Source organism: Callithrix jacchus, chromosome X, assembly GCF_049354715.1.
Source record: "Callithrix jacchus isolate 240 chromosome X, calJac240_pri, whole genome shotgun sequence".
NCBI lineage: Eukaryota > Metazoa > Chordata > Mammalia > Primates > Cebidae > Callithrix > Callithrix jacchus.
The window spans coordinates 68,361,593-68,500,939 of record NC_133524.1 but is presented as its reverse complement, the minus strand read 5'-3'; the positions used below and the strand labels follow the sequence as shown (position 1 = coordinate 68,500,939).

At 48.3% G+C, this 139,347-nt stretch overlaps 6 protein-coding genes across 34 annotated transcripts in view; 2 read left to right on the top strand and 4 right to left on the bottom strand.

The window, feature by feature from the left end:
* The window catches only part of GJB1 (gap junction protein beta 1), an 8,525-nt gene extending 800 nt beyond the window's left edge, over positions 1 to 7,725 (bottom strand). The window contains exons 1-2 of one of the 2 annotated variants that reach the window (XM_008989462.5): positions 7,674 to 7,725; positions 1 to 699 (exon numbers count right to left, since the gene is read on the bottom strand). The exon at positions 1 to 699 is cut by the window's left edge and continues 800 nt beyond it. In XM_008989462.5, coding sequence (XP_008987710.1) covers positions 1 to 683 — 683 coding nt within the window. In that variant the 5' untranslated portion in view covers positions 684 to 699; positions 7,674 to 7,725. Of the gene's footprint in view, positions 700 to 1,044; positions 1,157 to 7,673 lie in introns of those variants that run through there. The other variant, XM_003735758.6, reaches the window with a different exon arrangement.
* Positions 7,726 to 50,963: 43,238 nt separating this feature from the next.
* Positions 50,964 to 75,556, bottom strand: NLGN3 (neuroligin 3). Of its 3 annotated transcripts, XM_017968694.4 has the most exons (8): positions 75,433 to 75,556; positions 72,268 to 72,926; positions 71,569 to 71,628; positions 66,861 to 66,920; positions 65,046 to 65,195; positions 57,339 to 57,524; positions 53,844 to 54,633; positions 50,964 to 52,900 (listed from the first exon to the last, which is right to left on the bottom strand). In XM_017968694.4, exons 2-8 carry the CDS (start codon positions 72,722 to 72,724, stop codon positions 52,057 to 52,059), a joined length of 2,547 nt encoding a protein of 848 aa, XP_017824183.1. In that variant the 5' UTR covers positions 72,725 to 72,926; positions 75,433 to 75,556; the 3' UTR covers positions 50,964 to 52,056. The 3 variants fall into 3 exon arrangements, with proteins under 3 accessions (XP_017824183.1, XP_035143695.1, XP_035143696.1); XM_035287804.3 differs by lacking the exon at positions 71,569 to 71,628; XM_035287805.3 differs by lacking the exons at positions 66,861 to 66,920; positions 71,569 to 71,628.
* A 2,368-nt stretch (positions 75,557 to 77,924) lies between these two features.
* On the bottom strand, positions 77,925 to 101,268 carry MED12 (mediator complex subunit 12). Of its 17 annotated transcripts, none has more exons than XM_078364179.1 (46): positions 101,001 to 101,268; positions 100,389 to 100,493; positions 99,990 to 100,181; positions 99,694 to 99,853; positions 99,012 to 99,193; positions 98,714 to 98,824; positions 98,334 to 98,588; positions 97,806 to 97,952; positions 97,545 to 97,644; positions 97,277 to 97,413; positions 96,926 to 97,057; positions 96,432 to 96,558; positions 95,779 to 96,008; positions 95,323 to 95,403; positions 95,023 to 95,193; positions 94,671 to 94,815; positions 94,453 to 94,503; positions 94,008 to 94,126; positions 93,676 to 93,819; positions 93,065 to 93,228; positions 92,726 to 92,857; positions 92,077 to 92,304; positions 91,760 to 91,904; positions 91,477 to 91,597; positions 90,978 to 91,079; positions 90,764 to 90,877; positions 90,337 to 90,512; positions 89,978 to 90,157; positions 88,577 to 88,648; positions 87,998 to 88,131; positions 87,673 to 87,834; positions 87,292 to 87,403; positions 87,036 to 87,125; positions 86,105 to 86,214; positions 85,723 to 85,858; positions 85,320 to 85,481; positions 83,929 to 84,303; positions 83,556 to 83,706; positions 83,195 to 83,400; positions 82,952 to 83,029; positions 82,809 to 82,863; positions 82,646 to 82,733; positions 79,483 to 79,696; positions 78,990 to 79,127; positions 78,411 to 78,492; positions 77,925 to 78,200 (listed from the first exon to the last, which is right to left on the bottom strand). In XM_078364179.1, the coding sequence occupies exons 1-46, from the start codon at positions 101,097 to 101,099 to the stop codon at positions 78,157 to 78,159; spliced, it is 6,459 nt and encodes a 2,152-aa protein (XP_078220305.1). In that variant the 5' UTR covers positions 101,100 to 101,268; the 3' UTR covers positions 77,925 to 78,156. The 17 variants fall into 17 exon arrangements, 15 of the variants coding, with proteins under 15 accessions (XP_078220305.1, XP_078220306.1, XP_078220307.1 ...); XM_078364180.1 differs by having other exon boundaries at positions 78,990 to 79,124; XM_078364181.1 differs by having other exon boundaries at positions 82,952 to 83,026.
* Positions 101,269 to 104,292: 3,024 nt separating this feature from the next.
* On the top strand, positions 104,293 to 110,953 carry IL2RG (interleukin 2 receptor subunit gamma). 9 transcript variants are annotated; one of them, XM_035287556.3, is made up of 9 exons: positions 104,293 to 104,502; positions 106,338 to 106,404; positions 106,795 to 106,948; positions 107,149 to 107,333; positions 107,859 to 107,998; positions 108,737 to 108,899; positions 109,638 to 109,734; positions 109,986 to 110,055; positions 110,436 to 110,953. In XM_035287556.3, exons 3-9 carry the CDS (start codon positions 106,812 to 106,814, stop codon positions 110,619 to 110,621), a joined length of 978 nt encoding a protein of 325 aa, XP_035143447.1. In that variant the 5' UTR covers positions 104,293 to 104,502; positions 106,338 to 106,404; positions 106,795 to 106,811; the 3' UTR covers positions 110,622 to 110,953.
* A 675-nt stretch (positions 110,954 to 111,628) lies between these two features.
* On the top strand, positions 111,629 to 114,663 carry CXHXorf65 (chromosome X CXorf65 homolog). Of its 2 annotated transcripts, XM_008989459.5 has the most exons (6): positions 111,629 to 111,821; positions 111,929 to 112,015; positions 112,218 to 112,355; positions 113,483 to 113,551; positions 114,222 to 114,328; positions 114,518 to 114,663. In XM_008989459.5, exons 1-6 carry the CDS (start codon positions 111,797 to 111,799, stop codon positions 114,644 to 114,646), a joined length of 555 nt encoding a protein of 184 aa, XP_008987707.1. In that variant the 5' UTR covers positions 111,629 to 111,796; the 3' UTR covers positions 114,647 to 114,663. The 2 variants fall into 2 exon arrangements, with proteins under 2 accessions (XP_008987707.1, XP_017824210.1); XM_017968721.4 differs by lacking the exon at positions 111,929 to 112,015.
* A 430-nt stretch (positions 114,664 to 115,093) lies between these two features.
* On the bottom strand, positions 115,094 to 122,691 carry FOXO4 (forkhead box O4). The gene is made up of 3 exons (XM_002762971.6): positions 121,561 to 122,691; positions 116,866 to 117,922; positions 115,094 to 116,531 (listed from the first exon to the last, which is right to left on the bottom strand). Exons 1-3 carry the CDS (start codon positions 122,011 to 122,013, stop codon positions 116,524 to 116,526), a joined length of 1,518 nt encoding a protein of 505 aa, XP_002763017.1. The 5' UTR covers positions 122,014 to 122,691; the 3' UTR covers positions 115,094 to 116,523.
* Between the last annotated feature and the right edge of the window lie 16,656 nt (positions 122,692 to 139,347).

The following is a 139,347-nucleotide window of genomic DNA, read 5'->3' as shown; positions in this document are numbered from 1 at the left end:
GGCGGATTGGAGCGGCGCTGGGCTCGGCGGGCACAGGCCCGGATGATGAGGTACACCACCTCGGCCACATTGAGGATGATGCAGATGCCGGAGGCGGCTAGCATGAAGACGGTGAAGACGGTTTTCTCCGTGGGGCGGGACACAAAGCAGTCCACTGTGTTGGGGCATGGGTAGACGTCACACTTGACCAGCCGCACCATGGCATAGCCAGGGTAGAGCAGATAAAAGACATACATGAAGACAGCCTCGAACAGCAGCCGGAACACCACGCTGATGACATAGGTCCACCACAGTGTCCCTGAGATGTGGACCTTGTGCCTCTTCACCTCTTCCAGGTGTAGGGGGTCCCCATGGCCCTCAAGCCGCAGCATTTTCTTCTCTATGTGTTGCTGGTGAGCCACGTGCATGGCCACGAGGAGAGCTGGGGTAGAAACTAGGATCAGCTGCAGGGACCACAGCCGCACATGGGAGATGGGGAAGAACTGGTCATAGCAGACACTGTTGCAGCCAGGCTGGAGGGTGTTGCAGATGAAGGAAGACTTCTCATCACCCCACACACTCTCTGCAGCCACCACCAGCACCATGATTCTGAAGATGAAGATGACGGAGAGCCATACTCGGCCAATGGCAGTAGAATGCCGGTTCACGCCACTGAGTAAGGTGTACAAACCTGTCCAGTTCATCCTGCCTCATTCACACCTGCAAAACACCAGCCATGAAGCAAGCTATCAGAAAGCTGGGGCGGAAAGCTGGGCACCATAGCACTGTCTGTCCCCCCAACTCTTCCGAGAGCCAGTTGCAGGAAAGGAAGGATGGTTATGACTTTCTCATCATCCCATCTCCCTTGCCAGCCTCTCGTCCTCCTCACTCACTTGACTTGACCTCCCTGAGGCCCATCCCCCTTCTTTGCTTTCATCCAACATTCTTTCCTTACCAGCCCCTTTCTTTGCCAAGCCCATCTTGTTCCGATATCAGCCATCCCCTATGGCTGTCCCCTAGCTCCTTAACTCCAGACCTGGGGCAAACTCAACAAAGCCCTCTTACCTTGGGGAGCGCCTATCCCTGAGGCCACCCAGACAGGTCCCCTATGGTCTCATGTCTGTGCAGGGGGAGTGGTCCCTGGGCTCCGCGCCTGCGTCCCAATTCATCACCGCCCGGTGCTGGGGAGTCATATGCTGCTTTATACCCAGTGTCTGCACAATGAGACCTTTGTGGGGCTCTGAACAACGCCCTTTAGAATTCAGATCAAACGCCCTGACTTCCGCCCACCCTACACACAGAGCACTTGTGTCCCAGCGCCGGACACCCAGCCTGCACCCACCTGTTCTGTGCCCGCCCGGTCCATCGCCGCACCCGCCCCATAGCCCCACCAGAAGAATGGCCGTGGCGGGGGGAGCTGAAACACAGGCAGGTGTATGTGAAGAGGGGACCCCAGGGGATCGGGAGGCTCTGGGCTGAGTCCCTCCCCCATGGTCCCATCAGAAACTTAAGGTCAGCAGGATTTTCCCTGAGGCTTAGATCCCCTCCAGAATATGGAGAGGAAAGAGCTCATATTTATCAAGTCAGGAACTGTGCTGAGCATTGTTCCATACATTTTTCTTTCCACCCATTTAGCAAGCCTGTTATCCCATTTTCCAGATGAGGAAGCTGAAGCTCAGATAAGTAACTCCTCAAGGTCACACTGTTACAAAGCAGTAGGATAGGTAGGATGAAACAATGTATCTGAGACAGAAGTCTTTCTACAGCAGGCTCCTTGGGGCTTTGCAGGTAGTGTCTGCAAAAAGCAAAGGCTAGCCATTAAAAAAAAAAAAAAAAAAGGCTAGGTGCGATGGCTCACACCTGTAATCCCAGCACTTTGGGAGGCTGAGGCAGGCGGATCATGAGGTCAGGAGATGGAGACCATCCTGGCTAACAAGGTGAAACCCCATCTCTACTAAAAATACAAAAAAAAAATTAGCCAGGTGTGGCGACACGCGTCTCTAGTCCCAGCTACTTGGGTGGCTGAGAGGCAGGAGAATCGCTTGAACCTGGGAGGTGGAGGTTGCAGTGAGCGGAGACTGAGCCACTGCATGCCAGCCTGGGTGACAGAGCAAGACACTCCTTCTCAAAAAAAAAAAAAAAGCAAAGGCGAATCTGTGAGCACATTCCAACTCCAGTGTCACAGAGCAAACCTTGACTGTCTCTTTGAGTTTCAGGAAAGAGAACTCATGCAGGGGGTGGTCAGCTGGGTACATGGTGAGCATAAGCCAGAAGGAGAAAGCAAAAGGTCACTGAGCAAACAGACGGTCAGGAATCAGGCTTACCTACAGTCACATAGCTTTAGGTTTAGGATCCTGGTTCTTCACTTAATGTGACCTTGGGCTAGCTACTGAACTGCTCCGAACCTGCTTATTCATCTACAAATGTGGTTAATACCCAGGTTTATTGTAAAGTTCAATGAGACAACCTGCCAAAGTTCTTAGCCCAGCTCCAGGATCATAGTTGGTGACCAAAGGGGTTAAGGATCGTCTCAGGGGCCAGGCGCAGTGGCTCACACCTGTAATCCCAGCACTTTGGGAGGCTGAGGCAGGTGGATCACTTCAGGTTGGGAGTTCAAAACCAACCTGGCCAACATAGTGAAATCCCGTCACTACTAAAAATACAAAAAATTAGCCAGGCGTGGTGGCATATGCCTGTAATCCCAGCTACTCAGGAGGCTGAGGTGGCAGAATCACTTGAACCTGGGAGGCGGAGGTTGCAGTGAGCCACGATCGCACTACTGCACTCTAGCCTGGGAGACAGAGCAATTAGCTGGGACCACAGGCATGTGTCACCATGCTTAATTTTTCTTTTCTTTCTTTCTTTTGTTTTTTTTTTTTTGGAGAGATGGAGGGCTCGCTATATTGCCCAGGCTGGTCTTGAACTCCTGGGCTCAAGCGATCCTCCCACCTTTGCCTCCCAAAGTGTTGGGATTACAGGCGTGAGCCACCTTGAGCAGCCCCAAGTCCTGTTGTTGACCCATAGGGTCTGTCTGACACCCCATTGCTGCCCATCCCCCAGCCTGAAGTGCATATTGCAACCTCGTGGTTTCAGGAGCTTGCCAGTTGCTCTAAGGAGGAAATTCTCCTCCATCCCTTAGGCAGGCTAAGAAGGCTTCTCCCACCTACTGCCACTTCTGCCATGAAGTTGCAAGGAGATCATGCTAGAAGCAGGAAACTGGATGTGAAGAGGACTTGAAGCCCTGGACCACAGGAAATGCAATGGTCCAAGGAGTCATTTCCTGACCCCAGAGCCTGCTCCACAGCAGGGCAAGTGAAAGCTGCCTCATATTCAGCCCTGGGTGGTCCTCTGTGCTATAGAGGAAAGGGTTAGGGTAACAGCAACTGCATTGGCTGGGCGCAGTGGCTCACGCCTGTAATCCCAGTACTTTGGGAGGCCGAGGCGAGCAGATCACCTGATGTCAGAAGTTCGAGACCAGTCTGGCCAACATGGTGAAACCCTGTCTCTGTTAAAACAATAACAACAACAACAACAACAACAAACCTAGCAATTGCAAAAGTTGGGAAATGAGATGAAAGAATCTGGGGAAAGAAGGACAGTTCACAGGACATAGATTACTTCTCAAAACAAGGTTTCTTCATTTAGCTAAAATAAATAAATAAATTAAAAGCCTTAGTAAGTTCATGTCATGTGCTAACCAGCATGGGGAAGCAGGGGTATGTATGGGTGCCCTTTCTCCCAAGCCTCGCAGTCTACATGCAAAGCTGCTGCACTAGGCACCACAGTTAGCCATAAAGAAATGCTTCAGGTGGTGAGATGTGTTACACTCTAAAACAAGTGGCCAAAGAGAATTATTAAGAATAACTGGGCCGGGCGTGGTGGCTCATGCCTGTAATCCCAGCACTTTGGAAGGCCGAGGCGGATGGATCAAGAGGTCAGGAGTTCAAGACCAGCCTGGCTAAGATGGTAAAACCCCATCTCTACTAAAAATACAAACAAAAAATTAGCTGGGCGTGGTGGTGGGTACCTGTAATCCCAGCTACTCAGGAGGCTGAGGCAGAGAATTGCTTGAATCCGGGAGGCAGAGGTTGCAGTGAGCCAAGATTGTACCACTGCATTCCAGCCTGGGGGAAAGAGCGAGCCTCCATCTCAAAAAATAAATAAATAAAAATAACCTAGGCCAGGTGCAGTGGTTCACACCTGGAATCCTGGCACTTTGGGAGGGTGAGGTAAGTGGATTGCTTGAGTCCAGGAGTTGGAGACCATCCTGGGCCATATAGTGAGACCCCCATCTCTGTTATGTTAAAAAAGAAAAGAAAAGAAAAGAAAAGGCCAGTGCAGGGGCTAACGCCTGTAATCCCAACACTTTGGGAGGCCGAGGCAGGTGGATCACCTCAGGTCAGGGGTTCGAGACCAGCCTGACCAACATGTTGAAACCGCATCTCTACTCAAAATACAAAAATTACCTGGATGTGGTGGCAATGCCTGTAGTTCCAGCTACTAGGGAGGCTGAGGCAGGAGAATCACTTGAACCCAGGAGGCAGAAGTTGTAGTGAGCCAAGATCGTGCCACTGCACTTCAGCCTGGGTGACAGAATGAGACTCTGTCTCAAAAAAAAAAAAAGAAAAAAGGCTGGGTGCAGTGGCTCACGCCCGTAATCCCAGCACTTTGGGAGGCCAAGGTGGGAAGATCACGAGGTCAAGAGATCGAGACCATCCTGACCAACATGGTGAAACTCTGTCTCTACTAAAAATACAAAAATTAGCTGAGTGTGGTGGTGCACCTCTGTAGTCCCGGCAACTGGGAAGGCTGAGGCAGGACAATTGCTTGAACTGAGGAGGTGAAGGTTGCAGTGAGCCGAGATGGTGCCACTATACTCCAGCCTGGTGACAGAGACTCTGTCTCAAAAAAAAAAAGAAAAAAAAGAAGAAATAAATAATAAAAGAATAATCTGGCTAGGTGCGGTGACTCATGCCTGTAATCCCAGCACTTGTTTTTTTGTTTGTTTGTTTTTTGAGACAGATTTTCGCTCTTGTTGCCCAGGCTAGAGTGCAATGGTGCAATCTCGGCTCACCACAATGTCCGCCTCCCGGGTTCAAGTGATTCTCCTGCTTCAGTCTCCCGAGTAGCTGGGATTACAGATGTGCCACCACACCCAGCTAATTTTGTATTTTTAATAAAGACGGGGTTTCTCCATGTTGGTCAGGCTGGTCTTGAACTCCCGACCTCAGGTGATCTGCCTGCCCTGGCCTCCCAAAGTGCTGGGATTATAGGTTCGAGCCACTGTGCCTGGCCAAGCTTTTTTTCCTAAGGTGCTTTTGTTGTAGCAATTGACAATTCTTTTCCTCTCCTTCAGCCCCAGAATTTTCTGTTGCCTCTTGAGTTGGTCTGCTTTTCCTTTCCTTACTTTTCCTGGGCTGTTTCCTCAAACTATAAAGCAAACCTTAGCTGTTCTCTTTTCTCTGCCCTTCAGGGATGTGCCACGGACATCCTGGTCACCACCGAGTTTCTGGGTTCTTGTAGCTCTCCGCCTCTTTTCTTCTCGAGGCTTCTGGGACATAGCCAGTAGCTCCCTGTGGGGCCTCTAAGGACCCTTGTTTGGGTGCTGTGATCTCAATTTTTGCTGATCCCTTTGGAAGGAGAACTGATCCCTATGTCAACATTGATACCTCAAGGATTTCATTCTAAAAACATTCAGGGGAGTGACCTGATTTTGAAATCCAAACTGTTTTTGTGACTTTGGGTTAAAGTCCAGGTATTGATGTACTCTGTGTTGCTCCAGGCGTGTTTTGCTCCTCTCATGTTTAATTAGACAGGACTTCTCTGGCCTTGTCAGTCTCTGGCCCTGTCCCCAAATTTAGATTTGTCCTAGCACTCAAGCACAGTTCAAAATCAGCTGATCTCACTTAGTTTTACAGCAGTCCTGTAATATTATCCCCATTTTTCAGACAAGGAAGTTGAGACTCAGAGAGGTTAAGTAACTTCCTTCAACGGCAATTGCACTGCTGCTAAGTGGTAGAATTAAGTTCCAAATTTATTTTCTTACCTCAAAGTCTTTGTATACAGCACTGCTTATGGCAGCCTCTCTTCCTTTAAGGAGTTTGCATTCTGAGACCAGGCCTACTATTCAAAAACCCATACACTTTCCTGCGTGTGCTGGCACATGTGCACGCGCACACACACAGGTTCGTCTAGTCTGTCTCTGTCTCTCTTTCTGCCCCCCATCCTTCCTTCCAACTCCAGGAATATGCTTGTATTTGGGGGTTTGGGGAAGAGGAATGGGCTGGGCTGGATGAGGTTGCATTCAGCCTTGGTCCCATGCTCCCTTCCCCATTTCACAGGCAGTCACTGGTCAAGAAGGGACATGGGGCTCTCTTTGAGATTTCCTTAGGAATTTCTGGATGACTTCATCAGTTTTGTGTGGCTAAGGCCAAATTCCTCCAGCCCTCTTCCCCTTCCCTGGCTTCTCTCTCCTGCCTCTGCCCTGCAGTTCTACAGTATCTCAGTCACTGGACCTAGCCTCTCCACCCTGCCATACATCTTCTGTGGCCAGGCTTGGGTCAGGTCCAGTCTAACTCATTGCAATTCGTTCTTTCCCCCTCTCTGCTGCGGATTTTCAGAGAGCTTCTGCTCATGCCAGCTCCCTTCCCCATTGTTTGGACACTACTCTCTTACTCCTCCATCACCCACCTGACTTGCTATTGCTCTCTGCGTGGGTTATTATAACAGCTGCCATTGATGGAGTGCCCCTGCGTGTATGTTCATGGACTCTCATGCTCACAACAACCCCGTTAGCCATGAGCTATTGTCTGCAATTCACAGGTGAGGCAAAGAAGACTCACAGAAGCTGATTAACTTTTTACACAGGTGATAAGCAAGTGCTGGAGCTCGGCCTAGGAATCGTATTCGCCCCTCACCCAAGCTTGGGTCCCTTTTCCATTGCCAGACTGCATTCTTATCTATACTTCCATCCGTTAAAACCCCTCTTGTCTATATTGTCCTCTCCTCATCTCATTTTCTAAGTCCACACATTCTGCTGTGCCATTCCCAACAGATGCAACAACTTTCAAACAGCTGGGGGACATCCCTCCTTTAGATCTCCAAACCATCAATTACTCCAAGTTCAGCTTGAGGCAGTCTGCCTCCTTCAAGAAAATTGAAACGCACCCTCCCAAATCCTTGGCCCTGTTGGCTAACCCTCTGCAACCTGCTGAGCACGCTCCTCTGTTCATCCACATGCAGCCCCGTGTTGGGTGCATGCCTGGTTTGCCTTGTAATCAGGGAAGGAAAACAGCACCTGGCAGTGCCCAACATTCGCACCAAACCCTAACCCTGTGTGGCAGGAAATGTCTCAGAGAGACAAACTTGGCCACCTTGCACCTAGGGGGTCCCTCAAGTCTTCCTGCAAATCTGTCCCTATGGGAATGAGGGGAATCTTTGGCTGGAAGAAAAAGAGTGAGAGGAGAAGCAACTTTGAACCTGGAAAGAGGCTGCAGAGAGAGGCTAAGCAAGCCTGGCACCTGGCAGGACGGGCCTCACCCCAGCTTCAGAGGGAAGCATGGAAGGGACCTAGGTGGTTGAAGGTGGAAGTCAAGAGAAGGCAAGACCCAGCCCCATTTCCGGCCCCCATTTCCGGCCCCCTGAGCCACATCAGCCCTCACTGGCCCACCTCCCTCAGCCCCCAGTCTCCTCACCTCCCTGTCACTGCCACACCTGGCTGCTGCTGCCCTTTCCCAGAGAATGTCTGCAGGCGTGTCTGCCCTATGCCACCAGGTACTGTCAGCCCAGCCCAGGGGAGGGACAATGAGCTTAGGGCCGGAGCCAGAAATGGCCCACAGCCCAGGAGGAACCAGACAAACATTAACCAGCCCTACCTCCTCACACTCACAATCATTAAACAGGATTGATCCTCTGAGCTCCCAATGGATTTGGAGAGACAGATCACATAGCCTGGAGTCGCTGCCCTGTCCCAAAGGAAGACAGGCATCATTGTCACCCACCCAGGTTTAGTCTCTCTGGGAGACTGAGCTGGACCTGTGCTCTTCAGCATCCCTCAGGCTTCCCCCACGCCCTGGCCTTAGGGAGATCCACAGTGCGGGCAAGTTGCAGAGAGGGATCCTGTACCGGCTACCATCCCGGTCACTCCTTCTAGCTCCCAGCCTCTAAAACGATGACAGGACTGGGCATGGTGGCTCAGGCCTGTAATCCCAGCACTTTGGCCAAGGCAGGAGGATCACTTGAAGCCAGGAGTTTGAGACCAGCCTCGGCAACATAGTAAGACCTCATCCCTACAAAAATTATAAATAAATAAACACATTATATGACAATGGGGAGGAAAAAGCCATGGGTAATGCCTGCTGGCACCTGAGGTCAAGGTGGGAGCCGGCAGTGCTTCCCACCCATATGGCAGTCCCAGGGTACCCTTTCGTCACTTGCTTATTGTCCACATCCTGAGTGGCTGGGGACACACCAAAGTATCTCTGATCCTATCCCAGCACCCTAAAACCTCAGAAATTGCTTTCTACCCTCAAGGCCAAGGCAGTTGAACAGCAAAGTGTATCATGTGCAGCAATGAATCTTGGCAATCATGAAGATAAACAGAGAATGCCAACCATTAACTGAGAGATCAGTCCAGTTTCAAGGTCTGCACCACTGATGACTTATCTGAAGACCCTGCTGGGTTCTGTGGCCTGAATGGCAGTGGATAAATAAGGGAAGTCAGCAGAGAAAGTGGTCCCCTGCCTTCTGTTTTTCACTCCAGTTTGAGCTCACTGCTAGAAAGGGAGCCAGGGCCTCAGCTTCCCTTAGCCAAACCTGGGCATATGTATACATCAGTCCACGAGTACTGGACACCTACTAGGAACTCAGCATAGGGGCAGGTGGCAAAGAAGGTGAAAACATCCCAACTGTTAATAAGAGATGTAACAACTTCCTTTTCTTTCTTTTTCTTTTCTTTTTTTTTTTTTTTGAGATGCAGTCTTGCTCTGTTGCCCAGGCTAGAGTGCGGTGGCGCAATCTTGGCTCACTGCAACCTCCACCTCCTGGGTTCAAGCGATTCTCCTGCCTCAGCCTCACGAGTAGCTGGGATTACAGGTGCCAGGCTAATTTTTGTATTTTTAGTAGAGATGGGGTTTCACCATGTTGGCCAGGCTGATCTTGAACTCCTGGGCTCAAGTGATCCACCTGCCTCAGCCTCCCAAAGCACTGGGTTTACAAGCGTGAGCTATCATGCCCTGCCAAACTTCTTGAGGAGAGGGGACCAGGACCCAAGAAATTGCTGTGAAAAATATCAGTGTGTATTCAATTGTGTGGTTCTAACTTTGCCTGCTGAGAGAATCCAGAGAAGGGAATGATTAGAGTAAACTGAGGTAATCAGGGAATGCTTCCTAGAGGAGGTGAGGTTTGAGTGGAGAAGTATAAGAGGTAGGAGATGGAAGGGGAAAGACAGGGCTAGAAGGAACAGTGTGAGTGAAGGCACAGAATAGGAACGAGCAAAGCATGTCTGGGAGCCAGTGAGGAGGCAGGACTGTGTTGAGGGGCTATGGAGGAAACTGTCAGTCAGGTAAGAGGCTTAGAGTATGGGGGACATTTAAAGCCAGATAGGGAATTCCTTTAGTGCGTGTCTGGTAAAGTTGGTAAAGGCAAAACTGAGCTGGACACCATGGTGGGTGGGGGCCAGGCTGAATGCCATTCTTCCTGCTGAGCATACAGGTTGGAGTGGATAAAGAGGATTAGCGTTTCCTGAGTACTTAATGCATAAAAGGCAATGTTCAAAGTGCTTTGTGAGTGTTACTTTGTTTGATCCTCAAAGTAACCCTAAAAGTAGGCACTATTAATATTCTTATGTTACAGGGGAATTAAGGCACACAGAGGTTAAGTGACATGATTGAGGTTAGCCAGCTACTGGTAAGTAACAAAGCTGGATTTGAACCCAGGCATTCTGGCTCCTCAACTTGTTCACTTGGCCACTATATCACAACTGGTGAGCTCTACAAGGCTCCACTGAGAATCTGAGTTAGAGGTGGTCCCTGACTCCAGAAGATCCTAAGCTAACAGGACAGATGAGACACTCACCTGAGTAACTACAAGGGAGTTTCTCCTAAATGCCATATGCAGATATGAGATGCCAGAAGTTCAGACACAGAAGAAAAGGGCAGGTTTAACAGAAAGGCAGACTTGGACGTGGGTCATAAAGGAGATGGAGGGACAAACATTCTAGGTGACAGGAAGCTGTGAGATGTGTTTAGGGAATGGTGGGCAGACCTGTTTGACCGGAAGAGAGAGCTCCTATACATAGCGGGGTTCCTAGGAAGGGAAACTACATGTTAATGTTAGTGTGTACTCATTGTTCCTTGGAGTTCTGGCAGGATTTCTTTGCAGTGCTCATAGTTCTAAGCTATAAAAGTATATTTGGATATTTTGTAGCTGTATAAAGTATACTATTGCTAGAATTGGCCTGTCTGCTGCCTGTTTACTGTTACCTGAGCATATCTTCTGGATGGAGTGCAGCTGCTAGAGAGAGGAAAGGCAAGGAGAGAGAAGGGAGGGAAAAGAGGGAAGGGCAAAGGGAAGTTAAAGAGGAGAGGAGGAAAATGACTACACTGAACAATGTAAATCCATTTGCTCCTGTGATGCAGCTGAATTGAGCTGCTACCTGGAATCCTAAGCAGACTTTCTTCTTTTTTTGAGACAGGGTCTTGGTCTGTCACCCAGGTTGGAATGCAGTGGCACCGTCACGGCTCACTGCAGCCTCGACGTCCTGGGCTCAAGTGATCATCCCATCTCAGTCTCCCAAGTAGCTGGGACTACAAGTGTGTGCCACCACACCTGGCTAATTTTCATTTTTTCTTTTTTTTTTTTTTAGAGATGGGGCCTCACCATGTTGACCAGGCTGGTCTCGAACTCCTGAACTCAAGCGATCTGCCCACCTTGGCCTCCCAAAGTGCTGAGATTACAGGTGCTCCACCCAAACTTTCTCCTTACAATGAATGTTTTGGGGGAATATTTAAAAGCTTTACCTCAGCCTGCTTATTTTCTGAGATTCTCTCGGGGAAATCTTCATTAAATCTTGAGACATTCAAGGTAAGAGACCCTAAACACAAGCCTGCTGTCTCCAGCATGGCTCAAACATCAGCCCAAACAAGGGCTGTCCTCATTCCTGTTCCACCAAGACCGAGAGAGTTGATGGAGCAAACTGATCACATTATTTAAAAGCACATCTTACCACTGACATCGTCATAGTTCAGAGCTTCAGGCCTCATAAACAGAATCAGCAGCCTGGTGAGAGCTCTGTTCATTACATCAGGGAGTTGTGGCGGCTGCCTCAGCAACGGCAATCTTGAGGCTTTCTGGGATGGCAGGCAGCAGCACAGCCTCACATGTGGAGTCCATCATCCAGCTCTTCTCTGGGCCTCATTACCGAACAAAATGTGGCATTTTGTATGGCTTTGATCAATGAGACAGCATAGCTGTATAGCTCGGAAATCAAAGGGATAGCTTCCAATGTAAATGTTGTTCATGACACACAGGCAAAAACTCTTCCCATATGGGTCCACAGGCTTAAGGAGATGGCTAACCCTGAGAAGCTGCAGAACATTTCCCAAATCACACCCCAGCTCAGACTGTGGAAGGTCATGCAAACTGTTCCCAGTGAGAGCTGCAAGGGAAATATGGAAGTGGTCCTGTATTCATAACTGATACTATATCTCACAAATCCTTTTCAAAAATCACACGATGGCCAGGCACGGTGGCTCAAGCCTATAATCCCAGCACTTTGGGAGGCCGAGGTGGGTGGATCACAAGGTCAAGAGATCGAGACCATCCTGGTCAACAAGGTGAAACCCCGTCTCTACTAAAAATACAAAAATTAGGTGGGCGTGGTGATGCGTGCCTGTAATCCCAGCTACTTGGAAGGCTGAGGCAGGAGAATTGCTTGAACCCAGGAGGCGGAGGCTGCGGTGAGCCGAGATCGCGCCATTGCACTCCAGCCTGGGTAACAAGAGTGAAACTCCGTCTCAAAAGAAAAAAAAAAAAATCACATGATTATATGAATGAATCTATGCCCCAGGGGTTCATATTCTTTGGAGAAGCCAGCTAGAGGGTGTTATCAATATTTTCCCGAGGAGGTTTCTGAAGAATTGTACCAGATAGTGCCCCAATTCACTTGAGGGTTAGACATATACCATTCGCTCTAAGGACAGTTTGGAATGGAGAACAAAAAGCAAAGTTAATTCTGTTTCCCTCCTTCTAAAACCTAATTGTGTGAAATATTCTAAAACCAATCCAATATAGTCAAGATGGTACACTCATTCAGCCAGCAGTAAGGTCTACAAGTGAGGTGGTGCTGCCTGGAGCCTACAGATTTCCTGGGAATGAGGGCCTTGAGCACCATATCTACTCACTGCAACTTGGAATTCATTTTGCCCCTGCTACTGTGTTTTATGAAGGCCCTAATTTTGGATTTAAGAAATGGTATTATATTTCACTGAGGTCTGATTATTGGACCAACAGAAGCTGTGCTTGCAAAAGACTCCAGAAAGTTCCACATCATTTTGCTAGACTAGATAATCAGGTGAAAAATGTGAAATAGGCTGGGCGCAGTGGCTCATGCCTGTAATCCCAGCACTTTGGGAGGCCACGGCAGGCAGATCACCTGAGGTCAGGAGTTCGAGGACAGCCTGGCCAACATGGCAAAACCCCGTCTCTACTGAAAATACAAAAATTAGCCGGGCGTGCTGGTGCGCACCTGTGGTCCCAGCTACTTGGGAAGCTGAGGTGGCGGGATTGCTTGAGCCTGGTTGCCATGAGCCAAGATCGCACCACCGCACTCTAGCCTGGGCAACAGAGCAAGACTGTCAAAAAAAAAAAAAAAAAAAAGAAAGAAAGAAAAAGAAAAAAGTGAAATCGAAATTTTTGGGTTCCCATCACACACATATATATCTATAGATAGATAGATAGATAGATAGATATTTTTTTGAGACAGAGTCTTGCTCTGTCACCCACACTGGAGTACAGTGGTATGATCTCGGCTCACTGCAACCTCTGTGCCCCAGGCTCAAGCAATTCTCTTGCCCCAGCCTCTCTAGTAGTTGGGATTATAGGCGCATGCCACCACACCTGGCTACTTTTTTTTTTTTGTATTTTTAGTAGAAACAGGGTTTGACCATGTTGGCCAGGGTGGTCTCAAACACCTGACCTCAGATGATCCACCCGCCTCAGCCTCCCAAAGTGCTGGGATTACAGGCGTAAGCCATCACACCCGACCTTTTTTTTCTTTTTTAAATTTCTATCTATCTTTCTTTCTTTTTTTTTGTTAATCAATGAGAGCTTGTTATGTTGCTCAGGTTGGCCTTGAACTCATGGCCTTGCCTCCTCAAGCACCAGGACAACTGGCCGGAGCCACTGTGGCCCACAAATTTCTATCTTTCTTTATTTTTTATTTATTTAATATTTTTGAAATGGAGTCTTCCTCTGTCACCCAGGCTGGAGTGCAGTGGCACAATCTCGGCTCACTGCAGCCTCTGTCTCCCAGGTTCAAGCGATTCTCCTGCCTCAGCCTCCCGAGTAGCTGGGATTACAGGCATGCACCACCCCACCTGGCTAATTTTTTTTTTTTTTTAAGTAGAGATGAGGTTTCACCATGTTGGCCAGGCTGGTCTCAAACTCCTGACCTCAAGTGATCCACTCGCCTCAGCCTCTGAATGTGCTGAGAGTACAGGCGTGAGCCACTGTGTCCAGCCCATGTATGCTTTCTTTAAACTGTAATATTGGTCCCTACAACAGGCTTTGAGCACCATATAAACTGGGAGCTCTAATACATCTTCGTTCTTTTTTGTTTTTGTTTTTGAGACAGGGTCTCATTCTGTCAGCCATGCTGGAGTACAGTGGAGCAGTAATCATGGCTCACTGCAGCCTTGACTTCTTGGGCTCAAGTGCTCCTCCTGCCTTGGTCTCCCAAAGTGTTGAGATTACAGGCGTGAGCCATTGAGCCCGGCCCATCTTCATCATTCTTCTTTTTTTTTGAGATGGAATCTCACTCTGTCACCCAGGCTAGAGTGCAATGGTGGGATCTCGGCTCACTGCAACCGCCACCTCCTGGGTTCAAGTGATTCTCCTGCCTCAGCCTTCTGAGTAGCTGGGATTACAGGCATCCACCAACATGCCCAGCTAATTTTTGTATTTTTGTAGAGCAATCCACTTGCCTCAGCCTCTGAACGTGCTGGGAGTACAGGCGTGAGCCACTGTGTCTAGCCCTTGTACACTTTATTTAAACTGTGATATTGGTCCCTACAACAGGCATCTTCTCTGAAGACGCCTCCATTTTTATTGTTTTCTTCCTACAACAAGGTTTCTTTTTTTTTTTTTTCTTCCCCCTTCACTTCCCTACGACAGGGTTTCACCATGTTAGTCAGGCTTGTCTCGAACTCCTGACCTCGGGTGATCCGTCTGCCTCAGCCTCCCAAAGTGCTGGGATTACAGGTGTGAGCCGCTGCGCCTGGCCCTTCATTTTTACATCCATCCTTTTCTCCCCTCTTGTGCCTGACTCAGGACTTTACATTCATCTTCTAACTAACCTACTCTCTCAATCTGTTATTTTGTTTTTGTTTTTGAAGATGGGGTCTTGCTATGTCACCCAAGCTGGCCAGGCTGGTTTCAAACTCCTGAGCTCAAGTGGTCCTCCCACCTCTGCTTTCTAAATTGTTGGGATTACAGGCGTCAGCCACTGTGCTTGGCCTTAATTTGTGTCTTGCCCTTGAACAGAACAATCTTGCTCCCAAGTTTTCCAGCCGAAGATTTTGTCTCCCTATTTCTTTTTTCTTTGTCTTTTTGAGACAGGGTCTTGCTCTGTCATCCAGGCTGGAGTGCAATGGCTCTCCCATCTCAGCCTCCTGGGTAACTGCGGCTACAGGTGGGCACCACCACACTCAGATGACTTTTGTATTTCCAGTAGAGTAGGGTTTTCACCATGTTACCCAGGCTGGTTTCAAACTTCTGGGCCAAAGCCATCCACCTGCCTTGGCCTCCCAAAGTGTTCGGGATTACAGGTGTCAGCCACTTTTTCTTTTCTTTCTTTCTTTATCTTTCTTTCTTTCTTTTTTTTTTTTTTTGGAGAGGGCATCTCACTGTCACTCTGGCTCTAGAGTGCAGCAGCCTAAATACAGATCACTACAGCCTCGACCTCCTGCCATCCTCCCACCTCAGCCTCCTGAGTAGCTGGGACCGCAAATGCATGCCACTATGTCCAGCTAATTTTTTATTTTTATTTTTGTAGAGAGGGGGTCTTGCCATGTTTCCCAGGCTGGCCTCAAATTCCTGGGCTCAAGCAATCATCTCACCTCGGCTTCCGGAAGTGCTGGGATGACAGGCGTGAGCCAACATGTCTGGCCTCCCTTTTATTTTCATCTTTGCCTTTCCTTTTGATTGATGACTACGGTTTTCCTCTATGCCTTTGCCACCCTGGACCTCCTTGGGTGAAAAGCTCTTCTAGCTGGATGCCTGTAGGATCCTCCTCCCTCTACTTATCCCAGAAGCAGACACATCTAGAATAAGGATTTCACAGTCTCTGGAGCCCCTGCTTCAGATATAAAGTAAGGGTTTTGGATTCTCTGAAGATGCCTCCATTTTGGTTGTTTTCTTCCTACAAAAGACAAGGATAATTGAGCTACTTGATTGCCTCCTAGGAAATGGGTGTTCAGTGGCATTGCATTTGCCAGCATGAGGGCACTTTGCAGAATGTCAAGCAGTTTCCGATTTCTGAATCTGAGCTATTGCTTTCCAATCAACGTAAACAGCTTTTTCTCACTGCTGACATTCCACTTCACAGTGTTGGGGCTGCGTCGAGCGATAGAATACACTGGGGTTTGGTGTATTCCTAGAGAAACAATAATGTCTATGCAAATGAGCTACACATATCGATAAGCCCTTATTGTTGTCATATGAGTCATAAGAACTTCCGTAACTAGTTCATACTCATCACAAGCTTGCAGACGGGGTTGGAGGTGGAGGGGAGTATTTTTTTTTTTTTTGAGACGGAGTCTCCCTTGACACCAGGCTGGAGTGCAGTGGCACGATCCCAGCTCACTGCAGCCTCCGCCTCCTGGGTTCAAATGATTCTCCCACCTCATCCTCCCAAGTAGCTGGGATTACAGGCACCTGCCACCAAGCCTGGCTAATTTTTGTATTTTTAGTAGAGGTAGGGTTTCACCAATTGGCCAGGCAGGTGTCCAGCGCCTGACCTCAAGTGATTCGCCAACCTCAGCCTCCCAAGGTGCTAGAATTACAGGCAATTCTAGCAACCTCCACCTCCCGGGTTCTAGCAACTCTCTTGCCTCAGCCTTCCAGGTAGCTGGGATTACAGGTGTGCGCCACCACGCCTGGCTAATTTTTTGTATTTTAGTAGCGATGGGGTTTCACTGTGTTGTCCAGGGTGGTCTGGAACTCCTGATCTCAGGCAATCCACCTGCCTTGGCCTCCCAAAGTGCTAGGATTACAGGCATGAGCCACTGCACCTGGCCTATTTTTCTCCTTTTTATCTTCATTTTTATGTATGTTGATTACACAAGTGATGCCTAATCTTTTTTTTTTTTTTTTTTTTAGGCCGCCTCACTGTGTTGCCCAGGCTGGAATGCAGTGGTACAATCTTGGCTGACTGCAACCTCTGCCTCCTGCGTTCAAGTGATTCTCGTGCCTCAGCCTCCCCAATAGCTGAGGCTACAGGCCCATGCCAGCATTCCTGCCTAATTTTTTGGATTTGTGGTAGAGACGAGGCTTCACCATGCTGCCCAGGCTGGTCTCGAACTCCTAAACTCAGGCAGTCCACCTGCCTCGGCCTCCCAAAGTGCTAGGATTACAGGCATGAGCCACTTTGCCTGGCAGTAATACCTGTTCTTTACAGAAAAACTGGGAAGTACAAAGAAAATCACATGGACACAAAGAGGGGAAAAACACATGCTGGGGCCTATCAGAGGGCAGAGAGTGGGAGGAGGGAGAGGATCAGGAACAATAACTAATGGGTACTGGGTTTAATGTGCACGACAAACCCCATAACACAAGTTTACCCATGTAACAAACCTGCACATGTATCCCTGCACTTAAAATAAAAGTTGAAAAACAAAGAGCTTAAAATGGTTTATAATAAAATAAGAAATTGTATTCCTAGAGAAACAATAATGTCTATGCAAATGAGCTACACATATCGATAAGCCCTTATTGTTGTCATATGAGTCATAAGAACTTCCGTAACTAGTTCATACTCATCACAAGCTTGCAGACGGGGTTGGGGGTGGAGGGGAGAATTTTTTTTTTTTTTTTTTTGAGAGGGAGTCTCCCTTGTCACCAGGCTGGAGTGCAGTGACACTTTTCCTTTCCAAAAAAGGAAAATGAACAGGGCATGGTGGCCCATGCCTGTAATCCCAGCACTTTGGGAGGCTGAGGCGGGTGGATCACCTGAGGTCAGGAGTTTGAGATCAGCCTGGCCAACATTTGAAACCCCGTCTCTACTAAAAATACAAAAAATTAGCTGGGCAAGGTGGCGCACATCTGTAATTCTAGCTACTTTGGAGGCTGAGACAGGAGAATCACTTGAACCCTGGAGGTGGAGGTTGCAGTGAGATGAGATTGTGTCACTGCACTCCAGCTTGGGGGACAGAGTAAGACTCTGTCTCAAAAAAAAAAAAAAAAAAGAAAAAAGAAAATCGTAAGGATGAAAATAAAAATAGTTGCTGGGTGCAGTCGCTCACGCCTATAATCCCTACCGTTTGGGAGGCTGAGGCAGGCGGATCACTGGAGGCCAGGAGTTTGAGACCAGCCTGGCCAACATGGTGAAACCCTGTCTCCACTAAAAATATTGAAATTAGCTGGGCATGGTGGTGCATGCATATAATCCCAGCTACTCCAGAGGCTGAGGCGCAAGAATCACTTGAACCTGGGAGGTAGAGGTTGCAGTGAGCCAAGATCGTGCCACTGCACTCCAGCCTGAGAGACAGAGCGGAAAAAAAACAAAAAACAAAAAACATGCCAGACGCGGTGGCTCACGCCTGTAATCCCAGCACTTTGGGAGGCCAAGGCAGGTCGATCACAAGGTCAAGAGATCGAGACCATCCTGGTCAACATGGTGAAGCCCTGTCTGTACTAAAAATACAAAAAATTAGCTGGGCATGGTGGCGCGTGCCTGTAATCCCAGCTACTCAGGAGGCTGAGGCAGGAGAATTGCCTGAACCCAGGAGGTGGAGGTTGCGGTGAGCCGAGATCGCGCCATTGCACTCCAGCCTGGGTAACAAGAGCGAAACTCCGTCTCAAAAAAAAAAAAAAAAACACCCAAAAAACAAAAAACAACATTACTAACAGATGTGAAACCTTAAAGTCATTTTTCTTTTTTTTCTTTTTGAGATGGAGTCTCAGGCTGTCGCCTGGGCTGGAGTGCAGTGGTGTGATCTCAGCTCACTGCAACCTCCACTGCCCAGGTTCAAGAGATTCTCCTGCCTCAGCCTCCTGAGTAGCTGGGATTACAGGCGCACACCACCACACCCTGCTAATTTTTGTATTTTTAGTAGAGACAGGGTTTCATCATGTTGGCTAGGCTGGTCTCGAAGGCCTGACCTTGTGATCCACCTCCCTTAGCCTCCCAAAGTGCTGGGATTATAGGCTTGAGCCACTGTGCCTGGCTTTTTTCTTTACTTTTCTTTTTTTAATTGCATTTTAGGTTTTGGGGGTACATGTGAAGAACATGCAAGATTGTTGCATAGATACACATGTGGCAGTGTGATTTGCTGCCTTCCTCCCCTTCACCTATATCTGGCATTTCTCCCCATGCTATCTCTCCCCAACTCCCCATCCCCTGCTGTCCCTCTCCTATTTCCCCCCTACAGACCCCAGTGTGTAGTGTTCCCCTCTGTGTCCATGTGTTCTCATTGTTTAAGACCCGCCTATGAGTGAGAACATGCGGTGTTTAATTTTCTGTTCTTGTGTCAGTTTGCTGAGAATGATGGTTTCCAGGTTCATCCATGTCCCTACAAAGGACAGGAACTCATTGTTTTTGGTGGCTGCATAATATTCCATGGTGTATATGTGCCACATTTTCCCTGTCCAGTCTATCATCGATGGGCATTTGGGTTGGTTCCAGGTCTTTGCTATTGTAAACAGTGCTGCAGTGAACATTCTTGTGCATGTGTCCTTATAGTCGAACGATTTATAATCCTTTGGATATATACCCAGTAATGGGATTGCTGGGTCAAATGGAATTTCTATTTCTAGGTCCTTGAGGAATCGCCACACTGTCTTCCACAATGGCATCTACCAACACACCTGGCTAATTTTTGTATTTTTAGTAGAGACGGGGTTTCACCATGTTGGCTAGACTGGTCTCGAACTCCTGACCTCAGGTGATCCACCTGCCTCAGCCTCCCAATCCTTTGATTTTTTTGTTTTTTAGATGATGTTCATCTATCTTGTCCAGGCTGGAGTGCAGTGGCTTTTCACAGGCACGAGCATAGCTCACTACAATCTTGAATTCCTGGGCTCAAGTGATCCTCCTGCCTCAGCCTCACAAGTAGCTGAGACTACAGGGACTACAGCAGTGCTGCCCCCAGCTCTCCTTTGACTTTTGTTACAATTTTCTCTACTGGTCTCTCCCTTATATCTGTGACTGCTCCATGCTTTCTTCTTACCATGGCCCTTAAATGTTGATGTTACTCAAGAGTTCCATCCTCTGTTCTTACTTTGCTTTCTTCTCTCTCTTTCTTTCTTTCTTTCTTTCTTTCTTTCTTTCTTTCTTTCTTTCTTTCTTTCTTTCTTTCTTTCTTTCCCTCTCTCTCTCTCTCTCTCTCTCTCTCTCTCTCTCTCTCTCTCTCTCTCTCTTTCTTTCTCTTTTTTTTTCAGGATCTGGCTCTGTGGCCGAAACTGGAGTGCAGCGGCACAATCTTGGCTCACTGCAACCTCCACCTCCCTGGTTCAAGTAATTCTCTTGCCTCAGCGTCCCCAGGAGGTGGGATTACAGGCATGTGCCAGCAAGCCTGGCTAATTTTTGTATTTTTAGTAGAGATGGGATTTCACCACGTTGGCCAGGTTGGTCTCGAACTCCTGACCTCAAGTGATCCATCCGCCTTGGCCTCCCAAAGTGCTGGGATTACAGGCGTGAGCTCCTGCACCTGGTCTAGACAAAATTCTTTTTAAGGGCAGGGCACCATTCATCTCTGTATCAGCACTTATGCTTGGCAAATAGTAGGTGTTTAGAATATGTTTGATGATAATTGAATGAACGAATGAAAGTGATCAACAAAGAAATGACTTGCGGCCTTCAAGCTGTCCTTCAGCTGTCAGCATGAGAATCCAGTTGTCTTTTTATCTTGGCCACATCCCAGGCAGCACTTCCAGAACTGGAATGATCTGCACAGCAGCCTTAGCTATCATAAAAGCTGTGTCCAGAATGGCCTGGAGAGACCATAAAGGTGTGTCACACATGCCAACCTACTTGACCTGCATCACCCATCATGGTTACCCACTCTTCCAAGGTCAAGAATCCCTTTCTGGGGAAAGATGAACTTCTGGATTGTGATAGCCTATTTTTCCAAATGGCTCCAAAGAGCTTCTGCTTCCACTTCCTCACCTCTTCAGCACCAGTCACTGCTCTCTCCAGCTACTTGTAAGCCACTGGCTCGCGGTGATGGACCTGCATTGACCTCAGCTGATTTTAAATAATTCGTGGACAAGAACCTTATCTGAGCTGTCACCCTTCCTACCTCATCACCCTCAAGCAAACTGTCAGGTTGAAAGTTACCAAGGCTGCTCTGAAGCAAATTGTTAGCAATTTGCCAACAAGGTTTCCCAGATTCTCTTCTCTCAACATATCACTCCATGTTTGGCAACAGGAGTGGGTACTGCTGAATTGCTAATGAGACTTGGCACCACAATTTTCATTTCAATAAATGTTTGTTATGTTATGTTCCTGGTACCTATTGTGTACCAGGAACTCTGTTAGGGGCTGTGGAGGATGCAAAATGAATGAGATGAGTCTCACTGGTTGTTTAAATAAGTAACTCTACTACAAGGTAAGTGAAATCAGTGTTAAACAGAGGTATTAGCAATATGCTGTGGGAACACAGGTGAAAAGGGGAAGGGGGATGGGAAGTCACGTTTACTAAAGACCTATGACAGCAAGTCCTGTCACACATGTTTTCACAGAGATTAATTCTGACTAGGGGAATCTGAAAAGATTTCATGCAGTAGGACATTTGAGTTGAGCCTTGGAAGGTGAGTAGTAGGCATTGGATCAGGAGAAAATCGAAGAACGCTTGAAGTTGGGAGGACAGCGTGTAAAAAGGCAACAGGGCATGAAAGTGCATAAGCTGTTTAAAGAACACAGAGTATTGGGTATGGCTGGGCCATAGGATATAAAGGGGTAGTGTGGGTAATAAGGCATGGAAAGGTGGGCTGGCACCAGATTTTGGAGGTGTTTTAGTGCCTGGCTTGGAAATTTGAATTTTATTTTGTAGGCAGTGAGGAACCACTAGAAGCGTTTCAGTGAGAATGACAAGGTGGAAACAGTGCTTTAGGGTGATTAACTTGGCAGTTATCTGGAGACTGGGTAGACTAGAGCCTGCAAAGGGAGGTAGGATGCCATGTCAACGATCCAGGTGTGAGATGACGAAGGTTTAATCTGGGGAGGTGGCAATAGTGATGAAAAGGAAGTGACAAATCTAATAAGATTGCAAGAGGCAATGTGGTGTGGTACAAAGTACATTGGACAGGATTTCCTATATCCCTGGGTTCTAGTCTTTTTGTTTCTTTGTTTGTTTGAGAAAGAGTCTCTCTCTGTCACCCAGGCTGGAGTGTAGTGGTTCGATATCAGCTCATTGCAACCTCTGCCTCCCAGGTTCAAGCAATTCTCCTGCCTCAGCCTCCTGAGTAGCTGGGATTACAGGCACACACCACCATGCCTGGCTCATTTTTGTAATTTTTACAAAATGAGGTTTCACCATTTTGGCTAGGATTGTGTTGATATATCCTGACCTTGTGATCCATCGGCCTCGGCCTCCCAAAGTGCTGGGATTACAGACATGAGCCACTGTGCCTGGCCCCTGGGTTCTAGTCTTGACTTCCATTCACAGACTGTGTTGCCTTGTCTCCCACAGACTCAATTTTTTCTTTTGAAAAGGGCGAAGCTGGCCTGTAATCCCAGGCTGAGGCGGGGACATCTATGCGTAATCACAGAAGATCACCTGAGGTCAGGAGTTCAAGACCAGCCTGAGCAACATGGAGAAACCTCGTGTCTACTAGAAATACAAAAATTAGGTAGGTGTAATGGTACGCAACTATAATCCCAGCTACTCGGGAGGCTGAGGTGGGAGAATCGCTTGAACCCGGGAGGCGAAAGTTGCAGTGAGCTGAGATGATGCCATTGTACTCCAGCCTGGGCAACAAGAGCAAAACTCCGCCCCCCCCCCAAAAAAAAAAGAAAAGAAAAAGGCGAAGCTGGGAGAAATAAGTACCTTTAAGGTTTCCTACAACTGGAATGTGCTTAATCACTGTACTGCATGGGCCTTTAGTAGGACTAACTGACCAGACTTGGTCAAGGATTAACTAACTAGGAGAATGGAGGTGCCGTTAATAGGATAGTGGAGTCAAAGATGGAAGCTAGTTGTATGGGGAAAGATGATGTGCAGACATGCTGGGTGTGAGGTGTTAGCGGAACATCTAGCTGACTGTATGAAGGGTGGGACAGCAGCTCTGAAGAGAGGCAAGGGTGGGAGAGACTTCGATTTGGCAACCAAAAGCCTGAAAGCAACACTAGAAGCTGTGCAGACAGATGAGTTTATTGAAAGAGGAAATGAGTATATGAGAGCAAAGAGCGAAGAACCATGGGAAGTGAGAAAAGCTGGTGGGGGGAAGACAAGGAAGGAGCAACTGACTGTGAGCCTTCAACAAGCTACTTCCATTTTCTGGCTCTTTAGTCTCCTCATTTGTAAAATGAGGGGGCTGGAGTAAGTAAGCTCTATAATGCTCTCAGCTGTGACATCTATGCGTAATCACAGAAGATCGAAGTGTACAGAACACCATGGAAACTGAAGAGGGATTTTGAAAGGAGGCTTTAAGAGGTCACTCGCATCCAATGCTGCAGAGATGTCAGAGGTTGAGGACTTAAATGAAGCCACTGATTAGCAATTTAAAGATCATCTCCAAGGTAAGGACCCCTCCCTCTCAAGCCACTACTTTTCTATAACCTTTCTCCTACCATCTCTAAATGTGAACACTCTGTAAAATTCCGTTCTCTGGCCAAGCGCGGTGACTCACGCCTGTAATCGCAGCACCCTGGGAGGCCGAGGCGGGTGGATGACCTGAGGTCGGGAGTTCAAGACCATCCTGACCAACATGGAGAAACCCCATCTCTACTAAAAATACAGAATACCCAGGCGTGGTGCATGCCTGTAATCCCAGCTACTCGGGAGGCTGAGGCAGGAGAATCACTTGAACCCAGGAGGTGGAGGTTGTGGTGAGCCGAGATCGAACCATTACACTCCAGCCTGGGCAACAAGAGCGAAACTCCGTCTCAAAAACAAAAAATTCCATTCTCTGCCCTCCACACAGGCGTAGCCACTCTCGCATAGCAACGGTTATCTCTACAAGGTGGGTCAGAAATCTCTGGTTCATATCTTCCTTTTGCACCTCAATCGCATTTCCAACTATCTATCGGACATTTCCATCAGTCACTGAAATTTAGCTTGCAGTAAAATTAATAATACTAATGATAATAGCTAACAGTGCTTAACTTTGTTTTGGGTCCTGTACTAAGCATATCACATATGTTATCTCCTTTACATCCTGTAATAATCCTACAAGGCAGGTATTTTATTATCCCCACTTTGTAGATGAGGAAGCTGAGGGTCAGAGATTTTTTCTTTTTTCGAAACAGAGTCTTGCTCTGTTGCCCAGGCTGGAATGCAGTGGCATGAGCTTGGCTCACTGCAACCTCTGCCTCCTGGACTCAAGTGACCCACTCATTTTAGCTTTCTGAGTAGCTGGGACTACAGGTCCATGCCACCATGCATGGCTAATTTTTGTATTGTTTGTAGAGACAGGGTTTTGCCATGTTGCCTGTGGCTGGTCTTGAACTTCTGGGCTCAAGTGATCCACCTGCCTTAGTCTCCCAGAATGCTGGGATTATAGGCTTGAGCCACAGCCCTGGCCCAGAGATGTTAAATAAGGTCTAAGGTCACGTAACTGGGATGTTGTGTAGTCAAGATTCTTCCTGATTCCACAGCCTGAGAGCTTAATGGTTTCACTATGATTGATCTAAAATCGTCATTATCTTTATTTCCTAAATCATATCACCTCCCTTACTTCTCTATTTCTACGTCTACTTCACTCTCGCCCAGCATCTTGTGAGAGTGAGGCTTAGAACAGGTCCTCATCCCCTCCCCCTCAGACAATTATGACAGTGTCTCAAAGGGTCTCCCCACTTGCAGTTTTACCCTTCCAATTCCGGACATGTGACCGATCCGGCTTAAAAAAAATCTCTGAAGGCTCCCATTATCTACATTACAGAATAAAGTTCCAACTCCTGACCATGGCTAAAGGAGCCTCTTCACAGGCTAGCTCCCAGCAGCCTGCAGTTTAGCTGCACTGACCTGTTAGTCATCCCCAAGCATGGCGTGGACATTTCCATCTGAATGCCTTTGCTCATGTGTCCCGCTACCCGGAATGCCCTCCCCACTCTTCACTGGGATAACTACTACTCATCTTTCAAATCCCAGCTCTAATGTTATCTCCTGTGAAGACTTCTCAGATTCCCAACCCCTTCTTCTGATAGAAATTATGTTCCCTCCTTGTGCTGCTGGCTGTCTTTTACTACACTGTGACACCTTGGGGATGATCACATCCTGTTCTTTCTTTTTCTTTTTTCTTTTTTTTTAGACAGAGAATCAGATATGACCAAACAGTTTTAAGAAGCTAAGGTTGACATTATAGACCAAATGCTTATAAAGCCCTCATGAGTAAACTGGCTTAGTACCTGGCTTACAGGGATCCCAGCCTTATTCTTGTTTACAAAACAAGCCTGGTCTCATTTAGATTCAGTGTTATTGGCCAAGCATGGTGGCTCATGCCTGTAATCCCAGCACTTTGGGAGGCCGAGGTCGAGATGGGGGGATCACTTCGCCAGGTAAGTCACAAGGTTACTTCTTGGCAGAAACCTTAGGATATTTATGGGACCTTGAGAAGACAGAAATTCACTCAAATTTATAGATGCTGCAGGTGAAATCTTGTCACGAGTTGTTGGCTTGGCTTCCTAGCCTCCAGAAGGCTTTTAAAAATCTAATATGAGATTCCAGGCCAGGCACCGTGGCTCATGCCTATGATCTCAGCATGGTGGGAGGCCAAGGTAAGTGGATTGCTTGAGCCCAGAAGTTTGAGACCAGCCAACATGACAAAACTCCATCTCTACTAAAAATATATAAAATTAGCCAGGCGTGGTGGCAAGCACTTGTAGTCCCAGCTACTAGGGAGGCTGAGGTGGGAGGATCACCTGAGTCTGGGAGGTTGAGGCTGTAGTAAGCTGAGATCGTACCACTACACTGTAGCCAGGGTGACAGAATGACACCCCATCTCAAAAAAAGAAAACAGGCCGGGTGCAGTGGCTCAAACCTGTAATCCCAGCACTTTGGGAGGCCAAGGTGGGTGTGGATCACGAGGTCAGGAGATCAAGACCATCCTGGCTGACATGGTGAAACCCTGCTGTCTCTACTAAAAATACAAAAATTAGCTGAGCATAGTGGCGTGTGTCTGTAGTCCCAGCTGCTCAGGAGGCTGAGGCAGGAGAATTGCTTGAACCCAGGAGATGGAGATTGCAGTGAGCCGAGATCCCACCATTGCACTCCAGCACTCCAGCCTGGCCACAGAGCGAGGCTCTGTCTCAAAGAAAAAAAAAGAAGAGAAAAAAGAAAACAAAACAAGACCAGGCACTGTGGCTCACGCCTGTAACTCAGCACTTTGGGAGGCCAAAGTGGATGGATCACTTGAGGTCAGAAGTTCGAGACCAGCCTGACCAACATGGTGAAATCCTGTTTCTACTAAAAATACAAACTTAGCCAAGCGTGGTGGCACATGCCTGTAATCCCAGCTATGTGGGAGGCGGAGGCAAGAGAATAGCTTGATCTCGGGTGGGGGAGGTTGTAGTGAGCCTAGATCACGACACTGCACTCCCTCCTGGGCAACAAGAGCAAACTTCCATCTCAAAACAAAACAAAACAAACTAATATGAGACTCCTTATTAAAAGTTCCAGCAAAGTGGCTGGGCATGGTGGTTCACACCTATAATCCCAGTGCTTTGGGAGGCCAAGGCGGGTGAATCACGTCAGGTCAGGAGTTTGAGACAAGCCTGGCCAACGTGGCGAAACCCATTTCTACTAATAATACAAAAATTAGCTGGGTATGGTGGCAGGCACTTGTAATCCCAGCTACTCGGGAGGTTGAGGCAGGAGAATCACTTGAACCAAGGAGGTGGAGGTTGCTGTGAGGTGAGATCTTGCCATTGCACTCCAGCCGGGGAGACAAGAGTGAAACTTTGTCACTAAAAAAAAAAAAAAATTCCACCAAAGCAAACTGAAAAAGGCCTATGTGGCCACGTACCATTCTTGCTGCCCTTTTTTTTTGAGATGGAATCTTGCTCTGTTGCCCAGGCTAGAATGCAGTGGTGCAATCTCTCCTCACTGCAACCTCTGCCTCCCGGATTCAAGCAATTCTCCCTGCCTCAGCCTCCCAAGTAGCTGGGATTTCAGGCGCCTGCCACCACGCATGGCTAATTTTTTTTTGAGACAGAGTCTAGCTCTGTCTCCAGGATGGAGTGCAGTGGCGTGATCTTGACTCACTGCAACGTCTACCTCCTGGGTTCAAGCAATTCTCCTGCCTCAGCCTCCTGAGTAGCTAGGCCTACAGGCACATGCCACCATGCTCAGCTGATTTTTGTATTTTTAGTAGAGACAGGGTTTCACCATGTTGGCCAGGATGGTCTCGATCTCCTGACCTGGTGATCCGCCAGCCTTGGCCTTCCAAACTGCTGGGATTACAGGTGTGAGCCACCTCAAGCTGATCTTTTTTTTTTTGAGATGGAGTCTCAGTCTGTCACCCAGGCTGTAGTGCAGTGGCATGATCTCAGCTCACTACAACCTCTGCCTGCTGGGTTCAAGCAATTCTCCTGCCTCAGCCTCCTCAATAGCTTGGACTACAGGAGTGCGCCAGTACACCCAGCTAATTTTTGTATTGTTAGTAGAGACAGGTTTTCACAATATTGGCCAGGATGGTCTTGATTGCTTGACCTGTGATCTGCCGGCCTCGGCCTCCCAAAGTATTGGGATTACAGGTGTGAGCCACCTCGCTCGTCTCAAAATCTTTAGGTGAATTCATTAATATAAAATTCATACAAAAATTAGCAAGGCATGGTGGCAGGTACCTGTAATCCCAGCTATTCAGGAGACTGAGGCAGGCAGAATTGCTTGAACCCAGGAGTTGGAGGTTACAGTGAGCAGAGATGGCACCACTGCACTCCAGCCTGGGCAACAGAGGGAGACTCTGTCTCAAAAAAAAAAAAAAGATTTTGAGAAAGAGAGAAAAAATTATTTACACAGTCCATGTTCTTCCACAGCTCCTTCACCATTTTCAATCAATGCACGTTTCCTATAGTGAGATACTATGGGAAATGTGGATCTGTTATTTTTTCTTAATTGATCTCCAGCCCCTTGGGAATCTAATGACACCAAGTGGGATTTGAATTTACAGATATTTCAACAAGATGGCTTTTAACTGCATCAGGGGTTCAACTCAAGAAACAGAAATCTGTTTCAAGATGATCGTGTTGAATTTCTTGAGAGAAAAAAATGTTGGTCTCTAGTGTGACATTTTCCTCCTGAATTTTTTTTTAGGGTGAGTTGATTATTGTTGCTTCAGAAGAAGCAAAATTACAAAAACAAGGAAGGAGTTGATTTAAAGGCAATTTAAAGAAAAATGTTAAGTAAATAATAGTACAAGTAATCAAGCAAATAGAGCAAAAATTGTGAGTGCGATACTTGAATAACTAAAGTTTGGGAGATATTGCCAGAATATTCAGGTGAGAACTAAGCTAAACGGTGTCCTGGGAGAGTCTAGCAAGACACACTTGCATTTAATTGCGAAAAAGATTAAATTACCAATCCAGCTGGTATGCAGGGGACAGATTCATTGTCCCGACCTGCTGGACTCTAAGGCAAGGCTGAGGGGAGCATATCCGAAGGGTATATGGGCAAGCTCATTAGGAATAGCTGGGGCAGGGCAAGGATGAGGGCAAAGGCAGAGCAGCCCCAAACTTGCTAGCTGTGTTTCCAGTGGTCTTCTAAACATCTCTTGAATGTTCCTCAGGCACCTCTACTGGTGTGCTGAACTCAGCTTGTACTGGCAGCCAATTGTTAATTTTTTATTTTTATTTTTGGTGATGGAGTCTTGAGCTCTGCAGCCCAGGCTGGAGCGCAGTGGTGTGTTCTTGGCTCACTGGAACCTCCGCCTCCCGGGTTCAAGCGATTCTCCCACCCCAGCCTCCTGAGTAGCTGGGATTACAGGTGGCTGCCATCATGCCTGGCTAATTTTTGTATTTTTAGTAGAGACGGGGTTTTACCACATTGGGAGGGTTGGTCTCAAACTCCTGACCTCAGGTGATCCACCTGCCTCAGCCTCCCAGAGTGCTGGGATTACAGGTGTGAGCCACTGTGCCCTGACAATTTTTGTATTTTTAGTAGAGATAGGATTTTACCATGTTGGCCAGGCTGGTCTCGAACCCCTGACCTCAGGTGATCCACCCACCCCCGCCTCCCAAAATGCCGGGATTACTAGCATCAGCCACCAAGCCTGGCCTGTTAATTTTTTTAATGGAAAGGGAGATTATTTGTACTCAAGACTATTGCAGGCTGCAGTGGGAGAACTGCTTGAGGCCAGGAGTTCGAGACCATCCTGGACAACACAGCGAGTCCTCATCTCTACAATTTTTTTAAATTAAGAAAAATAAATAAAAATTTAAAAATAAAAAATTAGCCTGGTGTTGTGGTCCTAGCTACTTGGGAGGCTGGGGCAGGAGGATCATTTGGGCCCAGCCAAGAGTTCAAGGCTCCAGTGAGCTACGATCACATCACTGCACTCCAGCTTGGTGACAGAGTAAGACCCTGTCTCAAAGAAAGAAAGAAAGAAAGAAAGACAAGACAAGACTATTCTATTGCAATAGGGGAGAAAGATGGAGTTCAATTCCAAATACAACACAAATACAGCAAGGACACACGGGGATTTATTTATATCCAAAGAGTAGGGTGAGGAGTCAGTGGATGGACAATTACTGAGAGGAGACATCAAGTATAGAGGGATTCTTTCTAAACTGACTTAACAGTCTTACTAAAGGCAGGCCAAAGATTTAGACATCAAAAGTAGGGGAATGGCCAGGTGTGATGGCTCATGCCTGTAATCCCAGAACTTTGGGAGGCTGAGGCAGATGGATCATGAGGTCAGGAGTTCGAGACCAGCGTGGCCAAAATGGTAAAACCCCATCTCTACTAAAAATACAAAAATAGTAGCCAAGCATGGTGGCAGGCACCTGTAATCCCAGCTACTTGGGAGGCTGAGGCAGGAGAATTGCTTGAACTCAGGAGGTGGAGGCTGTAGTGAGCTGAGCCTGGGGGATAGAGCAAGACTGTCTCCACAAATGTAAAATAAAATAAAATAAAATTAAAATTAAAATTAAAGTGGTCAGACGTGGTGGGTCACGTCTGTATTCCCAGAAATTTGGAAGGTATAAGCAGGTAAATTACTGGAGGTGAGGAGTTCAAAACCAAGCTCCCAACATGGGGAAACCCCGTCTCTACTGAAAATACAAAAATTAGCTGGGCATGGTGGTACACTCCTGTAATCCCAGCTACTCAGGAGGCTGAGGCAGGAGAATCTCTTGAACGCGGTAGGTGGAGGTTTCAGTGAGCTAAGAGAGTGCCATTGCACTCCAGCCTGGGTGACAGTGCGAGACTCTGTCTCAAAAAAAAAAAAGTAGGGAATGAATAACTTGATCAGATATCAATGGTAGAGGGATGACTTAGCAGAATTCCCTGCTAAGACTCGGCTGGGCAGGCCAAAGACAGGACAAGGGCCAAGGTAGAAGTCTAGTCAAAAAGAGAGCCCAGAGGAGCCTAAATAAAGTTTGGTCAATGAGAGACCAAACTTTATTTTGGTCAGTCCCTACTCTTGTTCAAGGCAGGGAGAAATATTCACCTTTCCTCTGAACAACTGAAGTCATTTCTCATTCAGTAGGCTTTTGTTCATTAAGCACCAGCATGTGTTGACACTTGGTAGTAGAGGATGTTTGCGATCAGGTATTTAATGAGGGGGATTTCTGTGAAAACAAAAGAAAAAAAAAAAAGACTGTTGGTTGCAGCAGACTATAAACTCGTGAGTCCAGAGGGCAACCAGTGAAGATATCTGTACACTGGGGTTGAAGCATCTTTAAAGGGTAGAGTGAGGACAGCAGTGGCAAGCCAAGGGATTTTTCCGGTTTGCAGTTTGCATGGTTATTTCCTGGAGCAAAGCATGGAAAGAGGATGGAAGTTCGGTTGAACTTCCTGAGTGGTGCACACAGCAGCAGACATGAAGGTTTTTCATGCATGATCGGCTTTGGTGATGACTCCTTTGAAGGTTTATGTCAAGGTGTCTTGCTTTAGCTTGCAGGGCTTTTTATATTTTTTTTGAGACGGAGTCTCGCACTGTTTCCCGGGCTAGAGTGCAATGGTGTGATCTCGGCTCACTGCAACCTCCGCCTCCTGGGTTCAAGCGATTCTCCTGCCTCAGCCTCCTGAGTAGCTGGGATTACAGGCGCTTGCCACCAAGACTGGCTAATTTTTGTATTTTTAGTAGAGACAGGGTTTCACCATGTTGGCCAGGCTGGTCTTGAACTCCTGACCTTGGGTAATCTACCCGCCTTGGCCTCCCAAAATGCTGGGATTACAGGCATGAGCCACCGCACCCAGCCATAGCTTACAAGGCTTCTTTAGATCCTTGGGAGAAGGTCAGCTACAGGACAACCTAGAGTCCCAATAAGGATCTAGGCAGTCAGGTTTTAGTTCTCAGTGTCACCAAGTCAGGAGGGTGGAAAAAAATTGGAAAGATGAATTTAGAGAGTTGTAGCTAGATACTGAAGGAGACTGGAAGAATTGAGAATTTGTTGAGGACTGACAAAATGTGTAAGAAAGCAGAATCTAGTGCAATTTACAGGTAGATAACAAAGTAGAATGTAAAATGTAGTTTGCCAAGTGGTGAAAAATACCTCAAAGACAATGAACTAGAATTAATAACCCACGAGAATGTGCTAAAGTTTTCTATTGAAAAATAAAATTTCTTTCTACAGTCACCCCCCTCTTTGATCAATGACAACCAAAACTGGTGTCCAGATGGGTGGATTAAAAACAAACAAAAGCCAGGCACAGTGGTTCAAGCCTATAATCCCAGCCCTTTGGGAGGCCGAGGCAAGTAGATCACAAGGTCAGGAGTTTGAGACCAGCCTGACCAGCATGGTGAAACCCTGTCTCTACCTAAAATACAAAAATTAGCTGGGCATGGTGGCGAGCACCTGTAATCCCAGCTACTTGGGAGGCTGAGGCAGGAGAATTACTTGAACCTGGGAGGCAGAAGTTGCAGTGAGCCGAGATCTCGCCACTGCACTCCAGCCTGGGCAACAGAGCGAGACTCTGTCTCAAAAACAAACAAACAAGGCCCAGCATTTTGGGAGGCCAAGGCAGGGGGATCACCTGAGGTCAGGAATTCGAGAACAGCCTGGCCAGCATGGTGAAACCTCATCTCTACTAAAAATACAAAAATTAGCTGGGCATGGTGGTGTGGGCCTGTAATCTCAGCTACTCTGGAGGCTGAGGCAGGAGAATTGCTTGAATTCAGGAGGCAGAGGTTGTAGTGAGCCGAGATAGCGCCACTGGACTCCAGCCTGGGTGACAGAGCGAGACTCTGTCTCAATTAAAAGCAAAAACAAAAATGAACAAACAGAAAAGATAACCAAAGTAGGGTTATTCTTTTTTTTTTTTTGAGATGGAGTGTTGCTCTTGTTGCCCAGGCTGGAGTGCAATGGCGAGATCTCGGCTCGCTACCACCTCTACCTCCTGGGTTCAAGCAATTCTTCTTCCTCAGCCTACTGAGTAGCTGGGATTATAGGCATGCACCACCACACCTGGCTAATTTTGTATTTTTAGTAGAGACAGGGTTTCTCCATGTTGGTCAGGCTGGTCTCAAACTCCCAATCTCAGGTGATCGGCCAACCTCGGCTTCCCAAAGTGCTGGGATTACAGGCATGAGCCACACTGCCTGGCCAGTAAAGTTATTCTTGTTTACAAAACAAGTCTGGTTTCATTGATTTGGTGTTATTGGATGGGCATGATGGCTCTTGCGTGTAATCCCAGTGCTTTGGTGGGCCAAGGCCAGGTGGATCACTTGAGGTCAGGAGTTCAAGACCAGCCCAGCCAACACTGTGAACCCCATCTCTACTAAAATACAGAAAAGTTAGCTGAGCGTGGTAGTGCATGCCTGTAATCCCATCTACTCCAGAGGCTGAGGCAGGAGAATTGTTTGAACCCCGGAAGCAGAGGTGGCAATGAGCCGGGATTGTACCACTGTACCGCAGCCTGGGTGACAGAGTGAGATCCTTTCAAAAACGAAAACAAAAACAAAAAACTTGGTGTTATTGTTTACGTAAGAGCAGCAAGAATGGTATGTGGCCACATAGGCCCTTTATAGTTTGCTTTACTGGAATTTTTAACAAGGAAACTCATATTAGCTTTTTCTTTTCTTTTCTTTTTATTTGTGATAGGGTCTCGCTCTGTTGCCCTAGCTGCAGTGTAGTGGCGCAATTGCAGCTCACTGCAGCCTCGACCTCCTGGACTCAGGTGATCCACCCACCTCAGCTTCCCTAGTAGCTGGGACTACAGGTGCATGCCACCACACCTGACTCATTTTTTTTTTTTAAATGGAGTCTTGCTCCGCCTCCCAGGTTCAAGCAATTCTCCCGCCTCAGCCTCCCAAGTAGCTGGGACTACAGGTGCGTACCACCATGTCCAGCTAATTTTTGTATTTTTAGTAGAGACAGGGTTTCACCATGTTGGCCAGCTTGGTCTCGATCTCTTGACCTCGTGATCTGCCCATTTTGACCTCCCAAAGTGCTGGGATTACAGGCATGACCCATGCCTGGCTAACTGTTTATATTTTTAGTAGAGATGGGCTTTGTCATGTTGCCCAGGCTGGTTTCGAACACACGGGCTCAAGCAATCCATTCACCTTGGCCTCCCACAGTGCTGGGATCATAGGCATGAGCCACGGTGCCCGGCCTGGAGTCTCATGCTAGATTATTATTTTTTTTGAGACGGAGTCTTGCTCTGTCATCAGCTGGAGTGTGGTGGTGCGATCTCGGCTCACTGCAATCTCTGTTTCCCGGGTTCAAGTGATTCCCTTGCCTCAGCCTCCTGAGTAGTGGGACTACAGGTGCGCACTACCATGCCCAGCTAATTTTTTTGTATTTTAGTAGAGATGGGGTTTCACTATGGCCTGGATGATCTCAATTTCCTGACCTCGTGATCCGCCCGCCTCGGCCTCCCAAAGTGCTCAGATTACATGCGTAAGCCACCATGCCTGGTCTCATATTAGTTTAAAACCCTTCTGGAGGCTAGGAAGCCAAGCCAATAACTTGTGACTGGATTTTACCTGCAGTACCTATAAATCTGGGTGAATTCCTCTCTTCTCAAAGTCCCATAAATATCCTAAGGTTCCTGAGCCTGCCTTCCAAGAAATGACCTTGTAACTTACCTGGGGAAGTGATCAGCTCCCCTCGGCCTCCCAAAGTGCTGGGTTTACAGGCATGAGCCACGGTGCCTGGCCAATAACACTGAATCTAAATGAAACTAGGCTTGTTTTGTAAACAAGAATAAGGCTGGGATCCCTGTAACCCAGGTACTAAGCCAGTTTACTCATGAGGGCTTTGTAAGCATTTGGTCTATAATGTCAACCTTAGCTTCTTAAAACTGTTTGATCATATCTGATTCTATGCATACTATTCTTGAATACGACATTCCAGTCAAAGTCTTGGTTATAGAACGAATGTTTTCAATGTGTCTTGTTAGAAGGAGGACAGATTCTTATTGAATTTATGCGAATAATTATATTGCCATGAAAATAAGAATACTCAGTGAGGGTTCCCAAATTCTCTAGAAATCAGTCAGGGAAAGAAGATAAATGTGTCGTTTCTGTTTATAAAAGCCGGGCACAGTGGCTCATGTCTGTAATCCCAGCACTTTGGGAGGCTGAGGTGAGCGGGTCACCTGAGGTCAGGAGTTCGAGACCAATCTGGCCAACATAGCAAAACCCCATCTCTACTGAAAAATGTAAAAGTTAGCCAGGCGTGGTGGCACCGCCTGTAATCCCAGCTACTCTGGAGGCTGAAGCAGGAGAATCACTTGAACCCAGGAGGCAGAAGTTGCAGTGAGCCAGGATCATGCCACTGTACTCCAGCCTGGGTGAGACTCCATCTCAAAAATAAAAATAAAGTAAAATAAAAGTATAATCTACTAGTTTTATGAGTATAGTTAACTGAAAGGAGAAAAGGGCTTTCTTAAATCCAGCAGCAATATTCTAAATAAAAATTATAGTAATCTTTCATCAGTTTATTTGGTCCTATGTAGTTAATTCTTATTCTGTTTGATATTGGGTTAGCAGTTTTGTGATCCCGTTGGCTTCTCTACTGGAGTTCTGGGAATCTCGATTTATTCCAGTGGTACAGGCTCAAAATCATTTAAGCAATGCCATCAGAAGCCTGTGCTCTCAAAGTACCTGGTATAGTCCTTTCCATGGGTCTCTGAGACCAGTTGTTAAAATTTCAGGAATTTTGTGAGTGATTGATGTCACATTAGGGGTGGCTTGAAATTGACCATAGTGGGTGTATTTACCACAGGAATTGGTTCATCAAGGCTTTTCCCACCATCTAGAGCCAGTAGTTAAATGTCTTCCAGCACACCACTGGGTGCCTCCAACTCAACATATGCTAAACTGAATCACTTATCGCCCTCCATAAAACCTGTTCCTCATCCTAGATTCTCAGTCCCTATGTAAATGATGTCACCACAGACCCAGTTTCTCAAGCAATAAGTTTTGTGAGTTGTTTATGACTCTTCTTCCCCTCACGGACCACATCAATCACTGAGTCTTGTCAATTCTCCTTTAGAAATGTTTTCCTGAACTAATCCTCTCTGTCACTATCTTAGTTCAAGCTCCTATCTTTTTTTTTTTTTTGTTGCCTGCACAATTGCAAGAACCTCTTGAGTGATTTGCCTGCGTCCACTGTATCTGGGTACTGTCCCATGAGGTCTTTCTAAAACACCCCACTGCAATTCCAGGCACTTGCTGACATAAAGACCACAGTTGGCTCTCTGTTACCTATGGGAGAGTATCCAGGATCTTCAGCAGCTCTCAGAAAAGCTTTTATCATCTGGCCTTAGGTCTTCTTCAGATCCATGTTCACCACCCCTTCCTACCATATACCCAATTGTCCTGTATGAATTGCTTACTGTCTCTGTCTCTGCTAAAAATACAAAAATTAGCCGGGCATAGTGGCTCATGCCTGTAATCCCAGCTACTTGGGAGGCTGAGGTAGGAGAATCATTCGCTTGAACCTGGGAGGCAAAGGTTGCAGTGAGCCGAGATTGTGCCACTGCACTCCAGCCTGGGCAACAGAACGAGACTCCATCAAAAAAAAAAAATTCTTTGTGAACTGTTTCAGGAAAAGTTAGTATTCCCCACCCCCACAAAGTCTGTCTGTGTCTCTAATATAGAACTTATCACACAGTATTGGAGATACCTGTAAAACAGGTCTGGCTCCCCTACCAGACTGTGTGTTACCTCAGAGCCTCATATAGTACTTGGAACATGGCAAGAGCTCAAAAAATGCTGTTGAAAGAGTAGACGGAAGGGTGAATGAGTGGAGTTGGTCCCTGCTCTCATAGACTGTTTCCTGTTTAGTTGTACAGAAGCCCCTACCCAAGCACCTGTTCTGGTGCCCCCAGCTCCCGAGTCCTACCTTAGTGCCCTATCTGGCACCTTCATCTTCACAAGGACAGTGCTTGTCTAGCTCTTGCCAGACTTTTTGACACCTGGCATCCTGCCCTGGAAGTCCAGACCCCATGGCAGGGCCTCTGTCACTGGCTGCCAGACACTCTGGCTGCCAACCACCTGCCTGTCTGGGCTTCCTCCTGGCTTCTGCTGCATCCTGGTTAGCCAGATGATTGCTCTACCTGCCTGTTTAAATAGCTGGGTGGGGCTCTGCTTCTACTTCTGGGATCTTCTGCTTTACCCTGGCCCATCTGTCTGCTCTCAAAGTCCTGACTTTCCCTGTTCTAGCATCCCCTGTCACGAAACGAGTCCAATTTCTATCCAGCTAAAAGATTAGGTAGAGCATACTGATTAAATGCACAGGCTCTAGACTCTAATTTCCTAGATTCAAAGTCCACTTATCTTTTTCTTTTTTTAAAGACAGGGTTTCACCATGTTGGTCAGGCTGGTCTTGAACTCCTGACCTCAGGTGATCCACCCGTCTTGGCCTCCAAAGTGCTTGGATTACAGGCGTGAGCCACCACCCCCAGCCCAAATTCCACTTCTTTCACTTAGAGCTAGTTGTGTGATCTTGGGGCAAGTCACTTCATCTCTTTGAACCATAGCTGGCTCATCTGCAAAATGGGCATGATAATGATACCAACGTCAGAAGGTCACTGTGAGATTTAAAGAAGATTGGCATGCTTAATATAGTACCTGGGGCCCAAGTAAATATCCAAGAACTGTTTTCTCTCGTTATGGTTTTTATGTTTCCAGTATCTAGGACAAAACTGGCACTCAACAAATGTGTGTTGAGGGGGAGGAGGAATAGAAACACCAATCACTGGTTATTCCATTTCCTGATCAAAGTCTATTCCATCTGCTAATTCCACTCCCACCTCAGGAGGCAAATACCTTATCACCATTTGGTTCTGTCACTCAGCTATTTCTGCAATCCCTGTAGGAATTCCTCTAGGAATCCTTTGCAGTCCAGAGCCAGTAGCTTTCCTGGTCCCAATCTGCCCAGATTAATCAAAAACTCTCACAAATTTCCCACTCCCACTTCTCATCTCTGTTACATGCATTTATCTTGATTCCTTCATTCCTTCCCCCTAAATTGCACTGACCCCAGATGTGTGGCTGGTGTGAACATTTGTGGATTATATATTTTACACATGAGCCTACTTCTCCCCACCCCACATCTATGTGCTTTCTGCATTTTCTTTTTTTTTTTTTTTTTTTTTAAGATGGGGTTTCACCATGTTGGTCAGGCTGGTCTTGAACTCCCGACCTCAGGTGATCCGCCCCACCTTGGATTACAGGCATGAGCCACCACGCCCAGCCTTCTTTTTTATTTTTATTTTTTTGAGACAGGGTCTCACTGAGTGCAGCGGTGCGATCTTGGCTCACTGCAACCTATGCCTCCCAGGTCTAAGCAATTCTCCCACATCAGCCATCTGAGTAGCTGTGATTACAGGTATGCACCACCATGCCCAGATAATTTTTGTATTTTTAGTAAAGACAGGGTTTCGCCATGTTGACCAGGCTGGTCTGGAACTCCAGACCCCAAGTGATCACCTGCCTCAGCCTCCTAAAGTGCTGGGATTACAGGCATTAGCCACCACACCTGGCCGCTTTCTGTATTTTCAGAGTCACTCAGCCCTTGTTGTCTCTGATTGTCAAGGCAACGACTGTGCGTTAACTAATGTGAACAGAGTCTTGGAGAGAGAAATGCCTCAGTAATGTTTTGTGATGAAGATGAAGGAGAGGCACTGGAAGCAGAAGCTGGGGAGGGGGTAGGATTTGTGTCTCCACTTACTCTTCACCCCAGCAGGGACAGAAAACATGCCTCCTCTTTCCTGTTCATTGGCTACATTCCTCTCTGAGGCCAGATGGGCAAGCTGGACAATGCAAATGAACTTTGGATGAAACGTACCCAAGGGGCCTCCAAAGGGAGAGCAATGGGGCTGCTTAGGAGGGAATTGAAAAATAAGGTGGTCACGTATTTCTTAGCATCTTCTTTGTTTTCCCAAGCGGCAGACTCCTCTCCTCTCCTGGAGACTCAATACCAAAATGCAAACGCTCCCTTAGAGTGTGTGCCTGAGTCTGAGAGCACTTTGCAGACTGGGTAGCCCCTGAGTCTCCAGCCTTTGGTATGATACTCAGGCTCTGGGGACTTGATCCTGCACACATTATTTACAAAGGCCTATAGAAGGCATTGTTAAACCTAGGTCAAACTGGAAGTTTTAAATCACATGCTTTGGCTGTGGGATAAGAGACATAGCAAAGAAGTGGTGATGGTTGTATGAGCATCAAAGAGCAAATGAAACTACAAGAAGCAGCCCAAAGGGGGCGAATTTAGCCAGTCTCTTGCCAACTTCGTACTATGGATCTTCTATTGGCGTCATTTGATCCTATCCAAGAAAGCTAGGATCCCTTGTGAAGGTGGAAGTCCATTCATTCGCCTATTTCAGGGGTCTGGGTTCAGAACAGCTTGTTTGTTCAGTCTCAGCTCCCTATTTTTCTTGCTCCCTCTTCCTTTCCCCCTACCCCTATTAGTGACTGAAGGTCTGTTTCCTCTTCAGGGCTGCAATTTTGCATTTGCAGTCCCTAGCAAAATTGTCATACGTGCCCACTCGCGCAGATGCCCCTAGACCCACAGAAATGTTTGTAAACTTTCAAGCCTGACTGTACTTCCCCTGACTCCTCCTCAGTGGGGCCGGCTGTTGGGGCAGGGCAGCTGACCTTTGCTAGGGACTCAGAGCTGCGGGGGTTCTGGAATTGAACTGGAAACTGAGAGGCAGAAGCCCGCTGTCGTTTCTCCCGCCCCTGCCCCCACCCCGATTTTGTGGAAGGGAAAAAGCTCAAAGAACAGTGAGGGGTTAAGCTCCTTATAAGGAAATGAACCTCCTCTTTCCTGTGCAGAAGTTGTGCTTTTTGCTTCTCTGTGTTCAAAATACACTGTAAAAAGCGATCCCCGATAGGATTCACCAAATCCACTTTTCAAGAGCAAGGCGGCGGAGGTGGGGGGTGGGCGTCAAGTGTGAGCGAGGGGAGAGTAGAGGGGGGCGGGAATCAGGAGAGGGTGTGAAGATTTTGAGGGATGAGTCATCAAAAAGAAGCAGGGAAAGGGAACGGAACTGGTTATCCGAGCTGGGAAGGAGACGAACATTCATTAGACGAAGGTCGTGTCAATCACGGTTGCTCCGCAAATGACCAGAGAGCGCCTGCCAGGCTTCTCCGACCGGAAAAAGGGTATTGGTGGGCGGTCTAAAGCTTTTGAAATCGGAAAAGGCGGAGCGCGAGCGAACGGTCAGAGCAGCCCGTGCAGCAGAGGCGGGCTCCGCAGAAAGATGGCGTTTGCCATCAAGGTCACATGGCCACTTTAGGGGACTAAAACAAAATACTAGCTGAGAACAACAGGAACTGCCAGCACAGGATCAGATTTTCAGAACTAGTCTCAATTCTAAGTGTCTTTTTCCAATCAGAATAGTAAGCACATTTATTTGTATTTGTCAGAACACATGTCCTAAGTCATCAAAACTATGTGAAGGGGTGGAGTTTCACCGGGGGTCTTGTCTTTCCGGGAGCCTGAAAAGGGTGGGAGGAGGGTGGGGGAAACCCAAGGGCCAGGGTGACTGCAGAACCAGAAAGTGGCACGTGCCAAGACAGAAGGCACCCACTAGAGTCTCTGCGCTGAGAGCAGTATGGGAAACCATTTCCACCAGGGACTCTGAACCGCAATAAATCTATTAGGCTGGTGCAAAAGTAATTGCGTTTTTTGCCGTTAAAGGTAATTGCAAAAAGTTTTTTTTTTGAGACGGCGTTTCGTTGTTGTTACCCAGGTTGGAGTGAAATGGCACGATCTCGGCTTACTGCAACCTCTGCCTTCTGGGATCAGGCAATTCTCCTGCCTCAGCCTCCCGAGTAGCTGGGATTACAGGCACGCACCACCATGCCCAGCTAATTTTTGTATTTTTAGTAGAGACAGGGTTTCACCTTGTTGACCAGGATGGTCTCAATCTCTTGACCTCGTGATCCACCCACCTCGGCCTCCCAAAGTGCTGGGATTATAGGCGTGAGCCACCGCGCCCGGCCCGCAATTACTTTTGCCCCAACCTTCAGTTTCATGTCTAGGCAGCTTGGTCTAACCTCTGACTTCTCATGAATTGGGAAAGGCTGCCCTGGCAAAAAGGGATTTGCTTAGGTGCCTGGAAGTACCAGATAACTTCCTCTATGATTTTTTAAAAAAACTTTTATTTATTTATTTATTTTTTAAAGACAGGGTTTCACCATGTTGGCCAGGCTGGTCTTGAACTCCTGACCTCAGGTGATCTGCCTGCCTCGGCCTCCCAAAGTGCTGAGATTACAGGCGTGAGCCACTATGCCCGGCCTTATTTTTTTTTTTTTAATTGAGACGGAGTTTCATTCTTGTTGCCCAGGCTGGAGTACAATGGGCAAGATCTCGGCTCACTGTAACCTCTGCCTCCCGGATTCAAACGATTCTCCTGCCTCAGCCTCCCGAGTAGATGGGGTTACAGGTGCCTGCCACCACGCCTGGCTATTCTTTTTGTATTTTAGTGCAGGTGGGGGTTTCATCATGTTGGCCAGGCTGGTCTCGAACTCCTGACCTGCCTCAGCTTCCCAAAGTGCTGGGATTACAGGCGCGAGCCACCAGGCCTTGCCTCCTCTATGGTTAAGCTTTATTTATTATTATTTTTGAGATGGTATCTCACTCTGTCATCCAGGCTGGACTGCAGTGGCTCAGCTCAGTGCATCCTCCACCTCCTGGGTTCAAGTGATTGATTCTCCAGCCTCAGCCTGCCCTGTAGCTGGGATTACAGGAGTATGCCACCATGCACGGCTGACTTTTTTTTTTTTTTTTTAGTAGAGACAGAGTTTCACCATGTTGGCCAGGCTGGTCTCAAACTCCTGACCTCAGGTGATTCCCCCACCTTGGCCTCCCAGACTGCTTTATAGGTGGGAGCCATCAGGCCTAGCCAATTATGGTTAAACTTTCTTTGATACAGGGTAAGAAATGTGAACATTCTAAGCCCATTTGTTTGTGTGTTCTCTTGTGACCTTTTTTGGTTACTTTCTTATCCATTAGTGTCCTAGCAAACGTTACTTTTCAAAAATTGCAGCTTTGTCTTAACTAAAAGATAAAAAAGAATTTATTTACTTCTTAGCCAGTACAGTTAGAGAGCCTGCACTCTGGCAGACCTTAATATAGGGACCAGGGAAGAACTGAGGCAGATAAAAATAATGATCCATGAATTGAAGCCTTCTAATCTAGCTGATGGTTTTTTTTTTTTAATTTTGTAAAAAATGGTTTATCAATTCCGTTTTTTGTATAAAACACATGGGAGAAACCTAGCCAATCAACACACACACTGTCACCACATGAAAAGGTACTTTTATCAAACTTCGAGTCTAAGAACACACAAATGTTGCTTTTATCATGTCTACAGTAATTGTCTATGCTTTTCATTTAACTGTTGTTAAAAATTCCACATATTATTTCTTCTGTCCCAGTTACAGTACAATGATGGGGAGGAAGAGGGTTGGTTAAAGCAACCCTCTAAGCAGTTTTTTGCTGTCCCTTCTTTCCAATCAGAGATTTGTGGTTGTGAAGGATCACACCACCCCCAGCTATGGTAGTCTTGATAAGAGAATCCAACTCTTCATCACCACGGCTGATGGTTTCTTTCTTTTGCACTTCTGCCATTTTCATTCCCCTCACCTGCAATTGACAATCCAAACTGAGAGCTGGTCCAGGATTCTCCAGCACCCAGAAGAGCCTGAGTGGGCACAACAGAAACTCAGACTTTAAGGGCACCTAGGAATGGAAGTAGTGGCAGAAAGATTAACGTTTTCATTAGCTCAGTCTTATACTTCCTCAACTCTGGTCATCCCAGTTCAAGCCATACCCTCAAGCTATGCTCTACTAATACTGCTTTACAAGGCATCATCAGACCACTCCAATTTGTTTGTTTGTTTGTTTGTTGTCATTTTTGAGACAGAGTCTCACGCTGTCACCCAGGCTGGAGTGCAGTGGCACATTCTCGGTTCACTGCAACCTCTGCATCCCAAATTCAAGCAATTCTCCTGACTCAGCCTCCAGAGTAGCTGGGATTACAGGCATCCACCACCATGCCTGGCTAGTTTTTTGTATTTTTTTGTACAGACAGGTTTTCACCATGTTGGCCAGGCTGGTCTAGAAAATTCCTGACCTCAAGTGATCCGCCCACCTCGGCTTCCCAAAGTGCTGGGATTACAGGTGTGGCCCACTGTGCCAGGCCTCAGTGTCAGTTTTATTGATCCTTTTGAATCTATTCAGGAATGGGGCTTGAGAAGAAAAGGGGGCCACCATCTGTTCCAATATCTGAGGCACTGTTTCTCCCTCCCCTAACCTTTACGAGGGGCTGTAGTTTCAAAGGAAAAGGTTTCTTATGGAAGAGCTATTCTAGCTCAGTCATTCTAGAATAGTATAGCCCACTCAGGAAGAAGCAATATTTAATCTTGAGCTCGGGGGTAACAAGACTCATTTACTATTTCTCCCTTGACCACCCTAGACAATCATGACAATTTCTCTTGGTCACATCTGAGAGAGAGGTGTTGTAATCATCTCTTGTAGATCCTCGAGCCATAATAAGAGAATGTGTGTGGGTGGAGAGAAAGGGACATGCAAACCCGATCCTGTAGTATTCTGGGGAAAGTACTCTGTTTACCCCAGGGGTACTCGGGAAAAATAGAAACTTTGTAACATAGGAAAGGATGGCCGTGAGGCCTGGTGCAGGACTTTCCCTTTCCTCCTCTTCTTTTCCATTTACACCCAGACCCCAGAGTGCCTCTGAATGGCTGGCTTTATCCTACTGGAAGGAAGATAGCTCCATCCCTAGATGCTGGGCAGCAGTTCAATGCTCTAGATTTAGGAAGGAGAGGGAAGGCGGCTTCTACAAGAAGGTGCTATATTCTGTTTCTGACACCAGGTGGCACCAAATCATAACCATAGCTCCAAAGGACCGATCAGGATACGGACCTTGAGAGCCCTTGAACTATTTTCCTCTCCCTCCCCGCTCCCTACGTGGAATTGAAGAATATGAAGCCTTTCAGATATGGTGGATGACCCTCCTTCAATGAAGGCTCTTGAATTCTTAAGCCAGAGCCACTTACAGGCTGAAGATTTTTAGGATTTATTATTATTATTATTATTATTTTTTTTTTCCGACGGGGTTTTACTCTTGTTAACCGGGCTGGAGCGCAATGGCGTGATCTCGTCTCACTGCAACCTCCACCTCCCCGGGTTCAAGCGATTCTCCTGCTTCAGCCTCCCGAGTAGCTGGGATTACAGGTGCCCGCCACCACGCCCAGCTAATTTTTGTATTTTTAGTAGAGATGGGGTTTCACCATGTTGGCAAGGCTGGTCTTGAACTTTTGACCTCAGGTGATCCGTCCTGCTCAGCCTCCCAAAGTGCTGGGATTACAGGCATGAGCCACCGTGCCTGGCCGATTTTTAGGATTTAAATGTGGCCTTAGTCCCTGCTCTTTCTAGAGACCTATTTTTCAGCTTTAGAAAAAGAAAAAGGTGATTTTCCTAGAATCTTTCTGGATGCCTCCACCCTCCAGAAGAGTTGTTTTTTTCGAAGGACATCAGTTGAAGAACAACAGACATGAGACCTTGGGGGCTCTGCTTAAATTCTGGTTCTCCTACTGAAGGACTGAATGCTCTACCCTGGGCATGCTGAGAATGACCGTGTCTAAAAAAGTTGTGATGTGGCTGAGCAGCCTCATTACCTCTCACAATCAAATAGGCCTGCTTCCAGCACCTCAGATACATTCCATAAATACCCATTCCTAGACTCCTCCACCTGAAATGCTGTCCTCTCTCAACTGTGTCCATCTGTCAGATCCATCCCATTTGTCAGGGTACAGATCAAATTCTTTGAAGCCTCTCTTTTGGTTTCCCCCAGTCTGAAGGGCCTGCTCCCTCATCTGAATTACCCGAACGACTTGGGCCATTTGCCCTGTTATAGTTTATACCACAGCTATTTGTGAACTTATCTCCCCTTTAGAACTGTGAGCTCCCTGAGGGCAAAGACTATGTCATATTTATCTTTTTATAGCCTATACTGAGGAACATAGTAGGCACTCAGTCATAATAATAATAGCTTACATTTGTATAACGCTTACAGTTTCTGAAGCACATTCACATACATTTTCTCATTTAATCCTCACAATGACCCTGTGAGGTAGGTGTAATCATCCTGTCCCTATCTTACAGATGAGCAAACAGACTCAGAGATGTTAAACACTTCAACCAAGGTCACTCAGTTAGGAAGAGGCAGAGATGGATCTGAATGCAAGTTGTCTGACCCTAAGTCCAGTTATTTCAACTTTCTAAATCTGAGCTGTTGTTGGAAAATTCCTTCTTGGAGCCTGAAGCCATAGGGCTCATCCTGGGGGCTGGGGAGCAGGGAGGAGAAGATCTAAAGGTCAAACTCCTCTCCTTTCGTTCCCACTCCCTTCTCCTCCCCACTCCCTGTTTCCAAAAAGAATTTCAGAATGCAATGTTGTTTTGTTTAAGAGTGCCCTGGTGTGAGATGTCCTTGAGATAAGAAGGAAATATGAGGGGTGAAGATGGGACAGTTGGGTGTATTCACAGCTGGTGACTAATGGATCTTTGTCAGCCTGGAGGGAGGTCCTGTGCCTAGCCAATAATTTAATTAATGACTTGGATGAGGACATTGATGGCACGCTGATCAAATCTGCAAATGACATGACGCTGACTTCAGAAAGATTCCAAGAGGCCATAATGAACCGGGAAGATGAAATGTAAAGTTTCATAATCAAGTTTTTAAAACCAAATGCTAAGTGCAAGGTAGGAGAGACCGTGTGTGGAAAGATTTTAAGTGTTTGAAATGATTGTAAGCTCATTATTTTTGATACTAGCTGCCCCAAATGCTAATATGTTAGGGTCTGGAATGAGGGAGATCACAGTTCTGCTTTCCTCTCTGCTTATTAGACCACAGTGGATGATTGGCTTTAGCCTTGGATCACCATGTATGAACAGGGATGTTAGCAACCTGGAGCACGTACAAAAGCAAGAGACCAGGAGTGTGGGAAGACTTGAAAATCATTGTGTATGAACGACTGGAGCTCTTTAACCTGGAGTAGGGATCAACAGGGTGATGATGATGGTTCAGGATCTAGTTTTCAAATACAGGTATTGGGGCAGGGCAAGGTGGTTCAGCCTATAGTTCCAGCACTTTGGAAGGCTGAGGTGGGAGGATCACAAGAGCCTAGGAGTCGGAGACCAGCCTGGGCAACATAGTGAGACTCCTTCTCTATAAAAATATTAAAAAAAAAAAATTTGGGCCAGGCACGGTGGCTCACGCCTGTAATCCCAGCACTTTGGGAGGCCAAGATGGGCGGATCACAAGGTCAAGAGATCGAGATCATCCTGGCCAACACGGTGAAACCCCATCTCTGTTAAAAACACAAAAATTAGCTGGGAGTGGTGGTTCGCGCATGTAGTCCCAGCTACTCGGGAGGCTGAGGCAAGTGAATCACTTGAACCCAGGAGATGAAGGTTGCAGTAAGCTGAGATCATGTCACTGTACTCCAGCCTAGGCAACAGAGCAAGACTCTGTCTAAAACAAATTTTTTTTTTCAATTTTAAAAAGAGAAAACAAATACAAGTACTGGAATATTCATCATATAGAAGGGGGATTTACCTTGTTTTGCTTTGTAAGAGCGTGCAACAGGAGCAATGGGTGGGTGCTGTGGGAAAGCTGATTTTGAATCAACATGAGATAGAACTTCATAATGGTTTGAGATACTAAAATATGCAATAGTCTTTTTCGGGAGGATGAGAATTTCCCATCAATGGAAGTATTTAAGCAAAGTCAAAATAACTAGTTGGCAAAGAGATTACAGAAGGGAATCAAGCACCAGGTCATAAGGGAGGGGAACTAGGTAACCATCAAGGCTTCTTCTTCTTCTTCTTTTTTTTTTTTTTTTGAGTCAGGGTCATTCTCTGTCACCCAGGTTAGAGTGCAGCAACTAAATCACAGCTCACTGTAGCCTCGACCTCCTGGGTTCAAGTGATCCTCCCACCTCAGCCTCCTGAGTAGCTGGGACCACAGGCATGTACCACCATGCCTGGTTAATTGTTTTGTTTTTTTGTAGAGACAAGAGTGTTCCTATCTTGCCCATGCGGGTCTCAAACACCTGGGCTCGAGATCCTCCCACCTCGGCCTTCTAAAGTGCTGAGATTATAGGTGTGAGCCACCACACCTGGCCTAAAGCTACTTCTGACACTATAATTTTGAAATTCAAGTGGTGGGGGGGATAGAGGCGAAAATAGTTGTAGCCCTCAGAGTAGGTACCTCTGAACTAGTTATTATCTTTCTTTCAGTCCTTCCTTCTCCAGCCCACTCTGCACGTAGGCTCTAGAAATATTTTCTTAAATACTCTACCATGAGACCTTTCAGCTCAAGTATGATAGAATCTCAGTAACCATAAAGGTTATCTGGTTCAGTCCTTTATTAGATGATTTCATTGTCTTTGCATCACACACATGGAGTCCCTGCTTGAATATTTCTAGTGATGGAGAGCTGCCTACTTTTAGGGGCAATCCATTTTAATTGCAGAGAGTACTACTAACACTAGAAATTTCTTCCCAAATACAGCAAAAGGCTTATGTTTAGATGTTGGGGTTAGGACATTTTGCTTCTGTTTTTGAAACTGTTGGTAATACGTTTTAAAGGACTTCAAGAGGCTGGAATCAGGAGCTGAAACTTTTATTATAATTTTTCACTAAAAAAAAGAGAGGAGAAGGAGCATCTTCCTTATCTTGAACCCAAACCCTTTCCTGTAATTACTTTCCTGTAATTTCTGTCCATTAGATCTTGGAGCCCTTGAAGTCATGCAGAACAAATCTACTGTGAGCCCGGTAATGATTTGCTGACAGTAGACAAATTTCTCCTGGGATTCTTCGGTCCTCTCACTCTTCTCTGGATATACTTTTGTTAACATCTTCCTTGAAGTCTGGTGCTTATAACTGAACACCAGACATCAGATGTGATCTGATCAGTGCAGAATAGCACAAGATGATCACCTCCTTTGTTCTGAAAGTTGTACTCTTGGTAATATGGCCCAAGGTCACAATGCTTTTTATAGGTACCAAAACCACACTTTCAACTCACGAGCTTTCATTCATTCTAAAACCCCTCTAAGCCATATCTCTCACATCTTACATTTGTACCGCCACATTTAGAAGTTCAAATAAGGGACTTTACCAACTTTGTGTAACTTGTAAATTTGATCTAGTGACATTAAAACAGAACTATTTTGTGTGTAGTCATTCGACCAGTTAAGAATTCACCTAGATTTACCTTTACCCACCCAACACGTATCCACGTTGTCCCCAAAGCATTGAGAGAATGTTTGGTTAAACTCCAGATGCACTATGGGTGATAACTTTCCCTCCTCTACCTGTCCAGTCACTCTGTCAAAGGAAATGAACTCAGTGGGGCGTAATTTGTTTTTCCTGAATCCATGTGGGGATTGAGTGATGGTCATTTCCTTTTGTAAGTGCTTACCAGCCATCCTTTTAATCATTTGTTGTAGAATCTTGCCCTCAATCAATATCAAATGTATTGATCAATAATTTGTGGAGTTTACCTTTTCCCATCTCTAAAAGCGGGGCCATGTTTGCCCATCTCTAGGCAGCAGTGCATATCTCTTCCCTTCTCCATGGGGTTTTCAGGGCCACCACCAGATGTCCTGCAACTTGAGCTGCAAGTCCTTGAAGTGCCCTGGGATGTTACTGACTCAGACAATGAGATGAGTTACTCAGGGCAGCTAACGGCTCTCTTAGACTAGACTGCCTTCAGGAGCTTCTCTCTGGTGTTCACCTTGTCCTTTCTAGTCTGAAAATCCTTTTCCTTGCAGAAGAGAAGGAATGAAAGAGGAGCTGAGGAGGTTTTGTTTTTTCACCATAACACCATTCATAAAAGAGTTCAGTCAGTGTGTCCAGTTGCTTATCCAATAATAGCCAAACTCTTCTGCTGTGAAGATCTTCATGAGCTGCCTCACCAAGCTGATTTCCCACCATTTTGGTCAGTCCCCTTGAGCATACCTAGACCTTTTCATCTCCGTGATTTGGCTAAGATTTCTCCCCAATTTGGAATGCCTGCTACTCTACCCGTTCACCCACCCCAATCCCACCATAGCCTTTCTTACAATTTCTCCAATCCCTTAACCTTTACCATACAATTGAAGCACATGCATTTCATTCATTTGATCATGGTTCTGTTTTTCCTTCTTGACAGTACACAACCCAAAATGGGTGTCTTCTATTCCCCATAGCATGTAAACTAGAACAGGGCCAGGCCTACAGTCCTGGTAACCATACTTCAAGCTATGGAGATTTCCACAATGACCAACCTCTGAGCCTTCACACACACTACAAATTCAGATCATATGACAGCTATGTCCAGCTCCTTAAGGACTAAAATAGAAACCAGATAAATCTAGGGATGCGGACTAGGCACTAATGCTTTTTGCAATGTGAAATAAAATCCAAGTCTATCCTCAGCTTCTCTTCAAACAAGGAGCTGGGCTTTTTAGCTGGGCCTGGGGCTGTCAGTCAGCAACAGGGCTGAGAACCTGAAGCTACATGGGCACAGAACTGTTAATTAGATTGAAATCCTGCCTGTCTTGGAGGTCACGTCTTCCACCTAGGCCTTTCAAAGGTGTGAAGACCAATTGTAATCTCTCGCCAATGGGTCCCTAATAGGATTGGGACTGGTTTTGCTATGGCGCCTTGACTTCTTAGTGGAGAGTCTGTGTCTAAATTTTCCCAGAATAGAGAGCCCTCCTAATTTGGAGGTACACTCCCCACTCCAGAACAGAAGGCCAGGTATGGTCTCAAATAGGAGGCCACAATATCTCAAATGGAACAATCAAAGGATGGAACGTAAGAACAAAGACTCTGAATGGACTTCAAAAAGTCACGTAGCACTTTGGGAGCCCAAGGCGGGAGGATTGCTTGAGCCCAGGAGTTCGAGACCAGCCTGGGCAACATGGTGAAACCCCGTCCCTATTAAAAAAAAAAAAAAAAGGTTATGTAATCTAGCCCTCTGCTCTCAGGAAGATGAGAAATACCAGTGCTTTCCTTAGTAGCCATTCACTCAATTTGGCAACTGTTATTGAGGACTCACTAGGTGCTTGTGATCATTTCCTGTTCATAGCAAAATTCTTCCTCGTATTTCACTAGATCTCATTTCCCCCTCTATCATTCTCAAAAGAAATGGAGAACAGGTCATCAGCTCTGTCCTTATTTAGCAGTTAAATTTTGAAGATGGGCATAGCACACTTGTCACATGGTAGGTGCTCTACAACCATTGAATGCTACCTCATCAGCTTTTTCCTTTCTGAAACACACACACACACTCTCTCTCTCTCTCTCTCTCTCTCTCTCTCTCTCTCTACCTAGTCCTATGGCATTATTTATGCTCTTCTCCAGGCCCTCTCTAGCTTTCCACATATGCTAAAAATGTGTTAACCAAGGGTAGACCCATCATGCTTTCAAAGGTATGACCAATGGCAGGTAGAGTGGAACAACTGAATGGGACCATGGCAAGGGTCATGTAGTGCTGGGTGGCATTCTAGGTCTGTTTCTAACACTAACTGTGACAGGCTTTTCTGGGTCCAGTTCCCCAACTATAAAATAAATGGGTTGGACTAGATGACTCTCGGGTGACTTTTGGTTCTAAAACTCACACTTGGATGACTTCTCAGCTCCTCCATGCTGTGTTTTTGTTACTATATGCTAGTATTCACATTAGTTTTGGAAAAAAGAAAGACAGGTGGGAGGAAAGGAGGGAGAAAACCAGTTTTACACCATGGACTCCCTCGTGTTGCACCCTGACACCATCTCCCCAGTTCTTTTTTTTAATTATACTTGTGTCAAGTCAATTACTGCCCATCTCCCTTGTCCAGTGTACCATATTAGTGTATTCGTTCTGGGTTTTGGTCTTTGTACATACAACCTGTGTTCGTCCTCTCTCAACATGGTCCTGCTTGTGATGGTTCATCTCCCTGATTTTGCCGGGGTCATTTGAAGAATTCTATTCCTGCTTTCTCAGGCATCAGCAAACCCACCCAACTGTCATACTTGTCAAGCCCACTCCCAGTTCAGTCTTTCAAGTCACTGAGAATAATATGAAATCTCATAATGCTAACCCTGTGGGGCCCCACTGAATCCATGCCCCAGGGTTGACAGGGAGTCACTAATCACAATTCTGTGGAGAAATTGCTCCCAGGGCCCCAAGGACTTTTCCAGTTCTAATTCACAGAGCAGCAAACAAGTATCCCTGGGGAAGGAGAGGGCCCCTGCTCTGTCAGTCACTCAAGGCCAGGAAGTCCATGTCTGACGCTGCACTGGATTCAGATAGGAAAAAGAATTTCAGCATGCTAGAGGTCAAACCTCCTCCCAGCCCCCAGTCCAAGGTGAGGGCATGGTGGTTGCAGCAGAGAAGGAGGAGGAGGCTGCAGCGGTGGCAGCGGAGGAAGGATTATTTTTGCCATTTCGTTAGGAGGCCTGAGATGCTGAGAGGAGGCTTCAACTGCAGGAACCCAGCGTGCTGGGGGCAGGGAGATGGGAATAGCAACCTGATTAAGATTGGAGAGGTCTTCGTGCAGGGCCCCCCTTCTCTCTACACAGTGCAGCCCAGACACATATCAGCTTAAAGATACAGGAGGCAGGGAGAGGCTGCCTGATTGCTGGATTCCCAGCCCACAGGGGCATCCTGCTCAGAGGTCTGTTGGGGCAAGGCCTGTGCAAGGGAGGCAGGTTGGGAGTGCTAACTGGATTTTTTATTTTTTATATCAAGACACTGTTTAAAATTTTTACAAAGGACAAACTCCATGGGTTTCCGTTAGTGTTTTAAGAACTTTTCTTTAAAAAAAAAAAAGCCAACAACAACAAAAAACACCGCCTTTTTGAAAGAGAAATGACAGACACAAAAGAGACTGTAAAGAAAATTGGGCGAATTTCTGATAGCATTTCCCCAAGGGCAGAAGCAAAATCCAGATCAGACCCAGGGGCCCAATAATGATGTGGCCTGGCCACCATACCTTGTTCACCAAATCTAAGGTCCCCTGGTCTGGCCAGGCCAATGCTGCTGACCTTTGGGGAAGCAGGTCACCCTGCAGGCTCTGCAGGCCTCCACACAGACACAGAGTTGGAGATCTCTCTCCTACGTCCCTCTAGCCCCATCCAGCACTAGCCCCTTTCTCTTTCCACCCCATGGTCTTGCTTGAATCTGTTTCTTTCTTGAGGGTCCTGTTCCTTGGTCTGACTGTGTGAGCACTGTGGGTCCCAGGGCGAGAGAGACCTTCGGGCCTGGAGCCCTCCCTTGCAGAGCCTCTTGGCACTCATGGGTTGGAAAAGCATTTGTTCCAAAATTAAAAAAGAAAAATCAACAAAACAAGACCCAGAAAAAAGACCAAGTCTCAGGGAGGAAGAGCTATTCTGCTCTTTAAAGCTCCCAAGTCTGGAGTTGGTCGGTGGTGCAGTTCCAAGAGAAGCCGAAGGCGAGCACCAAGGGGGTGTCCAGCTGTTGCTTTCAGGCCCCCCGGGAGTGTCTGTGGTCAGGCTCGGGGAGCTGGCTTCAGCTGCTGTTTCATAGGTCCTCTGTTTACCAAGGACTCATCTGCGTCCCCATTTGAAGGGTTTGTTCAGGTTTACTTCTGTATCTGTGTTTTTGTACATGCGGGTGCATGTCCACATCTGTCTATGTTTGTGTGGGTGGGTCTGCTGTAGGGTGTGGGTGCGTGCGTATACATCTATGTGTGTGTGTGTCTGTGTGTGTGTGTCTGTGTGTGCATGTGTTCCTGGATCTGGGAGGGAGGGAGCCAGGAGACAGGCTGTGCTCTGAGCTGGAGCTATACCCGGGTAGTGGAGTGTGAGTGGGGCAGCCCGGTACTGTTGAACCCTGCGGCAAAGGTGTTATAGGGGTGCAATGTCTGCAGCCCTACCAGGGAGTTGGGGATCATAGTGATGGTGTTGGGGGTCATGAGTGGGATGTCATCTGGGGACCGCCGCAGGGTCAGGGTGTAGTCGGGCAACGCAGTGAGGCGCAGTGTGTCATGGGGGGGACCGGCCTCACACTCGTGGTGGGTGGGGCCCAGCTGTAATGCTGCCAGCTCCTCCTCTGGAGCAGCTCCCAATTCAGGGGCCCCGGCTCCCCGCTGAGGGCTAGGCTGCCGCAGGGGCTCCTGTCGCCGTTTGTCCTTACGGTAGTAGAGGGCAGCGAAGGCCAGAACATTAAGGAACAGGAGGGAGGCCCCCACAGCGATGGTGACACTTAATTCAGTGGAGTAGTCACGAGGGTTTTCCACCAGGAGTGGCCCTGCATCCTGGTCCCCATTCCAGGACCCCTGGGCATTCTCATTGCTGTAGGCAGGTGAGATGGCTGGCCGCTTGGTGCTCCAGGTCTTGCCATTGGGCCTGCGGGTGATGTGGGAGCTGTGGGTGGTATCCGGAGGCGGCACTTTGGTGGTGGTAGACGTATAGTGGAACATGTCATGCAGGTTGTATAGGTGGGGCACCAGATGTTTCCAAAAGGCCACCTTAGTGGCCCGGTAATGATCTCGGACCCTTGGTTTCAGCCCGATGTGAAGGTAGAGCTGGTCTCGGGGATTGTATTTGGACCAGGCCACTTCCTCAAAGCGGTTGGCCTTGGTGTGAATGAACTTGGTGTCCTGGGGGACCGGCTTGTTGGGATCCCTGAAATACCACATGGAAATCTGGGGTCACCACTCTATCCGGATGAGGAAAAGGCCCAGCATTTTTCCTCTCACAGCCGCCCCTAAACCTCTTCCCCAGTTCAGAACTTCCCACCACTTCCATCTTTTCCAGGGTCCCCCTGCTCTGTCCACACCTGCTTTTTCCCCAGGGTTTGAACTCCTATCTCCTCCTTCCTGGTGCTCATCCTTTAAGATTAAGGCTATAGACGCTTTTTCTTTGCACATGCTACTGAGCATAATCAATCTTTTCAGCTGCCCAGTTTTGCCAGGAACCCTCAAAGGCCCTTTCTTTTTCATTAGGCAAGCAGAAGTTGCTGAACCTGAAGGCTCTTTCTGAATGTACTGCATTCCTACTTTGCATGGCCTCTGACCAGCTAACTTGAATCCCATAGTTTTTTGTTTTGAGATAAGGTCTCGCTCTGTCACCCAGGCTTGAGTGCAGTGGCGTGATCACAGCTCACTGTAGCCCCAATCTCCGGGGCTCAAGTGATCCTCCCACCTCAGCCTCCCAAGTAGCTGGGACTACAGGCACCCACCACCATGCCCAGCGAACGCTTTTTCTTTTAGAGAGAGTCTTTCTCTGTTGTGCTGGCTTGTCTTGAACTCCTGAGCTCAAGTGATCTGCTTTGAGCAGATCAGCTGTGAGCCACCGGGCCTGGCTAAATCCCATCATTCTTCCAGTAGCTCTCATTCCTTCCCAGTCCCAATGCTAACTGAGTTTTGAGCCTCAACAACATTTTCGAAGGAAGGAAAAATGGCATGAGAGACTCAGGAAGGGGAGGTAGGAAGATGAGCGAAGGGGTACCAAGCAAGATTTTGGGAATATCTTAAGAAGGGAGATGATGGAAGAGGTTTAGCTAGAGGAGCAGAGGGGAGGGCATGCTGGGGTCCCAAAGAAGAAAAAAGCCTTATTTTCTCCTTACCCAGTCTTGGCAAAGTTGGTCCAATAGGTCATGACGACAGCACTGAGCATAACATCATTCTTGGAGAAGTTGCAGGGGAAAAGGTCAGTGGGGCCTACCATAGGAACCCCAAAAACATAGGGTACTTCATCCCCATGAGCTGCATCTGACCAAGCAGGCTTCATGAGGCTCTGGCAGTGATGATAGAAGGCGTAGAAATAGGTAGGTGAGCCGTAGCGGGCGTGCAGATCGGCTGTCACCACTGACGGCTCCACCCACTGGTGGTCAGTGAAGAGTGCCACCAGTGTTTTACGGCGGGTCTCAGGGTTGTCACGATCTGCCCAGTCTGTATACATGAACTTGATGGTCTCTCGCAGGGTATCCTTACCCTCAGGATAGCCATACAGATTGTCCACAAAATTGGAGACAGAATAGTCAAAGTCAGTGCCAGAGACACCATCCTCAGGGTCCACCACCCCTTCCACAAACTTGAGACCCTCGCCCTGGTTGACACCTAGCATGATGTCATAGTTGAGGAACTCGCCCTGCTCCATGAGGATCTCAGGGTCATCAGGAATGACATCACCATCAATCACAGGGCCAAAGGCCACATGGTAGCGGGCTGGCTGGATGTCCTGCTCTACCAGCTCCTTGGCACTCTTTTGCCGAAGACAGTCCACCATATCCACGGTGTCTAGTACATTACAGCCCACTTTGTCTGCCAGTAGGCTGGTGTACTTCACTGGTTGGTAGTTCACAGCCCAGCTGGACAGAGCAGAACCACTTTGGATGATGGCTCTCTGGAAAAGTCCTACAGAAGACAGGCAGCACCAGGTCAGATCTATCGTGTCATCCACAGCCATAAATCCCCTCATTCCTCTGCCACTGAGGCTGCCTCATGGTTTCAATGGGCTAGAAAGGGGGAACAACTCTTTTGGCAGGGGATGATGTGGGGCCAAAGGAGGAGTTGCTGAGCCCCTTGCCTGACTGCTTCCTCCATCCCTTCCCTGTCCTGGTACCATGACTGGTAACTTAGGGGTTAAGGCAATGTCAGAAAGAATTAACCCCTTAAATCCCAGACATCAGCCTCCTTATGTTGCCTCTCTTTATCTCTCCTTGTCTTCCCTTCTTGCTTCCTGCCCAGCTGGGCCCAGCTCTGTGCCAGCGCACCACCAGGGAGCTGGCGCTTGTACCACAAAGGAGTCTTTTTCATGAGAGATGAGAAATGCAGGCAGACAAGAGCCCCACATTCTGAGGGTTTGGGGAAGGAGCCCAAGGGCAAAGGCCTTGGGGTCTGAAAGTCTCCAGGGAACCTGTGCTCCCCATCTGTGGTCTCTAACTAAGACTTTCCTTTTTTTTTTTCTTTTTTTTGAGAAGAGTTTTGCTCTTGTTGCCCAGTCTGAAGTGCAGTGGTGCGATCTCGGCTCACCGCAACCTCCACCTCCCAGGTTCAAGCAATTCTCCTGCCTCAGCCTCCCCGGTAGCTGGGATTACAGGCACACGCCACCATGCCCAGCTATTTTTTTGTATTTTTAGTAGAGACGGAGTTTCACCATGTTGGTCAGGCTGATCTCAAACGCCTGACCTCAGGTGATCCTCCTGCCTCAGCATCCCAAAGTGCTGGGATTACAGACATGAGCCACTGCGCCTCGCCAAGACTTTCTTTTTTTCTGAAGCTACTGATACTTCAAATTCATATTTTCCCCTAGCTGAGAGAGAGCCAGTCCCCCAAAGTCAAAAAGAAGATAATTTTTCCTTCTCTAGAGAAAAAAAGGGTATAATTGTCTCCCTGGCCCCAACATTCCCAAGGGAGATTTTGTCCCTCAGGCACACAACTTCATTCCTTTAAGAGAAAGGGAGTTTGCATCAGTGGCAGTTTGCATGAGTGGAAAGAGAGGGAAAGAAATGATAGATTACTACTTAAACGACAGTCTCATTTTTCCAAAGATTATTCTCCATGCATCAGTTACAAAAAAACAGAGAACAGATCTTTAAAGAAGTCAAACCTCGGCCAGGCACAGTGGCTCACACCTGTAATCCCAGCACTTTGGGAGGTGGCGGTAGGTGGATGGCTTGAGCTTGGGAGTTTGAGACCAGCATGGGAAACATGACGAAACCCCATCTCTACAAAAAAAAATTTCTCCCCAAAATTAGCTTGGCATGGTGGCATGCACCTGTAGTGCCCAGCTACTCTGGAGGCTGAGGCAGGAGTATCACTTGAGTCTGGGAGGTGGAGGTTGCAGTGAGCTATGATTGCACCATTGCACTAACTATGGCCTGGGTGACAGAGTGCAGAGTGAGACTTTTGCTCAAAAAAAAAAAAAAAAAAAAAAGAAGTCAAACGTCCAGAGACATAGTCCCCCTATGAGACAAAGCACAGCAGCAGTCCGGGAAAGGCTTTCTTCTCCCGGGGGAGGAGTCCCCAGTCAGAGGAGGCACAGAACGTCTTTTCATCTTTTCGGACCGAGGCACACTTACAGCGTGTCATTTCACCCTCCTTTGGGGCAAAAGGGGAAATTCTGGTTCCCACTATGGTTACCTAGGAACACATTCTCCTTTTTAGAGATGCAGATCCTACATAAGTCTTCCCTCACCAGGGTAGTCTCTGGAGGGGCAAAGACAGAATTTCTAGGTCAAAGAAGGTAGTTCTTCTCTTTCAGAGAGACAGAACTTCTTCAGAGAAACGGAAAGTCTTCCTGTGAGAATGTCACTAACTTAGAGGGTTAGTGTTCAACGAAAAAAGAAAAAAAGCGTCCTTGCTCACAGATTTCCTTACTTCAGAAAAGGGCACCTATTTCAGGAAGATCTTTTCTTCATTCTCAGAGATAGAATGTTCCCTGTAGCCCAGAGGTGGAGAAAACATTTCCTGCCGAGCAAAAAGGACCCATTCTGCTCTCTTGGAAGGGTCACTGGCAAAGGGACCCACCACAAGGAGAGAGGCCAAGAGTGAGAATCTCCCCGGCAGTGTGCACAGTCCAGGAGGAGGTCTGGAGTGCGAGCATAGACCATCGTCCCGTGGAAGGAGTCCACCTTGTGGGTGAGTGACTCTCATTTCAGACCTACTGCCCCTCAAAGACATTTCCCCTTTTGTACAGATTTGTTCTTCAGAGAGAAAGGCAGAGAATGACTGTTTCTCACACCTAGAAACCAATTTCCACCCTACACCTCTACTGCAAAGTAACATGTCCTTCCCCTACTGAAAGATCCCCCACAACTCCTGCCAAACTATTGTCCTCTGAGGGGACAATTGTTCTATTCCCACTCCCCCAAATAAGACTCCCACATCAGGAGAATCCTGCTTTCCTGGGACATAAATGGAAGTCTTTTCCTTCCCTCTCCCACTTCGGGAGAAGTACTTCTTCTCTCAGAGAAATATTTCTCTTCCACTTCTTGCCAAAGGGATACCAAGCTGCTAGAAGAGAACTGGCTGATTCCCTAGATGCCCTGGGGCATGGATGAGGCACACTGGGCAGCTGGCACTTGGCTAGTTCATGTTTCGCCCCATGAGTTACTCACCCTCAGAGTGATGTGACAACGTGAGGAGACTGACGCAGGATGCTCCAATGCCTGAGCCAAAGACGGTGATCCGGCGGGGGTCTCCCCCAAAGAAGGCAATATTCTCGCTCACCCAGCGGAGGGCCTGGATCTGGTCAAGGAGCCCATAGTTGCCCTTGGCAGCCTGATCTCCAGTACTCAGGAAACCTGGATTCGACAAAGGGCATGAGGGCAGTGAAGGCAGAGGGATGGAGGATTTGGGTGATGATGGCAGGTAGGGTCATCAGGGGAGGTGGGGATAGAGAATGAGCACACAGCGTAGTTCTTCCCACCTAACTGACTTAAACCACTGCTCCTTTCTGCAATGTCCAGCATCATCGACAGAGGAGGGGTCGGCTCCTTCCCACCTGTTATCCAGCTTGGAAGGAGGGGCCTGCAGACCATTTGAAATGGATGCCTCTAGGTGGGAGACAAACTGCAGAAACTACAAATGTCCAGAACTCAGCATCCCCTGATGTACTACTGGGGACCTTACCCTAACGTCTGGCAAGATAGAATGGAAAGAGCAGCGATCTTGGAGTCAGACAGTCCTTGATTTGAATCCTGCCTCTATCATATCTTAGCCACGTAGCTTTGGACACTTTATTTAAAATCTCTGGGCCACAGTTTCCTCTTCTGTAAAATGGGGATAAAAATACCTCACAGGGTTGTAACAAGGATAAAACGAACATAAGCATCTATAACATGCTCACCACATTGTAGCGCTATAGTTACTGCTCTTTTCCCTTTCTTCTCTCTCCAAAGGAAGTGTAGATGATCCCAAGAAGCAACAATCCCTAAGCTCTCCTTGCCTTTCCTGTATAAATCAGTCCCTCTCCACTTCTTTCTAGAACCTCAATGATGCCCTTCCCCTCATTTTCAGGGCAGGTCCTCATTTCCCTTCCTTGGAGGCCAAACGGATCAGAAATTCTGGGGGTGGGGCCCAGCAATCTGTGTTTTTAACAAGCTCTCCAGGTGATGCTGATACCTGCTAAAGTTGAGAAACCACCGGGTCAGACCATCTTTTTCATCTGATGGAGAAATGGGGAAGTCAGTGCAGTACGTTACCACAGAAACAGGTCTTCCCGCCCCCCCATTGGGATTTGCTGCTGAGGAGACATGTCACCATGGAGACTACCTTCCCACCCACCTGCTGGGATTTGCTGCTGTGGAGACTTGTTGCCATGGAGACTACCGTCCTGCCCACCTGCTGGCTATCCCACAGAGATGTCCTATATTCCCCCCTACTCTGCTTCCATTTTAGACTGATCTGGCGGCCTTATTTCATCTCTCTTCCCTGAATCCTTGGGTTCCTTGGAAGGTTCTGTCTTCTCCTGCCCTAGGCTTTTGGAAGAGATCTTTGCAGGTGGGTAATTGTGGAGCTCCTACGTATTGGAAATCCACACTTGGATCAGTATTTTTGACTCCCCAGTTAAAAGCTCATTCACAGCACCTGGAATCAACTTTGTGAGCAGCCATGTTGAAGGAGGCTCCCAGAGCTCCCAGAGAGCTCTCTGGCGGTCCTTGCAGTCTACAGGCAGAGGCTGAATTCAAATAGACTCAAGCAGTCACAAGACCGCATCACTGCCTTTCTCAAGTCCTTCTGTACCTAGCTTCTGCAAAGAGCTCATCTCATCCTCTTCAAGTGTGTTGTTAATTTACCTCTGGTACAATTAAGTATGTAAAGTACTTAGTTATTCCTCCCAGACCCTAGTCACAAGTCCTTTTTAGCCCCAGGTTCCAGGGGAGGAAATGAGAATGAATTAGACAAAGCCTGAATGAGGATGAACAAAGGAACCCTTACTCCTCCAGACAAGGAAACCAGATTCTCCTTTGTGTGGTCCATTCAGATATTGAAGCTGCTCCTTTGAGTCTTAAAAACTTGGCCGGGCACGGTGGCTCACGCCTGTAATCCCAGCACTTTGGGAGGCTGAGGCGGGAGGATCACAAGAAGTCAGAAGTCTGAGACCAGCCCTGTCTCCTTTTATTTTTAAAACAAAATAAATTAGCCAGTTGTGGTGGTGCATGCCTGTAGTCCCAGCTACTGAGATGGCTGAGGCTGGAGGACCATTTGAGCCTAGGAGTCAAGGCTGCAGTGAGCTGTGATTACCCCACTGAATTCCAGCCTGGGGGACAGAACGAGACTCCATCTCTAAAAAAACAAAAATCCCCAAACTCCAACTCTGTTGACCAAGCTCCAATCCAACTGTCCAAGCCTTGGGACCCTCCAGCAGAAATCACTCTGTCCTTCTTTTAGTCCTCCCTCCCTCCTCTCTCCTTCCCCTGTATTCTCTTTTCCTTTTCTTTGATTTAGGCAATAGTGGACTTGGCTTCAGCGTTTGACAAGGCATCATGTACTAAAATGTATCAAACTTTGTCTGCCCTAATCAGCAGGCAAAGCCTGAATTTGGATATAGTAGAGCGGATTTTTTCAACATGTACTGATTTCCTGGATTAGAAACAAAGGCCTGAAAGGGCTGGATGGGGGATTTTTTTTTTTTTTTGAGTCAGAGTTTCACTCTCGTCACTCAGGCTGGAGTGCAATCGCACGATCTCAACTCACTGAGATCTAGCCTCACTGAGATCTCGCCTCCCAGGTTCAAGTTATTCTCCTGTCTCAGCCTCCCGAGCAGCTGGGATTACAGACGCCCATCAGCATACCTGGCTAATTTTTGTATTTTTAGTAGAGACGGAGCTTCGCCATGTTGGCCAGGCTGGTCTCGAACTCCTGACTTGAGGGTATTGGATGGATGATTTGACCATCACTCCCTGCTCCTTCAGATCCTGTGAGCCTCTGGATAAGGGGCTCTGAAGCATGTGGATGATGCCATGTCAATGATCCCTATTCCAAGAAGAGTCCTGCTTGAAATACTATCTCCAACAGGCTCAGGCAGATGACAGCAAACCTGCCCAACCACAAGCACACAAAATCTGGCATTCTGGGAGAGGTCACTGACTACTATTTCCCTAGTAACTCAACCATCCACAGAAACCATGTGAGAATAGAGGCTGAAATATCAAACTCCGTAACAGCGTAAATCGGAGCCAGTCTCCCTGGGCCCAAGTTTATACTGCAGTACATGGTAAACTGCTCGTCAATAGAAGATGGGGGAATCTGGCAGACTGTAACACAGCCAGATGCTTGTGTCACTCAAGGCTTGATGTTTACTGTGTTTTCAGTTTGCCTGGAAGGTACCTGAGCAAGCACGTAGGATTCAGTTCTGGAAACTGGAGTAAAATTTGGCAAGTTCCTGCTTCCTCAGCCTCAGTGATATCCACATCCTGTATCTTGCTGGAGACTCTTTCTTTCACTGGCCTAAGTCCAGTGGAGCCTTCTCAAATAATATAGCTACCCCTCTGCCTTGGAGAGGATCCATGGATTAGCCTGTGACATTCTCAACATACATGAATCACCCAAGACATCTAGAAAAGCACCTTAGAGGCCGGGCATGGTGGCTCACACCTGTAATCCAGCACTTTGGGAGGCTGAGGCGGGTGGATCACCTGAGGTAAGGAGTTTGAGACCAGCCTGGCCAACATGGTGAAACCCCGTCTCTACTAAAAATACAAAAATTAGCCGGGAGTGTTGGTGGGCACCTGTAATTCCAGCTACTTGGGAGCCTGGGGCAGGAGAATTACTTGAACCCGGGAGGTGGATGTTGCAGTGAGCTGAGATTGCACCATTGCACTCCAGCCTGGGCAACAGAGTGAGACTTTGTCTCAAAAAAAAAAAAAAAAAAAAAAAAAAAAGAAAGAAAAAGTGCCTATGACTGGGGTCCAAAACCAGCCACCTGTTCTGGGATGCTTTGGGAAACAAAACAACAAAGGTTCCACTACACAGCAAAATCCCCAAGCATCAGGGACAAACCTGTGTTCTAGATGGTGCCAAGAGACAAAAACACCTTATATGTGCCCAGGATTCAATAGGAGCTTATTGATTATATTTGTGTTCCAGAATAGGAACTGAAGTGTACGCAGGAAATGGTGAGGAGCTTCCGACCAAATCTCAGTGTAGAACTCCTTCTGAGTTTTCAGTAATATTTGATCATCAACTGCTTAAGGCCAAGGAATAATGTTCCTGGCCCCTTGCTGTTCTGTTCTGGTTATCCAAATGAGAGGGAGTTGTCAAGTGGGAGTTTTTTATTTTTATTTTTATTTTTTGAGACAAAGTCTCGCTCTTGTCCCCCAGGCTGGAGTGCAATGGCACGATCTTGGCTCTCTGCAATCTCCGCCTCCCAGGTTCGAGCGATTCTCCTGCCTCAGCCTCCTGAGTAGCTAGGATTACAGGTGCCCACCACCACGCCTGGCTAATTTTTGTATTTTTAGTAGAGATGGGGTTTCACCATGTTGGCCAGGCTGGTCATGAACCCCTGACCTCAGGTGATCTGCCTGCCTTGGCCTCCCAAAACGCTGGGAATACAGGTGTGAGCCACCACATCTGGCCGAAGTGGGAGTTCTTAATCTTTCATGGATAAGCTTCAGGGGGATCTGTAAAATTATTTTTTCTTTCTTCTTTTTTTTTTTTTGAGATGGAGTCTGACTTTGTTGCTCAGGCTGGAGTGCAGTGGCGCGATCTTGGCTCACTGCAACTTCCACCTCCCAGGTTCAAGCGATTGTCCTGCCTCAGCCTCCTGAGTAGCTGGGACTACAGGCTCATTTTTGTATTTTTAGTAGAGACAAGGTTTCACCATGTTGGCCAGGCTGGTTTTGAACTCCTGACCTCAGGTGATCTGCCCACCTCATTTTCCCAGTGCTGGGATTACAGGAGTGAGCCACTGTGCCTGGGCCTGTAAAATTGTTTTCTTAAGTGTGTGTGCGCGCGCCCATTTGTGCATCATTCTGGGGGAGAGTCCACAGCTTTCATCAGAATCTCAAAAAGGTTCAAGACCCCCCAAAAGGTTAAGAACTTCTGGTGTAGAAGCTTAAGGATTAGAGCAGCTGAAAGATTGTGAAGTAATCAGCAAATCAGGATATCATACGGAGTGCTCACCAGGGACAGCCTTCTGTGTGGCCCACAGCTCCCAACTGACACTGTGGAGACTTCACATCCTATGTGAAATGCCAAGTCTCTCCCCAAATCCTAAGTCTCTCCTTCTGTCTCCTCTCTGCTTCCTTTCCCTGAATCTCTCTTGTCCTCTCCTTTTCTTCCTTCCTTGCTTTCTCCTCTCTCTCACCCTCTTTTCCGTAGTCTCTTTCTTTATTCCTAGCTGCTCTTGAAGCACATTTTTAGTATTCTTCGTACTTTCCAATAAACCTTATAAAATGGAGCATTGTTGTTCATAGTTTTTTAAGCAGCTGAGTTGAGTGTTTTCTGTCACTCTAAGAAAAGAAAGTAGCAAAATTACTTTTGGCATTCAACTACCGTGTACATGTGTCTGTATATCTGTGTGTGATTACATTTGCGCATCTTTAGAAACTGTGCAGCCCAGCCGGGCATGGTGGCTCATGCCTGCAATCCCAGCACTTTGGGAGGCTGAGGCAAGGATGGATCACTTGAGATCAGGAGTTTCAGACCAGCCTGGCCAACATAGTGAAACCTTGTCTCTACTAAAAATACAAAAATTAGCTGGGTGTGGTGGCGGGCACCTGTAATTCCAGCTACTTGGGAGGCTGAGGCAGGAGAGTCACTTGAACTGGGGAGGCAGAGGTTGCAGTGAGCTGAGATCCCGCCACTGCACTCCAGCCTGGCCAACAGAGTGAGACTCTCTCTTTCTCAAAAAAAAAAAAAAAAAGCAAATTAAAATAAGGCCCTTGAGGTGGGAGGATCACTTGAGTCCAGGAGTTCAAGACTGGCCTGGGCAAGAGTGAGACCCTGTCTCAAAAATTAAATAGCAATGAAATAAAATAAAAGAAGGTCATGTCCCCTAACTAGCCATGGAATAAGCCATGCCTAACTGCTGGTTTAGTGTCCATGCCTAAGACCTGATGAACAGCCTACACTCCCACTGAAATACTTCCTTCAGGAAGAAGTTGGTTTCTTCATACCATTACAGGGCTGCAGGCCTTGGGGGAGCATGAGCGGGGTCCTGTGTGCTTAGTCACCCTGTCTGAGGCACTCATTTACCTCAAGACCTTGTCCATAGATAGGCATGGGCGGTCACCAAGGAAGGTACAGAGTTCAGCAGCAGCCTGAATGACTGACACAAGCTTGTGCACAGCAGAGAATGCGGGGAGGAGGTGTATGGGTGCATGAGGAGGCATTTGGCCAATGAGTGCATATGCACGGGCATATGTGTGTGATGGGTGGGAGTGTGCAGGGGGACGCACATAGAGAAAGTCCAAGGAGTGTGTACATGCACATATATGGGGTACAGAAGTGTGCAGGGACTGGCGGGATGCGGTTGGGCGTGGGTAGAGGTGCGTGTGCATGTATGGATATGGGTGCGGTCCCATGTACACAGATGTGTAAGTATTTGTGGGGTGGTGAGGGGGAAGTACACGGGTATGCACTGGGTGTACATACGCAGGCTGTGTATGGAAGAGTGTGCGCATGTCTATGCATGCATACATGTGTGTGTGCGGGGTGTATGTGTAGGGGAATGACATAAGGGCAGTGCGTGGGATGTGTGTAGATGTGGATGTGGTGTGTGTGTGGTATTTGTGTATGTGTGGGGTGGGACAGTGTGGACAAACAGTAAGAGAGTATGTGTGTAGGGGAAGGGGAATGCTGGTTTGTGTTTCTGAGGAGATAGTAAGGGACAGGTGTAGGTGTGTGTGTGTGTGTGCATGTGTGTGTGTGTGTGTGTAGTAGGTATGTAAAGTGGATTTGGAAGTGGGATGTGCAGGGGATATGGGCATGTGTGGGTATGTGTGGGAGGTGGGTGGAAGGAATATTTATATCCATTTAAGGTGTATATGTGTGGAGTTTGGGTGTGGACGTGGATATGCAGGGTGTAGGATTTTGTATGGGCTGTAAATATGGGGGTAGAAAAGTGTGAGTGTGGGTGTATACTTGTCATGTGTATGGGTGTAGATGTGGCTACAGAGGCGTGGGGAGAAGTATATGAGCATGTGTGTGTGTATATGCAGAGGGTGAGAACCATCTGCGGGGTGCAGACGTGGAGTACATAGACTGTGTGGGTATGTGGGTATGTGGATATGTGTTCAGGAGAGACTATGTGCATGGAGTTATCTGGAGTGCTGGGAGAATGTGTTTATGTGTGAGGGGCCTGGAGATGTGAATGTGGGGCTAGGTGTGTGTGCTTTGTGGGGGTGAGTGAGAAATCACCGTCTGCCTGCAGGTGCATGGGCAGGGTGGATGTGTAGACACGAGAAGATAAATAAATAGGTATGTGGCCATGGAGTAGACTGGAAGAATATCTGTGCATGTGTGAGGTGTTTAGGGATGTGGGGTGAGCAGGTAGAGGTGAAGACAGGACAGCGAAAAATTGGAGCATCCTACAAAACTCAGCCGAATGAAAATCTGGGAGCAAAGAACTGGCTTGGGATCTGAGAGAAGGTGTGAAGTTTGAATTGAATTTCCAGTGGCCTCTAGACCTTCCAAGAAAGGGCCTGGGGATAGGGGGAAGCCCCAGCATTTGAGTAGGGTCCAGAAGATAACACCATTTTGACTGTGGTTATTAGCACCAGCTAGAGAAGCAAGGCTGTCTGTTTTTAAATTCCCCAGCATTCATTCCTCCTCCCTTGAGAAGCCAGTCTTCCTTCCAGGCACCAGGCAGGGAACCATACCTAGCACTCCAACCCGATAGTTGAGGGTGATGACGATGACATTGCCATAACTGGCGAGGACGCTGCCATCAATCATGTTGCCTGTCCCTTCCATGTAAGAGCCTCCGTGGATGTAGACCATGACGGGTTTAGCACCACTGTCCCGGATGTCTGCAAGGAGAAGGGGTGAGACACAGGCTGGGTGGGATGCCCTATCTCCTCCACCCCCGACAGCCCGGGGGGACTGGGTGCGGGCAGCAAAGCTATCCCAGGTGCCAGGACACCACCACCATCCCTGAGGGCAGGACTCATCGGGCTGCTCATCCTGGAGCTCAAGCATCAGCCCGAGACAGTGGGACTTCAGTGATGTTTTTAAAGACTGGTTTCAAGTGCCTCCCAGCTGAAGGCAGCCAGGCATGTGACACAGCCAGGCCTCAGTGGGCCATGGCTGGGCCCTGGGGGCCGGGGGCAGCAGAAAGAGGAAGGGCTGGTCCTTTAGCCACATCAGGTGAGTCGCTGCCCTGGGCACCCAGGAGTCCTGGGACCTGACATGGCTTTAGAGAGCAGGGGCTGGGGAGCCCTGAAACCCCCAAGACTAGACCAGTTACATGGAAAAACGGCCATTGGCAGCAGCTGGCCCCCCAGTGCAGACAGAGACAAGAGGTGTGGGAATAAAGGGTGGCACAGGGAGAGAACAAGGAAGGATGTGGGGAAAGGGGAGTGAATGGCAGAGATAGGGTGGGGGGAACCTTGTTGACGTGGTTTCTCAGCCATGTGCCCATTTCCCCATTCTCCCTGGGCAGACTTAACCAGAAGCACTGGGGATGGGGCAGAACTAAGAATGATGGAGCCTGCTCCCAGTCAGTGCCAAGATGAAGATGGAGCCTTCCCAGAGGCCGTTCACCAAGTGGCTGCTCCCGAGCCCAGGCGGCACCGCATCAGGGCTGGGGTGGTCAAGAGAAGGCTCCAGGCCTGATCACCTCTGCCTGTAGCCTGTCAGTCTGTGAACTGGATCAATACTCCCCGCCACACCAGCACAGCCCTACCCATCACCACTGGGCCCCCCTGAGCTGCCTGGTCCCTCCAGGGCAGAAGATAAGGGCCAGGGCATGGAGGACGAAGGGAATGCTCTCTGCTGCTGAGCAAACAGAACTTGTTCCTTTAAAGAGGAAGGCCGATCCGATCATTGCCCAAGGATCTTATGCCATCTACTGATGGCTGTGATGTCCTGGCCTCAGCCTGGCATTTGAGCCCAGTCTTTCTGGCCCTGTCTTGAACCTACTGCAGCCCTGGGCCCTGAGACCCTCTCTCTTTATAGGAGAAGGCTGGGGAGGTTCTGGTGCTGCCTTTCCGGCCCCTTTGGTTGTCACTGCCTCACTCCTCAGTTCACCATCCTGTGGGGCCCCTCTCCCAGAAGCCAGGCTCCCTGTGAGACACAGCGGTCTCTTCACCGAAACACAGGTATCTCCTTGCCGTCCCATTGCCTTTGTCCTCTCCCCGCCCTCAGGGGTCCTGCTTTCTCTCCACTCTCCCTGCTGCTCAGAAGGGGCAGGTGCCTCTGAACCACAGAGATTGGGAAGGGGTGGGGGACCCAGGCAAGGAGGATGTCCTCCCCATGGCTCTGCTTGTGGTTGCTTGCTCCTGCCAGCCATGTCCATCACCCCGGAACTCCCAGTGGCCAACGGGGCCAAAGACAGATGAACAGCCCAACGGCCTTGTACAGGAACAGAAACACACCAACGGACGGACAGACAGACAGACGGGGCTTCTCCCCATCGAGAAGGGGAGGGGCTCTGTGCCATGCACCAGCCGCCGCGCCCTGCAGCCCCCAAATACCTTCATCTTCATCCCCGTCATTATCCGCTAAGTCCTCGCCCTGTTTCTTAGCGCCGGATCCTGGGGACCAGACACGGGGAGACACAACAGCACAGAACAGAGAACAAAACAGAGAGAGAATTCAAAAACAGCATGACTGCAGTGTGGCCCAGCAAGCCAGCTCCGGGCCTGGGCCCAGGACAGGCAGGAGGGATGGCAAGAACTGAGGGAATGGGTGGGCTGAGGCCCAGACCTTCATCAGGATGATGGTGTTGCAGGCCCCTGCTGTGCTGGCCTCTCTGCACTGCCCTTCCCCACTTCCTTGTCCCCAATAGCCCATCTCAACCGACTACCTTTCCAGTGAGGAAGGAGGTAGCAGCAGGTGGGCCAGGGCACAGAGCCAGAGACCCGCTCGAGGGAAGGATTCATCCTGGGTGGAAGGGGCTGCTCAGGTGTACACAGGCAGGTCGAGCTGGAGAGCAGGGCCAGGTACTGAGGGTGAGGGGTGACACTGCCAGCAAGTGTGGAGGTTGTGGATACGAGGTACTTAGGGCAGAGACGTGTACAAGCCTGACCTCCTGGTGCCCAGTGGGAAGGCTCAAGCTGGGCCTCAGCTGACCCTGATTCCCACAGGAGAAAATGGGAGATGAAGCTTTCCCTCTGGCCTTCCTTGTTGGAGCCCCTGCTCTGGTTAATTGCAAATGGGGTTCCTGCCCACAGGAACCAGTGTTGAGAGCAGCAAGCATTGCTCTGAGATGTAGAGAGCCAGAGAGGGAGGGAAGAAAGGGGAAGAGGTGAAAGGGATGGTGAGAGAAAGAGAGAGAGAGAGAGACAGAGAGAGAGAGAGAGAGAGAGAGAGAGAGAGAGAGAGAGAGAGAGAGAGACAGAGAGAGAGAGAGAGAGAGAGAGAGAGAGAGAGAGTAGAAGGGAAACAAAGAGATAGGAATAATGGTCACAGCTCCAATCATGTACTGAATATTTACCATGTGCCAGACACTCTACTTCTGCCATATTGTTTGATCCTTACACCCCAGTGAGATACGTCCTATCCTTATTCCTGTTTCACTGATGGGGAAACTGAGGTTCAGAGAGGTAAAGTGACTTGCTCAAGATCACACAGCTAGGAAGTGCTAGAGGTGCGATTCAAACCCAGGTCTGCTTGACTCCAAAGCCCATGGTCTTTCCACTGCACCATGCCACCTTTCTGGGGGCGGGGAAAGGGGAGGGAAGGGAGGAAATAGATGAGAAAAGCGGTGGAGCATGGAGGGGAGGGGAGAGAAGGGGAAAGGAGGGGAGAGAAAAAAGAAGAGACTAGAGGTGAGAAGGGAGACATTTAGGATCTGGGGCTAAGCTGGCATAAATTCTCCTTCCTGTTCTAAGGAGGCTAGAAGTGCATCCTAGGGATGGCTGTGGAGGGTGAGGCCCGGCTGCCTGGATGCTAGTCAGTGTGTGGAAACAGAGGGGACTGTGCTGCCACCCCAGGGCTTGCCCTCTGGCATCTATGACATCAGATACCCTCAGCCTGAAGGGAGCAAAGAGCCCTTTTTCCCAGCCAGTCTGGACTCTGATGACTAGATTTTCTTTTTTTTTCTTCTTTTTTCTTTTTTCAAGACGAGGTCTCACTCTGTCACCAGGCTGGAGTGCAGTGGTGCAATCTCGGCTCACTGCAACCTCCACCTCCCGGATTCAAGTGATTCTCCTGCCTCAGCCTCCTGAGTAGCTGGGACTACAGGTGTGCACCACCACACCCAGCTGATTTTTATATTTTTAGTAGAGACAGGGTTTCACCATGTTGGCCAGGACAGTCTTGATCTCTTGACCTTGTAATTCACCTGCTTTGGCCTCCCGAAGTGCTGGGATTGCAGGTGTGAGCCACCGCACCCGGCTGATGACTAGATTTTCTTATAGCCATTCATCAAAACAGGAACTGCCCTCATCCTATAAAATGGCTTTTCAACTAGGACCAGAGCCCAGCCCTAGGGAGAAATTGCCTCTGGCTCCCTGAACTTCCAGTGGCACCTACCATCTTAACACACTAGCTCAACACCTGCCAGTGCGGTCGTCAGAAACCCAAGGGAACCTGGGTATCATCCCTCACACCGTGGACAGCCTACCAAACGGAAAGGAATGGCTCACCCTCAGACACAAATTCCTTCCAACTGGGGGAGATGGGGCAGGTCTTCCCCAGGAAACCTTTCATTCTCCATCATCCCTAACTTAGAAGACAGGTCCCTTGTGAACCCCTCTGAGAGTGTCCCTGGATTGCTGCATTGTCCCAGCCTTCTTTGCACAGATGCCTCTGCGCCTTCAGCCTGGCACTTGCTGAGCAGCTCCTAGATGTTATACCTCTCACCCAGGCCAGCCTGACTGCTGACCACCATCCCCAGACCCTGCACCGCTTTGGGATCCTAGACAGGCCGGCCCTCAGACCTTTGCACACCACAATCCTAACGACCCTCCGGGATGGGTCTCCCTCAAGACGTGGGATTTGTCGCTCTTCCATATGGCCACCAGGTCCTGGGTAGGGAACTAATTTGAACAGCGAAATGACCAAATGCCCTCCCTCACACTATCTGGAACCCACTTCCTGATGGGCCCCTGGGACTTAGGGAAACCAGCTGAGTTTTTTTTTTTTTTTTTTTTTTTTTTTTTTTTTTAGACGAAGTTTCGCTCTTGTTGCCCAGGCTGAAGTGCAATGGTGTGATCTTGGCTCCCTGCAACCTCCGCCTCCGGGTTCAAGCGGTTCTCCTGCCCCAGCCTCCCGAGTAGCTGGGACTACAGGTGCATACCACCAAGCTTGGCTGATTTTTCTTTTTTTATATTTTTAGTAGGGACAGGGTTTCACCATATTGGCCAGGCTGTTCTTGAATTCCTGAACTCAAGTGATCCACCCGCCTCGGCCTCCCAGAGTGCTGGGATTATAGACATGAGCCACCGTGCCTGGCCAAACCAGCTGAGTTTTAATACAAGGCTAGGAGCTTCTTCAGAGCAGTGATTAGGCCTTCAGTCATTTCTAAATCTTTCCTCTACCCCCACACCCTCCACATGCCAACAACACCTAGCACATGGCCTTGCTCACAGTCAACAATCACAATTGTAAACGTGCGTGTTTGAGCGGGGGCTTCCAGTCCGCTCTCTGGCCAAACTCTCAGGGCTGGACTGAACAGCCCAAGGCTCTTACTGGGAGATCATTCTTCCCAAGAAATGGTCAATGTGAATCTTTTCTCTTTTCCTGCAGGTTCAAGAGACCTTCTTCCTCAATTCATTTACAGGCTAATGGGGTGCTAAGGTCAGAACTGTCCCCTACCACCCTCAGATGTGGAAACAGAGGTTCTTGAAGGAAAAGACTTGTCTAAAATCTCACTGTGAGTTGGCAGCAGAGCTGGGACTCAGGCCTTGTGCTTCCCAGACCTGTACTCTTTCTGCAGCACCATGATGCTTCCGAATTCACGCGAGAAACATCAATTGCCTACAGTGTGTGAGGGCTTGGGTGGTGAAATACTATCCCTAGAGCAGCAGGTCTCACTCCATGCTCTGGTGTGCATTAGAAGCACTCAGGGCTCATGTTCAACATGCAGGTTCCCGGGCTCTGCCCCCAGAAATTCTTATTCAGTAAGGAGCACCCCATCTCAGGAATCCTGACAACCCCTTTCTGAGAAACCCTGCCCTAGGACATCAAAGGAAAACAAACTCCCAGCTTGCCAGAGGTTGTAAGGACCAAGCTGTGATTTTCCACCTGTTCCTTAGGCTGTTACTGTTCCAACTCGCCCCAGCCCAGCCACATCTCACCATTGTTTTGATTTGGGGAGATGGGAATGAGCAGATGGGAGCTGCTTCCGTGTGCTACAGTGGAAAGAACACGCCCTGAAGGTCAAGAGACCCAGGTTTTGGTCCCAGCTCTGCCACAGACCAGCGATGGGGGCCTTGAGCAGCAGCAAGTCACTCCCCTGGGCCTGTTTCCTCATCTGTAAAATTGGGATACTGATTCCTGCCTTAGACACTTCCAGAGATGTAGGGAGGATTCTATAAGGTAAATGCCAAGGCGCTTTACAGAAAACATAAAGTAGTATTCCAACAGGAAGAATTCTTATACAGGGGGAGAAACTTCTCTCAGCATGAGGATAAATTTAAAATTCAGGATCTTGTGCCTCCTTTAGAGTGCATCGTTCCCAGAGACCCACGAATTCTGCCCCCACAGCAGCCTGGGTCTATCAGCTAGCTACACTCTGGCCAGAGATGGTGGGTAGGAGGCAGAGGTGTGTGTGGCAGGAGTTACTAAACCTGTGTACACGTGTTTGATCTAAGCTTCAGAGTGGGAGAATTGAGTCTAGACTTTCAATCCAGGAGAAAGAACACAGAAGGGGTGGTCTTCTGGCTCCACCCACTAGGAAAAGAGTGGAGCCTCTGGCTCCATCTTGGCTTCCTAGAGTTTCTCCTGAGGTGTCACCGAGAGAGCCACTGGCTCTGCCTTTGGCACACACTTTAGGGTAGAATTTGGGGCTGGGAAGATTGGAAGAAATAGGGTTGCTGCTTCTGCTCTGAGCCTGCCTTAGGCCACCAAATCCTCCTTGCAAAGCAGCCAGGGCCCTCGGATGAGGTGGCGCTTATGCCTGCTCACTGCCCCTGAGCCTGGGCTACTTGGAGGAATGCTGGGTCCTGGGGGCAAGGGCAGGTGGGCAGGCAGCCCTCCCTCTCTCTCTCTCTCCCTCCCCGCCGGCTCGCTACCTACCTCCTTTCCTACAAATTTTCTTGTTGGGCTTTCGGGCGCATTCCTTGGAAATCCGCTTTACTGTAAAATGAATAAAAAACTAAAAAATAACAGGAGGCCTCTGCCCAGGGGCATGCACCCCCCACCCCCCCAGGCCCCAAGAGCTGAGCTGCTCTGCAGGCGGCACATGGCAGAGAGCCTGTCCCACCATCTCCTTGTTTCTGTCACTTACCTTAGTGTGACCCCCGCGGGAGGAGGCATCAGCTAGTGAAAGAGGAGGCACCTAAGCATCGCCCACCAGGCTTGCCCCCCGCCCCCCACATACCCAGCTCCCTTGGCCACACACACCTACCACCTTTCGAAGCAGGTGGAATGGCAACAGGGGGCCTGGTGGAGCCAGCATCCTCCCGCGGGCAGCTGCCAACCGTGACCCATACTCCCCCAGGGGACCCCCATCCAGCACTGGACCTAGACCCATCAGAGCTCTCAGGCCGGGCCAGGCCCCTCCTGGCAACAGTGTCACTCACACATGGGAGCTCGGACAATGCTGGGAGAGGGAAGAACAGGGAGGAGGGGCAGGAGGCCAAGCAGAGTGATGGTTAGAAGCATTTTCACAGACAGACAGATGCATGCTGCAGGGCACACAACCACGTGCAAGCCACAAACACAACAGGGCAGGCGGGAGGCAGGGAGGGCACAGTGCCTGGCCGCAGCACTCACCATCCTCCGTTGGTACATAGACATTCAGGTAGAGACAGTCTTCGTTGGGCTCCTGGATGTAAGTAGCGACGATATCCAAGTTGGCAGTGAACCAGACTGGCAGCATGACTTCGGGCACAGCTGTGTGGATGTTCTGGGGGCACACTGGGGGAAAGTGTGTGGCGTTCCGGATGCCCGACCAGGATGGGGGTGGTTCAGGGGGCAGGAAACGTTTCTCGCCGATCGGGGGAGCTGCGTAGGGCACCCCCAGGTATTGGTCCACAGGCCCCAGGATCTCACTGGGCAGTGGTACCCGGGCACCCCTTAGCTTCCCAAAGTGAGTGTTGACTGTGGGTGCGGGGGTCTGGGTACTGGCCCTCAGTGCCAAACTGAGGAACCACAGGGTGAAGCACAGGCTCCGGCAAACCGTGGGCTTGGGGCTCAGGGACAGCGAGGGCGGGCCAAGCCGCAGCCACATGTTCCGGGCAGGGGGACTGGCAGGAAAGGCAGACTCCAGGGTCACAGCATCAGCCCAATTGGCAGCCCCTTCATGGCCACACTGACTTGAACCTCAAAACTGAGCTCTTGAGGGACACCTATAGGTGCCCAGCAACGTAGAGAGCAGGTCGTCCAAGCACCACAGCTTCAGAAAGGGGACACTCCCTCAGGGCCAGACAGGCCTGTGGAAAGAGGGAAGCATGCGTCATCCAAGACGGTCTGGAAGGCCTACAGTGGGTCTTTGGGGGCCCCACTGGGCTTGGGTTATTCTCTTAAAGGTAGGAGAGGTTTCACATGCCCAGGGGCCCAGGGACTCACGGATGATCCACTGCCAGTCAGAACCATTCTATGTGCCTGGCCACAGCTGGAAAATCCAACTGGACTGACAGTGACAGTTGTTGCCACTGCAAGCTCCTGATGCCCAACTTCTACCCCACAGTCAAAGGGCTTCATCAGGGTCAGCTGGAGCCAGAGTAGCATGTGACAGCCAGGGGGTGGGGAGAAACAGAGATGCAGCCCAGGTTCCCGCAACGCTGCTTGAACAGAGCTGTGTAGCCCCTGGGACCTGGTAAGCCCACACAGGGACCTCCACTTCCGGATAGGGTGGGATTGTTAACCTCACTCCAGGACACTAAGGCACAAGAACCAAAAGCAGCAAATTGGCAGAGTCTCACAGAGAGATTCCCTCACCCTCAGGCAGGGCAGAAGGCAGGACAGCCATTCACCAGGGTCCCCAGGTCCTCCAGCGACCCTTCTGTACATTTCTCCTCAGCCCTCATTGCTCCCAAACCCTTAAGCCTTGGTCCTTTCAGCTGGGTCTGTCTTAATTCACACTGAATTCCAGAAGTGAGGCAGAAAGAGTTCTGCCTAGCACCCTAAGCATTGTGGATGCTCATCTGCTGTATTATAAAATAAACAACGGAGTGTGGGGGATACATATTCAGAGACTCATAGAAATAAACACAAAGATTCAAAGAGGGAATGAGAGAGACCAAGCCAGGATCATAGACAGGGTGATATTCACTCACAGAGACATACATTCCAAACCCACAGAGATCCCCTCATATAGTCCCACGTTCTGAGACAGAGTGCCTCACACAGCCAGAGCCTCACAGAGTGATACATTCAGAGACACACACAGAGACTTACTGAAATATAATCACACATACCCGCATAGGTAAATATCCAGACACATGCAGCATAATGGTGACACATAGGTGGAGACAGAAACAGAAATAGCAACACACTCAGACACACACAGGACTTCTGACACAGTTACACAGTCAACACATAGACACAGGCACACAGATACTCCTGCATGCTCCCGCACACACACGCACACCACATGCACATTTAGTTTTCCTCCATTTCTCCCGCCTTCCCAGATTGCAGGCCTGCTCCTTTAAGAACTGGCTGAAGGGGTGGGGGAGGGAGATCGGGAACGCCCGGCAATCGGCCACCACGAGAGGGGAATGAGAATGTGTGTGTGTGTGTGTGTGTGTGTGTGTGTGTGTGTGTGTGTGAAAGAGAGAGAGAAGAAAAAGGAAGAGGAGGGAGGGCGGGTAAAGTGGCTAAAGGGGTGGGGGCTCAGAGGAAATGAGGAAATGGGGAGCAAAGTATGGGGGGGAAGATCCCAGACACTGCCCAGAATGCACCCGGGTCGGGGGAGGAGGGGAAGGGGAAGGAAGGGGTAGGAGTAGGGAGGTGGGGCAGGAGGGAGTGGGTGGGTGTGTGTATGGGGGGGGATAGTCCGCAGCTGAGTTCACACAATCCCCCCATTCACCGTCTCCATGGCAACTCCGGGGCACAGACCGCTCATTCACACGGCTTCTCAGCCAGCAACCCCCCCCATTAACCCCTTCTGTGCCGCCCCCACCCCACAAATTCCATTAACCCTTTCGGGATGCCTCCAGTAACCCTTCGGCGCCAAATGCCAAATTCTCCTTTGAGTCAATTCCCTGCAGCCCCTCCTCCGTGAACACCTAGACAATCGGACCGACCCCCAAACGCCCTCTGTACCCTAGGACCCACTGTGAATCCCCAAGGCCAAGATCTCCATCCTGGTCCAACTTGCAATTTGGGAGAAGACAAGGGGAGGCAGCAATGTCAGGGATGAGAATGGCATCTGGGGGTACTTTTGGGGCTGCAGCGGTGTTGGGCGCCGGGCATTGTGCAGGAATGGACCAATATTGAGAACTGCAGTATTGGGGGCTAAGAGGGTTTGGAATGGATTGGGGGATGGAGTTGCACTGGAATGGGGGAGGATAGGATAAAGGCCTCCATTGGGTGGGGGGGCTGCAGAGGGTGGGGGAGGGAGCCAGGCTATGAGATGCTATGATGGAAGGGGGATGGGGCTGCACTGCAGGGGAGGGGGGACTGGCAATGTTCAATCCTGGGATGGGGCTGGGGGCCCTTGATAGGGGTATTTTGATGAGCACGCGGGATGGGCTGTGGAAATAGAGGGACCATGGGCGGGAGGATGGTAGGGATGCAGGATTTAGGGAGGAGGTAGAGGGCAGAACAGAAGCGGGGGAGGATTGGGGGGTCAGGGGTGCCGACGGAGAACATGGGGTTGAGAGGGATGGGGGCCACTGGCTGGGGAGTGGAGGAGCCTGGGATTGGGAGGGGTTAGGATGGGGGCAAGGTATGGGCAGCTAGAGGATGAGAGACCGGGGCAGGCGGCCTCACCTGTTCCCCGGGCTGCTGCAAGCGACTGAACCGGGCCACGGACCACCCATATCGCCTCCAGGCCAAGGGCTCCGCACCCGAATCCCCGAGATCAGCTCTCCGGCAGCCTGGCTGCTGTGCCCGCGCACCGAGGGGGCGCGCTGCGCGTGCCCGGACACGGGGGGGCGCGGTCCCTGCCATTAACTCCTTTTGTGCCAGAGATGGCTCAAGTCCTGGGGCATGGCCCAATTCCCCCCATGTTCAGACACGTTCCGCTCCCTCTCTCTCTCACGCGCGCGCATACACACCTCAAATTGCAAGCTATCAGACAGGGGATCTTCCAGGGCAGCTTGCCCAAACTACCTGCAAAGCTTGAGACCTTGACCCAAAGGGAGAAACTGAGGTACTGCCTGCAGGAACCCTCAGTCATACTACACAAAAACACACCACCACCTCAATCAGCATCCCTCATCTTTCAGCACCAGCACTACCCAGACAGCAACCAATGGAGCCACTCTGCTCTCATCCTGTCACTCTCCCAAAGGTCAATGCTGTTCCCTTTTGCTGCTTCTGCTGGGACATGTCAGACTCAGACTGTCAGCATGCCAGTTGTCTGCCCATTTCAGTCTCTCCCCTCCAGGCTCAGTGTCTTTGGGTCTTGTGGTTTTGTATATGGCACACCTGTCATTTAGCAACACCCAAGCCCCTCTTAATGCTCCTCATCCCAGCCAAGCCTGTACTCCTGTAGCTACTCAGAATGTTGATGTCAGGTTAGAATAAGTGAGAAGAAAGCTTCAGTCATGTCTGCCTTTACACTGTCAGGGAGTTCCACTCCTTGTGCACGCAAGTCTTAAATTTGGTAAGTCCCATATAAGCAAGGGCTTCCTGGGCCTTAAAGAGGGCTTTTATTTTATTTTTTATAACTTGGGTATTGATTGGTGCTCCTCGTTTTGCCAGCACGCTAGACACTTCCCAGTAATAGGGTGCAACTGTGGCTTGCATGTTATCCTTAAGTTGTCAAATCATCTTGTACCACCCACTCACAAGGCTGAGGCTGATCCTCTTCCAACCCTAGCTAGGCAGGGCAGAAGATTCCACTGTAGTAAACCAGTTGGCTCTCCTGGACAATCTTGGATCTAAAGCTCAAACCGGAAAGCAACAGGGCGGGAATGGCCCTGACATGGCTTCAAATGTGACTGTGGGGCAACAGTTTTGAGTTTTCTCTACTGTAAAATGGCAGTGAGCAACAGTCATCCTGGGTAACTGCCAAGGTGGGTCATGTGAGAACAGGCAGTTCTGGCAGCAGGGCAGAGAGAAAGCATGCTTATTTTTACTGGTCTCTTCCTCTTAGAACCAAATGGTCCTTCCACCACCTATTCTATGATGGCACATGTCAATGGAGGGCCATTTTTCATCCAGGAATGTGACTCTCAGAGAAGTTCTCTGTCCTATGAAAGGTACGCCACTTGGTACATGATGGGGACCACACAGATGACAAGAAGGGTAGGCAGTGTCTGTCATCTCCACCCTCCCCAGCTTGTTTGAGGCCCAGCATCTGGGGTGTTGTGGAAGAATAATCAGGTTCTGTTGACGATTCCCCTGGCCTAATGACCTCTCCTCAATCCCAGTGGTATTATCCCCCATGGAGGAAAGCTGTAAAGAAGCTGCAACATTTAGTTGAGAAGGTTCACTGCTCCTTCTTAAGAGACTAAGGGGCCTGCTGTGGTGGCTCATGCCTGTAATCCCAGCACTTTGGGAGGCCGAGGTGGGCAGATCACCTAAGGTCAGGAGTTCGAGATCAGCCTGGCCAACATGGTGAAACCTCGTCTCTACTAAAGAAACAAAAGGGCTCATGCCTGTAATTCCAGCACTTTGGGAACCTGAGGTGGTCGGATCACGAGGTCAAAAGATCGTGACCATCCTGGCCAATGTGGTGACACCCCATCTCTACTAAAAATATAAAAAATTAGCTGGGCATGGTGGTGCATGCCTGTAGTCCCAGCTACTCGGGAGGCTGAGGCAGGAGAATTGCTTGAACCCAGGGGGTGGAGGCTGTGGTGAGCCAAGATCGTGCCACTGCACTCCAGCCTGGCGACAGAGCAAGACTCCGTCTCAAAAAAAAAAAAAAAAAAATTAGCAGGGCGTGGTGGAGCATGCCTGTAATCTCAGCTACTTGGGAAGCTGAGGCAGGAGAATCACTGGAACCCAGGAGGCAGGGGTTGTAGTGAGCTGGGATCATGCCACTGCACTCTAGCCTGGGCAACAAGAGCAAAATTTCATCTCAAAAATAAATAAATAAATAAAAAGAGACTAAGGGTCTATACCTTAATAGGTTGCAATGTTGGAGAAGAGGAAGAGAGGGTAGCAATCCAATTAGAATTAAGAAATTTAGAGTGTAAGGTAAACAGGGGAGATGACTGGAATAGAATGAAGACTCTGACTTGTTGGTCCAGCCCCCAGCATTGTCCCCCGAGAGACCACCCTTCCCAGACATGCAGAACTCACACACTCCCTTTGCAAAGAAGCTCTGTGTATTGGGTGCAACAGCTCTGGGGTCTCTATATAAATAATATACAAAACCCAACAGCTCAATGCCTCACATTAACAAAAATACTAAAAACTTATTAAAAACGGAGCCTGAGGGAAGGGCCCCAACCACTATTGGTGCTAGCCCAGGAAAAGGATTGGGAGTTAACAGGAAAGGGTGGGGCCACATCCAGTGCACAAGCAGTTCCTCCAGGTGGCTCAGTAGCGTCCAAATATGTTGGTACTGGGCTGTGGCTGGGTATCTGTGAAAAACCAGAGATTATCAGGGATGGAAGACCAGGCAGGGCTGTGGGTATGCATGAGGAAAGCTGTTCAGGTATCAAGGGAAGGGGATGGAATGGAATGCATCTTCTCATAACCTGGATCTGAAGCCATTGTTTCAGCTACTTTGGCCCACCCCGCCCCCTAAATTTATTCCATGGGATTCTCCTGGGGAAGGCAGGCAGGCTTACTGGAGAGCTGTTGTTGCAGTTGCCGGACCAAAGCTGCTGTCTGTTGCTGCTGCTGGGTCTGCTGAAGCCCCTGGCGCTGGAACTGGGTGGAAATGGGAAGTGGAAGACTGAACTCGAACTTTTCTCCTTCTTCACCCTCCTCTCCCTTTTTCTTTGAGACGGAATCTTGCTCTGTCATCCAGGCTGAAGTGCAGTGATGCTATCTCTGCTCACTGCAACCTCCGCCTCCCGGGTTCAAGCAATTCTCTGCCTCAGCCTCCCAAGTAGCTGGGATTACTGTCACCATGCCCGGCAATTTTTTTTTTTTTTTTTTTTGTATTTTTAGTAGAGACAGGGTTTCACCATCTTGGCCAGGCTGGTCTGGAACTCCTGACCTCAAGTGATCCACCCACCTCGGCCTCCCAAAGTGCTGGGATTACAGGCGTGAGCCACCATGCCTGGCCTCCCAATCCCTTTTTAGGGTGCCATGCCCTGCCTCCCACCTCTACCCCATTCCATGCTGTCCCCAACCTAGTTCACTGGCTGTGTGCCCAACCTGGGCAGCTGTCCCTGAGCCTGGGGCTGTAGTCCAGCAGCTACCTGGGGCTGGGACTGGGGCTGGGGTTGGGGAGGAGCCGCCTGTTGCTGCTGTTGCTGCTGGTGTTGCTGCTGCTGTTGCTGTTGCTGTTGTTGCTGCTGCTGCTGTTGCTGTTGCTGCTGTTGCTGCTGCTGTTGCTGCTATGAGAACATAAAAGATACTTCAGAAGGAGCAGAGGGAAGAAGCTAAGACTCAGAACTGGAGGGCCAAGGGCAGAGGATGAGGAAGCAGGGAGGGAGCTTGGGGTCTACTGCCTTCCCTTCTCAGACAGCTGCCCAGAAAGAAACCAAATCTAGGGTACCCAGTGGACAATGTCCAAGTCTTTCCCTCTATGATCTCCAGAAAACAAAAAGGGGGAGGGTAGGAAACCTCCAGTAGCACTAGAGGCCAGCCGCTCTGCTGGGCATTTGGGTACACTGCCTTGTTTAGTCTTGGTAACCGTGGGAAGAACTTGTGCCTCTCTCCGTCGTCCCAGATGCAATCCCAGTGCCTTACCCGCAGGATCTGCTGCTGCTGCTGCTGTCGGATGTGGTACTGCTGCTGCTGCTGTTGCTGTTGCTGCTGCTGCTGTTGCTGCTGCTGCTGTTGCTGCTGCTGCTGCTGTTCGGGTAGGATGGCTGTTGAGCGGACGCCTGTCTGGACGCCCTGGGCACTCATTGGAGTCATGGTACTTATCATGGGTGTCTGCTGCAGTGTCTGGTGTGAAAACCTCCAAAGACAAGAGGGCCGGAGGTCAAGGCATGCGGGAGGTGGGGGAGAGGGGGTCAGTACAAACCCTGGGTTCCTGACCTGAAAGAAACATTACAAGTTATTTCATTCATTCCTCTTGTCACTAACCAGACTTCCAGTCTGGGGAATAAGTTGCATAAGATGATATTCTATTTTAGTGTCTCATAATCTTAATGGTTAGGAATTTTCAATTCTGCGTTAGCCATTTTTCTCTTACAAAAATGAAAAACAGGGCTGGGTGCGGTGGCTCACATTTGTAATCCTAGCACTTTGGGAGGCTGAGGCAGGTGGATCACTTGAGGTTAGGAGTTCGAGACCAGCCTGACCAACAAGGTGAAACCCTGTCTCTAGCAAAAATACAAAAAAATTAGCCAAGCATGGTGGCACATGCCTATAATCCCAGCTACTTGGAAGGTTGAGGCATGAGAATTGCTTGAACCTGGGAGGTGGAGTTTGCAGTGAGCCGAGATTGCACCACTGCACTCTAGCCTGGGTGACAGAGCGAGACTCCGTCTCAAAAAAAAAAAAAAAAAGAAAAAAGAAAGAAAAACAGTCTTAGCAGAAGACAGGCATTCTATAAACACTCATTGAGGTTTTTTGCTGTTGCTGCTGTTGTTCCCCAATAACATTTCAAGTTGTTCTACTACACCTGTTTATCAGTGCAAGAGTCTATTGGCTGGATCAGTCTTTTCTTTTTGTTTGTTTTGAGATGAGTTTCGCTCTTGTTACCCAGGCTGCAGTGCAGTGGCACAATCGTGGCTCACCACAATCTCTGCCTCCTGGGTTCAAGCAATTCTCCTGCCTCAGCCTCCCGAGTAGCTGGGACTACAGGTGCGTGCCACCATGCCCAGCTAATTTTTGTATTTTTAGTAGAGACGGGGTTTCACCACATTGACCAGGATGGTCTCAATCTCTTGACCTCGTGATCTACTCGCCTCAGCCTCCCAAAGTGCTGGGATTATAGGCGTGAGCCACCGCGCCCGGCCTTTTTTTTTTGAGACAAAGTCTCACTCTGTTGCTCAGGCTGGAGTATAGTGGCATGATCTCAGCTCACTGCAACCTCCATCTCCCAGGTTCAATTGGTTCTCCTGCCTCAGCCTCATGAGTAGCTGGGAATACAGGCACACACCACCACACCCAGATAATTTTTATATTTTTAGTAGAAATGGGTTTTTGCCATGTTGGCCAGGCTGGTCTCGAACTCCTGACCTTAGTGGTGGGTGATCCGCCCACCTCGGCCTCCCAAAGTACTGGGATTACAAGCATAAGCCACTGCACCAGAAGTTTTCTTCTTGCACCTTCCAGTAGGCATCCTATCCACTTATTCCACAGGAGCCTTGCAATACGCCCAACTCCTCTTATCACTCTTTTGATCAAAAGAGCCCTCTCTGGGACTGTGTCTCAATTCTTCAGCTGAGCATTCAAGGCCATCTCTCAGCCTGCCCCCTCCTAGCCTAGCCCCAGTGACTGCCCCAGTGTCTTCCCCAGCACAGATTTTACACTCCATCCAAGCCCTTCTCCCCAGACACCATACTCATTCTGGTCCCCATGTCTTTGTTCACATTACATCCTCTACCTGGAATACCCTTTCTTCTCTTCTCCACAAATCCCAATCACAGCTATCTCCTTCAAAGGCTAACTCAAGTCTGACCTTCTTCATGAAACTTGCTCTGATGAGTCAGGCCCACAGGTATTACCTCGTACTTTTTCTCCATCTGCATTTTACCTCACAGCATACAGCTGCCTACCTGATTATGTCTTTGCTCAGAGTATTCTCTCAGTGTTCTTCTGTAAGTCTCATCTCCCCAGCTACAGTAAAGATACTTCGTAGTGAGGAACTATGTATTTTGGGGATTTTTTTGCTATCTTTCCTCATCTCACCTAGTCCTGGCATAGTGCTGGCCACACAATGGGCAGTTAGCCCACTCCCCGGTATTCTAAATCCTAAGCTTCAGAGTCTCTAAACATGATTACGAGGCCTCAACTAAGGCTTGACTAACATTAACCACGGTGGGAGGATTTGTTCATTAGTCCTTGCTGGTATTCAACTGTTCACTACCTGTACTGGCTTTTTGACTCCTTATCATGTAGTTAATCTATGAACTCCAGATATTTTTTTCTTACAGGGTCTTACCCTGTCACCCAGGCTGGAGTGCAGTGGCGCAATCTCAGCTCATTGTGCGATTACAGGTCACTGCAGCCTCAAACTCCCAGGCTCAAGAAATCTTCCCACCTCAGCCTCCTGAGTAAGCTGGGACTACAGGCATGCACCACGTCTGGCTAATTAAAAAAAATTTTTTTGGGGCCAGGTGTGGTGGCTCAGTTCAAGACCAGCCTGGGCAGCATGTCGAAACTCCATCTCAACTAAAAAATCCAAAAAATTAGCTGGGCATGGTGGTGTATGTCTGTAGTTCCAGCTACTTGGGAGGCTGAGGTAGGAGGATCACCTGAGCCTGGGAGGTTGAGGCTGCAGTGAGCCATGATCGTGCCACGGCACTCCAGCCTGGGCAACTGGAGTGAGACTCTGTTTAAAAAAAAAAAAATTTTTTTTTTTGGTAGAGATGGGATCTCCCTATGTTGCCCAGGTCTCAAACTCCTGGACTCAACTGAGTCTCCCACTTTGGCCCTCAAATGCTAGGACTACTGGTATGAGCTACCACACCCAGCCCAGATCTTTTCTTGAGTCAGATAAACAATTTCTCTTCTCTGGGCCTCAAAGAACTGTTAGGGAAGTAGACATGAAACTATTGGTCTCCAGGGTCCCTTCTAGCTCGAGACTTCTGTGGTTATGGCCTATGTGGCCAAATAAGCAATCTTGATGTCTCCAAAAGTTCTGACAAGTCCCATCACCTTCAGGCGTGGGCTTTCCCAAGTCAAACACTCCCTCATACCTCCTCGTCTCTTCCCAGCTCACCACTACTTTGGGTACCTTTGAGTGGAGGTCAGTCCATGTCCATAGGTGGGGGCCTGCTGGTGCACATAGCCACTGGGCCGTTGTTGCAGGTGGCGGGTAGGATCTACAAGAGTAGGATTGGTAGAAGGGTGGGTACTCTGGTAAGGCTGGCTGGAGTAGCTGGGGGGCACCATGGTACCTGCAGGGCCTGTGTGTTGCTGCAATCCCACATGAGAAACATAAGGAGTATAGCCCTGGAGGGAAGGAGGAGAGATGGAATCAGGGCTGAGAGTATGCAGAGCAGCTTGCCTCATTCCCAGTGTCACAATCCCAGCCTCTTACCTGGGAAGTCTGCAGACCGTAGGAAGAGCTGGGAGTCATCTGATGGACAGATGATTGTCCCAACATGCCCTGACTCTGCTAAAGGGAGAAAAAAGAACAACTCAAACTCAGGAAATGCTTGCTGCCATCTCATCTCTTGTGTCTCCCACCCTGAGTGTCCTTGTGAAGATCCCAAGTGTCTCCTCAGTCCTGTGACCCCCAAAAGCCCCTCTCCCTGACAGCCCTCCCTACTGCCCCTCTCACTATCTTTGCCTGGAGCTGTTGGCGAAGGCGCTGTCCTTGGGGCACTGCAGGTTGCTGCTGCCGGTACACAGAGGTCTTGTAAGAGGAGGGTTCTAGGCCCATGACGCCAGTCATGGTTGTGGGCAGCACTCCAGGGTAAGTCGGTCGGGTGGGCAGCTTCTGCATTGGTAAGCGCACAGGGCGGTATGGGTCCACACGAGGGCCACCTGGAAGGGAGAGCAGGCTGACCTCTAGGCTCCTCATCCCTCCATCTCTTGCTCAGTGTCCTGGACATCCACAGCTCCTCAGGGGAATAGCATCATCCTTTGAGCAGGAGGGGTACAGGTAGGTCCCTCCAGCATTCCTAGTGGCTGGCACTCACCTGCAGGTAGTGGCTGGTTCTGGGTGTAGAGGCCTATGGAGCCTTGCCTGTAGTTAAGGTGGGTTATGGAACCAGGGTTTGGGTGGTGTAGGAGGTCTGGAGGCACTGTCACACCATAAGGGCCATTCCGACCCGGGCCCATTCCATAGTCCTGTGTGAGTGGCAGAGGAAGAGGGTGAGTGGGTTGTAGCTGAGTGGGGTTGGGGAGCTGGGGTAGGATGAGGTAAAGAGAAGTTGGATTTGTACATGGTTAATTTTTATATGATTCTAATGGCACCCCTTCTTTACGCGCCCCCACCCCTCCCACAAACCAGAAACCGGAGTGTCATGAAGTGAGAGGCAGTGGGAGAACTGTCACGGGGGAGGCGCTCACCTCTGTCTTGGTAGCTGGCTGGCTGCGCTTCTTGCCCTTAGCGGACTTCTTCTTGCGTTCCTCAGTACTGGGTGGAGCAGCCCCTGGTTTGTCAGTTTTAGGGGGCTCTGGAGCCTTTTTCTCAGGCTCTAGCAGGGTAGGAGCAGGGGGCTCCTCATCTTCTGGGGGCAGTGGCAGTGGCTCCAGGTAATAGGCACGGGGCCGGGGCCTCAGGTGTGTGTGGTAGAGCAGCAACCGCTGCTGTTCCTCTCCTCGAGCCACTCGCCGGTCTACCCGGACTGTTCCAAACCAGCCCCAAGACAGTGGTGCTGACGGCTTCAACCCCTCAAAAAGATCCCAGGGCGAGAGCTTCTGTTTGGTGGAAACCTGTAGACCCTGCTCCAGAAAATGAAAAACAATAAGCTGTTGGGACTTAGAAAACAGAAGAGAGACTGCAAGCACTTGTAGGAGAGGGTAGAAAGAGAGTCATAGGTAGATTCAGGGGCAATGGCAAGAAGACAGACATACATGCACATGCAGAAGAGAGTTATACAGGGAAAGTGATGGGTGGGGGACAGGGAGAGGTATGGAGGGGCAAGATGAAGCCCGCCGGGACCAGGAGAGGAGACAAACAAATGGGGGTGGGGGGCTTGGGAGGGAGAGAAGCTGAAACTGGGAGAGAAAGGGGTGGGGGAGAAAGCCAGAGAGGGAGTCGGGAGGGAGAGGGATTGATATTCAGAGGAAGACAAAAAAAGGAAGGCAGAGAAAGAGAGACAGGAAGGCAGGGAGAGGCTCTGCCTTTAGGCAAGCAGAGAAAGATAGAGTCAGAGAGAAAGAAACAGAGACAAAAAGGTGGAGAGACAAAGAAAGGCAAACGAGTCAGACAGGGAGGGAGAGACAGAGGAAAAGAGACAGATGGACTACGAAGACAAATGAAGAGAATGTATACATGAAGGAGTTAGACTTTGGGTTTTTAACTATATACAATAATTATGGTTACTCAACAAATACTGCAACTGACAGAGAGGGAAAAGATAAAACTGTGCAGAGATGGGTGGGTGTAGGGAAAGAAATAGAAATAAAAAGAGATATGGGCTGTCAGCCAGACAGATGGGTGGGGTAGGACATGGGGCAGGTGGGGCAGAGAAAAGAGGAGGGTAGGGTATTGAGAAATGGGTGGTATGTTAAAAGGTGAGGGCAGGATGAAGGAAAGAGGGTGGGACTCCAAAGATGGAGATGAAATATAAGCGAAGTTAAATGATTTGCTCAAAACCTCAGAGATGGTGTTCACCGGCAGAGCCTGATGGGCTCCTGAATCTGATGAGTCTGTTGGAGCTACAAAGCTGATGCAGGGAAGGTTCTTGCCCAAAGGGGAAAAAAGGCAGGGGACATGGGCAGACAATGGAACATGCCTCCTTCTTGAAGATGGAATCAAAGCCAGCAATCTTGTTGCCCTTGGTATCGATAAGGGAGCCCTGTGGCTCACACGTGATGACATCTCGGGTCTGCTTGGGCAGTGGCAGCAGCTGGCGAACCTTTTCCAGACTGTCTGACTGGCGCTCCCCCAACTCCTTCTGCAGTTACAGGAAGATGGGACAAGAGTTCAGAGATACAGAAAAACAAGGATGGGAAATCTCAGGGACAGCACAGAACCTGGCACAGAGAAGACCCCCACTCAGTAAATGCTCATGGCATGAGTAACAAAGGAGACAGATGTGAGAAGGAAAGGTAGAGGGCTCCAGCTAGAACCAAGTTCCTGAGGCTGGACAGCAGATTCCGGTACCCGCAAACCTTGCCCCTGCCTCCTCTGCTCACCTGCAGCTTCTTTGCCAAGTTCATGTATGCACGCTTGTTTTCCTCCATGCTACCTTGGGAGATGCTAGACATGTCTGCAGCCAATGTCCCGTTGATGAGCACGCTCAGCATGTCCAACACAGTAGTGAAGAGCTCACTGAGACAGGAAGCCAGGGAGAAAGCCAGAGAAGAGAGAGGTGAAGACAGAAAAAGGCGTCAGCAGAGGACACAAGCAGGGAGAGGTGCTTAATATGTCACCCTGAGGGCACCAAAACCATATGGGGATCCCAGGGCCATGGAGTCCACAGTAACAGCCACACCAATCTCAGTGGGTCCACTTGGCGTGGAGGTAGGGGGACCTTCTTGGGTGTGAAACTGCAGGGAGCAGGTGGGGATGCTTTACTTGTTGGACTGCATGTCGACAGTGCCGCTGATGATGATCTCTAGGAGGAGCACGGCCCACTCTGTGGTCTGCTGGGTGCTGCGCTGCACCGTGTCAAACATGCCCCCCACCTGCCAAGGCCACAACAAGTCAGTAAGATAGCTCAGGGACAAAGGCCAGCATGTAAGGGAAGCTTAGTTCAAATCTGAGTTGGGATGCCTGAGGTCATGCTCAAGTTGAACCTATGCTTTGCTACATGATCTTAAGACAATGAGGGAATTCTTGACATCTCTGGGCCTCTGTTTCCAAACTTAGAAAGTGATGGGAGTTGGACTGAATGATTTCCAGGATTCCATTCAATATTCCACAATGGGTTTCCAGAGCTTCTAGGGCCCAGTCAGAATCTAGGATACTGAGGCAGAGTCCCTGCAAGGATCCAGGGTACGTAACCTACTGGACCATGACCACAGTGATCCAGCCCCCTTAACTACTTTCAGTTTCTGCATCCTTTCGGAGAACAGGGTTAATACTTCAAGACTCAGGGTGGGCGCGGTGGCTCACACCTATAATCCCAGCACTTTGGGAGGCCGAGGTGGGTGGATCACCTGAGGTCGGTAGTTCAAGACCAGCCTGGCCAGCATGGTGAAACCCCGTCTCTACTAAATATACAAAAAATAGCTGGGCGTGGTGGCGCATGCCTGTACTCCCAGCTACTTGGGAGGCTGAGGCAAAAGAATCACTTGAACCCAGGAAGTGGAGGTTGCAGTGAACTGAGATGGCACCACTGTATTCCAGCTTGAGTGACAGAGTGAGACTCCGTCTCCAAAAAAATAAAAAATAACCTGGAGCCTGGAGCCGCTATTCTCACCTCTGTTCTCTACAACCTGAGGCTTTTGTATTCCACATTTCCAGCCCTACCCTCTTCCTTCTTCTCCCCAGCTGGCCTTCTCACCAGGTTGAGCCGCAGTTTGAGTGCCTCATGCATAAGCTGCTTTGGTTTGCAATCATCTAAGTACTGGTCATCTCGCCAATTATTCACAATCTAGAATAGAAACAAATAAAACATGCAGTTCAGGGATCTTTGTGCTTCCATCTCAAAGCAGCCAATATGTTTATCAGAAAGTACTGACGTTTCCAAGTACAGAGTAGCCCCTTAGGTGCATCCTTCCCTGCCCTCCTGCCCAACTCCATGGCCCAGATATCTGTACCTGGTGCACCTGGCTATAGAGGGAGGTAAGGAGTCCCTCGCGTTGTTCATCCTGCCCTTTCAGACATGTCAGCACCAGTGATAAGAAGGGCTGCTGGCTTAACAGGGACATGCTAGAGACAAGAGGAGAAAAGAGAAGAGAAGAGGAGAGAAGAGAGAAGAGAAGACTGTGGGTTGGGAGTCAGGCAACTTCCAACCTCATTCCTCCAAGCCCCAGACTCTACTCTCTTAATCTAGCCGCTTGCTCAGCCATACCCACTTTTATCCTCTGATTTTCCACTTCCCTATTATGCTTCTCCTCCATCCCAATTATATTCTTCCCTGGGCCTGCCTCCTCTCCTTTCTACCCCTCTATCTTGGCCCACTCCCTAAGCCCCTTTACCTCTTCTGCTTTTGTCGATCACGTTCTTTGCGTGAAGAGGAACCCAGGTGCTGACCCTTCTCCAATTCCTCTCCAGCAGCCTTTAACACATGTCCCTGGACTGAGGTGGGCAGTTTAGCAATGAGAGGGGCTACCAGCCATACACCAGAGCGCTCTAGAGAGCTGGAGAACAGACACAGGGTCACAGGGGAACCAGGCAAGGCTGGAACAATCCACCCTCTCCTTTCCCTGATAGACATGCTGGCATCTCCATGCAGCTAACATCACACATGCTACCAGCAGAGAAACTCCTAAGGGGATGGGTCCCAACATGTTTCTATCTGACCTGAGCACAGGCTTGGTCTTGCTGCTGCTGGGCATGTTGCTTGCAGTGTTTCCGGAAGATGACCCTGTCTCTGCTGACTGTTGGAAAACCTCGATTGTGGCCTTGGCGATGTTCTCCAAGAGGGAGTTCATCTCCTGGGGAGGATGAAAGGCACAGAAGTGCTAAAATAGGTAGCTAGGGGTGAAGGAAAGCAGATGGTAGGAGAGATGGGAGATGAGGGAGGATAGGACTGGTGGAGATTGATGGGGAGGTAGGAACCCAAATCTGTTGGGAATCATGCCTTCTAGTACCTCCGTATTTCTCTAATTCCTCACTGTCTTCTCTTTTACATATATCCTTACATCTGTGGCCACAGAAACAGGCTCTACCACCACCACCAAGCTTCTCCACAGCTCAGAGCTCCAACACTCTCAACCCATTTCCCTTATCAACAGCTCCACTTGTTCACCATTTTCCCATCCCCTCTTATCTCTCAGTTCAAGAGCCCAAGGGTAAGATCTAGGTTCTGTGGTGGACTGCCTTCCTAACACAAGGAGTTGAATGTGAGCACAGGAAAGGGAGGGTCCAGGTACTACTTACATTGTTGGGGGTCTGCTTGATCATGAGCTGCAGCTCCAAGGAAGACTGGCGCATGGTCCACTGGTCCAAGTTCTGTGATAGAGGTCCCACATCCAGACTAGTCATCATCTGTTACCCCCAGCTACCCACCAACCTGAGGCCAATTCCTGATCTCCTGCAACATTGAATCAGACTCCTGGAGGTCTGAAAGAGACCTCTATGTGCCCATCTTTAAGAACAACCACATTTAGGGAGGCTGAGGTGGGTGGATCGCCCGAGGTCAGGAGTTTAAGACCAGCCTGGCCAACATGGTGAAACCCCATCTCTACTAAAAATACAAAAATTAGCCAGGCATGGTGGCGGGTGTCTGTAATCCCCGTTACTCAGGAGGCTGAGGTAGAAGAATCACTTGCGCCTGGGAGGTGGAGGTTGCAGTGAGCTGAGATTGTGCCACTGCACTCCAGTCTAGGTGATAAGAACAAGACTTGTCTCAAAAAAAAAAAAAAAAAAAGAAAAGAAAAGAAAAAATACATTAGTCCAAACTAGCTGAAAATCTTCTCAATTTTTAAAATGGTTCAGGAAAGATTTCACATCTTTCCCATCCCTTTATATCAGGAAGTTCTGCTTAATGCTTAACCTTGAAACCCTTGATGTTAAAGTTGAAGCCTGCTCCTCTTGTTTTAGACTAGCTGCTGAAAGTCCCTGACAGGACCTTTATAAGACAATCTCTCAAAGTCCTGTAGAGATTAGAAGGCTACTGTTAGCTAATCTCTCTTCAGCCCTATCTATTCTGGGCTGAAGAGACCTTATTCCTTAAGCTTTTCCTCAACGGCTTTATTTTTCCATTCTCCAGTCATCTGAAGATGTGGAGCAATGTGAAGTGAAAAGTGCACAGACATGTCTGGGCTGACTCTAAACCTATCAGCTATGTGACCTTGGACAAGTTACTTAACCTCTTCAAGCCTCAGTTTCCTCATCAGTCAAACAGGGAGGCTCACCTACTTCATAGGGTCATAAAGATTAAATGAGGAAATGTGTGCAGGTGCCTAGCACAGTACCTGGCACAAAACATGTGCTCAGCAATTAGTAGCTATTACTATTCAGTTCCTGAGCCATGGCCAAAATGCCAAATATACAAGACCCACACCTAGGCCCCCCAGATGCTATGCTTCCCACTGATAAGCTAGATTCACTCCAGATAGCTGTGCCCTCACATAACACTCTTACTCTGGAGTCTAGACCATATTGGACTTACTCCTCAGCCCATGCTGGAGCTGTTTCTCTCACTACCCCTCCTCTCCCCTACATCCTTGTTTGTCTTCCTCTCTACTTAACTCTCCCTCTCCTTTTCTCAAGGTTCCTATTGTTTCTCGCCAGATTGGGCCCATTGCTTCCTCCATGGCCCCCTTGGCCTTGGTCTACCTGGAGAATGCGCTTTATGCGCTGTCGCTGGGGGTTTTCCCCATCCTCATTGTCCAGGAGTCGATGTGGGTAGCAGATGAGCTGCATGAGGCGTTGTGCCTGGGCACTACTCAACACTGGGTCTTGCAGGTCATTGCTGTCCTCACACAGTGACTTAAGGCAACGTTCTCCTACCCATTCCTGAGAAAGCTGACAATCAGGGACTGGGAGCAACCAGTGAGGGAGTTAGCAATATGGGGGATGGGCTGGAATTGGTAAGGGACACAATGTATAGTAGGGAGGTGGTATGATCACGGGCTGGAAACAGGACTATATTACACAGAGGCATTTTGGAGGTGTGGGAGGAAGGTGAGACTGACCTGTTGGCAGATGCTGCGTAGCACGTACTTGGCATAGACATCCAGACTGGCTGTCTCCACAGAGATGTTGCGGCCACCCTGCCTCCGACCGCCACTGCCACCTCCTCCCTCCTCCTCTGGAAGTTCTTCTGTTCCTCCTGTCACAGTGAAGCCTGAACCCTTCAGTTCTGCATCCCCTGTGGTTCACGGGTGGGAGATAGGGAGGGCAGAATGAGATTGGAACACTGTGTGGAGACCCACCCTGGGCCCACAGAGGCAGAAACACCCCAAATCCTGCCCTATGGGACAGAAATATACTTCTGTCCCTCCCCTCCTCCCAAAAGGTCAGAGAGACCACCTTCAGGAGGGAGAAAGACTGTCCCTTGTAGTTTAGCTGGCACTCCACCCTATACACACTTCTGGCACCACTCCCTTTCTACCCCCATACCAAGTACAAACACAGCCTTGAGAACAGCAAACACAGCTCCATCCACGATGCGGTTCTGGGAGGCAGCCAGCAGGTGGCGGTCACAGGAGGAGCGGATTCCTACTGTAGGCTTGTCTGGGGAAGGCGATGAAGTCAGGGGAAGCAGGAGCAGAATCCACAGGGGCAAGGGAGCCACACTTTCTACTGTTGGTTGGTTCAGATCAGGGTCACTTACTTCCATCAGACTGGCAAGGATTGAGCTGCGGTGTCTTGAAGAGGTGAAGGAGGATGCGGCAGGTAAGCCGGGCACCTGGTTCAGAGTCCTGTTCACTACAAGCTAAAAGGAAGACAATACAGATCTGCGATGGATGAAGCTGAACTCTACGTGGGTTTATGTGTGTACATGCCTGCATGCATGGAAGTGTATGGCAGGAGCATAGGAGAGAAGATGAGGTAAAGTGAAAGGAGAAAAAGCAAGATAACTGTGAAAATGAGGTACAGTGGAGAACTGTCACGCAGTTGAAGGGTCAGAAATTGGAAAGGTCAGGGCTGCAAATCCAGGGTTTAAAAAAACAGGTTCCTTCTAGCCTTCAGCATACCAAAGGACTGGCCTTCTCGGGAAGGCCAGGGAGCCGCTGCAAGGTCTCCCACAGTGAACAATGAGAGGATGGCCGTCCAGTATGTATTGAAATTTGAGGCCTAGAAATGCTAGGGGTTACAGATTGGTAGTTCACCAGCATTAAGGAGTGAAGGGATGGCAGCACAGCGAATCAGATCCTCCAGGAGCAAACACTGCCGAGCGATGAGGATGGCAACAAAAGTAGCCAACGAATCATGAAAAGACAGGTCACTGACCTGGAGGAAAAAGCAGACAGACACCATGACTCAGTGTGGAGAGAGGCACCCACTCAAAGCTGTGTGCCTCCACTCTATGGAACTCTGCCCTGGTCAGAGGATCATGACTAGACCCCTGCCCTGGTCACTGCCCCACTAGCAAGACCCCACCCCAAGTCTCACATCGACATTGCAAAGGAGGTCGTTGAAACCACAAGTGCCGTTGTTAGAGGAGCAGCACAAGGCCTTAAGCACTCCTAGCCATTCTGCACTCAGTGACTTGCAATAGCCGGTCAGCTCTGCACACAGGATTGCGATGTCATTCACCCTAGGGAAAAGTACAAATGCCCTCAGGAAAAACCTTGCTCCACAAAACCTCAGACCCATTAACTTCTCATCTCTGCCCCAGTAAATCAAGGTTGTAGTACCTCCCGGGTACCTCAGCCCTCCCTATCTCAGGTGGGGGCATGGTGCCCTTGCTCACTTAGTACGCCCCATACCTATCGGGATCATGGTGCCCCACACAGACGTGCATAAGGGCATTGCAGACAAAGCTGTAGCGGTTAGCAGGGTTCTCACTAAGACTCTTGCCTAGCCCCGTGTATGTGAAGGTGTGAGCTGCAGGGTTCTCTAGAGTGTCAATCATGAACTCGGGTGCCCAGCGCATATTTGATTCCGATGGCTCTACGTTGCAGTAGATGGTGTTCTTCACCTTTGAGCAAAAGTCACTGCAGGGATGGAGGAAAGGAAACAGTAGTGTTGAAGAAGGTCTGCTGAGGTTGAAGGATGGTTAGGAAAGGGGAGAAAAGAAAAAAGGAGAAAGTGAGGGATGAAGGATCTTGGGACAAGAAAAGGGAGATAGGACAAAACAGACTGGGCAGGAAAGGAACCACATGGGAATAAGGAACAGGGGCCGCTGAAGGCAATGAGGAAGAGAGGGAAGAGGGTGGGCCCCACAGAGATTGGGGGACAAGCCTACTGAGGAAGAGGGCCCACTCTCAGTAACATAACAGTACGTGGAGGACACAGTCCGTAAATGACCCTGAACAGGCAGCAGGGTCCCAGGCCATGCTCTCCTTCTGGGTTGGGTGGTCATGGGAAGAAGGGAGTAGGTCCCACTTGCTACCCCTTACCTTCTACCTCTCTTACCTGAAGAGCTCCCCAAATTTGTTCTTTAAATGGCTACAGGAGGTGTACAGATCATATAGATAAGCAAGGATACAGCGCTCTGCAGAGGAGCCATCGGACCGGTTCATCCCATGCTTCACGACACCACACAGCCTGCATGAAGAAGCAAGGTTAGGAGGGTCGGCAGATGGTATTCGGGCCCCTTGAAACAGATTCAAGCGTCTGGGAAATACCATTCCTTTCCCACCTGAGCAGCAGGCACTTCCCCAGAGTGGGAGGAAGTGCATGCTCTTCCTAGGCCACTTCCACTGGCATTTGCCAGAGCCTTGTGTGTTTCAGTCATTCCGAAGCCCTGCTTACCCCTCAAAGACCTGTGCCATCTGGTCCTGGTTGAGGATGAGGCAGGCATGATAGTGCCGCAGGACAGCCACAATGCACAGGCACAGGCTGGTAGTGTAGCTGCCCACCAGATCCGAGGATTTGAGAAGCAGCTCAGCCTCGACTACACTCAGTTCATTCAGCAGCTAGCAGAGTGAACGGGGGTGAGAAATGCAAAGAGGTCCCTCATGTAACATAGAACCCACCTTCTTGTAGGGACGCTGACAAGGCTGGGCCTGAGCCCCTTCCTGCTGGAGCCACCTCAGGATAGAAGGGCCCATTACCCTATGCCACAGTCCTTTATTCTATCAACAACACCTCTAACCAGCATCCAGGATACAGTTCTATGAACTCCACAGTGGAAGGATGATCTGTCCCCAGTGCTCTAATCTGTCTCTTGGCCTCCCCAGGGAGCACTTAAGTCTCTATTCCTGCAGTCTTAGCTCATGTTCCACTCTCGCTGTGCTAGTCTTTCTCCCCCTCCAAATACCCTGGGAAACCGGCTGGAGCCTCTACCCCTGTCCTTATGACCCTCTGTAACCCCTACATAGCACGAACTCCTTCCTCCACTTTCATCTCCCCAACTTCCCCACCTGAATGGCAAAGTCGATGAGGCCACTGATGCTGAGTGAATATTCCATGAGGTCGAAGATGAACTGCACATGCTGCACCAGAGGCAAGTGGTATGACATGCCAAGGGCAAAGCTTGTGATCTGCTCCAGAACATTCCGAGAGACCTGATAAGGGCAGTAGGAGTGAGACGGGAGTGGAGAGAGGAAGGAAGAACCAGGGAAGCAGGAAAGGATGACAGTGGAGGAGGATGAGACCAGGAGGCTTAGCCTGCCTAGCAGGAGAAGATAGGGAAGAAAAGGAAAACAGGACAGGAGGCCACAATGTGGGAAAGGGGCTGGGCTTAGGCCCACACCTGAGCTGTGACCTGGTGTTGGTCATAATGTGAAAGGTGCTGGAACTTAGCAAAGATATCTTCAGCAGTGGGGAAGGCTTCAGGCCGGTTGCGTCGCCGCTTCTGCCCATCCTCCCCACCTGAGGGGACAGTTGAAAGGGATCAGTCAAGACAGGGAAGATAACTAGTTGACTAGGGGTGGGGAGGAGGGGATGGAGAGAAAGCTATGGGAGGGAGGGAGGGAGGGAGACAGGGAAGGAGGAAGGGAGGGAGGGAAAGAAGAGGGAAGCCGGGAAGGGAGGGTCAAGGAAGGGATGGGGGAGGGATGAAGGGAAGGGGACAGTGAAGCAAAGGTTTAGAGGACCACAGACTATGTGGACCTTAGAGGAATATATACAGGGAGGTGCTAGGTTGAGGGAGGGAAGGGAGAGGGAGGGAGGGCAGTATGGGGCTTACTGTGAGGTACCTAAGAATGTCAGGTCTCCAGGATTCAGAGGCACAATAGGAGCAAGCTGGTCTGTAGAGGGGGGGAATGAGGGGGGAAGTTTCAAAAGGACTAGAGCTCTCAGGAGACTCCAAGAGACAGGACATTGGGACATGACTGGGGAGTTCCCTATGCTGGGGAAGGGAAGACTGACTAGGGCACTCTTTGGGGGAGATCTGTTTAAGGAGCCTAAAACCCACCAGTTTCTGCTGTCCCCTTGCGGTTCAGAACCTTCAGGATATCCTTGGTGATTTTCTTAATGGCATGGCGGGCATCATCTCGCTGCTTTCCCACCCCAAACAGTACGACCAACCGCTGGTTGCACTCATGGCTGCATGACTCCTCCTGTATCCCAGCAGCACCGTCAGACTCCAGCACTCAATCTCCTTCCCACCTCTTGAAATCATGCTCCACATCCCTCAGCATCCACATGCTCAAGCCCCTTTTCTTTCCCAACTGACATCCTCAGGAACAGCTCCAACCCCTTAGCAAATTCCTTGGACAGAAATCTGGGTTCAAAACAGATCATCACAATGTGCTGGGGAAGAGTACCTGGGGGATGGGAAAGTGGGTGGCATACTGCACATGTCGTGGCTGGTCATAAAGAACCCCAAGGGTCCCTTCGATCTTCTCCTTGGGTGGGGGCTTCACCTCCTTCTCGATATCTGGTTTCTCAGGGGATGGACTGCCCTTCCCTTCACAGGGCATAGTAGGGGAAAACAACTGAGAGAAAGGTAAAAAGGCAGAACATAAGACGAAGAAAAGGGGATGAGGGGCATAAAGAAATGCCAAAAGCAGACATAATGGAAGATCCAAGGAGCCAGATTCCACCACGCTCAGGATTGAACTTACTGAGAAATCAGGCTTCTCCATGTCCTCAAAGAGCACACTGGAACTAGGGTCAATGTCCATAGATTCTGAGAGCCCTGGATCCTGAGGGCATAGAATATATGTGAAGTTGCTTTTTAACCCTTAGGGAGTGGCTCCCACAATCTAGAAAACTTCATGAGGGAATTGGAGAGAAGACCAGATTGGGGAAAGCACAGGATCTGGAGTCAAGCCTCATGCAATCACTTAACCAGTATAGGCCTCCGTTTCCTTCAGCTTGAAAATAGTGATAAGAGTACCTCACAGGGCTGATGGGAGGAGCCGATGCAACAACCGATGTGAGAGTGCTTGCTCAATCACCAAGTCCTAAGAAAATACTACCCCCCACCCCCAGGCAAAAGAGGCTCTCAGAGGCCTCTGGGGGCCATGAAGATGGAAATGTCAGAAGAAACGACTTAGGGCAGAGAAAAGCCCACTCACCTCTAGCTTGCTGCTGCTGCTGCCTTCAGCCTCCTTGCGCTCTGGGTCATCAGCAGGATCATCAAAGGGAGAGGGAGGCCGGGGCCCAGGGGCTCCAAAGGCAAGGTCCCCTCGGGAGATGAGAGTGCAAGTATACATGTTGTGGGAGAAAACATCATGTCGAATCAGTTCACAGAACAGCAGTACTAAGTTAAAGAATTCCACCCGCTCACTCTCACTTCGGGGGTCCGCTGGAGGAAGGGAATGAGGAAACATGAGTTAGGAGAACACAAAAAGGTGGGCCAAAAGAGAGAACACACCTAAGGCAAAAATAGGAGTGGCCAAATAAAAATCCCAGAAACTGTCGAGGGAGGAAGTGTGGCTGGTTACCCCACACACCACCTCAGAAAGGAATGTATCATCTTTGCTGCGATTTACGCAGTGAAAATGCTTCAATCACAAGCTCTTATTTTTATCCTTCTCTGTATTTCTCTATTCTGTTTAAATATAAGTTGGTCAGTTAAAGAGAATAATTAGAACTACATCTAAAAGTCATTCTGCATAGAGCCCAAGAGAGAAATACAGACCAAAGGGCCATTAATTATGCTTTCTGACAACAGTTGTGGGTAACTGAATCTAGACAGATATAACTAGAGGGTGGCAGGGTTCCGTACTCAGCATGGGAGCCTGTGTATCCAGAAACTGCAGGAGGACATCCTGGAAAATGGGAGCACTGGGAGCAGAAAGGGAGCCAGAGGCGATGGAACCTTTCTCATCTGCTGCTTCTGATTCTCCACAACGCTGCAAGATGACAGAACAAATCGTAGAACTTACTTTTACCTGCTTCTTCACTCCTCAATGCATAAGCCTTAAACTATCACCTGCTTGACCTCTACCCCACGCTTTTCACTTTCACTCCCCCGATGACCTCCATTTTCTTTACCACCTCCCAACTGAAGCCTTGATGTCATCTCTAACTTTGACAACAATCCGCTCCTCTCTACTTTTGCCTCACGTCCTAACTTCGCCTTTAGGTTCTCTTCCACTTCTTTACTCTGTTCTCGCACCTTCAACTCTGGTCCCTCTACCACCTCAATCTCTCAGTCTCCAACCCCAGTTAAATTCCTTCCCACTGGCCAATCTTGTTCTCTTATCTCTGCCCTCTAACCTCAGCCTCAATCTCTGCCTGTCTCTTCTCCAGGAGCTTGGCTACCACCATAGCACGATGCCGACCAGAACGCTTGCAGCTGACAGCCCATTCACATAGCAATGACACCACAGCATCATCATCTGAGGAGATCTGGAGACCAAAGGAAGACAGGAAGGAGTAAGGTAGGGGTAGGGACAAAGAACTGAGTTCCAATTTCCTAAAGACTGTGCCCCATCATAAAACATCCTGGATCCAGTGAGATAATTTCTGCAGAAATGCTCTGGTTGCAGTGCCTCACCATGACTTCCCCTCATACATGTTATTGGCCTTGTGATGCTATTTGCTCCTTCTATTCTGCTTCTTGCTTACCTCATGCCCATCCTTGCTAGGCCCCAATCCAAAGATTCGGTTACAAAGAGAGTCAAGAGAGTTGCTGAAGTCAGAGCGCTCAAAACTATGGCTATCCAGCACTTCCAAAGTATGCAGCACCCGTCCAATGGTGAAGCCTAAGGAGGAAACATGGTAAAGGGGACTGAACAAGAGGCCCGGTGCATTCTGGCTCTCAGATCTACATGTCCTCACTATCCCCCATCCTTTCCTCAAACATACTTCCTATTATCTGTTTTCTGACACATACCTGCAGTAGCTTCCTGACACTTATCAAAAGACCAGCGAACTTCAACTGCCTGTCCCCGCTCCTTGATCTGCTGCTCGATCTCCCGCAACTTTGCACGGACCTGCAGTATTCAAAAGGAAGGCTATAAGGATGTACCAAGGAATACAAAAGGCCAGAGTCCCAGGCTAGAAGAATAGTACCAGACTCCAAATCACTATTTCTGAAAGAGTAATTTAGCCTCATAGCCCAATCTGAGAGTACCAGGCTAGTGGTCAGACATACCTGCTGAGTGAAGGCACTGTTACCCTCTGGCATGGGCAGGTTGGAGGGGGCAATAGGCAAGTGGTCAAGTGGCGAGCCGGTCTTAATTCTGCTATCAGTCAGTGAGTAGTGCCACACCAGGGCACTAGGACAACACAGGAGGATGGTCTGCCAGACAGAAACAGCTAAGTCCAACTCATTCACCATGGCTACCTCTCTGGAATCCCATGCTAAGACCCAACCCATAGATTTCAGATCCAGTTTTCTGACTGGGTCCCCAAGACAGACATCACTCTACCCCTGATCCCCTCCCTTCACTCACTTTCCTAAAAGGTTTTGGGCCCACTATTTGGCCCTGGAAGGGAGAGAGAGGCTGGTCAAAACCTCCAAAGGGAACTAACACCCCATTACCAAGAAACAACCACCTCAAAACATGTACTCAGTACCTACTCCCATATCCAATTTGAAATTACCCCTATTCTCTGGAACGGGCACCTGATTCTTCTCAAGTTATCTCTCAATGCTTTCTTGGGCCTGCCTTGTACCTACCTGTAGGATACAGCTGAGGCCAAAAACCAGGGGCCGGTGCTGAGGGCACATAAGCAGGTCACTAAAGGGAGTCGAGGGTGTGCTGCTAGTTGGGGGCTGAGGAGCAGGGGTGGTGGGTAGAGTGCTTGTTGACTGAGCAGATATAACATGAGATGAGTGACTGCTCACACCATCCAGCTGCAGGGCCAATCTCCGTGTACAGAAGTAGGCAAGGCGGCGGGACAGGTACGCAGACTGAACGAATTCCCCAGAGTACTGTGAAGACAGGACCATCAGAGCCCCTAGTTCTCCCCAGGGGACCCTGCTCTAACATTTTGTTCTTCCTCAAATCCTTCCTAGACTCCCTCTGCCCCCTCCACCACCAAAATTCCAAGCCTTACTCGGAGAAGCAGGGGCAGCAGCAGTTTAAGCAATTCATCCTCTCCAGGGCGGATTTTCTCAAAACACTCAAGCACCCAAGTCAGGAACTCATGTCTGTCCAGCATTCCATCCTATGGGTACCAGGGAGGGAAGAGTATTAGCTCAACACGGGACTATTGGAGATGAGGCAGATAAAGTAAATGAAAAGATGAAGAGAACCACAACTGGGGCAAGGTGGCAGGCAGATTCTGTTCTCTGCTGGCAGAGTACAAGTTCAGGCTCAACCCAATGCCCCACACAACATGCCCTACTCCCTACCTGAAACATGAACATGGCCAGCTTCTCATTGTAATCCCACTGCCGGATTGCCACCTCTACATCATGGGGCAAGGGCCCTATCGTGGAACCACAGCCCCCACTTCCTGCAGGCCCTGGCCGGTAGTATTCAGCCATCTTCTGTAGCTGCTCCCATAAGTACTTGGTGATGATCTGAGTCCATTCTGGAGGAAAGAGGGGAAAAGGGCTATTTGATACTATCCTTCTGATGAGAATATCCTTCTACTTAGAATACCGTACCTCCACCCCCAATCACCGTATTTGTAAATGTGATTCATCCTTTTAGTCTCTAGTCAAATCCCACCTTCCTAAAGCCTTCCCAGGTATCCCCATAAGAAAGTAATCTTTCTGTCCACTCAAAGAACCTTCTGCCTCCTGGCTTGACATTCACCACTTTCTATATTTGATTATGTTATTTGTACATATGTCTTAGTAGCCCTACTAGACTACCAGTATCCTGGGGGCAGAGATTATGCACTGGACATCTTTGTAGCCCAGTATAGGCACAAAGTAGATATTCAAATTTCTCAGTGTTTACTGATCAAGCGAATGCAAGAAACAAGCAGAAACAAGGAATCTAGATTAAGAAGGAGGATGGTTCCAAGGGTGTCTCTATCACTCCTTGAAGCCATCAGCAGTATACCTGGTGTTAGGAGTTACTCACCCGTGAAAGGGTCAACAACATTTCTCTTCTTAACCTTGGTCTCAGAGATTGCTGCATAGTAGGCACAGGTCATCTTAATGAGCCAGGCGGCTCGCATCACAGGCACTGTGTATTTGGCTAAGTACCCAAACACTTCTTCCTTCTTACTGAAAATGGGGACCTGGATGGACATTGCAAATAGTGAGGTCTCTATTAACCCCATGAGCTGATACCCATGTAGCTTAATATGGGAATAGGAGGGTACTTGGTACCTCATGCTCCCTCCTTGGCCTGAAGGACAGGAAACAGTACCTCACCTTTTTGGCTAGCTGTGTGAGTGGCTTGGTGCCAGCCAAGTCAGTGAACCAAGTGTTAATGGCACTCTGGGATCGTGCAGTCACCAGCCAGAAGTTGTCCTTCTGGTTCACTTGGGGCTTCCTGCGACCAGTGTCAGGCAGGGTATTACAACGTAACTTCTCTGCAATAATGCTGCTGAAGTTGGAACTGATCTGAGGGAAGAAAACTGCACCTCAGGGTGAGAAGAAGGGGAGACAGGTGGTCCTGCCTTTTGATGGTCAAATGTCAATGAGATATCATTAAGTCATGAAGGTAAACTCAGCCACTTAGGTTGTCCCTTTAAGTCTTCCCAACCCAGGGCCTTTGCTCCTTCTCAGATTTTTCCAGCCTTTTCCTTCAGCCTGGCAGAGTTGTCTCACCTTGGCAGGATTGAAGTTGATGTTCTTGGCACTGCCATGTTCATCCCCAGAGACAGCAGGCTGGTTATTGAAACCTTGTTTTACATTCAAGGCCGTCAGTTCATCCTGAGGCAGGAAAGCGTCATTTAGTTTTGTTTTCCTTAGTGGGAGGTGGTGGGAGAGGAGGGCAGGAGAAACGAAGGAACAAGGGGACAGGCGGGGAGGAGGGTTCCGTGTAGAACAGATTGTTACTTACAGCTGGGCCCTTACATTCACTTGGACCCCACCCGCACCCCTTTGGTCACTATGATTCCCAGCCACCCAACGCACCCTCAAACATCACTCTTTTCTTGCGAGCAGCCGTACCCCACCAAGCTGCCTCAGACAACTTTCTGAGGTGTGTGTGGAGGAGGGCGCCTCTGGTGCGGCCCCCTACATCACCCCCTATTCATACCTTGGAACCCCCCCACCGCCCCCTGTTCTGCCCTCCCACGCCACCCCACTTTACTCTTCCCCCTTTCAATACTTTGGTTCCCACCGAACCGCCCCGCCCCCCCTTCCTGGCCGTCAATGCCTCCTCCTAGGCTGATCGCGTGCCCCCGGCCCCTCCAGAGCCCCGATTATCGAACGCACCTCCTTCTGTTTGGGGTCTTGAGGGTAAACATCGGGAGGCCCCAGTCGCGGCCGCTTCAGGGGCCGGTGTTCGTAGCTCAAGATCCCGAAGGCCGCCATCTTGACCAGCCCGTAGCGCCTGAGGCGCCAGCAGGGCCAGGCTGACTAGGGGAGCGGGAACCGGGAGAGGGAGCCGAAAAGGGGGGCGGTGGTTGGGAGGACGGCGGCCGAGAGACAAGGGGGCACGTTAGAAACTCTCGACCATTGCCGGAAACTACCGAGGGAAGCCGAGGGACGCCGGGAACAATCGGACAATACCGACCACAGAGGGGGTGGGGCCTGGCGCGGTGGGGGCGGAGCTCTGTGCCTCGGGAGCTTTTCGGCGGTGGCGGCGGCAAGTCGATTTAACTCAGCAAAAACCTATGAAACGTTCCGGAGGCGCGGAATGAGCTGGGGATGCAAACCAGGGAAGAGGGAGGCCTCTGTGGTGCTGAGTTCTGACTGGAATTCGGTTCCCAGAGCCTAGCTCAGTTTTGGCCTAGACAAGTTTTAAATAATGTTTGCACTGGTTAGAAACTCCATCTATTACAGATTACTTCGTTTCTTAGTTCTGGCATCTGAAAAATAGGTGCGCTAACACCTCCTTCAAGGGGCTATTGTGAACATTAGAAACTATGTATGCATAAGAAAGAACCTATTAAACCCTGAAAGGCTGGCTCTAATCCCTCAAGGTCTACAATCGAGTTACCTAACCTTTTTTTGTGTTTTCTGCCCAAGGGTACCACAGACTAACTTTTTTGATTCACAAACCCTTAAAGGTGCTGATGAAAGCTATGGACCTTCTCAGAATGCATATATTGACATGCAAAATGTTACTTTCCAAGGAGATTCTTAGATCCCCTGAAATTCATCCATGTATCCCCTAAGGGTCCATGAACTCCAGGTTAAGAACCCTTGGTCTAGCGAAAGGGGCACCTACTGTGTCAGGTGCTTTTCAGACATTATCTCCTTTAATCTCCTCACAGTCTCAGGAGTTAGGGATTATTATTGGCTCCATTTTGCGGATGAGGAAGCTGGTTTTCAAAGTGTGAAAATTCACTTACCCAATATTATACAGCTACTGAGTAACAGAGCCAGCACTAAGATTTTCGATTCCAGAGCCAATATCCTATTATCGTATTGCCATTTATTTATTTATTTTGAGGCACGTTCTCCCTCTGTTGCCCAGGCTCAACCTCCTGGACTCCAGCCATCCTTTCGCCTCAGCCTCCTAGTAGCCGGGACTACAGGCGAGCCTTTTAGAGAAAAGACAGCCGTGTGCTGTAACAAAAGTAACAAATAACAAGAAACAAAAATAACACCAGTAACAAAAATAACAAAATGCTGTTGAATCACAATGGAAAGAAAAATTAATTCAAGGCCGGGAGCAGTGGTTCAGGTCTGTAATCTCAGCACTTTGGGAGGCCAAGAAGGGCGGATCACCTGAGGTCGGAAATTCAAGGCCAGCCTAGCCAACGTGGTGAAATCCCATCTCTACTAAAAATACAAAAATTAGCTGGCAGGGTGGCAGGTGCCTGTAATCCCAGCTGCTCGGGAGGCTGAGGTAACATTTAAACTAACTGAAGGATATTTTTATTTTTATTTATTTTATTTATTTTTTTGAGACGGAGTCTTGCTCTTGTTACCCAGGATAAAATGCAGTGGCGTGATCTCGGCTCACTGCAACTTCCACCTCCTGGGTTCAAGTGATTCTCCTGCCTCAGCCTTCCCACTAGCTGGGATTATAAACCCGCACCATCATACCTGGCAAATTTTGGTATTTTTAGTAGAGACGAGGTGTTGCCATGTTGGCCAGTCTGGTCTCAAATTCGTGAGCTCAAGTGATCTGCTTGCCTCAGCCTCCCAAAGTGCTGGGATTACAGGTGCGAGCTACCGCTCTCAGCCAGTAGCTCGTCTCTTTTTGCATTGAATAATATTTCATTTTCAGGATGTACCACAGTTTATCCACTCACCTACTGAAAGACAGCTTCGTTGCTTCCAAGTTTGGGCAATTATGAATAAAACTGCTATAAACATCTGTCTTCAGGTTTTTATGTGAACACAAGTCTTCCACTCCTTTATTAATATCAAGGAACATGATTGCTGAAAGAGTATGTTTAGGAAGATGGGGTTTCACCATATAGGCCAGTCTGGTCCTGAACTCCTGACCTCAAATGATCCACCCGCCTTGGCCTTCCAAAGTGCTGGGATTCCAGGTGTGAGCCACTGCACCTGGCCTCTTTTTTTTTTTTTTAATAACAAGAGATGGGGTCTTGCTTTATTGCCCAGGCTGGTCTCCAACTCCTGGGCTCAAGCGATCCACTTGCCTCAGCCTCCCAAAGTGCTGGGATTTCAGGCCTGAGCCACCTTGCCCAGCCAATTTTGGCTTTTTTTTTTTTTTTTTTTTTTTTTTTTTTTTTTGACAGAGTCTTGCTTTTTCGTCAGGCTGGAGTGAAGGTACGATCTCGGTTCACTGCAACCTCCATCTCCTAGATTCAAGCGATTCCCCTGCCTCAGCCTCCTGAGTAGCTGGGACTACAGGGGCACGCCACCACGCCCAGCTAATTTTTTTTTTTTTTAAATTTTAGTAGAGATGGGGTTTCACCATGGCCAGGCTGGTCTCCATCTCCTGACCTTATGATCCACCTGCCTCAGCCTCCCAAAGTGCTGGGATTACAGGCATGAGCCACTGTGCCCGGCCTCAATTTTGGCTATTCTAACAGGTGTGTAACCCTGAAGGTTTTTTTTTTTTTTTTTTTTTGAGACAGAGTCTTGGTCTGTCACTTTGGCTGGAGGGCAGTGTGCAGTCTCAATTCACTGCAACCTCTAACTCCTGGGTTCTAGTGATTCTTGTGCCTCAGCCACCTGAGTAGCTGGGACTACAGGTGAGTGCCACCAAATGTGGCTAATTTTTGTGTTTTTAGTAGAGAGGGGGTTTTGCCCTCTGAAGGATTTTACCCCATAGAAAGTTAGGAAGAGGCTAATTCCAGAGTAAGTAAATGTGTGTGACATATCCAATGTGGCTGGAATTGATCATTGGAGCTTGGACTTTATTCTGAAGGCCGTGAGTAGCTTTTGAAGACTTTTAAGTTGGAGAATGTCCCCTGTAGTGGGTTGAATGTGGCCTCCAAAAAGATATGTTCACTTGGAACCTGTGGATGTCACCTTCTTTGACAAAAGGCGTTTAGCAGCTGTAATTAAGGTAAGGCTCTCTAGGAGAGAACATCCTGGATTAGAGTGGGCCATAAGTTCAATGATAGGTGTCCTTGTAAGAGGAGAGGAGGATAAAGGAGATGCAGAGAAGAAGAGGTAGTGCAAAGATGGAGGCAGAGATTGGAATGATATGTATACCAGCCAAGAAGCACCAAGGAAGATCAGCAGCCACTAGAAGCTAGAAAAGAGGCATGGAACAACTTCTTCCTCAGCACCTCCAGAAGGAACCAACACTGGCCACACTGATTTCAGACTTCTGGGCTCCAGAACTGTGAGAGAATAAATTTCTTTTTTTTTTTCTTTTTTTTTTTGAGATGGAGTCTCACTCTGTTGCCCAGGCTAGAGTGCAGTGGCACAATTTTGGCTCACTGCAACCTCTGCCTCCCAGATTTAAGCGATTCTCATGTCTCGGCCTCCCGAGTAGCTGGGATTACAGGCATGCACCACTACTGCCTGGCTAATTTTTGTATTTTTAGTAAGGATGAGGTTTCACCAGGTTGGCCAGGCTGGTCTTGAACTCCTGGGCTCAAGCAATCTGCCCTCCTTGGCCTCCCAAAGTGCTGGGATTATAGGCGTGAGCCACCAGGTCCAGCCAAGAGTATAAGTTTCTGTTGATTTAAGCCACTCAGTTTGGAGATAACTTATGACAGCCCTGGCAAACTAATAATACATCCTGGGCCTTATAGTCCAGTTTTCCTGAGACTCCCAGGCTAGTGCTCTTTTTCTTTGCTTGATATCCTACCCCATTTTCTGTCTGGTAAAATTACGCTTGTTCTTTAAGATGCCACTGTAAATAGCACCTCTTCAGCACAGACTTCACTAAGTTACTCCTCTCTCCACCTTGGTAAATTTAGTTACTTCCTCTTCTGTGCTCACATACTTTGTAGTATCTCTACATTTATGCTATAGGACTTGTACACTAATTGTATTACTTGTTTATGTCTTCCCCACTTTTCTATGAGCATCTAGAAATATGAGGATGTCTTGTTGGTCTATTTCCAGAACATAAGCATAGTGCCTGGCACGTATTAAAAACTTAATAAGTGTTTCCTGAATAAATAGTTTCTGTAAGTAGTTTCTCCAATCAGCTCTGAGTTTTGGGGGAAGGTAAATCTGGCAACAGGATGAAGAATGGATTAGAAAGCAGAGGGCCTTTAGAAAGGGAGGCCGGTTGGTGGAGTCTAGTAGTCATGACTAGAGCTAATGAAAGACTGATTTAGCAGAGTGGCTATGGTAATGGAAAGGAGGAAACTGTTAGGAGAAACACCACAGAAGCAGAGTGGATTATATTCTCTGGGCAAGAGAGAGGGAGAAATTGAAGCTAATTCTGAGGTTTCAAGTCTGGGTGACTGAGAGGGTGATGATACCATTGACCAAGGTACGGAAGGCATGAAGAGAAGCAGAGTTGGGGGGAAGATGGGAAGCTTGAAGCTAGTATTGTTGTTCCTCCATTTCTAGAATCTTTTTCTATTATAAGTCACACCTCCTTACCAGTTTCAACAGGGACCCAGCTCAGGCAACAGCTAAGGATGGGTATTCTGGTTTGGATTAGATCAGAGGAAAGACAGTTGTATATGAGCCCACAGGAGCCAAGACAGTATTTTCCATTCTCCCAAGACAGTACAGCTTTGACAGAGATTTAAGGCTGACTGAGTCAAGGAAGAAGCATAGCATAGGATGGTGGTGTTGGGGGTAGGGATTCAGAACCTCCTTTATGGAAGATAATGATTTAGAGGAGAAGGTGGTTGAGAACGGTGCTAGTGGTAGTGAACAGATCCTTCCCAGGATCCAGGTAGGCTGAGGATTTTTGACTCTGTGACACTATTGTATACCCAGCCTTAGTTTCTATTTAATACCTTACAGCAGCACCTAATCTCCCAGATAACTTAGCCTGTGTTACACAGCACACATTTGCCACACCCTCTTTAAAGCCCTGGTTTATGAGGTTCTTTCCACCGGAAGCTATGACAGAGGAAATGTGTGGGTGGGGAGGGGTAGTGGGTGAGGAACCAAGGTTCCTGACACAGACAGACGACACCCAGGGAATGAAGAGCGAGCACCATGTTGAAGGCATTATTACCATTCAGATCTCTCTTATTCCTGCAGCTGCCCCTGCTAGGAGTGGGGCTGAACACAATTCTGACACCCAATGGGAATGAAGACACCACAGCTGGTGGGAAATCTGGGACTGGAGAGGGTTGGTGAGAAGGGTGGCTGTGGGAGGGGGCTGTACAGAAATCTGGAAAATTTGGAACCTGCCACTGGCCATTACAGTCATGTGGGCAGAATTAAAAAGTAGAGTGGGAAGGGAAAGGGGGAGGATTCCCTGCCTCACGCTACTTCTTTTTCATTTTTTTTTCTTTCTTTCTTTCTTTTTTTTTTTTTTTTGAGGCAGGGTCTCACTATGTTGCCCAGGCTGGTCTCAAACTCCTGGCCTCTAGTGATCCTCCTGCCTCGGCCTTTCAAAGCACCAGGATTACAGACATGAGCCACCATGCTCAGCCTCCTTCTGACCATCATTTCTTCTCTTTCCGTCCCTGCCTTCATTTTCTCCCCAATCTAGATTTCTTCCTGACCTCTATGCCCACTGACTCCTTCAGTGTTTCCACTCTGCCCCTCCCAGAGGTTCAGTGTTTTGTGTTCAATGTCGAGTACATGAATTGCACTTGGAACAGCAGCTCTGAGCCCCAGCCTACCAACCTTACTCTGCACTATTGGTATGAGAAGGGAAAAGGTGGGAGGGGAGGAACAAGAGGTGGGTTGGATCAGAGACCAAGAAAGAGGGTAGCAAGTCTCCCAGGTGCCCCACTGTTTTCTCCTCGGGTAAGTCATAAGTTGGTTGAGGGGAGATGAGGCTAGGCTCTGGATATCTGCAGTACCCAGATTGGCCCTCTTCCTTCCAACCCTTCTTCTCTAGGTACAAGAACTCAGATAATGATAAAGTCCAGAAGTGCAGCCACTATCTATTTGCTGAAGAAATCACTTCTGGCTGTCAGTTGCAAAAAAAGGAGATCCACCTCTACCAAACATTTGTTGTTCAGCTCCAGGACCCACGGGAACCCAGGAGACAGGCCACACAGATGCTAAAACTGCAGAATCTGGGTAATTTGGAAAGGGTCAACAGACCAGGGATACTGTGGGGCATTGGAGTCTACGGAGTAGTGTTCTTTTATCATAAGGATACAGGGGGCCGGGTGCGGTGGCTCATGCCTGTAATCCCAGCACTTTGGAAGGCTGAGGCAGGCAGATCGCGAGGACAGGGTTCAAGACCAGACTGGCCAACATGGTGAAACCCTGTCTCTACTAAAAAATACAAAAATTAGCTGGACATGGTGGCTCATGCCTGTAATCCCAGATACTTGGGAGGCTGAGGTAGGAGAATTGCTTGAACCGGGACCCGGGAGGCAGAGGTTGCAGTGAGCCGAGATGGCGGCACTGCACTCCAGCCTGTGCTACAGAGCGAGACTCCATCTAAAAGTAAATAAAAAGAAAAAAATAAGGGTACATGGGCAGAAAAGTGGAGATAGGGGATTGGGATGGGAAGGGAGGAGGTATTAGGGGCACTACCTTCAGGATCCTGGCTTGTCTAGGCCAGGGGAATGATCATATATGCACACATATTTCCAGTGATCCCCTGGGCTCCAGAGAACCTAACACTTCGCAAATTGAGTGAATCCCAGCTAGAACTGAACTGGAACAACAGATTCTTGAACCACTGTTTGGAGCACTTGGTGCAGTACCGGACTGACTGGGACCACACCTGGACTGTGAGTGACTAGGATGTGAATGTAGCAGCTAAGGCCAAGCAAGTAGGGCTGAAGGATTCAACCAGCCAGATAGGAGGACCTAATATCAAGCTCCTGTTCTCTGCCTCACAGCTCCTCTGCTTACCCCTTGCCCTCCCTCCTCCAACTCCTTTCCCTATCATCACCAGTGAGTTTTCTTTTTTTTTTTTTCTTTTGAGATGGAGCCTCACTCTGTTGCCCAGTCTGGAGTATAGTGGTGCGATCTTGGCTTACTGCAACCTCTGCCTACCGGGTTCAAGTGATTCTCCTCCTTCAGCCTCCCGAGTAGCTGGGGCTATGAGCATGCACCACCACACCTGGCTAATTTTTGTATTTTTAGTACAGACTCTGTTTTGCCATGTTGGCCAGGCTAGTCTCAAACTCCTGACCTCAGGTGATCTGCCCGTCTCAGCCTCCCAAAGTGCTGGGATTACAGGCGTGAGCCACTGTACCTGATACCAGTGAGTTTTCATTAGGGATTCACTACCCATACTCTTCCTGATACCAGATAGACAAGTAAACAAAAGGAAGCCATTAAGGGGATCTGGAGTGGAGACTTTAGATTCAAGTCAGTGAAGGGAACAATGTGGCTTGAGTAGTCAAGAGAGAAGAGAGAAACTGGGAAGTAGCAGAGATGACACTGGTGGGTGTTCAGGCGTATGTTTTAATTCTCTCTTCTTTTATAGACACCCACTTTCCTTTATCCTCTTTTTCCTCAAGGAACAATCAGTAGGCCACAGTCATAGCTTCTCCCTGCCTAGTGTGGATGGGCAGAAACACTACACGTTTCGTGTTCGGAGCCGCTTTAACCCACTCTGTGGAAGTACTCAGCATTGGAGTGAATGGAGCCACCTGATCCACTGGGGTAGCAACACTTCAAAGGGTAAAATGGGCCCACATGATCCCAATCCATAAGCCCAACACCCCAGCCTTTCTTTTTTTTAATTGCATTTTAGGTTTTGGGGTACACGTGAAGAACATGCAAGATTGTTGCATATGTACACACGTGGCAGTGTGATTTGCTGCCTTCCTCCCCTTCACCTATATCTGGCATTTCTCCCCATGCTATCTCTCCCCAACTCCCCACCCCCCACTGTCCCTCCCCTATACCCCAGCCTTTCTAACACCACTGTCTTTTGCTCCACTTCCCTATCACTAAAGCCCCCAAACTTGGTGCCTCATGTCCCCACACTGCCCAACCCCAACCTCTAGAAATCAAGGTTTTTCTGTGTAGAGTTGGGTTAGTGTGTTGTTAGAGTAGGGGGGTGGTTTGAGAAGGAGGCTGAGGGGTATTCAAGGGGCCTATAGAATGTATAGGATTTCCCTGAAGCATTCCTAGAGAGCCTGCAAGGTTGAAGACGGCTTTGGAACCGGCTGGATCTAGACTCCACTACATACCACCTCTTTGGCCTTAGGCACATCACTAAACTCTTTGATTCAGCTTCCTGAGATATAAGATGGAGATAATAAGTGTTCCTGTCTCACAGGAGCTGCTTTGAGGATTAAACAGAGAGTATGTCTTTAGCGCAGTGCCTGCCACCAAGTTGGGGCTCCACAAAGGCTGGCATGTAGTAGGGGCATGACAAATATAAGGTCCACTTTGCTTTTCTTGTTTCTATAGAGAATCCTTTCCTGTTTGCGTTGGAAGCTGTGGTTATCTCTGTTGGCTCCATGGGATTGATTATCAGCCTTCTCTGTGTGTATTTCTGGCTGGAACGGTGAGATTTGGAGAAGCCCAGAAAAATGAGGGAGGCGGTGGCTGAGAATAGCAGAGGAGGGTTTTGCAGGCTCTCTAGGAGTAAAGGACAGGACAGTAAGGAATGAGAGATTAGCCAAGAGGATTTGGTGATGGAAGGAAGCCACAGGCATAGAGAACACAGGATCACTTTATTTCATATGGGACAACTGGAGAAGGGTGATAAAAGAGCTCTAACCTATGTGCTCCTGCTCCCTCTTTCTCCCGTGTCAGGACAATGCCCCGAATTCCCACCCTGAAGAACCTAGAAGATCTTGTTACTGAATACCACGGGAACTTTTCGGTAAGAACGCTGTCATAAGCATGCTGCAGTCTATCAACTGCCAACTGCCTGCCAGCAAGACAGACAAAGTGTGGGGGTGGGGGCAGAGAGAAGAGGGAAGGAGGCCCTGCACTAACTGTCAGGATGTGGCCGACCAAATGGGGGAGAGACACACACTGTCTCTCTATACACACGATACAGAGAGAGACACATACTGAAGTGCAGATTATAGATTGAGCGAGGCAGATGGAAACAGTGGTACTAGGGGCCCAGGAGTCTGTGTATCCCTTCTGTAATCAATCACAGTGGTTGCAGACATCACAAGCACTCCTTTGGCACAGAGCTTGGTGTTTTATTTCCTGCCCCTAATTGACCCCTGACCTGGACATATCTGTCTTTAGGCCTGGAGTGGTGTGTCTAAGGGACTGGCTGAGAGTCTGCAGCCAGACTACAGTGAACGACTCTGCCTCGTCAGTGAGATTCCCCCAAAAGGAGGGGTGCTCGGGGAGGGAGCTGGGGCCTCCCCATGCAACCAGCATAGCCCCTACTGGGCCCCACCAAGTTACACCCCAAAGCCTGAAACCTGAACCCCAATCCTCTGACAGAAGAACCCCAGGGTCCCATAGCCCTAAGTGGTACTAACTTCCGTTCATTTAAGCCATCTGTGTCCCATGTTCATCTCACCTCCCTGTGGCTGATTTGGAATTTTGTGCTCCCATGTAAGCGCCCCCGCATTTGGTAACCCCCACTTGAGAATTGTCCTTTTGCCCTGTACATGTTTTTCATCTCCCCCAATCTGACCCTTCCTTTTTGCAGGATTCTTCCTCCCTCCCTCTTTCCCTCCCTTCCTCTTTCCATCTACCCTCCGATTGTTCTTGAACCAATGAAAAATAAAGTTTCTGTTGATAATCATCAAAAATGTCTGTCATGGGGGTGGGGAGCAGGGGAAACATGGGATGCAATGACGGTGGGAGGGGAAGAAATAGGAGTAGTATATTCATGCTGTGGAAGCAGGAGTGTTACCAGTTCGCTAGAAAAAGAGTACTGTTCTGGAAACTGACTTTTTTCCAGGTGTCCTGCACTCATTCCAGGGTTTAGTTTAGAGTTAGACTTACAATGTGCTGGGTGAGGTGGCTCATGCCTATAATCCCAGCACTTTGGGAGGCTGAGGCAGGTGGATAATGAGGTCAGGAGATCGAGACCAGCCTGGCCAACATGGTGAAACCCTGTTTCTACTAAAAATACAAAAATTAGCTGGGAGTGGTAGCGTGTGCTTATAATCCCAGCTACACGGGAGGCTGAGGCAGGAGAATTGCTTGAACCCAGGAGGCAGAGGTTGCAGTGAGCCAAGACTGAGCCACTGCACTCCAGCCTGGGCGACAGAGGGAGAGTCTGTCTGAAAAAAAAAAAAAAAAAAAAAAGAGTTAGACTTACAACACTTACCATATTGCGCCCACTTTCCAACTAATATTTTACATACCCTACCCAAGTTTTTCTCTCCTTATCCTTACTCCACTTTTTGACCACACCTGCCACTTTTGACCTCATAATCCCTCAACTGCAGCCTCAGGCCCCACCCCTGGGGATGCTGGTTATCCACAACTACCAACAGCTCTCTCCTAGCTGCCCAGCCTGGACATCCTCAGCCTATGAAACCCATCTGCCTCTCCAGTCCACCAATCCTATAGACCTATTTGCCCCACGCAAGGCCTCTAGAACACCATCCTTCTGCATGACTCATCAGTGAGGCGATCTTGAGGGCATGTTCATCTACATCAAACATGGAGGTGAGGGGAAGCACAGAACTAGAGTCTGTGGATGGGGGTGGAGGGATCTGAGGGCAGTGGAGATCACAGAAATGGGCCCACGTGTGTCCCATTCCATCTCTTCTCAGATGATCAGCAGTTTCTGGTCAATACCAACTGCTCTGTCACCGTGATGCTGTATTACATCCGCAAAAAACTACAGTTGCCTAAAACAAGTGAGGAGATTGGGGAGGGGACTAATGGCCAAAGGTCAGAAGTAGCTTGGTTATCTCTAATCCCCAAGCCCTCCTCCTGGCAAGAAGGGAGTTCCTCATATACTTACAGCTTCCTCCAACCCATTCTGTATAAGATCACTGGTCCCTTTTACTCCCACTCTCTTTCCTTAGCTGCCCCAATTACCCTGTGGTCTCCCTCCAGGCACCATCGATTTGTGTGATGAAGCAGGGATGATGAAGATGTTTTTTCAGATGAAGCCCAACCATACAGACTATGCCAGCAAATACCTTACAGCTCGAAGTACCTACTATGTTTGTAAGGTGGTGCGTGGGCCACCAGGTAGAGTCTTGGGAGTGCTCCCCAGAAATAAAACAAGGCCTTCAAGATAGATTATAAACCTTATCTTTAAAACAGAGCATCCAAGGCTGGGCACAGTGACTCATGCCTATAATCTCAGCACTTTGAGAGGCCGAGGCGTGAGGATCGATAGAGGGCAGGAGTTTGAGACCAGCCTGGGCAACATAATGAGACCCTGCCTCCAAAACCAAAAACAATCAAAACCAAATTAAAACAAAAACAGAACACCCTCAACCAGATCCAAACTGACCATCTCTAGTCAGCCTAAGGAAGGGCACTGCCTCTGTAACAATAGATTAGGCTCACACATACGCTCTCCTAGATCCACACCTCAGGGGAAGAAATAAGATCCACCAGCTCAAGGTAGTTTTTTTTTGTTTTGTCTTTATTTATTTATTTATTTTTTTGAGAAGGAGTTTTGCTCTTGTTGCCCAGGCTGGAGTGCAATGGTGCAATCTCGGCTCACTGCAACCTCTGCCTCCCAGGTTCCAGCGATTTTCCTGCCTCAGCCTCCTGAGTAGCTGGGACTATAGGCGCCTGCCACCACGCTCTACTAATTTTTTGTATTTTTAGTTGAGACGGGGTTTCACCATGTTGGCCAGGCTGGTGTTGAACTCCTGACCACAGGGGATCCACCCACCTCGGCCTCCCCAAGTGCTGGGATTACAGGCGTGAACCACTGTGCCTGGCAAAGTAGTCTATTTATTTATTTAGTTTATTTATGATGGAGTCTCGCTCTGTTGCCCAGGCTGAAGTGCAGTGGTTTGATCTTGGCTCACTGCAACCTCTGCCTCCTGGATTCAAGCGATCCTCCTGCCTCACCGTCCTGAGGAGCTGGTATTACATGCCTGGATAATTTTTCTTTTTTTTGGTATTTTTGGTAGAGATGGGGTTTTACCATGTTGGCCAGGCTGATCTCAAACTCCTGACCTCAAGTAATCTGCCTACCTTGGCCTCCCAAAATGCTGGGATTACTGGCGTAAGCCACCACGCCCAGCAAGTAGTCTTTAGTGTTGGGTCCTGGAATCTTGGGCTTCAGAAGGGTGGAGACTGGATGACAAGGGCTGGAGATAGTACATGGCTATATTCACACACTGCTATATTCATAGGAACCAGGATCGAGCCTGCTTACAAAGCTTTTGTGCCTCTCCTCAAGAATCCGGAGCCCCTGCTGCTTGGTAAGAAGCAAGATGGGGGAGGGAAGAATATGAAGGGTACAGTATATAGCTGTGTGATGGAGAATATAGGGTGGGACTAGTGTGATATGGTAGGTCAGATGATAGGAGCCTAGGAAAAGGGGGGCAGGGTCCAGGTCCACTTTAGGAGGGATGTTTAGCTCACACCAGGTGTAATGTGCATGCGTTACTTCCTGCTTCTCCCATTTCTTCTTCTTCTTTTTTTTTTTTTTTAATGAGACAGAGTTTTGCTCTTGTTGCCCAGGCTGGAGTGCACTGCAACCTCCACCTCCCGGGTTCAAGTGATTCTCCTGCCTCAGCCTCTGGAGTAGCTGGGACTACAGGCGCCTGCCACCACGCCCAGATAATTTTGTATTTTTAGTAGAGATGGGGTTTCTCCATGCTGGTCAGGCTGATCTTGAACTCCTGACCTCAGGTGATTCACCTGCCTTGGCCTCCCAAAGTGCTGGGATTATAGGCGAGAGCCACCGTGTCCAGCTCTGCTTTCTCCATTTCTTGGCCATCTTCTCTGTATATCTCCCTATCACCATCCCATTATTTCCATCTTAGGCCAGGTGGGGCTCCAGCTGATGATATGAACAATGGATGGGAGCATCAGAAAGGGTAAGGTCTCTAGTTCTCAGAGGTGCAGGTGCCTTTTCCTTGTTTTTAGTTACACTGTGCACACAATGTGACGCCCTGGAGAGGAGCCGACTTGAGAGGCTTAAAATGTTAGAAGCCAAGAAGGTCGTTAGAATTGAACCCTCTGCAATTACCCCGGTAAGACTCACCAAATGTGGTCTGCCCCAGCACCCCGCTCGCTCTCCCCACCAGCCAACCGAATGTTCCTCCATCCCAGCCCTCTGAGATGAATTTCCTGCCTCCAATTTCTTTTTTCCTTCCTTTGGCCCTGGGTTGTAGAAACCTTCCCTGCAGGGGCCTCTTTGTTTACTTACTTTCTTTTTCTAGTCCAAGCTATCAGGACAAGACAAAAAGAAGTCTGCTCTCAAGTCTAAGCCTCTGACCTCTAAGAAGAAAGTAGTTTTCAGAGAGGATAAAAGTCGCCCACTCCCTAAACCCACCAAGCAAAACAAGTAATACAAGGTGTAAAATTACTGGAATTTAGTGTGAGATTTCTTTTTCTAGAAAGACGTCTCCCAATATCTGCACTAAGGCTTGAGTACGTAAGCCCCAGGCACTGAGGAGGCTCTGAGGGTGGATGGGAATGGCAGAAGAGGGCTGGGGCAAGCACATGGGTGGGGGTGAGGAAGGCTATGAAGTCTAGTACAATGAGCCTTTGAGGGAAGGAGTAGGGGGTGGGGTCTTCTCAAACCAGACTACCTCCCCTAGGGAGGCCTATCTCACAGTTCGCCTACTCCTGCAGGGGTTAGGTGTCCCTCCCCCCCACACTCCACCACTTCCCTGGGCTGAAATTCCCCCACCCTCCACGTCACTGCCTCTGGGCAGTTTCTTCCTCCAGCCCTTTGCCTTTCCCCCTCCTTCTCCCTTATCCAAGGGGAGCAGCAAGACAGCAGAAACCAGAGCTGGTTATAGGCATTTATTGAATTTATTCATTTATTGATTTGACACACTTCCCCACTCCAATCTAGCACATGATACAATCTGGGTAGGCCAGGCACTGACACAGGAAATGATGGGAACCCACAGCAGGGGTGGAGGAGGGGATGATGCAAAGGGTACTGGGGGAAGGGCTGCTTTGGGGGCTGGGGTGGAGAAGGAGCCCCAGATGGCCTCACTGGCAGGTGCTAGTAAACCTGATCTACATTGCCCCTATCCCTGCTCATTTCCCAGACCCTCAGCCAAGCTCCCCCGCTCCCCCTTCCCTGTGTCTCCCCTCCCACTGCCTGCCGCCACACACTTCCACATAACCCCTGCAGACAGGGAAGGGGAAGAAGGGCAGGGACAGCTGTCAGGGGCCCAGAACAGGGAGGTCTCTGTACCTAACTTTACCATCCTAAATCCTTCCCTTCTTCTCTTCTGTCCCCTCCCATTCCCTTCCCTGGCCCCAAGCTAATTCCATGCCTTCAATGTACTCTCCCACTGTAGCACTAACCCATGCTGGATCATACAAGAGTGTAGCTGCACCCCAACACCACACACTCCCAGGCACAAGTTGAAGGAATGAGGGGAGCTGGCTTAGCTTTTTTCTTAGGGAAACTCCAACCTATTTCTGCATAGACCTTTCGCTACACCTAGTCCAACTGGGAGCTCTTCCCCGTGTTCATGATTACTCCCCACCTCTCCCCCACTTCCCTCTGCTCTCCTAGTATTTACTATCTGTAGTGTATCATGTCACTATCACAAAGCCTTCAGAAAGAAAAAAAGCATTCTGCCCATCACTAGCACCCTGCCACGGTTAAAAAAAAATCTCTATATTTGTTTCATATTTCTTTAAAAGTTTATAAAAAGCCTTTCTGTTATCTGCAGCCTTCTAAGGGTGATTTGGCCTGGCGAGCCACTCCAGTGGCCCTTCCAGATCCCCTAAACCCCCCCATCCACCCCACACCACTGGCCTAAGGGGCCACTGCATAGAAACCCAGGATCCAGCTAGCCTGGCTCAGCTCAGATAAGACTCTCTACAAAAAATCCTGCTCCCAAAGGCAGGGGTAAGGCCACTGGTGACTTCACATTTCCAATAGCATTGATCATCTCATTAGAAAGCCTAGCGGGTAGGGATGGGGAAAGCTGAGGATAGCTCCTGAGAGGGGGCCTTACCCCCTAATTGGCACAGTGAGAAAAACCCTCTCCCCATTCCCCTCTTATCTCCCTCCCCACATCATCCCCACATGGGGCAGTTTTATCTTTATAATTTCCTCAGCACCTGTGTGTGACCAGACTCCACCCTAGCTCTAAAGCAGGGTCCCAAATTCCTGGGGAGGGCTCAAGGGTATAGAATGGATATGGACATGCCTGGCTCCACCTCTGAAGCAGGGGACAAAGCTTCCAGCCATGACTCAGGGATCTGTGGGAAAAAGAAACAGAGAACAAGGTAAGAGGCTTATCTGGGGCCTGCCAACTTTCTTCCATCCAGATTCCCACCAAAGAAGATGGTGGCACCTCCCCTGCTTCCACACACACCTTTTCTGTGCTACCTTGCAGGGATAGGCACAGCTGAGGGGCCTGGAGGTCCCATCCCGAAACTATGCTACTCTAATATGACATCCTCCCTCCAGTTCCCTCGGAGCTCTGGCTACCACTTGTCCTAAATCTCCCCTTCACCTAGATGAGGGGACTAGCTGGGCACCTACAAGTGGACATAGGCTATAAGGAGCTGTGGTGATTAGGGGGTACTGCACCTGGCTCAAAGTTGAAGTCCAGTCCCTCGCCCCCATCCATAAGGTCACTGATGATGTTATCCATGTCGCACTCCAGGTTCTCCATATACATGTCAAGATCTAGATCCTGAGGCATTCTGTCTGGGCTTGCAGCTTCAGTAGGGGGTGTGAGCGCAGGAGTCCCCAGAGCCTTGGGGATAGGGGCACTTGCCATGACTGGAGGCGGTGCTATCATAGAAGGGTTGGGAACCAGACTGCTGGGGCCTGGAGCCTCTAGGGGCTTGGGACACAGGCCAACGCCGGTGGCCATCTTACTGGAGGAAGGAAGCCCCCCCAGCAACAGAAGCGTTGGAGCCTGGGACAGAATGGGATCTACCTGGGTCATGAGGACATCAGCAGGGGGTGGTGGTGTATCAGAGGTGAGCAGGGCCTCTAGAGCCTGGGGGCTGGAGAAGCACCTTTCTCCTGCTGACAGGGACCCCTCTGCTGGGCTGAAGAGGGAGCTGCTGTAGGCATGTAAGGGCCCAGTAACCCCAGGATGCTGCAAAGAGAAGCCAGAGAGACCACTCCGAGAGAGCAGGGAATGGGAAGAGGTGAGATTGAGCCCATCTAACAGCTCTAGACCTTCATTGAGGGTGGGAGGGATACTCCCTGCATAGCTGCTGACTGAAGCTGGTATTTCCTCAGCCAGCACCTCAGACTCTGGCCTCAAGGGGGACAGCCGGGTGCTGACAGTGCTGGCATTTGAACTGCTTCGTGGACGGAAGGCGGACCACATATCGGCTTCCTCACGGTTTCGAGAGCAAGGGCTGCCTGACCACTTGGCAAAGTGGCCAGCAGGGCTCGCTGGAGTGGCACCTTCAGGTGGAGCTGGTAGCACGGGTGCTTTCTTCTTGGAGGCTTTACTGCGGCCCCGGAGCAGCTTGCTGCTGCTATCCATGGAAGCGGCCCGGCGGCGGGGGGCTTTGCCGCTCTTGCCTCCCTCGGGGTTCAGCATCCACCAAGAGCTTTTGCCAGTGGCCTCGTTGTGAACCTTGATGAACTTGCTGTGCAGGGACAGGTTGTGGCGGATTGAGTTCTGGAGGGGACAGAGATGGCAGGAAAGGGGCATGAGGTGTGTATAGGGGAGGTCAGCGGCCAGCAGTCTAGTCTAAGAGGATGCTGGTCCCCGTTGATCTAGGGATTAGGATTTGGTGTCACCACAGCAGTGGGGTTCATTTCAGGGATTCATTTCCCAGGTCATTAAAGTTTAAGAAAAACTTTAAATAATTTCCAAAAAAAAGAGAAAAAGATAAAAGGTAAAAAGATGGTGGGACACAGCAGGGGCATTCCTGGAGACTCAAAGAAAGTTGAATCTCTACTGGTAGAAGTAGAGATGGGGGTGGGGTGTGAGGGGAGACCACACACATTTCCCGCTTCAAGACAAGCTGCACAGCCTCTGCTCCAGACTTCTCTGTACAGGCAGTAGGAGATAATGTGTAATAACCCACTTCAGAGGGCACAGGGGTGCCCACCCTGGAAAAGTTCCTGGTACTGTGCTCCTCCCAGGGCTCGGTGTGTTTTGCAGTGATACCTGGGGCTGGTGGGTATCAGGGAGATGTACTCCTCACCCGGCAAGAACTAGGTTCAAATGGGAAATAGCATTCCACCTCTGTCCTTGAGTGCGGGTTTCGGTGGAGTTTATGGGATAGTGGTACAGCACCAGCCCAGGATGGACCCGCACTGCCCAGAGCCGGTTCTCAGAATAGGCTGAAGGGCTGGAATCTCAGCACAGCAGGTGCTCCATTCCCCACAGAGCATTTGGGCCACCCAGCTCTCTGCAGAATTTAGAGATTCCCCCCCCCCACCCCAATCCCAGCCTTATTTCTTCTAATCCACAACACACACCCTCAACTACATTCGGTTCAGGTTCAGGCTTCTTGCTGCACCTCAAAAACGTGAGGTGCCTTCTTCCCTTCGCCTCTTTTCGGAGGAGGAGGATCTCCCTTCCCTAAGTTCTACTAGTTCCGTCAAGACCAAGCTTCAGTTCGACCTCTTTCGTAAAGTGGCTGCCTAACTTTCACAGCCAAATTTCTAGTATAGTAGTTTTTAAACCTGCACCACACAATTTTACCCAATTTATATTGTGCGGTTTATGGTTTCATGTAATTCTTCTCATTTTGCATTAAGTGCCAAGTATAATGTCCGCCAGTCCCACATCCCCCAACAGAGCCCTCCCTGAGCATCAAGCTCACAGCACATACTCAATACCTACTCAAGCTCACAGTACATAATCAATATTTGTACCTGATTGGTGGGTGGCCCCTGGGTTGACCGTGGTGAGGCTCCCTTTGAGGCTCTGCCAGCTCTTCAGTGCCTTGGGTATTGGAAGCTGTTTCCCTTCCTCCCTAACTGGTGACAGTCTATTAGGAAAACGTTGCTTTCCAGTGGCCCGGGGAGCTGAGATTGGTAGCTTCTTCAGCACCCAGTGCAGCTTATATTTACTGATTGCCGAGGGGCAGGCTAGCTACACTAGGGGTTTGGCCCTCCCCTGGCCACCCCCCCTTCCTAAAACCTGCCTCCTTTTCCCTACCTCCTTCCCAGTGCCTTTCTCCCATTTCTTAGGAATTTGTGCATAAACTCTTCAACCTTGGGGGCATTTGACCTCCCACATGGAGTTCTTTAGTTTAGAAACTCTGAAGGAGCCCAGAAGTGCTTGGAGCAACTAGGAGGCTTAGGCCATGGGTCAGTCAGAAACTACTCGTTTCTCTGGTGCTTTTAAGATAAGGAGACCCTTTGCCTGGGGAATGATGATTGTTGTTCCAGGGCTCTTTAGCCAAAGAACTCCTTGTGTTCCTGGACCCTGATGTAATGGCATTTCAACAGTGCTGATGTTCCTAGCTCCTTGAAGGAGTGGCACTCGCCCAACCAGCCTCACCTTGTAGTAACTAAGGACCACAATGACCATGACCTGGCACTATGATTTCTCCTCTTTTCATCCTCTAATTCTGGATCTACTTGAGAAGGCCCATTCCTTTCCCTACTACTTAATAGCTACAAGGCCCATTTGTCTGTCTTTAGGCCTTGGAACTAGCCAGTGGTACACAGCCTCTTAATTGGAGAGGTTAGTTTCCTAAAAGCCTGCAACTCTTACATGTTGGAGGGCGGTGTGGGGTAGGGGTGTGGGGGGGGGGTGACTGCTAATTGTTTCCCAAGCCACCTAACCTAAACTTTCTTGTTCTAAGTGAGTGTCGCCCCCTGGTGGGGTGGGAATAACCTTGGCATATCATCAGGGAGGCCAGTTCAGGCAGGAGACTTCCCGTCAGAGAGGGGTGGGGGGGCCTCGAAATCCCAGGCTCAGCCTGATTTGATTTTGTCATCATTCCAATGAGAGCAAGCATGCTCTTCTTAGACAATATGATTTATAGTTAGGCCTGAGTTCAAGTCCTCACCCTGCTGTTATTGGGTGAGTTTCCTAACCTCTCATTACCTAGTTTGCTAATATGTGAAATGTGGAATCTCAGAATTGTTGTGAAGATTAATAAAATAAAAATTTAAAAACTACTTTGCAAAGTCTAAAGCCTAAGTAACAACTTGTTATTTTCTCTACCCTGGAAAATGAACCTAAGGGAAAAGAAAAACAGCTGTGTAGGCTGGGTCCAAGGAGGGGAGCTCTTTATGAGCTGAGACTGTGGCATGGCAGTCTACCCAGAAATAGTGCTAAGGGTCTCAGTCAGCTGTCCCATCTTCTGTTCTGCCCAGCCCCTAGGGATAGTGCAGACTGATCGCTCAATCTCCTAAGAACTAGGGGACGTTCCTCTGCTCATCCAACCCTCTGTACTTGGTTGTATGCTGACCTCACCACCTACGGAGGTACAAGCCAGCAGTAGGGCTTGAGGCTCCCCAGTTTTGTGATTAGAGCCCCATATTTCTCAGGACAAGTTTTTCACAGTATCTTTTGAGATCTTTCCTCACAGTTTCTTCACGGAAGGCCAAGGGAACTCCCAATCTTGTGCTCTAAAGTCAGAGCCCTACCTCCTTCTTCATGACTATATTCCCTAACAGTAAAGGAACATTTTCCCCCAAAACTTGGATAGCCCCTTACAAGGGAGAGTTTCTTGGCAGCACAAGGTAAACTGACACAGGTAGCAGCTCACAGCCCTTTTTCTTCTTAGTGAATAAGATCAGCTACATTTCCCCATGAATATTATTGTTTTTACCTTTGCCACTGCACTCCCTCCTCCTAAGTAGAGCAGTGGTAGAACAGTACCGCTACACTGAGGTATTGGGAGGCAAGCAGGGAATCCAAGTAATCCCACAGGAATGGGAGAAAAGGTGTTGGGGTGGGAAGTAGGGGAGGAGGCAAGGCTAGGTTGGTGCGGGGAATCCACACATTTCCTGCTGTACATAGGATAAAGACTTCTCTGTGGGAATAAGTGTTTGGGGCAGCCCAAGCCAAAGTGCTGCGAGTGTTCAGCAGTGAGCAGAGAATTCGATTTTCTCCAGGGCAGGGACAGTGTCTTATTCATCTGTGATCCTCCAGCATCAAGCACCGAGTGTGGACTATACTATGTACTAAGTAAATGTTTGTCTAACTGGAGATTCAAGGTGGATCTCTGGGCTTCCCAAAGGGGTGGGGGTGAGAGGCGGTAAAAGGGGCCCCAGAGTTTAAGTAAGGGAGGCTGGGGGTCCAGGGGGTAGATGGTGTTGGGAAGGAGGTAAGAGGGTCATAATTACCTTCCATCCTGCTGAGCTGTTGCTGTCACCCTTGTCTTTGAAGTAGGGCACAGTACGGACCATCCACTCGTAGATCTGGGCGAGTGTCAGTCGCTTCTCTGGGGCGCTTTCAATGGCCTGGCTGATGAGTTCTGCATATGATTGATTTCCCCAGGCATTCCGGCGGGAGCCTCCCTTCCGAGGACCTGTTACAGCCCCCAGGATTCCGGGCTGGGGGCCCCCCACCGGCTCTGGGAGCCGGGAGGGCAACAGGATCGGCTCTGAGTGCCCCTCCGTGTGTACCTTTTCCCCCAGACCTGGCTCCACCTCGGGCGGCTCGGAAGGCTGGGTAGAGAGCTCTGGTCGGGGAAGGGGCCAGGTGCAGGAGCGGGGACGGCTCTGGGGTTCGAAGTCGGGATCGAGGTCTATGATCGCGGCAGCCTCTGTGGCTGAATTCTCATTCCCTGGATCCATACGTGGAGTTGGACCTCCCCGGCTCAGAGTTCAGTGAAGCCTGCCAGAGTCCCTCACGATGCCTCCCCTCAGGGGGGAAGCACCGAGGGCCAGGAGGCACATTCCTGCCAGTCCTCAGAAAGTCTCGAACTTCCCCCTAGTCCCAGGACGCTAGCCCCTAAGCTGTCCCTTCACACAGTTCTCCAATCCCCTTTCCGACTACAGCCTACAGCCTCAGAGCTCTTTCTGAGATGCCACCTGTAACCTCCGCCGAGCAAAGACACTTTTTCTGCCACCTCTCACTCAGCTTCCTGCTCTTTTAAACCTGAGGCACGGTATCCCCTCATACATTGCGCTCCCATCACCGAACGTCTCCTTAGCCGCAGTTCCCTCCCCCTTTTAAGTTGCTGCCCCCCGGACACTCCTCCCAAATTGCCTCCTCCCGGATCGCTGCCCTCCCCCACGCCCCGCTCCCCCGCGTCACTTGCCCCTCCCCTGACTCCCTCTTCCCCCGCCTCTTCCCTTCTCGCCACTCTTAATAGGGTCCTGGTCCCCGCTGCTGCGACCTCCCTTATTCCCGCACCGATTCCCCTATCAACCCCCCCCACCCCCCGCCCCCCGGGTTTCCCTTTTGTTTTGCTCCAAGCAGCAGCCCCCGCCTGACGTCTCTGTTTACCACTCTCCGGGGCAGCCATCTGCGCACGCGCCTCGGAAGCCAGTCGGGAAACCGAGTTCTTCAGTCGTGCCACCCTGGTCACTCTTGAGGACTACAATTCCCGTCCTGCTTCGCGGCCAGGAGCCCGATACGACGGCAGGAGAGCGGCGTGGCAGGATATAAGGAGGTGGAACTTTAATTATTAGAAGTCGTCACAGACTCTTTATTTTCTTAAGAATCGTTTTTCGCCCTTTCCCCCCTTTCCATCGCCTCCCTTGTGAGTCGGGGTCGCCTAGGTGACCACATTGAGAGATGCTAGCCCTTTCTCTCCTTCATTTAGGAGAGGGCAAAAGGGGAAAAAATCTTTTCTTCAAGAAGCAGGAGACCGAGAAGCAAGAAGCAAGGAACAGACTATAAAATAGGATGTATGCACATTGGAGAGTTGGGTAGGGGGCTGTGTAACATAAACAAATGGTTAGCCCATGGTGGCGTTCCCCCTCACCCCCTTCCTCCTCCCTCCACCCGCCTTCATCCGACATATGCAGTTCCCACTGACAGTGAGGTCTCACTAATCAGTTTCCTCCACTGGCTTTTCTGGCCTTCCCTTCAACACTAATATTCTCTTCACATCTCCAGCGGCTTCACTTCTTATTCAACAGGTCCCAAACTGAAGTCATTATCTGTTCCTGCACCCACACCCCTATCCTCTGGCTACCCATATCTCTGAATTTGGCTTTTGATAGTCTTGGTCTACCCAGTCTCCCAAGCTAGAAGTACCCATTACCTCTTCATCTCCATAACTTTCTACATCCAAATCCCGGTTCAAGACCTTATTTATAACTGTATTTAAATTGTAGGATCAACAGGGTGCAGTGGCTCACTCCTATAATCCCACCACTTTGGGAGGTCGAGGCAGGCACATCACTTGAGTTCAGGAGTTCAAGACCAGCCTGGCTCACATGATGAAACCCATCTCTGCTAAAAATAGAAAAATTAACCTGATGTGGGACATCCAGCTGTAGTCCCAGATACTTGGGAGGCTGAGGTAGGAGAGTCACTTGAACCCAAGAGGTGGAGGTTGCAGTGAGCCAAGATAGTGCCACTGAGCTCCAGCCTGGGTGACAGAATAACACCCTGTCTCAAAAAAAAAAAAAAAAAGTTGCAGTATCATCTCAATTGGATCTCCTTCCATCGGTGTTTTCTTCACTACAGTTCATGTTCAGAGCTGCCAACAAGGTTACTGTTCTAAGAAACATGTATGGCTGGGTGAGGTGGCTCAAACCTGTAATCCTAGCACTTTGGGAGGCTGAGTTGGGCGGATCACCAGAGGTCAAGAGTTCAAGACCAGCCTGGCCAACATGGTGAAGCCCCATCTCTAAAAAATAAATAAATAAATAAACAAATAAACAAGAAAAAAGAAACATGTCTGGAAATTATGGCTAAAATTTATGGAGCCCTTACTATGTGCCAGTCTCTGTGCACATTGCTTTACGAACATTAGTTCATTTACTCCTCAATCATTTACTCCTCAATTCAACCCCATGAGGTAGGTACCACTATTATCCCCATTTTATAGATGAAGACACTAACAATGCTCAGAGACTGACTTGCCCAAGGAGGCAGAACTGGGATTATATTACTTATATGTGATCATATAATTTTTTTCTTTCTCTTTTCTTCCTTCCTTCCTTCCTTCCCTTTCTTCTTTCTTTCTTCTCTTTCTTTGTTTCCTTCTTTCTTTGAACTAATCGTACCTAAAGGAGGCAGGGTCTTTCTTTTTTGAGACAAGGTCTTGCTCTGTCACTCAGGCTGGAATGCAGTGGCGTGATCTTGGCTCACTGCAGCCTTGACCTGCTGCACTCAAGCAATCCTTCTACCTCAGCCTTCAGAGTAGCTGGGACTACAGGCACGTGCCTCCATACCCGGCTAATTTTTGTATTTTCTGTAGAGACAGGGTTTTGTCATGTTGCTCAGGCTGATCTGGAACTCCTGACCTCAAGTGAACTACCTGCCTTGGCCTCCAAAAGTGCTGGGATTACAGGCATGAGCCACCACATCTGGCTATAATTTTTGTTTTTTTAATCATATAATTTCCCTGGTTAAATGTTCCTCTGATTTCCCCCATTGCCTGTGTGATAAAGTTCAAATTCCCAAGCAAGGCATGCCAGGCTCCTCAGATTCAGGCCCCTTCATGCTTTTCCTGCACACTAAGTTACAACCAGAGTTTCACACTATTTCCTGGAAATACCATGCCCTTTTATACATTTCTTTCTGCATCCTGGGATATCATCCCTCTCGTCATCCCGCTCCACGTCTCTTGTTTAGGAAAACTCCTATTCAGTCTTTCCTGTCTCCCTTAGGTGCGATTAGTTCTCCTTTTTTTCTGCATTCCTAACCACTTTGTGCAGTCTTATGTTACATAGCACAAACTATATTGTATTGTAATTGTTCGTTTACTTTCCTGTCTCTCCCAATAAACTGTGAGCTCCTTTTTTTTTTTTGAGACAGAGTCTTGCTGGAGTGCAATGGCACAATCTCTGCTCACTGCAACCTCCACCTCCCGGGTTCTCCTGCCTCAGCCTCCCGAGTCACTGGGATTACAGCACCTGCCACCATGCCCAACTAATATTTGCATTTTTAGTAGAGATGGGGTTTCACCATGTTGGTCAGGCTGGTCTTGAACTGCTGACCTCCAGTGGTCCACCTGCCTTGGCCTCTCAAAGAGTTGGAATCACAGGTGTGAGCCACCGCACTCGGGAAATATTACTTATTAAATGAAATATTGCAAATAGACTTGGACATTTAACAACTTTTAAATAAACGTGTCCTATGCATTTTTTGCCTATCCATGTTCCAATTGTTAGACAGCAACCTCTGAGGGGCAAGGACTGTAATTTGGCTTGTCTGCCATTTGCAATGTTGCTATTATGCTCTGTGATGATGAGGCCTTCTTCCTGTGCAGAAGGGTATCCATGCAACCCAGGATATTTCAGCAGTGGCAGCACACTGGGCCTTCAAAGTGATATAGCCTGATCATGGCGAAATAGCCACATTGGTTCTCTATATTCCTGCCTTCTTCTGCTCCAACATGCATTTGCCCTCTGTCACCTAGGTGTATAGAAGGCCATATATTCCTATCTGAGGTCCAGAGAGAGAGATGAGACATAGTTGCTCACAATGCCTACAAACATTTCCTGCACATGCCCCTTTTTCCTTCACCTCAGCTAAGGGTGCCTGATAAATGCTGCATGAGTGGTGAATTTGGTGGAGGAGAGAGCCTGGTGGGTACTAGGTCACAAGGAGCTCTCTTCTGACTGAGACAAGTATGATGGCAAATTATGCAGAGTTACTGAGACAGGGAAATGGCAGGGTGGGGCAGGCATCTGTCCTGGCTTGAGTTATATCTTGCATTGTCTTTGTGCATTTGTTTAAATTTGTATTCTACTAAAAATACAAATATTAGCTGGACATGGTGGTGCATGCCTGTAATCCCAGCTACTTGGGAGGCTGAGGCAGGAGAATCACTTGAACCTGGGAGGTGGAGGTTGCAGTGAGTCAAGATCATGCCATTGCACTCCAGCCTGGGTGACAGAGTGAGACTTTGTCTCAAAAAATAAAAATAAAAAAAATAGGAGCTCACAGTTTATTGGGAGAGAAAGATAAGTAAACAAATAATTATAATTCATGTCCACCAACTCATGTTTTAAAAAATCTTTTTACAGCCTAGGCAACTAGTGAGACCCCATCACTACAAAAATTAAAAAATTAGCTGGGCATGGTGGCACATGCCTGTAGTTCCAGATACTCAGGAGGCTGACATGGGAGGATTGCTTGAGCCTGGGAGGTCGATGCTACAGTGAGCCATGATGGTGCCACTGCACTCTAGCCTGGGAGACAGAGTGAGACCCTGTCTCAAATAAATAAATAAATGAATAAACTTTCAGTTCAAAGCTCAGAACTTACCTGCCCCTGGAAACTTTTCCTGACTGGCCCAACCTGGCAGGTCATTTCTCTAATTTGCGTCTCCTGAACCTCTATGAACTCAGTTTGTATTCTTTAACTTTGTGCTTCTGCTTACATGGCTTTTCATTTCATGAGGGTATATTGTCTCCCCAACTAGATTATAAACTCTACCATCAATCAACACGTTTGTGGAGTCTTTACTGTTGAGAGTATACCTTGAAATCCTGGACAGATAAAAATGACCACATGTCATAGGACCAGATAATTTAGGAGTACAAGCTAAAGGATTGGTGGGATGGTAAAAACACCACCATGACTTAAAGCATGCAGATGGAGAGGTCAGGGTTGTTCAGCTGTGAAAATGTTACAAAATAACATTAGTCAAGAGACAGAATTAGAAAGATGATCTTGGAAAATAAAAAGACATTGGGAAGAAAACAAGATTAATAGGAGGCCCCCAGAAACCACTGTAGCTGTAAGCTACAAACAGATATGGCAAGATTTAGAGGACACAGGCTTTCCTCCCAGTTGAAACCCCAGAGTTTATTTTCCTCAAATGGCCCATAATTCACCATTTGGTTTTTTTTTTTCCTCTTCAAGGTCATAGGAGTTTGGCTCTCTTGTGTCTTCCACTGCCACCACCCACTCTTCTACTTGATGAAACTCCCCCACCACGAGCCTTTTGCCAAACCAGCTCTATTAATTTGAATTGAGGTTGACATATCCCACTTCTTTCTTACTCTACCCAGCTCTGAAAAAACTCACAATTCCCACGTAGAGTTTTTATAGGATTTTTGCTAATAAACACATGGAAAGATGCAGGGGTTAACAAAAATAACAGTGAAAAAATTCAAGGACTCTCAGAAGGGACCTCCTCTATCCATCCCTGATCTTCACAGATGTATGTAGATTGTCCGTATATTTGCTTGTCCTCTTCCCTAAGTCTTTTCTTATGTGTTTCTGTGAATGATCTAGTCCTTGTATTTCTTTTTCTTTTTTTGAGGCAAGGTCTCACTCTATTGCCATGCTGGAGTGCAGTGGTGTGATCTCTGCTCATTGCAACCTCTGTCTCTCAGGCTCAAGTGATCCTCCCATCTCAGCCTCTCAGGTAGCTGGGACCACAGGTGTACACCACAATGCCTGGCTAATTTTTTTGCATTTTTTGATAGAGACAGGGTTTTTCCATTTTGTCCAGGCTGGTTTTGAACTACTGAGCTCAGGCAATCCACCTGCCTTGGCCTCCCAAATTGCTGGGATTACAGGTGTGAACCACTGTGCCCAGCCTAGTCCTTGTTTTAGAAGCCACCTCCCAACCCTGTCTCTTATTGTTTAAAAAAAAATCTTTTCACAGCATAGGCAACATAGTGAGACCCCATCACTACAAAAAATAAAAACTTAGCTGGGCATGGTGGCACATGCCTGTAGTCCCAGCTACTCAGGAGGCTGAAATGGGAGGATTGCTTGAGCCTGGGAGGTCGATGCTACAGTGAGCCTTGATGGTGCCACTGCACTCCAGTCTGGGAGACAGAGTGAGACCCTGTCTCAAATAAATAAATAAATGAATAAAAATCTTTTCAGTTAATGACTATTTTTTTTTTGAGAGAGTCTCACTATGTCCTCCAGGCTGGAGTGCAGTGGTGCAATCTTGGCTCACTGTAATCTCTGCCTCCCAGGTTCAAGTGATTCTCCTGCCTCAGCCTCCTCAGCAGCTGGGACTGCAGATGCATGCCAACATGCTTGGCTAATTTTTGTATATTTTATAGAGACCAAAATGGTTTCACCATTTTGCCCAGGCTAGTCTCAAACTTCTGAGCTTAAGCGATCTGTCAGTATCAGCCTCCCAAAATTCTGGGATTACAGGTGTAAGCCACCGTACCTGGCCAGTGAACATTTCTTAAGGGTGTACTGTTTTCCAGACATCAGGGTCAGTACTTGCTTGTAAAGTGAACCCTAGAGTGAAGTAGTCAGATTTTAGCCCCAAATAGATTTTTTTTTTTAATGTTTTTTGAGACAGAGTCTCCCTCTGTATCTCAGGCTGGAGTGCAATGAATGGCGAGATCTCGGCTCACTGCAACCTCCACCTTTCAGGTTCAAGCAATTCTCCTGCCAGAGCCTTCTGAGTAGCTGGGATTACAGGCATCCACCGCCTTGCCCAGCTAATTTTTGTATTTTTAGTAGAGACGGGGTTTCACCATGTTAGCCAGGCTGGTCTCGAACCCCTGACCTCTGGTAATCTGCCCGCCTTGGCCTCCTAAAGTGCTGGGATTATAGGCATGAGCCACCGCACCCAACCCACCACTTTTTTGGACCATAGAAGTAAGTCTGGTGCAGTGAAAATAACACTAGATTGAGTCAGGAGATCCAAGTCCTTGTCATATTTCTGTCACTAACTAGTTGAATAATGATACTAATTATACTAATATTAATAAGTAACATTTATTGGGTTTTTATAATGTGTTAGGTACTATGCTAAGTGCTTTACATGGATTATCTGATTTAGTCTCACAACAAATGTATAAACTCAATGCTATTACTGTTTTCATTTCATAGGGGAAAATGAGATTTAGGGTAAGGAGACATGCTTGGGTCCAGAATTCCTAAGTGGTAGAGCAGAGGTACAAATCCTGGCAGTCTGACTCCAGAGCCTATACAAGTCAATTTCACTCTTCTGGCTTTGGTTTACTCATCTGTAAAATAAGAATAATGTATGAGAAGGTCTCTAAAGTCTCTTTGAACTCTAAAATCCTGTTTCCTGTGCTCCAATTTGGGTTCAAGACCCCAGGTTGCTCTTTATGTCTTAGGCCGCCCTAAGCTTACACTTCCCACTCACGTAAATTTGTTCCTGGCCCCCTACATAAATAACATCCACAATGCTTCATCCCTCAGGTTTTGTTTTTGTTTTTGTTTTGTTTTGTTTTGAGACAGAATCTCTCTCAGCCTGAAAAAAATAAAACAGCCCTACTCGCATTGATATTTACCAGAGTTATTTAGCAAAGAGGTTTTTTTTTTTTTTTTTTTTTGAGACGGAGTTTCACTGTTGTTACCCAGATTGGAGTGCAATGGCAGGATCTCGGCTCACCGCAACCTCTGCCTCCTGGGTTCAAGCAATTCTCCTGCCTCAGCCTCCCGAGTAGCTGGGATTACAGGCGCGCACCACCACGCCCAGCTAATTTTTGTATTTTTAGTAGAGATGGGGTTTCACCTTGTTGACCAGGATGGTCTCGATCTCTTGACCTCATGATCCACCCGCCTTCGCCTCCCAAAGTGCTCGGATTATAGGCGTGAGCCACCGCGCCCGGCCAAGAGTTTTTTTTTTTTTTTTTAACCAGAGATATTTGCCAGAGGATTTTCAATACACAAAAATATGCATATATATGTGTATATATATTGAGACAGGTCTCACTGTCGCCAGGCTGGAGTTCAGTGGCACGATCTTGGCTCACTGTAACCTCTGCCTCACAGGTTCAAGTGATTCTCATGCCTCAGCCTCCCAAATAGCTGTGATTACAGGCTTGCATTACCACATCTGGCTAATTTTTGTATTTTTGGTAGAGATGGGTTTCGCCATGTTGGCCAGGCTGGTTTCAAACTCCCAACCTCAAACGATCCGTCTGCCTCGGCCTCCCAAGGTGCTGGGATTACAGGCAGGAGCCACCTGGGCTGGGTCAACATGCTTATATTTTAAGTTACCTGAAAAGAGCAGATGTGATATTTTATATACTATCTGCAGATATGATACTTTGTATAGTATGGTGCCTGATCCAGATGCTTAAAATGAAAAGAGCAGGATGTGATACTTTGTATACTATATGTTCATAATTTTGTTTAGTAAGATACATTGAGAAAAGATGAAGAAATGCCAAAAAGTGTTAACAGTGGCGATCTCTTTTCCTTTCTTATATTTTCCTGATTTATGATGAGTGTGTATACTTTTTATTTTTCATTTATTATTATTTTTTTTGAGATGGAGTCTCGCTCTGTAGCCCAGGCTGGAGTGCAGTGGCGATCTCAGCTCACTGCAACGTCTGCCTCCCTGGTCCCGGTTTAAGCAATTCTCCTGCCTCAGCCTCCCAAGTAGCTGGGATTACAGGCACGAGCTACCATGCCCAGCTAATTTTTGCATTATTATTATTTTTTTTTTAGTAGAGACAGGATTTCACCACGTTGGCCAGTCTGGTCTTGAACTCCTGACCTGCTTTCTCTAAAGGAAGAGGAAGCTCATGTGTGATGACTGAAAACTAAATTCACCTTTTTGGGTAGTCAGTGGGTGGAGAAAGGGGGAAGCAGTCAATTACACAATTTTATTATCAGAAAGAAAGAAGCAAAGCAATTCCTCAAGAGAGACAGAGATTTTCCTGTCACTAAATTCTTTTCCCCCCAATTGAAAAGACAGGATTATAGTAAACAAAATTTTTTGAAAAAACGAAACACTTATTATCCCATTACTTTCATCATTACCTATCAGCTTTTAGTCCTTATCCACAGACACATAGAATTTTACATGGCTGCAATTAGAGTCTGTATACCATTTTGTGTTCTGCTTTTTTCAATGAACGTATCATAAACCAGTTTTCATATTTAGCCTTCCAAAATTATAATTTTTAACAGCTACATAATGGTCTATTGCTGGCACTGAATTCCATACGAAATTCTCATGTAGGATTAACATAAGGGACAATGTCCTCAGTAACGGTTTTATAATACACATAGAAGAGATTTTCACATTACTCTCTTGAAACTACCCTGGCTGAAAGCCAAGGACGTAGCATTGAGGCACTTTTGCGGGGCTGAGCTCAGATGGGTCAGGCATGTAACCTTCTGGGGCTCCAACTTGATCTGAGGACACAACGTAAAATGCCACGTAAAGGAGTAGATGGATAGAATGCCCCTTACAATATATTCCATAAATGTCTGTTCTCAGAGCCAGGCTTTTGACATGATCTCAGAGGCAGAGTATTATTCTCTGATGAAGGTCAGAAGTATTGGTATGCTCTTTTGTTGACTGAGGCAGGATCCATATGTTTTGGAAGCCAGATAAACAGGTGGACAGGTGACAGGGTTACCATTCTGGCTTGAAAGTTGAGAAGCCTGGCAAGTGTTGTTTGTTGTCTGCATAGTTTACCTCATATCTTCATGGAGGTAGGGTGCAGGTGAAGTCAGATTTTTCTTAGGAAGCAGCTTTTGGATCTGAGTTCTATACTACAAAGGGGGGATTTTCGATATGAACAATTTTCAAAGCCCATTATCAGTCAGGTGGCATGGGCATAATAAGAGAGTCTCAAAATATTCCAATGGAACCTTGGGTTTTAGGAATTATAGGATTCTGGTGTGCCTTCCAGTATCAATTAGCTGCAGAATGGGGTTTTACATCGACTAATTGAATTTTGGAGACTGTCACTAAGGACAATTAAACTTTTTTGCATAAATGATATCAAGCTGTTATTTCTGGCACTAATTATATAGCAGAGCCTATTGCTTCTTAAGAACTATACCTAGTATACAATAATAAAACTATGTCAGCAGCATAAAACCAGCTTCACTTTTATTTTAAGAATTTATTTTTTTAAAGAGAGTCTCACTATATTGCCCAGGCTAAAGTGATCCTCCCACTTCAGCCTCCCAAAGTGTTGAGATTATAGGCATAAGCCAGTGTGTCTGGACCTATTTTAAGATTTTTAGTATATAAACATTATAACCACATAACAAAAAAACTTCTTTAAAATAAAGAAAAAGAAGAAAATAATTAGCTGCAATACCATCATCCTAACACAACCATCAAAGGATTTTGTGTGGATGGATAGAATGTCCCTTACAATGTATTCCATAAATATCTCTTCTCATAGCCAGGCTTTTGACACGACCTCAGAAGCAGAGTACATTTATTCTCTGATGAAGGTCAGAAGTATTGGTATGCTCCTGAATCTCCTTATTTTTTCATCACCATATTTTACATATTTATATTCATATAATATATATATATACAAACATTTATGTCCTGTTTTAATAATTATAATTGCACATATAATACATAAGTATATTTTCCTTTAAAAATTTGGAACATTAAAGAAAAAGCTAAAAGTCGCTTTGGACCCTTATCCTACACACCTTTCCCCCTCCCTGAAATAACCACTGTCATGAGTTTGATATACATTCTTCCCATCCTTTAAAAAAATAGCCGGCATGGTGGCTCACACCTGTAATCCCAGCACTTTAGGCAGTTGAGGCAGGAGGATCCCTTGGAGACAGAAGTTTGAGACTGAGACCAGCCTGTGCAATGTCTCAAGACCCTGTCTCTACAAAAAATTTAAAAATTAGCCAGGTGCAGAGGCATATGCCTGTGTCACCTACTTGGGAGGCTAAGGCAGGAGTATCCCTTGAGCTCAGGTGCTCAAGGCTGCCGTGAACTGTGATCGTACCACTGTACCACTGCACTCTGGCCTGGGTGACAGAGTGAGACTCTCTCTCTCTCTCTATCTCTCTCTCTCTCTCTCTCTCTCCCTCCCTCCCTCCCTCCCTCTCTCTCTCTCTCTCTCTCTCTCTCTCTTGCCTCTCGACAGATTCTCACTCTTATTGCCCAGGTTGGAATACAGTGGTATGATCACAGCTCACTGCATCCTTGAACACCTGAGCTCAAGGGATCCTCCACTTCCCAGGTTCAAGTGATTCTTGTGCCTCAGCCTCCCAAGTAGCTGGGATTACAGGTGTGCACCACCACACCCAGCTAATATTTGTATTTTTTTTAGTAGAGACGGGTTTCACCATGTTGGCCAGGCTGGTCTCGAAATCCTGGCCTCTAGTTGGCCTCCCAAAGTGCTGGGATTGCAGGTGTGAACCACTGCACTGGGCCGACACCATCTCAAAACAACAACAACAGAAACTCTTGCATGGGAAATACATAGTATTGTTTTGTGTTTGTTTTCTGTGCATAAATGATTACATTCGGCAACTTGGATTTTTCACACCAAAATGTATTTGAGGTCTATTGTTATTGACACATCTAGTTCATTCCCTTTAACTGCTGTATTATAATCCATTTAGTGAATAGGACACATTTGATTTAGCCATTCCCTAAAGAATGCTCATCTTTGGCCGGGTTCAATGGCTCGGATCTGTAGTCTCAGCACTTTGGGAGGCTGGGGCGGGTAGACTGCTTAAGCTCAGGAGTTCAAAACCAATCTGGGCAACATAGTGAAACCCTGTCTCTACTAAAAATACAAAAATTGGCTAGTGCAGTGGCTCACCCCTGTAATCCCAGCACTTTGGGAGGCTGAGATGGGCAGATCACTTGAGGTCAGGAATTTGAGACCAGCCTGGCTAACATGGTGAAACCCCGTCTCTACTAAAAATATAAAAATTAGCTGAGCATGGTGGCACATACCTGTAGTCCCAGCTACCTGGGAGGCTGAGGTGGGAGAATCACTTGAACCTGGAGGTTGCAGTGAGCCCAGATTGCATGCCACTGCACTCCAGCCTGGGTGACAAAGGGAGACTCCACCCCACCCCTCCAAAAAAGAATTATTATCTTTAAAAAAAATTGTGGCAAGAGAAAGAGTGCTAATAAGTCTGCTAAACTGGCTCAATTTTCCCGGTGTCACTCTGAGCACACCAGTGCAAAGAGACAACCTGAAGTAAGATGAAATAAGTCACTTTGCATCTCTGCATACAGGTGCAGAGATGACTGGTCCCTACGTTACCATACTGTGAGTCTAGATTCACAGTAGTGTTAAGTTGAATTTTCTGCAATGATGGAACTGTTCTATATCTACACTGTCTCGAAAGTAGCCACTAGCCCCATGTGGCTATTGAAATATGGACAGTGCAACTGAGATTTAGTTTTTAACTTAAATTTGGTCACTTGCAGCTAATGGCTATCAAATTGGATGGTGTAGTAATCTAGCAAATGGTCATTAAAGCCACATTTTTTTTTTTTAATATTGCAAGTTACATCATCAGAAGCTCCAAGACAATTGAGTCCATTCTCTAAAGGTCAAGTGGTGATGCTGAGATCTTGTCTTGGCCCTCTTACAGGCTTTTCTTTTAAGGTTAAGTCTCCTTATTCCTGGCCTCAAGATGGGTTAAAAGATTCATTATCATACAGAAAAGACAAGGTTGCTAAAATGTCTGTCTTTCTGGGAAATAACTATCCTCAAACCATGTAGAAATTAATTTCTAATTCCAGCACACTCACTTGACATTTAATAAACTAGAATCCCTCATCAATCATCCCACTAGCCCACTAAAAGCTTCAAGGATGACAGAAGTATTACACAAAATCAACAGAAGAGTATAAACATCTTACAAAAATGGTCTTGGCTAAGAGCCAGTATTGTTCTGTTAGTTGGATTATGTCTAATAAATGGGGTTTAGACTCAGAGAGAACTGATTTACTTTCTTGTTTTCCATAAATGGCTGTGGGGCTCTCTGAATCCCCATGTAGATCTCCTTTATCACCCAGAAGGTTCCTGATTGTCCCTTATAGCCTGCTAAATCTATAGCTCACATAGATAGGCACGTGGTTATGCAATTTGTTCCTAGAGCAGGCTCCAGAATGTCCAGGTCTAGTGTCCAGTTGATTTTCCCTGGCAGTATCAGGCAGATATGACAGCACATGTGAGCTGAAAGGAGGAATAGTGAGAGGCTCAAAGGCACAAATACATACACTGTAAATACAGACAATGGTAAAATAACATGAAAAACATGCTAGCTATGCCTGTTATAAAAATCCATTACTTGGCCAGGTATGGTGGCTCACGCCTGTAATCCCAGCACTTTGGGAAGCTGAGGCGGGTGGATCACCCGAGCTCGGGAGTTTGACAGCAGCCTGACCAACATGAAGAAACCCCATCTCTACTAAAAAAAATACAAAATTAGCCAGGCATGGTGGCACATGTCTGTAATCCCAGTTACTCGGGAGGCTGAGGCAGGAGAATCGCTTGAACTCGGGAGTCGGAGGTCGCGGTGAGCCGAGATCTTACCATTGCACTCCAGCCTGGGCAACAAGAGCGAAACTCCGTTTCAAAAAAGAAAAAAAATCTATTACTAGCTCTTCTTTTTTCTTTTTCTTTCTTTTTTTTTTTTTTTGAGACGGAGTTTCGCTCTTGTTGCCCAGGCTGGAGTGCAATGGTGCGATCTTGGCTCACTGCAACCTCCGCCTCCCGAGTTCAAGCGATTCTCCTGCCTCAGCCTCCCGAGTAACTGGGATTACAGACATGTGCCACCATGCCCAGCTAATTTTTTGTATTTTTAGTAGGGACGGGGTTTCACCATGTTGACCAGGATGGTCTCGATCTCTTGACCTCGTGATCCACCCGCCTCGGCCTTCCAAAGTGCTGGGATTACAGGCTTGAGCCACCACGCCCGGCCTAGCTCTTCTTTTTCATATGGGCCCCCATGTATAAAAGTACACCTATCCTCTGGTCTTTCCCTCCCCCTCTCATTTCCTGTTCTTTTATGTTTACTTTCTCCGATCTCTTTGCTTAGTCTCTTTCTCCTTCTGCCTCTGGAAATTTCCACTGCTGATCCCCTTTCTTCTTTTTCTGGGGCCAGTCTTTTAGCATCCTTCAACAAGGTCGTGCGTGTACTCAGTTAATCTATAAATGATATCAGGCCATTAAGATATAAGTTAAGAAAGGAGGCTTAAACACCATCCTGTTGTTGTTGTTGGTTTTTTGTTGCTGTTGTTTTGAGATGGAGTCTCACTGTGTCACCCAGGCTGGAGTCCAGTGGCATGATCTCAGCTCACTGCAACCTCTGCCTCCTGAGTTCAAGTGATTCTCCTGCCTCAGGCTTCTGAGTAGCTGGGACCATAAGTGTGTGCCACCATGCCCGGCCAATTTTTTTTGTAATTTTAGTAGAGATGGGGTTTCACTGTGTTACCCAGGATGGTCTCACTCTCCTCATCTCAGGATGGTCTCACTCTCCTGATCTCATGATCCGCCCGCCTTGGCCTCCCAAAGTACTGGGATTACAGGCGCGAACCACCATGCCTGGCCAAACACCATCCTGTTTTACTTGTGCTTGTGGTTTGGTGTACTCTTCAGAGACTTCTTCCTGCCCTGAGACTTTCTGTCTTTAACTTTTAAAAAAGAAAGCCTCCCACTATAGGAGCAATACATATTTATTAAAGAAAAATGGTAAAGTACAAAAAAAAATTTACAAAGTCCTCATAGTCTCATCACTCAATGAAAACCACAGCTAATATTTCAGTATATTTCTTTCCAGTATTATTTTTCCTACGTGGATTTAAAAAAATTGTAATCACACTGTACATACAATTTTGTATTCTTGGCTTTTTCCTCAACATATAAGCATGTATTTAAATGATTGCACAGGTTCATAAATATAATTTTCATGCCTTTATAATAGTCTATCAGTTGGATATACCATTGGTTAATCATATCTGAATTTTTAGCCATTTATCTTTCTTCTTTTTTGAAAAAACAGACGGGGTCTCACTCTGTTGCTCAGGCTGGTCTTGAACTTCTAGCCTCAAGCAATCCACCCACCTTGGCCTCCCAAAGTGCTGGGATTACAGGTGGTGAGCCACACACCCAGCCCATTTATCTTGAAGTGGTATTAAAATGAGGATTTATACAAGCATTAATTATCAAGGATCTATGTTAAGCACATATAGATTGTCCCAAAACAGTAATTGCCTATGTAATCACCAGGAAATTATAGTTCAATGAAAGCAGCAGGTTTTCAGTGAATGGTAGTTTTCTCCATAAAGTTTATAAGTAGTGAATTTTGTTTATTTATTTTTTGTTCTATTTTTTTTTTTTTTTTGAGATGGAGTGTCGATCTGTTCCCCAGACTGGAGTGCAGTGGTGCAGTTTTGGCTCACCGCAACCTCCACCTCCTGAGTTCAAGCGATTCTTCTGCCTCAGCCTCACAAGTAGCTGGGACTAGAGGCATGCACCAGCACACCCGGCTAATTTTTATTTTTTGTATTTTTAGTAGAGACGGGGTTTCACCATGTTGGTCAGGCTCGGCTTAAACTCCTGACCTCAAATGATCTGCCTGCCTCAGCCTCCCAAAGTGCTGAGATTACAGGCTCGAGTCGCTGTGTCTGGCCTGTTTTAAATTTTAAAAAATGAGATGGGGTCTCAATATATTGACCAGGCTAGTCTTGAACTCCTGATGTCAAGCAATCCCCCCACCTCAGCCTCCCAAAGTGCTGGGATTACAGGCGTGAATCACCACACCTGGCCAAGAGTAGTGAATTTTATAGTAGTGTCAGGACCTCCTTCTCTATTATGGTATCCTGGTGTAGTAGAAAGAAAAGCAATATTTTGGAATCAGACATTTTTTCCTTTAGTCAATAAATATTGATTGAGCATCTATTATATGCCAGGGACTATAAGTATACTAATAAGACAAACCAGGCCGGGCACAGTGGCTCATGCCTGTAAATCCCATCACTTTTAGGAGGTTGAGGCAGGCGGATTGCTTGAGTACAGGAGTTCAAGACAAGCCTGGGCAACATGGGGAAACACTGTCTCTACCAAAAATACAAAAATTAGCTCGGCATGGTGGTGTGCACCTGTAGTCCCAGCTACTCGAGAAGCTGAAGTGGGTGGATTGCTTGAATTCAGGAGGCAAAGGTTGCAGTGAGCCAAGATCGTGCCACTGCACTCCAGCCTGGGCTACAGAGCGAGACTCCAGCTAAAAAAAACAAAAACAAAAACAAAACCAAAACCCAAGTGGTTCCCCTCATGGAGCATATAGTTTAGTGGAGTTCATAGGCAATCAAACAAGCAATCACATATAGCATAAAAAGGGGTAAGATGGGGCAACATGGGGGGTATACATGTATGAAAGAAGAGATCTAATTTGAACTTGGGGTATCAGGAAGGCTTCCTGGAGAAAGTGGCATGTGAGCTTAGATGTGAAGGATGAGTAGGAGTTATCAAGCTAAAGATACAGAGGGGATTGGGGAACAGACTATGTGTTCCACACAGAGGGAAAAGCTAGTATAAGGTCTTATAAGTATGTGAGAGACTCTTTTATCTGAAGATGCCATTATTTTGCCTTCATTCTTTTTTTTTTTTTTTTTTGGGACGGACTTTCGCTCTTGTTGCCTAGGTTGGAGTGCAATGGCGTGATCTTGGCTCACCACAACCTCCACCTCCTGGTTTCAAGCTATTCACCTGCCTCAGCCTCCCAAGTAGCTGGGATTACAGGCATGTGCTACCATGCGTGGCTAATTTTTCTATTTTTAGTAGAGACGGGGTTTTTCCATGCTGGTCAGGCTGGTCTTGAACTCCTGGCCTCAGGTGATCCGTTCACCTCAGCCTCCCAAAGTGCTGGGATTATAGGTGTGAGCCAGTGCGCCCTGCCTGCCTTCATTTTTTTTTTTTTTTTAGATGGAGTTTCGCTCTTGTTGCCCAGGCTGGAGTGCAGTGGCACAATCTCGGCTCACTGCAACCTCCGCCTCCTGGGTTCAAGCGATTCTCCTGCCTCAGCCTCCCAAGTAGCTGGCATTACAGGCATGCCTGGCTAATTTTGTATCTTTAGTAGAGACGGGGTTCCTCCATGTTGGTCAGGCTGGTTTTGAACTCCCAGCCTCAGATGATCTGCCCTTCTCAGCCTCCCAAAGTGCTGGAATTACAGGTGTGAGCCACTGTGCCCGGCCCTGCCTTGATTCTTAAAAGATATTTCTACAGAATGTAGTATTCTGGACTGACAGTTGTTTCCTTCTCACCAATTTAAATATGTTTTCCCTCTGCTGTCTAGTC

Excerpts from the sequence above, each read along its gene's own strand:
- NLGN3 (XM_017968694.4), bottom strand. The coding sequence starts at position 72,724 with ATGTGGCTGCGGCTTGGCCCGCCCTCGCTGTCCCTGAGCCCCAAGCCC. Across the intron at positions 57,525-65,045 it reads CTATCGGGTTGGAGTGCTAG|GTTTCCTGAGTACTGGAGAT; the intron begins GTATGGTTCCCT and ends TGTCGAATCCAG. Across the intron at positions 54,634-57,338 it reads GTTGTCACATCACTCTGAGG|GACTTTTCCAGAGAGCCATC; the intron begins GTGAGTAACTCA and ends TGTCTTCTGTAG.
- MED12 (XM_078364169.1), bottom strand. The coding sequence starts at position 101,099 with ATGGCGGCCTTCGGGATCTTGAGCTACGAACACCGGCCCCTGAAGCGG. Across the intron at positions 99,854-99,989 it reads TCACACAGCTAGCCAAAAAG|GTCCCCATTTTCAGTAAGAA; the intron begins GTGAGGTACTGT and ends ATGTCCATCCAG. Across the intron at positions 93,820-94,007 it reads AACACCAGGTCACAGCTCAG|GTCTCTCGGAATGTTCTGGA; the intron begins GTGTGGGCCTAA and ends TGCCCTTATCAG.
- IL2RG (XM_035287550.3), top strand. The coding sequence starts at position 106,293 with ATGTTGAAGGCATTATTACCATTCAGATCTCTCTTATTCCTGCAGCTG. Across the intron at positions 106,949-107,148 it reads AACCTTACTCTGCACTATTG|GTACAAGAACTCAGATAATG; the intron begins GTATGAGAAGGG and ends CTTCTTCTCTAG. Across the intron at positions 107,334-107,858 it reads GCTAAAACTGCAGAATCTGG|TGATCCCCTGGGCTCCAGAG; the intron begins GTAATTTGGAAA and ends ACATATTTCCAG.
- CXHXorf65 (XM_008989459.5), top strand. The coding sequence starts at position 111,797 with ATGTTCATCTACATCAAACATGGAG. Across the intron at positions 111,822-111,928 it reads CATCTACATCAAACATGGAG|ATGATCAGCAGTTTCTGGTC; the intron begins GTGAGGGGAAGC and ends ATCTCTTCTCAG. Across the intron at positions 114,329-114,517 it reads AACCCTCTGCAATTACCCCG|TCCAAGCTATCAGGACAAGA; the intron begins GTAAGACTCACC and ends TTCTTTTTCTAG.
- FOXO4 (XM_002762971.6), bottom strand. The coding sequence starts at position 122,013 with ATGGATCCAGGGAATGAGAATTCAGCCACAGAGGCTGCCGCGATCATA. Across the intron at positions 117,923-121,560 it reads ACAGCTCAGCAGGATGGAAG|AACTCAATCCGCCACAACCT; the intron begins GTAATTATGACC and ends TGTCCCCTCCAG.